The sequence below is a fragment of the Engystomops pustulosus genome, chromosome 9 (assembly GCF_040894005.1).
Source record: "Engystomops pustulosus chromosome 9, aEngPut4.maternal, whole genome shotgun sequence".
In the NCBI taxonomy this organism is placed as follows: domain Eukaryota; kingdom Metazoa; phylum Chordata; class Amphibia; order Anura; family Leptodactylidae; genus Engystomops; species Engystomops pustulosus.
The window spans coordinates 30,812,235-30,956,413 of NC_092419.1; the positions used below are offsets into that span (position 1 = coordinate 30,812,235).

Consider the following 144,179-nt stretch of genomic DNA (forward strand, 5'->3'; position numbering starts at 1 on the left):
CTCCTGGCCAGGAAATATTGGCAGTCATGGGACTAGCTGTGGTCAATCAGTAGCCCCACTGACTATGTAACCCCTGCTCCCATCCCTAACCAGCTAACATCTCTGATGACATGATGGTGGATGCCACATTGCTGCAATGCTTGACAGTGCCCTTCTGTTTTCTATCACCAGGTTGACAAGGAGAAAATACCCAACATGGGTCACCATTGAAGCTAGTGATGGGTTGAGGGGGCATAGGGGTACCTGGTAATCAATGGAAATGTAATAGGGGGGATTCCGTTTTTTTTAAAACTTATCCGTCCTAATAGGAAGAGAGGAAAATATTATAAGAATTTTTCTAGTCTTCTAGACCAGGGGTCTCAAACTCAATTTACCTGGGGGCCGCTGGAGGTAGATTCTGGGTAAGGCTGGGCCGCATCAAGTTTTCCACACAAAATGCGCTTACAAAATATCATTATTCAGATTCAAATGTCATGGCGTCTCCCAGCGCAAGGAAAGCCCCGAGCGGGGAGACGTGTTCTCTCTATGAACGCGTCCTGTGCACCGAGGGGTCCCAAGCTCCTACCGCACTGAGCCCAGTCAGGGACACTCCATCCCCCCCTCCCCCCCGGTACTTGCCTCCCCGTGTCCCTCCCATCGAAGAAGATGAAGTCGCCGCTCTGACCTTCACCAAGTGGGTTCAGAGCGGCGACTTCATCTTCTTCAAGTACCGGAGGGAAGGGGATTAACCGGTTACGGGCCCTTTACTGTTTTTTCATGTCCATTTTTCACTCCCCACCTTCAAAAATCTATAACTTTTTTATTTTTACACGTAAAGAGCTGTGTGACGGCTTGTTTTCTGCGTAACAAATTGCACTTCATAGTGATGGTATTAAATATTACATGCCATGTACTCGGAAGCGGGAAAAAAATTCCAAATGCAATGAAAATGCATTTGCGCCATTTTCTTGTGGGCTTGGATATTACGTCTTTCACTGAGCGCCCCAAATGACATGTCTACTTTATTCTTTGGGTCGGTACGATTAAGGGGATACCAAATTTGTATAGGTTTTATAATGTTTTCATACATTTACAAAAATTAAAACCTGTACAAAAATTATTTTTTTGATTTTGCCAACTTCTGGCGCTAATAACTTTTTTATACTTTGGTGTACGGAGCTGTGGGTGGTGTAATTTTTTGCGAAATATGACAATATTTTCAATTATATCATTTTTAGGACTGTACGACCTTTTGATCACTTTTTATAGATTTTTTTATATTTTTCAAAATGGCAAAAAAGTGCCATTTTCGACTTTGGGCGCTATTTTCCGTAACGGGGTTAAACGCATTGTAAAAAACGTTATCATATTTTGATAGATCGGGAGTATGGCAGTATATGGGGATTTCCCTCCTCATTCATTACAATGTGCTATCAGCACATTGTAATGAAGGGGTTAAAACGAAATAGCCTCGGGTCTACGGAAGACCCGAGGCTACCATGGAGACGGATCGCTGCCCCCGGGGGAGCGGCGATCCCAGGTAAGATGGCGGCGCCCATGCGCCGCTATCTTTTTGAGGCTGCCGGCAGCTTTGCCGGCAGCCATCGCTGTGAAAGCACCCGCGATCGGTGCTAGCACCGATCGCGGTTGTTACCGGTAAGCCTTTGCTGCAATATGCAGCAAAGACTTACCGGCTATGGAGAGGGCTCAGGCCGTGAGCCCTCTCCATGCAGCGCGACCCGCTTTTCCAGGTGGGGGCCGCAAAATGTTGTTCCGCGGGCCGCAGTTGGCCCGCGGGCCGCGAGTTTGAGACACCTAGATCTAGAATCTAGATCTACAAATCCTCAAAACATCGCCAATACTCCAGTGCTCTGATAACACATTACATAGATCTGTAGTTCTAGTTTCGCCCCCCGATACCTGATTGGAAGTTCTGGGGGTAGGGGGAGGGGTCACAGGACCATTTTTCATCCAATGAATGGCCAACCAACTGCAACCAACCAAATACAGCCAAACGTAGTGGTGATCACATGACCTGCCCAGGCTGGTGCAGGACATGTTATTTGGGCATGTGACCAGCGGCCATCTTCTGTCCTGTGTCTCCTCCACGCGGAGGAAATCAACGACTGATTAACCCCTTAACGCTCTGCGCCGTAGCTCTACGGCGCAGAGGTATAAGGGCTGTATGAAGAGGGCTCACGGGCTGAGTCCTCTTCATACAGAGGTGGGGGTTTTTGCATATTGCACAAAACCCCCACCGCTAATAACCGCGGTCGGTGCTTGCACCGATCGCGGCTATTAACCCTCTAAACGCCGCCCGCAAAGTCGCGGGCGGCGTTTAAAAGACGGCGGCGCGTGGGCGCCGCCATCTTTTTTTCGATCGCCACGCCCCCGAACGTCATCGGGGGGCGGCGATCGGTTGCTATGGTAGCCTCGTGTCTTCTTTTGACACGAGGCTATCTGGCAGCTGCAGATTCGTTACAATGAGCCAGTGGCTCATTGTAATGAATGTGCTGCAAAAATGCCATATATTGCAATACAGAAGTATTGCAGTATATGGTAGGAGCGATCTGACTATCTAGGGTTAATGTACCCTAGATGGTCTAAAAGATAGTGAAAAAAAAAATAAAAAAAAAAGTTTAAAAAATAAAAAAAATTAATAAAATATTAAAAGTTCAAATCACCCCCCTTTCCCTAGAACGGATATAAAACATAATAAACAGTAAAAATCACAAACATATTAGGTATCACCGCGTCCCAAAATGCCCGATCTATCAAAATATAAAAACGGTTACGGCCGGCGGTGACCTCCGAGGCGGGAAATGGCGCCCAAATGTCCGAAATGCGACTTTTACACCTTTTTACATAACATAAAAAATGAAATAAAAAATGATCAAAATGTCGCACAGACCTCAAAATGGTAGCAATGAAAACGTCGCCTCATTTCGCAAAAAATGACCCCTCCCCCAGCTCCGTGCGCCAAAGTATGAAAAAGTTATTAGCGTCAGAAGATGGCAAAAAATTTTTTTTCTTTTTTGTACACATTCGTTTAATTTTTTAAAATGTATTAAAACACAATAAAACCTATATAAATTTGGTATCACCGCGATCGCACCGAACCAAAGAATAAAGTAGGCGTATTATTTGGAGCGAAGAGTGAAAGTCGTAAAAACTGAGCCCACAAGAACGTGACGCACGTGCGGTTTTTTTTCAATTTTTCCACATTTGGAATTTTTTTTCAGCTTCGCAGTACACGGCATGTTAAAATAAATAACATTACGGGAAAGTAAAATTTGTTACGCACAAAATAAGCCCTCACACAGGTCTGTACACGGAAAAATGAAAAAGTTATGGATTTTTGAAGTTGGAGAGCGAGAAATGAGCCGGAAAACCCTCCGTCCTTAAGGGGTTAAAGGGCCAATAGCATTTTAATTCTTCATTACAGGGAATGTCACCAGCATTTTAAGCAAAATTTTAAATACCCAATTACATATTAGCTCATATTTCAATGACTTATTTGAATATCAAATAAGTTTATTCCTGGAATACCTCTTTTACAAAACGCATGCGTTAACATAGCGTTAAGAAATGTAAATAGTAATGTAATTAGGCAAATCACCTCTCCTCAGCTGTTGTAATGCGTTTTAAAACGCAACCAAAGCGCAACGTGTGAACGCGCCCTCAGGGCTGGAGCAGGAGCTACAATGATAATCCAGATCTGTCCACACCTTCCCACTCCTCCAGTAGTCCCAGGCAGCGCTTCACGTTAAAATAGCTCTGTGCACAGCAAGTCCTGGGCTGTCTGGGACTGCAGGAAGATACCTGGAGTCATCTCTGGTGATGGCCTGAGTGCCCACAGAAAGGGCTTCGAGTGCCACCTCTGGCACCCGTGCCATAGGTTCGCCACCACTGCAGTAGAGGAACCTTAATAGGCAGATCCGTGGTGGTTTTTAAAAACGTATCTGTTTTTGACCTGTTTTAATTAACCCCTTCACGCTCCGCGGCGGATATATCCGCCACGGAGCGCAGTGACTTAGCGCTCAGTGGCGGATATATCCGCCACGGCGCTTATGCCGGCTCGGCTCTGGATCAGAGCCGAACCGGCATCGGGAAACACGGGGTGCCGGCTGTAACTAATAGCCGGCACCCCAGTGTAACACCCGCGATCGGAGTTGTCTCCGATCGCGGGTGCTTAACCCTTTAGATGCCGCGGTCAGCGCGACCGCGGCATCTAACAAGTATCTGGGGTGTCTTTCCCCCACGATCGGCCCCCCCGAACCGTTTTCGGGGGGCGCCGATCGTTGCTATAGTAACTCTGGGGTCCGATCTGGACCCCAGAGTTACTAGCAAGAATTGCCAGTAAGATGGCGTCTGTGACGTCATCTTACTGGCAAAGTGCCAGCCTATGCAAGTGCATAGGCTGACACTGATAATACTCTGCAATACATGAGTATTGCAGAATATTATCATGAACAAGCAATCAGATGATTGCTTGTTCATATCCCATGGTATAAAAGTAAAAAAGTAAAAAAAAAAAAGTTATTCAATAAAAAAATAAAGTCATAAATCACTAAAAATGCCCCAAACCCCCAAAACATATAAAGAGACATATAACTCAAAAAAAAAGTCTAAATCATAACACAAACCCCACATATATAGTATCACCGCGTCCGTAACAACCCGCAGAATAAAAGTAAATCATTATTGAACCCCCACGATAAACGCCGTAAAAAAAAACTGTTATACTGTTAACTCCAAAAATTATGATTTTTACCTATTCAATCCCACAAAAAATGCTATAAAATGCGACCAAAAAACCATATGTACTCAGACATGATACTGGTGCAAAGTACAACATGTCCCGCAAAAAACAAGCCATCAACCAGCTCCGTAGCCAAAAACGTAACAAAGTTATGCCACTTGGAAGATGGCAATACAAAAATTATAGATTTTTCCCCACATTAGGGTTTTGTTTGACAAATTTAGTAAAACGTAAGAAAATATATTCATGTCTGGTATCCCCGTAATCGTATCGACCCATAGAATAAAGATAACATGATTATTAGTCTATACGGTGAACACCAAAAAAAAAAAAGTCAAAAATCCAGTACAGAATTGATGCTTTTCTACTCCTGCCCTCAAAAAAAGTTCCTAAATTTTCAACAATAGGTGATACCAACCCCAAAATGGTAACAATGGAAAAAGCATCTCATCCCGCAAAAAAAATGCCGTCACATGGCCCCAATAACGAAAAAGCGAAAATTTTATAGCCTTCAAAAGGGGCCAATGAGGAAACTAAAATCCTGGCAGCTGCAGCGCCCTCCTTCCCTTCTGCGCCTTGCTGTGCCCCCATAAAACAAGTCACAGCCACATGTGGGGGGTCTTTGTACTCAGGAGAAATTGCAGAACAAATTGTATGGTGGGTTTTCTCTTTTTATATTTTGGAAATGTGTAAATTTTAGTGCTAAATGAACGTATAAGGGAACAGTATGACCATTCTAAATTTCACCTCCATTTTGATTCAATTACTATGAAGATCTCAAGGGGTTAACAATCTTCGTAAAAGCTGTTTCTGATAGCTTGAGGGGTGCAGATTTGAAAATGGGTAGATTATATAGGGGGTTTTGATGCTAAATATGTAAAATTTCATTCAAAACTGTATTTATCCCCAAAATAGTCAATTCTGAAAATCCGGAAAAGCGATATTCGATTTGTAAGCCGCGTGACATCAAAATAAATTATCCAGACATTTCAGAAATTATGAAAATGTAAAGTAGACAAATGGGAAATGTTATTCAGCAACTTATTTAGGTGGTAAATCTATCTGCCTGAAAACGCAATGATTTAGAATTTCGAAAATGGCAAATTTTTCAAAAAATTTATCATATTTTCTTTTTTTTGTAAATAAACGCAAAACTTATCTGCCAGAATTTACCACTAAAATGAAGTACAACATGTGGGTAAAAAACAATCTCAGAATCGTTTTGATAAGTAACAGTGTTCAAAAGTTATAACCATATAAAGCGAAGCAAGTCAGAATCCAAAAAATCGGGCTGAGCCTTAAGCTGTAAAATGGCTGCGTCCTTAAGGGGTTAAGATAATTGGTAAACCCGGTCAAAAACGGGTGTATTTTGAAAAACTGCATGCATTTTTTAAATGAACTGCTTAAAAAACGGCCCAAAAACGAGTTCAAAACGCTACGTATGCTGTCGGCCTTGGGGTGCGTTCACACGTTCAGTTTTTCAGATGCAGTTTTTGAAGCCAAAAGCAGGTGTGGATCATAATCATCGAGCGATGCTACTCCTCGTTTTTGTTTTCACTCCACCCTTGGTCAAAAACTGCATCTGAAAAACTGACCGTGTGAACGCACCTTCAAGATCAGGTGGGTCCATATAATGGAGGGATGCAGGACATGTAGTCATTGGAGGTCTTCAATATAGTTTTATAGATTCCTTACTCTGGGTCTGGATTTTACGCTAGCAAAAGGGAACCCCCCCAAAACTGTCATGTGTCTCTGTTTTATGGCATTTTTGTGAGGTCTTATGTGTCTTATGTAGTGCTTGGGGGGGTAGTCACCTCCTTTCTCCAGGTGCCTGAGGCAGTGCTTGATATATCCAGAGTTGTGACTAGTGGAGCCCCCCTTTAAGAGCGGCTGATAGCAGGGTGCTGGGCCGCACAATGGGAGGCTGTGTGTGGATTTCCCATGCAGTGAAACTATTTGCACAGAGGAGGAGGGGAGGGGGTGTAATGTCTCTGCCAGTGAGGGGGCAGGTCGTGTCTGGGCCGCCTGTGCCCGGCCCCCTCTGCGCCTGCGCACTCCCCGCATTCCAGCATGGCGCTGCAGCCCGGCACCGGAGGAGCTGCGCACTGAGATTGCAGCGAGAAAGCGGCACCGGGCGAGTCTTTCACCCCCTGCTCCCCTCACCTGGGCACCCCCAGCCACTGCACACAGGTAAGACGAGAGATACTGGCACGCCCGGCTCCATGGCATGCCCCGGACAGCGCGGAGCAGCCGCATCTGGGGTGTGGGCGGCTTCTCCCCCATCCTGCAGCGGGCAGCATGCAGGGCACCGGCGGAGGCATCTCCGGGCATTGCCCCCTCTGTGCCTGTGCCCCCTCCCTGTGTCCTGGAAATGCCACGTCGGCTCCAGTGGCTGCAGATGGAGATGGTTCTTGCGCCCTCCCTACTCACTTTTTTCCTCCCCCTCCTCCTCCTCCTCTCTCCTTTTTTTACTCCTTCCTCGGATCTGACTTCTTCTCCTCCTCATTTTTTTTTAACATTTTCTCTCCATTGAGTCTTTCAGGCAACCAAGGGTTAAACACCCCCCCCCCCCCCCTTTTCCCAATTCTCAGTCCCAGTCATAACAAAGGGCTATTGACTTTTTGGTTGACGTCACCCTATGGACAGTTACTTGTTGCGGGCGGGTGTTAATGTCAGTAGAAAAAAAGGGGGAGTTTTTTTTTTTTTTTTTTTAGGGGGGCAGAGTGGTGGGATTGGTACTGGGGAGGGGGGGTACTGTTTGGGCTGGGTCTGTAAAGCTCAGCACTGGATTGTTACAATGTGTCACTTTTCTTTCTGCTTTGTTGGTAAATAGTTTGGAAAGTGACACAAAGTTTTGTTTTTTCTCTTGGATCGTTTTGGTTTTCCTACTGCCAGAGGACTATAACTCCTAGTGTTCGCTGCCGCTGTCATATGATCCAGATGTGGCCCCTGGTGGTGCTATGACGTATATGGAGTCTTGAGAAATTTCTTACATAGGAGCCATATGGAACAAAAAATTTACTTATTCTGTCTATTACTTAGTGTAAACTTGGCAACCACAATCACAAAAAGCATCAAATTCATCACAGCGGAGTCTGTAATTTGAACATCTTGGCGTGTATTGCTTAAAGGGATTGTCCAGGATTATAAATTTGGATTGTCATAGAGATGGGGATGCTGGGCTCCAGTCCAGAGGCCGCAGCGGTTGCAGCACATGAGCGCCGCAGCCTATTGGTGGTCAGCTGACTGGGGTCAGTCCATGTCTCACCATATGGCCCACTGGATTTGGTCCGCAAAGTTTTTTTGTTTTGTTTTTTTTTTTTATTTTAGAAAAACCTTTACCTTTTCCTTAAAGTAAGTTTAACCAAAACTTATATCTCTTTATTTTTTAGTGCCCTGTAAGTTTCCTCAAACTTCCATCTTAACCACAAGGGCTCATAGTGACATCACTTTGATACGTCCTATGCAGACAGAGACTTCAGCGCTGCCTAAGGGCAGATTCACACCAGCGGAGGGTCAAAGTGTCCTGTTTCATGGACCAACCACAGTGTCCGGAATAGGACTCCTTGTGTCATCGTTGCACATGATCCGAGGTGCCCCGTCCTAGCACTGCAGTGTGATTCTGCTCTTAGGCTGCAGCAGGGGCAAGCGTTGATGTGACCTTTTTTTGCTTTTGACTTGTATCAAAGCAATGTGACTATTGGTCCAAGCAGTTCTGATAGAAGGTTGCTGAAAACTTACAGGACTCTAAAATTGTTTTGAGGTTTCAACTTATTTGAAGAAAAAAATGACATTTCTTTCCACTCAATCTTTTGACATGTGGCCAGAGCCATAGCTGCTATGGGCTGATGTTGAACATAATGGGGTGACATAATGGAGGTTCACATCCCAGTTATGATAATTGATACTAATTGTATGTAAATGATGATTGTATCTCTCATTGTCTGGGATGCTCTAGGCCTTCATGGTCTTTCCATTCATTAGGTGTGAACCGAAACTGCTCTGCTCAGTTTTGGCAGAGCAGCTTTTTTTTCTTTTCTGATTTTTAGTAGTAAATATTTGGCTGTGAATGTAGTAGGATGTGTCACATTTAGGCACAGAGATACCTTTTGTATGCTCCTCTGATCAGCCCACTTCCTAACAGAGCGTCCTTTGTGGTGATGTCCACCAGACAGATGGAGCAATGTTCTGCAGCCCTGGACACACAGCACAGCGGTCAGGTAGCATTGCTCTAGATGTTGGCAGAGCGATCTGTGGCATTGCTTTTTAAGCAATTTCTCGGTCCTCTAAGATGAAGAATACAAGGGGGCATATTTATTAATGCTGGCACGTCGCCTAGTGGTACACTAGTCTGAAACTTTTAGCGCGCCACGTGTGTTTGGCGGCATGCTACACAGAGTGCCATTTATAAGCCCCGATCCGAATCCATTCCAGGAAATGAGTAACTTTGTCTCAAGAGCTTACACTCTACCAGTCCTGCAGCAATAAACTAACCTGATGCGAGCTGACTTGCTGTCAATCAGTAGTAGCAGTCATGTCCTCGCATGCCTCTCCTTTTACAGTAGATCCTCCATATAGCATGAAGCTTTGTGCCTTATTGCACATTATTATTGCTGTCATTTCCTTATTGACACTTATCTGGAAATGAGTGTCCTTCTGAGAATGCTCGTAATGACAACAAGAGGAAATGCCTGACTCAACAGTTTATCCAAATATAGTCGTTATCGGCCGTGTGAGTCTGGGTGACGCTGGTATTGCAGCTTATAGGAAAGCAAAAAGAGAGATCATGTACCGCAGCTTTATGAAGAGGGTGACATCAATTGGTGGTTTTGGTATCTCATGGGGTTTCCATGATGATTCCACATCTTAGAGTGACCCTTTACACGTTGGTGGAGGAATTTCCAGCTTTGCATAAACTATAACTCCCATCATGCCATGTCAAGAAGGACTTCAAATTACCCTCCTGCCTGATCTGACATTGCACGCTGGAGGGGGCGTAGTTGCTGAGGATTCCATAAAGCGCTAGTTGGCTGTCCTGCACAAATATGGGGCCCATTACACAAGTCTGATTCTTCCAACCCGCATCACACTTGCAGCATGTGTTGGCTGGAACGTCCTGGGGCGAACGCTGAGCAACCAGAACTGAACTCGCCAGGTTCAATTACCAGTTCGAGTATTGATAAAGGAGTTTAAGTCATCCCTGTCGCAGGTATGGAGGTAAAAAGCTGATAACTGAAGGGGTGACTGCTGGGATCCCTGCAAATCATAGGAATAGGACCCTTGGCGATCCGGAAATTATGTATACTCCCATTCAGTGTCAATGAGACTGCTGGAGATAATAGAGCACAATGCTTGGCAATTTCCAACACTCCCATTGTTTTAATTGGCGTAGCACGCTCAACCTGCCGCTCCAACCGGTTTTCCGGTTTGCTGGAAGTCCGGTCAATCAGTTTATTTTCTATCCCCTGGATAACTTAAATCATTTGGTTTAAGTATATTTCTGGTATAAAGTTTAAAGCTGTATAAAAAAAAGTGTTCCCTCTATTAACCGGCATGGAAGTAGACTTTCCCTTTAAGACTTGCTTTGTCCTCCCGTTGGATGACTTTACTCCCCAGCTGTTCCCACCTATGAGATGCTCTCATTTTTGGCAAGTATGGACTGTTTCAGCTGAACAGCTGTGTAATTGGCATCATCTCCTTCTCTTCCATATGATTCCGCCTCAAGTTCTCCATTCTCTAAGTTGTCCCAGGGCGTCAGGGTTGAATTCCATAACAATGAATCCCGATCCATCTTGAAAAATTGTATGGAGCGATTTTGCGCTGGCGGCTACGTCGCTCACCTGTGATCTGCAAACATTCCTTCTCCACCTTGTCTTTCCACGTTATTTCATGGAACAAGCCGTCACAAGTGCAAGACTAAGGTGTACCTGCTTATGTACTGTTGTAACAAGCTCACCTACCCCTCACCCACCCTCCTCAAGTCCCTTTGGCCTAGGCTGTATTCAGGCAATACCTTGGCAATGACATTGAATAATGAACGTCTAGAAGTGTTTCCTGGCAGCCCTTCTTCTTGCCTATAAATAGCCTTTTCAAAAAATGAGTAAGCTAATACTTTGCGGGGTTGGCTTTATTTTTGCTCATATAGATGCTCTCTCTTTCCCATAGAAGAACAGAGGTTTCCTTGTTCTCCTGAAGATATCAGATCTCCTTTACCTGTCGTTGCGATGTTCTGTGATTAGCTCGCCGCTCTGCAATGCAAAGTGCTTCTTCAAATGACTCTGGAACAATGATTCTTAAGTTTGGTCAGGTAGAGAACTATGTTGCCATTAAAATGTAACCCTAGAGACATCTATGTTTTGCTCAGGATGGAACTTCCACCTCTTATAGCATTACAATCGAGATTATTTCTTCTCTGAGGCCATGAATATCTACTGCAGCTTACATCAAGTAGTTATATGGTGCCATTAGCACATTTGTATTAGTTTTACCTAACTAGTAGGGGTATACAGATACAGATTGACACATTATGACTCAACTTTCTGTAGACCGCTTCATGTTCTCGAGGTTTCCCCTAACCTACTCCCACCTCTGTGCTGATGTGGATTTTATCAAAAACACATTAGTTGGCTATAGATTTTAGGTCTTCAGATTGGAACTATATACTTTTGCTTGGGAAAGTGACTCACTATATATGACTTTGACCTGGAACCAGTTTATGTTGGTCAAGATGTGGGGGAAGACTAAGCAGTAGATGTTTGGGTAGATGAAGGTGGACATTACTTGGATTAGGAGATGAAAAATATGATGGAATTTTATGGAAGTTGTGTGGAATATAGTTGGTTAGAAAAATTATTGTGGTTATGGACACAATTTCAAAAATTCAGGGATGGAACACGACTACGATCGGTTTTATTAGCTGTGAAGAATGTGGCGAAATGCTTTCTTCTTTGGCCAAAGTTGCCCTGTAGTCCTAACTAAAATGGGTAAGTGGTATCACAGCTGGGTCGTTGTTTTTTTTCTTATTTATTAGCTGTTTGTCAAGTTCTTGTAACATATCACAATAATGGGGCCTCGCTTGGCTGCCTGAAACATCTGATGTCTTCCAACAAATTTCTGTCTCGGATATTCACAAATAGTTTGCACATCTTTTTAATAACCAGGCACATCTGTGTTTTAGAATACGTCCACATGTACAAGTTTTGTGCCACAGATTATGTGAATATCCTCATTGCATGTGATATGGCTGTCAGCCATGGCAGTGCGAAGAGTCGCATCCTAGATGAAATTCTGCAGTTTAAATTGAGTTGTTGCAAGTTTAAAATCTTTGGCACAGGTCAAGAGGTTAGAATTGTGGAACTATAAAGGTTTGGTCACAGGGTTTTAAAAAGCAACAAATTATCCCTAACTAAGTGCCAAAGACCCCAAACAAACCAATCAGAGTATATTTAAACAGAAGAGTCTGTCTTATTCCATAAAAATTGTCAATTTTTATTTCCAAAATACATGTAGTCACAATTTACACACTAGAAATCTCAAAATAATACATAATGGGGAGGAAGGGGCCCAGGGTGGAAATAGGGTTATAGAGTACAAAAAATCCCTCTTACTGCAATGTCTAAGAATACATGTATCAATAATTATACCCGGACCAATGTCCATAAATAGTTAGTGGTACAAAACGCCTACAGAGCTGAAATAATGTAACACAGATCAGTCTGGAGGTACCTTCCGGCACATATTGGTATAGAATTAATCATATTGCAGACTTACCTGTAGGCATATTGGTGTACAAGGACTGAGCAAGGTGGTTCAAAGAAAAAAACCCTGATGCGCGTTTCGCACTCTCGCGTCTTTCGCATCTCCTGGCGAAGCAGTGATGCAGATTTTGATATGGGTTTCCTCCAGGAAGTAGATAATGTTTTTCCTTTTTACAAGCATTTGAAATTGACCAATCACCGTGTAACCATGTAGGCCACATTCACACGTGGCATTTGAATTGCATTTTGAAAACTGGGCAATGCATATGGGATTGACTCAAGACCCTCCACAGGGGGCACTAGAGTTGTTTACACCAACGCAGCGCTAGCACCCGGGCCTGATCTTGTATATGTTTCCAGTGAAATGCAATAGGATTGAATGGTAATCAGCACCCGGTGTCTTGCATTTAAAAGTCATTTACAGTTCATACTGTTCTGCCGCACGTTCTTCATGAATCTAGTGCCCTCTGCACAGCTCCGACAGAGTGCAACACATTTCTGTCGGACTTTGCATGATAAATCTGGCGCATGGTACGACTGAGCACCAGAACACCCCTTTCAGTGCAGAAGACTAGGGCAGCCGCGCCACAAAACGGTTGCGTGTGACACAAATGTGGTGCAGACACTTCTTAAATACCTGTGCAAGCAGTTTGCACCTAAAAGAACGTCTGACAGCCCTAAATGTGCCCCACTGGGTGCTGGTTACCAATCGCATGTGTGTCACAGGAAATACATATAGTTTTGCTTTGGTAAACACGACTCTAGTGCCACATGTGACCGCACTATGAATGGCACAGGCTGCACTACATTCTTTACCTTTTTAATGGATGGATTGCCACAACCATTGTTTTGCATCTGTTAAAAAGTCGAACGGGTTGTAGTCTGAACTATTTTTCACGGGTCACCCATGGACTGGCCATTGAGGATTACCAGCTCCTGAGCCCCCTCCCTATTCCGTCTGGATTCCGTTTTTGAAACTCAAACCAGATAGAATGTGTGAACGCAGTCTTATGGTTGGGAATTGTCAAATACACATATAACTTGGTGTGAAGTTACCAGTATCGGGAGCTTCATCATATACATTTTCAAACTTTACCCTATATGACTGAGCCGTTCTTCACCCGTTTTTCGTCCGTTGTTAAACAGACTTAAAACGCATGCATTTCTAGGCCGTTTAAAACGGACCGTGTGACCGCACCCTTAGGCTGCATGCACATGACCATGTGGGGGCCTGTGAACTGGCTGCACAATTTATGGACATACCACGGGCCACATAGAAGTCTATGGGACATGATCACAGTTTGTTAAGCACTTGGTGTCTCGTTGTACCGAGGCAGAGACATGCGGCCACGCAGCAAAGTATAGGGCCGTATTTTGATGCCTACAGCGGCGCTGCCATATAAAAATGTGATGGCTGCTAGTCCTGCAAATGTCACAGCAAGTTGCTGATCAAATTGGAACAGTATTCGTGTTTGCTTCCATACCTATGGATGATTGATAAAGCAAAAGAATTTCAAAGATTTGAATAATCCTAGAAATTCAATGCTTTGTTTGTGCCGCTTTGAGTAGCAATGATGCTGCCCAAGTGCCGCCTTATGGTGCTTCTGTGTCGTGCCGTAATGCAGCATGCAAAGCAGATTCTGTGTAAGATCGGAGACTTATAATGCTGTGTTCCCACGTGGCATTTGAACACGTTTTTGTCCCGTTTTTAAGCAGTCCGTTAAAAAAAAAAGCATGCATTTTTGACAGGTTTTACCAATTATCTTAATTAGAACTGGTCAAAAATGGATGCGTTTTTTTTTTACGCATGCGATTTTTGACAGACCAATTAAAAACGGGCCAAAATCTAGTTCAAAACGCCACGGGTGACCGCAGCCTAAATGTATAGAGAAGCGGGATGGATGTAATGCAGAGTGAGGCTTTTTTTTTTAACTATTTTATTTTTTACCCCTATTGTAGGTTTATGTTTTGTAGTGTGAGATGATTGGTGGGCAATCCCCCATAGTTATACCATCACAAGTGTCTATACGTGTGTCCCTGTCCCCTGGGGAATGAGGAGGAAGATGGTTTATACAACAGCTAAGGAGGTTTCTGAACTGGGGAAAGCCCCGCTGTGAGGCTCTGTGCACTATGGCTGGAGGGGATGGATAGGCCCCTCCCCAGCAAATACAAAAAATGTTAACCCTTCGGTTCCTGTGTCAACTATGAAAATTTGTAACTGCAGAAAATTCTATTTTTTTTTTTTTTTTTTTTACTAGATCTATAAGGACTAAGGGTTTGTTAGTTCTTGTGGGGGACTGTTCACACCTGGCAGATTTGTGGTACAAAGTTCTGAGGCCTAAGGCCTTGTCATACATGACTTCTCACTTTGTCACACCATAAACTCCTTTCTCATTTATTTTAGGATGAATGTTTTCTTCAGGTTGAGATATCATAGGATGTGTTCAGCTTTCTATTAATTGCACTAGAAACCAGAAATTGTAGGCCCGGTTGCTATGGGCAACAAGCCAGCCGTCTGAAGGTATGGAGCCCATTGTTTTGACTGAGGCCTAAATTTTGCCTGGCGTCTCATAGGGACATCCGGCTTATTGGTTATTGTGTTCTCTTACATATCATTACCGTTACTATGGGGGAATTGCTCAGTTATGTGCCTCTTATCAGTAGAAGGTTTTTATAGAATTTGACTAATTTGCTTAATACTGCAGTATTCTGTTTCATTCCTTTAACTTGCTAAGGCTTTTGTGTAAATGTTTTACTATACTGCTTATTATAGGGGTTTTCCCATTTAAGCAAATAAATATGATTGTTTGTATGATGAAAAGATTTGTTTCCAATATACTGTACTTTCTGTATCAATCCCTCACGGTTTTACAGATCTCTGCTTTCTGTTGTTCTACAGAAAGCCTCTGTTTACTTCCTGTGGATATAAAACTTGTTCATGTGATTTCACACAGGTGCACGAGCCCTTATCCCTGGTCATTTGATGTCACACAGGTGCACAGTTTGTTATATCCCTAGTCATGTGATGTCGCGCAAGTGCACCGTTTGTTATATTCCCTAGTCATTTGATGTCACACAGGTTCACGAGCCCAGAGGTCACACTAACATTTTTCCAGAAGGGTAAAAATACTCCTCTCACCATTTTTGAGGAGTATTTTTACCCGAGGAGGAGTATGAAAATTTCGGTAATACACAGCACACTACACTCACACTGCGCCCACTCCACTCCACTCACACTGCGCACACAGCACGCTCCACTCTACTCACACTGCGCCCGCTCCACTCCACTCACACTGCGCCCGCTCCACTCCACTCACCCGGCCTTGCTCTTAAGTCCCGTCGGGATCACATAAACGGAGGCAGCTGCGGGCAGGTAGGGATGGAGCAGGACAGGGAGCAGCAGCCCCGCTGTCCACATGTCTCCCCTGGGGCCGGTGCTCTCACTCCGGGTCTCTCCGGCTGTGATCGCGCTACAGACATTTGCCTCTTTTGCAGTGCGCGCCGAACCGCTCAGCCTGCGCGCTACATGGAATAATTGCCAAGCGTAACTTTACGCCTGGCAATTATTTTGGGGGGTAATGGCGCCTCATCACGCGTCTATGACGCGTCGTGAGGCGTTAATGCGACCTCTGCACGAGCCATTATGTCCCTGTCATTTGATGTCACACAGGTGCACCGTTTGTTATATAACTGTGAGTAATCGGAGCCTAGTGATATAACTAGCCGCGCACCTGTGTGACATCACATCACCAGGGACCGGTCTCTATCCACAGGAAGTAAACAATGAAGCATCATATAGGGTGACAGCAAGCAGAGATCTAGAAAACTGTGAGCACTTGATACAGTAAGCATATTGAAAACTTGTATAACTTTTCATTACACAAGCAATAATTTTTAGTATCTCACCGGAGTCAGCTCTCTCCCGGAGTTAACCATTGTCAGGATTACATGAGAGCGCAGGCCGCCGTGCCGGGCCATTCATCTGCTATCCGGTTTCCACAGAACACACCGTCCTGTGAGTAAGGCAGCTGTTCCCATGGTCCCGAAATATTCATGACGGGAAATAATCTTTTTTGACTACGTCATTACCTTGACATTATAAGGTTACTGGTGAACGGCCCGGATTACTGCTGCTTTGTTTTTTCTGGCTTTTGTGTCAGACGTTGCGACCTTTTACGTCAATGGCCATTATTAAAGGCATACAGGTGTTTTATTTTTTACCTTTTCTATTGTGGCTGAGTGTTTACCATTTTTATAATGAGAATAGCTTTGTTTACCGAGAATATCAGGTATCTGTCGCTCTCTATACGCCAATAAATTTTTAGAAACTATGTGTCACATCTTTTATAATAGTTACACGGGGGATTATCCGCTGGGCACCTGGGATTGATCTCTAGAGTCCTCGCTCTACAACATATCAAGTCCTAGAAGGCATAAAAGAAACATAGATGTAAATATTCAGTGTGACGCAACGTGAGTTTCAGTGTATCTCGTATGCTTAGCTTCATCTTGAAGAGTTATCATCAAGTTATCATTGTAATGACCCCTTAAAGGGGTTTATAAGAGGGTATCTACACATATTGAGGTTTTCTTTTTTTAATATAGTGTTTTAAAAGCTCCATCCATAATATACTTGAAAAATAATCAGCACGGTTTGTTGTTTATACTCGGTACGAGTTTATAATCCTTGAGAATAAGTAATGTAGCTGCAGCACCACACTGCAAATCCACCGCTAAAATGTTATGTTTTTGCTTTGGTAAATTTTGGACACTTGTGGAAAGCTGGAATGAAGTTCGCCTTCATTTAAAGAACATCTACCATCAGAATCCATCATGATAAATCTGGGACACTTACTCATAGATCCAGGCACCTTGACTGTGGTAATCTTCTTCTTCTCATCCATGGCCTCCTTCCTTCTAAAATCAACTTTTTGAAATTATAATAAGCCAGCAGGGCTCTGGGGGGAGCGTTATCAGAGCCCCACTGTGCTTTTAGCTTCGCAGGTTGTTACACGGTCTCCACCTCCATCCTGCTTCCTTGGGACTTTCCTTTTCTTTTGCCTGCTGTAATCTCACACATTAGGAAGTGCTCCTGCCCAGTGTTGTGAGGAGTACAGAGGGGCTTCTGAGTCATTAGCATATTTTTTTACTGTTGATTTTGGAACGAAAGAGGCAATGGATAATAAATATAAGAAGATTACCACAGTCACAGTGCCTGAATCTGAGTAATGTCCCAGGTTTATCAGGATGGATTCTGATAGATTTCTTTTAAGACTGACGCAGCGCACCCCAGTTTAGTACTTCCTGGATACGTGGATGACACTTACTGCTAGAATGTTATTTGTAACTTATGGAGAGCCAGGAGCAGGTTTCAAATGTGTTTTATTGGTATTTTTTTTTTACTTTTTCATTTGTATAATAAATGACAGAGAACATTTTTTTCTATCATTGGAATTGGAGCTGGCATTGCATAAGCGGGAACCTTTCCAATATTTTCTTGAACCTGATTTACTAAGCTGTTCCAGCACCTTGGTAATTCCAGTGTTTGTCCTGTCTGATGTAGAATTCATCTATATCAGTGATGGCGAACCTATGGCACTGGTGCCAGAGGTGGCACTCAGAGCCCTTTCCGTGGGCACTCAGGCCATCACCAGAGATGACTCCAGGTATCTTCCTGCAGTCCCAGACAGCCCAGGACTTGCTGTGCACAGAGCTATATTAAAGTGACAGCTCTACCTGGGACTATTCTCTGCTTTATTGATGTCCTCAGGGATCTGGTATCAATGAAAACTGTGAGAAGGGAGTATAAATCACAAATTAAATTTCTGCGTTGGCACTTAATAAGCGGGTCTTTGTTGTAGTTTGGGCACTCAATCTCTAAAAGGTTCGCCATCACTGATCTATATCATAACACAGGTGTGATTAGAAATGTGTTTGGAAATGTTTTGCATTATAAACATACTACACACGACACACATCTGCTTTAAAACTTCCGTAAAAAATGCACGTCATTGATGACGGCTTACATTTAATTTTTTTTTCTGCACCATAATTTGCATCTGCACCCTGAAATTCAGTCCGTGTGTTTCAGGGTTCCCTGAATTGAGCTGGCTCATGTGAAACAGGCCAAAGGTTGGAATTTCTCCCAAAAAAAAATTCTACAGAAAAATGTTGCAGATTCTTTGCACAGAAATTCCACTCAAAAAAATTGTGGCTTTTTTTGTTTTAGTCCTGTGGGAATGTACGGGTTAGGGTTTTGGCTTCTGGCCTGTCGAAATTTTTTGTCCTATGAGAGGTGAACATAGAGGTCACTAATCCCTATACCTGGAAGTCTCTGTTCGTATAAGCAATGCTGTTACCTGAGGACATGACATAGGAATTATCGGACATGTTGCTGCCAGCACCGGAGCTACAAGGGAGCATTTTGCCGCTGCAGGCAGGTTGCATTCTCACCTACAGGACAGGGTCGAGTCACATTGAACTCTACACGTTTTGGATAATTTTTTTCTTCGAGAACGATTATAGATCTGCTACTACCACAGACCGTAGACAATCCGTTATAGTCTGTGAGGGGATGTGGAAACTGCAAAAACCCCAGTAACCGTAACTGTGTTATCTTCCAATTGAAGCAATATTTTCTGCTGTTAGTTATCGTCTGAGACTGTTAATGCCGTTTGCGGTAAAAGTGTTATCTCTGTAGAAAGTAAGAGCAGTCATATTTAGGATTCCTGAACTTACTGACCTCAAGAAAGCCTGGAGGGGAAAAGAAAGAAGCAGGTTACAGTCTTCTAAGAATGTGCGAAGACTCCATCAGACAATGGGATCTCCTACTCAGATCCTACAATCTTCTCATTATGGGGGCACCATAATGCTATACGTATACTGTCAGGTGGGGTTAGTGATGGCTGCATGGGATGGAGAGGAGTGATTAATGTTGAATTCAAGCCCATTCACTCTTCTACGTTACTGTAGTATCCAGTAGTGTGTGCACTAACTCTATTTATGTTCTGTGTTGTAACCTCATGTGATCCCAATACCTCCATTTTACCTGTCTTTTTCCTATACAGGCAGTCCCCGGGTTACCTACAAGACAGGTTCTGTAGGTTTGTTCTTAAGTTGAATTTGTATGTATATTTTATAATTGGAACCCCAGCCAAATTTTTTTTGGCCTCTGTGACAATTGGATTTTTAAAATGTTGGATTGTCATAAGAACCAGGATTAACAATAAAGATTAATTGCAGACACATTTGATAACTATTACAGCTGTTTATTGTAGCCTAGGGCTAAAGTACAGTAAAATACCAACATCCAGAGGTCCGTTTGTAACTAGGGGTCGGATGTTCTTAAGGAGGGGACGCCCACCGCTATGACATTACAGAACCACTGTCTAATGTCTGAGGATGACCTCTTGCATGTTAAATGTATCTAGTAGAGACACTACTGTTTCAAATATAGGTCTGGATTGGGGAGACATACTGGCGTACCTGTGTTTGGGCTCACAGAGAACAACCCCTGTATCCACGTGACCCAACCACATGGACAAGGTGATGTCATCGTGTGTAGGACCTTCTTCAGTTTACATTTACCACATTGCCATGGAATGTAAAAGCCATTGTTTTGGCAGCAGCAGAGATGGTCTGTCTGGACTTGAGAAAGGTGAATTCCCTCAGGGTTGGAGGAGTATCTGCTTTTCTTCTAATGTCAGGTGGGCGGTGGTATAATGTAGACCTCATGATCTTTAGACGTTCCTGTCTCAAGTAGCAATTCCATCAGATCACAGAATACACAGTTGTTGCCCTTCCTGGTATTTATTCAAGTTGTCGCCGTCCTCCTCCAATTTTGCAGAATATGCTACTGCCCCCCGAAAAACGTTTAGATTTTTTATATGATGAAACATTATGCTTGTCTTGCAGTTATTAAAAAGGAACTTCAATGGGGTTCTCAACTTTAGATTTCTCAAGCAGACGTAACCATACACGTAAATGAGCAAATGTTTGCTTTTGTTCTTAAATTTGTTTCTTAGACAGTGAAGGGGTTAAACTCGCTGCATCAGCGTAGGCTTTTTCGGTACGGATATAGTGTTTGTGTCATCAATCATGTCCTGGTACGGAACTGGCACCGAGCGCCTTAGGATAATTGTATTTAGGACGTTCTGCTTCATCTTCTGTTATGTGCCAGTACCACCTCCTCCTCCTGTGTGTTTTTGTGCATCGTAGTCATTTATTTTCGCTCACTTACTGAATCCTCGGTGCTTCGCTCTTGGAGACTACACAATGGCCAAACTTGCACCGTGTTCTGTGGTCACGTCTCCGGGATTTATCAGTTGGAAGATCTTGATCAGTCTTGAGAAGGTCTTTCTTATTGAGTTACCACCCTGTCTGAATACGAAGGCTCATACTGTATGCTTTACAGGCTAATCCAGTAACATGTAGGTTAGGCCTCCCATGTATAGGCCATTGATGTGTCATCATGTATATGAGGAGAAACTCTCCTAGAGGCCCCTTCTGTAGTACAACTTCTACTAGAACAAGTGAAGAGTTCCCTTATAGGAATGATCTTCCATTTAGGGCCAGTGACTAACGCAGAGTGATTTATGGGCACAACAGTAACTGATTTGCATTGCGCTATTAGTATCCGCTGATTGTTGATAACTTTTGCTTTCAAAATAAATTATTTCCCCAAATCTAATGTGTTTGATACTTCCCGGGCAATTGGTGCTATTAGATTTGTCACCCAGTGTTCTAATTACGTAATGTATTGTCATGTGGGTGGTCCCAGACTGTTTGCCTCAGTCCAGGACCCCCCTCCTGATGGTAGAGCTGCATTAACAAAGAGTCTACTTTGGAATGGCCAGAATTTGAAAAAATATTCCATGTGGGCTGCAGTCGATGGAAAATTGTAGTTGATGGAAGTGGTGAAAAGTCTGTTTTAGACCTTGTTAATGCTGTGTTTTTTGCCCTGGATTTTGTTTCGGATAGCCAGAAATCGTTTTTTGACCCCTTCCTGATTGTGACCTCAGCAAAGGGCACTGAGGCCAGAGAACTAAAGGCATTCATATGAATCGGGACAGCACGTTTGTAACTGAATGACCTAAAGCATGTGATCAGTCACGAGCTTGTGACATAACTCCTATTTCCTTGCACTCCTCTACTACTGCCCCTCCCAACAATCCTCCTCTCTTCTCCAGCCTTGCTGTGCGGTTTCCCATGGTTACCAGAAAGCATGACAAAAGGAGAGTAACCTGGGGGAGGGGGGGGAGGACAAGGTAAAACCTCTGCTAGCTGCTAAGGTGGCTAATTAGAGTAAATTAGAGAATTGCTTACCGTATTTTTGCTTAGTGTTTGGGCAAAAGTTTTTATACTTTGTACTTTGAGTAGGCCATGGACATTGTGATCCCCAAAATCTTAACGTTATGATGTCAACTTGAAGAAAGCCTCAGGTTACATAATGTCACCATCAGCATTTTCAGCGGTGTCTGTTACTGGTGCCTACGTGTAGACCCGTCTGTGTTTTGACTCTCGCATCTGGCGGTTTCTTCTGAACAGCCCAAATTACCGTTAAAGAGTTTTCAAAATAAGTAATTAGCGTTTTCATCATTTCTGCGCGTTATCTTATCTAATGCTGGCAGCTCCATAACACTTAAGATAATGAGCGTGTACCTGTCAATGACTTGCAGCGTTATCATGGTGCTGATTAGGTGAAGATCTTTACAGACTAATTGACCTCCATAAAAGGCAAGTCTATCAGATGGCGTGATCTCTTACAAGGCTTGCCTTTTTTTTTCCCCTCTCATTTAGGTTACTAGCCTTTATTGGATTGCAAATAAAAAAAAAAGATATTAAAAAAAAAAAAGGCTTGTAATGATTTGGCTTAGTTTGTGCCCAGTTTTTTTTTTTTAACATTTAAATATATATATATTTGCTTGTGGACCTCAAGAATCAGAGTTCTTCAACCCCCTACTCATCCTGCCCGGTGGCTCAGTCACTTTTGAATGTAGTGGTGGAGTCTCATACGTCGCCCTCTCTATGGGGAGTTCGGAAAACGGTGGAGCAAGCACAATTACATTACAGCCTCTGTCAGCAATTCTGGCAGATTTGAAGGCAACAATAATCTAAGACACAGCCTTATTCTTGCTGTGGAAACGTAAGAAAGCAGTTGTCTTCTACAGTTTAAGAGAATGGGAGTCTGTTGTATAGTTGTACTACTAGTGGATGGAGCCACTGGTCAACAGTTCCCCACTTACTGCACTAATTGAAGTAGCCGGGTAGTGCATTGCGCCATCTCTGTGTTGTAAAAATGAATGGAGCAGCAGGGCACATGTAGCACAAAATTAATATAGCAACTAGATGTACATGTCACTTCCTTTCTTATGATCTTTGGACCGGATGGGGACAAGGCCCTTTATCACTAGGATGGGGACAAGGCCCTTTATCACTAGGATGGGGACAAGGCCCTTTATCACTAGGATGGGGACAGGCCCCTTTATCACTAGGATGGGGACAAGCCCCTTTATCACTAGGATGGGGACAAGGCCCCTTTATCACTAGGATGGGGACAAGGCCCCTTTATCACTAGGATGGGGACAAGGCCCCTTTATCACTAGGATGGGGACAAGGCCCCTTTATCACTAGGATGGGGACAAGGCCCCTTTATCACTAGGATGGGGACAAGGCCCCTTTATCACTAGGATGGGGACAAGGCCCCTTTATCACTAGGATGGGGACAAGGCCCCTTTATCACTAGGATGGGGACAAGGCCCCTTTATCACTAGGATGGGGACAAGGCCCCTTTATCACTAGGATGGGGACAAGCCCCTTTTATCACTAGGATGGGGGACAAGCCCCTTTATCACTAGGATGGGGGACAAGCCCCTTTATCACTAGGATGGGGGACAAGCCCCTTTATCACTAGGATGGGGGACAAGCCCCTTTATCACTAGGATGGGGGACAAGCCCCTTTATCACTAGGATGGGGGACAAGCCCCTTTATCACTAGGATGGGGACAAGCCCCTTTTATCACTAGGATGGGGACAAGCCCCATTGTGCGATGCAGTCAGTAAAGATCAGCTTTGCTACAGTGGGTCCAGAAAATGTACCCAACCTCTACTTTTGGACTGTATGACTTTATTCACACAAGGAGCCAATACTCCACAGTGTGCATGGCCACTCCACCGCCATCCAAGCACCCCCCCACTCTTTAACACACACCCATGCCTACTTGCCAAAAATATGGCATAAACAAGTAAATAATCACAGGCAGTGTGCCAGTAATTGGGATTATTTCGGTAAAAGTCTTGATGAATCCTCCACCCCTGTGATCTGTAAAAAAAAAAAAATGTTCAAACTAGGACATGCTCAACTTAATGAAATTTGTATTCAATAAATGCATGTAAAATTTTTGCTCCCACCACCACCATAATTTTGATGTACAGTATCAGACTGGTCCTCATTCTGGATGACTACTTTGTCCTCTGTCTTGCTCTTAAAATAAGAGTGACTGGAAGGTGGTTCTTCTGGTTTGATTGATGTACTAAAAGTAGACTGAAATCGTAGGTCAACCACTAAGATTACAGAAAGATTGGGATTGTGACTGAAAGCATTCATGCATATCAACCTTTGATATATCTTTTGGTCGGGTGATGCGGCCAACTAGTAAATGGTGCCCTTGACCATCTTCGTATGTGGTCTAAGAGGCGTCTGAAATGGTCTCTGTATCTCAAACCTTCCAATACATAAACCACAGTGGCAATTTTATAGATGGCCACACTTGAGCAAAGCTTCTTGTCCGGGTGGTGGAGCGTTATCACTATGCATTATTGGATGACACGTCTCTACGACCACTGCGTCCTTCCACGTGAGACGCGCTGGCCAAATGTTTGCTTTGTAACAGAGCGTTTGCATTCTGTCAGGGTTCACATCGGCATCAAAACAAACAGTCGCTGTGGATTCCCAGGCACACTGGGCTTTTCAGATTCTGCTGAAAGGGTCAAAGTGACCTTTTGTTTTGTTTTTTTTTCTATGCAAACACAAGGCCGGAAACAAGGTCCTGGAGTTATTGTGCCGGGTCGTTCTTTGTTAATCCTTTGTTGTAAACTTGGAAGAAGACTGGCTGGTTTCACCATCTCGCTACTCTGTACGACTTCTTCCATCCTTAATGTTTTTATAACTCTTTCCAGATCCTCGACTAATTTTGTGGTTTCCTGTGTATTGATCACTTTCTCTTCTGGCTTCTATCCAGATTCTTGTGGAATTTCACCAGATATTTTTTTTTCTTTTCAGATGATGTTAAATGATGATCATCCTCAGATGACTAGTTTGTGTAGGTTAATAATATATTAAACATTATCTGGTCTAGGTAAACCAAATGTAGGCATTCATGGTTATCTGAGGTTTAGCAACAGGGTGGAAATGTAAAAAATATTCTATTGACAATGAAAATGTTTGGGTAGGAAACTGGAGGAAACCTATTCAAGGAGAACATACAATCTCCATGTAGATGTTACACTTACTTGGCCCTCAGATTCTGGTGCATAGACAAAATTAAGAAGCAGTGGAAGGGTTCTACATAAAGCGCCTATCTAGTCCGAGACTAATATTTGTTAAAGTCCACATACCTGGTTTGTGCTCTCTCTCATTATGCCTCATTTGCGTTCCATCAGTGGGTTCCTTTCAGGATGGTTGCAACCGTCTCCATTGGAGAGCATAATCCTAAACCTGGCCATATACAATAGATCTGCATCAGTCGTACACAACTTAACCGATGTGTATGGGGCCTCCCAGCTGTATCTTTGGTGGCAGAAGTATGTCTAAAACTTTCAACTAGACTACACTGATGTTTTTAGTGAAGTCTAAGACTGTTTAACCATCTTGAAAGGAATCCAGTGGGTTACCTGAATAAGTTAAGAGGGTTATAATAATAATAATAATAATTCTTTATTTAGCGTCTACAGATTACGCAGCACAAAGAATGTCAAATTGTTCCCTGTCCCCACGGGGCTCACAATCTAAACAACCTAACAGTATGTTTTTGGAGTGTGGGAGGAAACCGGAGGAAACCCACGCCAACACAGAGAGAACATTACAAACTCTTTGCAGATGTTGACCTGGGTGGGATCCGAACCAAGGCAGAAGTGCTACCCCCTCACCCCCCGTGCCGCCCGGGTTACCAAGTGTCTCACACACAGCTGATTTTTGCTTTGGACTGCTGGTTTGCCTTTATAGCTTTCTGTTTTCTCACGATCCCTAATTCAACACAGATTTGAATTTTATTAATTTTTTTTTCCATGATTTATAATTTTTCGTTTTGTAAAGTAGAAGTGCATAAACCACTGCTGCAATTGTGCAACTTGTGGGAGGATTTGTTTTGTTTTCACATTTTTGTTGCGGTTAGATAATTGTGAAAGAATTTCAGAAGAAGCAGCTCTTTTAGAAATTACGTAACGGAGGGGGTGCATTCCTGTGTTTTTGGTACTTTTTGTTAGATTTATTGGGAATCTCTATGCTGTTCATTTCCCAGTAGGGTTTTCCATAGTATTTTGTCGTTGTTTAACTTGTTGTCAACCATGTTCCAATGCCTGGTATCACTTTCACCACTTAAATCTCCCCCAAAGAGTGGGAGTTGATTGATCATAAGTCTCTTGGAGCAGAACTGTTTTAGTTGCCTATGGCAACCAATCAGAGCTCATCTTTCATTTTCCCACAGCTGTTTATAAAATTAAAGCTGAGCTCTGATTGGTTTCCATGGGCAACTAGAACAGTTTTACCTCTGAAACTTGATGATAAATCTCCCCTTTTGTATCTTTCGAAAGGAACCTGTCACAGGGTTCTGGCGTAGTTGTAATTTTACCTTCATTCTAGACCAATCAGTGGCATTATCTTTGGCTTTCTACTGTCCGATGGCTGGAGTAGGAAGCCTGGCTCCACACATCTTACTGTAAAGATTTGTAAATGATGACTACTTCACAATGATGGGGGTAAAGAGATTTCAACTACATCAGTATCTGTGGAGCAATTCCCTTTTAAAGGATGCAAGGAGATGGGGTTGGTAATAGATGGCGAAAGATCCTCTTTGAGAACAATCTTGTTATTTAAAGTAGTGTCTTGTGAGGTGGAAGTTGTCCTAAAAGTTACAAACTTGATCATGATTGATCAGTTTTCCCTGACAATATCATCGGATTATTTGAAGATTCTACCTTTCCTCTTCATCAGTTTGATTTGCGGAGCTATGACGTGTCAAAACTTGAAAACGCGGTTTCTTGCAGTTTGTATTGACCTGCTCATCCTAAAGTTGATGAGCAAATTGTGGAAATCATGATCCCAACCTATGCTTTTTCCCCTTAAATGGTCTTCCTTCGCTTTGTCTGTGGTGCCAAGATGTCTGACAGTAGATGAACGCTGACGCACAATTGGCACACGAGTGATATCAAGACTATCACTAAAAACTTTTTACCCAGATGTTTGAATCTCCTGTCAGCAAAGTCTCATCACACTTTGGTAATGAGTACAAGTGAAACTTATTCTTCAACCGGACCTGGTTCTTTTTTTTTTCCTTTAAACAAATTTTTTGTTCTTTTTCAATAAGGTTATCTACAGAACTTTTCTAAGGTAAACATCTCCATCATAAGGAAACGCAGAACCTTTGACAGCTCCATGATGCAATGTCTATGGTTCCTTGTTTCCGTTAGTCCTGCAGTTAGGTTCTTCCTCGTGGTTTCTGTTGTTGATGTAGTTGGCTTATGACCCTATACCCCCTTGTTCTTTGACACTTGTCTAGTAAACTGAATGCCCTTGAGTATCTTTTGTTTAAGTTTCTTGAAAACTCCTTATTAGATGTTGCCCCAAAACCTACCAAGAGGAATCTACTATGAGACGTAGATATGATGGTAGATTCCTCCTGCTGCCTCTGCCCTAATTGGTAATTTAATAAACCTAGAGCCTAACTTTATTTTAGCAATATGTAAATAAACTGCAGAGGCTACTGGGGCGTGTACTAGCTTGGCCCACCACTGGGAGCTAAGGTTAGTACACGCCCCAGTAGCCTCTGCAGTTCATTTACATATTATTAAAATAAAGTTTTTAGTAACTTAGATTCCAGGATTATTACATTACAGATTAGGGCAGAGGCAGCAGGAGGAATCTACCATCATGTCTACTTCTCACAGTAGATTCCTCATGTTAGGTTTCCTTTAAAGGAAACCTACCACTTGGGATAGAGCTTATAAGCTGGACATGCCGTGCACCAGCTCAGGGTGAGCTGGTGCCGGCGCTTATCGCCGTTATGTTTTTAAACAGTTTTAAAGTGTTTTAACAGTTTATTAAGATTTATATCCTTACTGGCTTTCCCGCACCGAGGTCTGCGCTCGGCGCACCATGCGCGCGACTGTGCATCTGAATAGGAAGCGGCGCCCAGGATTCCTTTAAGACACAACCAAAAAATCTTATTTGTCTGTTGCTTTCTAAGTGTGATAGAATGGTCCACGAAGTTGGGTTACAATGTGTCCAGTCCTGTTGTTCTTATAAAAGTTTTTGGCCAAAGGTGTTTTTATAGTTGTATTTGAACGAGAAGAATGAAGAGTAATAAAGGAAACCAAATCATATGCCCAGATTCGGTGCAATCGACGGTAATGTTTCATGGTTGACAACTTGTCTTGACCCAAATTACGTTGCCACTGCTGCCATATAATAATTCATAATCTCTCATAGTTCTGTGATGTCACATGGGTCAATATCTTCATTCATAAACTCTGCTTGTTGGGTGGCTGGTTGAAATGGCACAGTTTTCCCTTGAGTAAGAGAAGGTGAGAGATACAATGTGAGCTTGTGAGTCCTTCAGAGGCCCAGACATGGTGAGTTACAGACTCTCGCTGTGTGTGGGTGGGGGAGGACAGACTCAGTCCTGGCAGATCTTTTTATATAGTTAGTGACAAGGAAATTCTGAATGATTTCATATATAACTTTATATCCCAAGCTGAGTAATATTATGCTATCCTTGGATCTCCTAGCACCAGGACACCTGACATATTTGCTGCGAAATGCATTGAATAAAAAAAATTCTGTTATATCTATAGACATAATAACAACCTCCTAAAAGAGAAGGCTTCTTTCAGCAGGAGAGAATTGCGTTTTTGTAGCGATTGGTATTTCGAAGAAAAATAGATTGCCTGGTGCAACGCGTTTCGGGACACTCTTCAGACTATGACATTTTCTATGTGATGGCTCCCTCCGGTCTCTCCTCTTGTTTGTGATTTGCCTTATTATCTTGGTCCTGGTTAGAACTTCTTTATGGTTTTGGCCAACAACAACTACCGAATTGTATGTACCTCCATCCCAATCTTCATCATACACATGAGTCTAGACTAATTGAGTATGTAATGACATTGTTAGCGTGGTTGTGTTTGGAGAGGGGGGCAGAATGTGGGCTTTGTGTTTTCCCTCAGTGCCTCTTATGCTGTGGATACGAGTTTTGGCTGACAGGATTTGTGATGTGGATTACAGATGGTGGATTTTCAGTAGCTACCTCACAGCTAGACCTGTGCGCGACTATTTCAGAAGTTTATTCTGTTTGTGTTGTACGTGTTTTCTCCTTTTGGAAAGATCAACACGTAAGGTGTAATTTACACGCCACGCCTGTTTGATTTTCCTTGGTGGTTTCTTTTAGCAGTTTGTGCTCTCGACAATAAAGATATTTTTCTGCCGGCAGCGTACGGTAATTGATTTCAACGCCATTTTGACTGAAGAACGGTGTTTAATTTACGTGTAGTCATTTTAGTACTTTTTTGAGTTTTTAGATTAAAAATATACAGGGGCTGCCTCATCTCTGACAGAAACTGCACGGCGTCACTCTTGTCCTTTGACTGTGTCCAGTTCTAGTTCAGACCCTTTTGAGTAAGTTGGATTAACACTGTAATACCAGATACAGGCAGTCCCCGGGTTACATACAAGATAGGGTCTGGAGGTTTGTTCTTAAGTTGAATTTGTATGTAAGTCGAAACTGTATATTTTATAATGGAAGTTCTAGACAATTTTTTTTCTTTTGCCCCAGTGACAATTGGAGTTTCAAAATTTTTGGTGTAATTGGACCAAGAATTATCAATAAAGCTTCATTACAGACATCTTACAGCTGATCATTGCAGTCTGGGACTATAGTAAAGCACCAGAGACTTCACCAGAGGTCACAGTGGGCAGAGGGTTCCGTCTGTAACTATGGGTTGTCTGTAAGTCGGGTGTCCTTAAGTAGGGGACCGCCTGTACAGACTATAAATAAGAGAGGCACTCTTTCTATGAGAAAATGAAAGTAGATTGAGCTCCTTTTTATTTATGCCTCCGAAAGATGATTTTGGTAGTTTGTAGTGATGCCCCCCACCACATATTGGGGGATTGAATGACCATGTAGAATTTTAACAGGCCAATTTCTCCATGTCTGATAGTGGTTTACCCTCCCATTAAATACTGAATACTTCTGGGTTTGTGAGCTGGTGCTCCATCTCCTCGACTCGCACCGATGCTCCCGTGCCTCAGCCCTGCGCCTTCCATCCACCTCACATTGATTGACAGATATCAGTATAAAAGTGGCGCCAATCTCTATGAGAGGGATGAATACACCAGACTCATAACTATGCCAGCATATATGTAAATGAAAGGGACCATAGCAGTCACTTGACTTTTCCAATTCTCTTCTAACGCTGCATAATACACGTCAGAGAGGGGAAGGGGCGCAGCACATAGAGACCCTTGTATCAGGTCCCATTGTTTAGGTTGGATAGAATTTTTTTTTTTTGTCTAGCCTTATAGGCCTCCCACAGAGATTCGGGTAAAACGAGTATCACACGGTAACATTTTCTTAATCCATTTTCCGGTAAACCAGTGCTCATTTCCCGGAGAGAACTGCAAGTGTGGAATGTGGAATTTCACCAGACACACTCCAAAAAAAAAAATTAATAAAAATAATCTTGTGTTGCTCAGGTGCTATTGATTCCAACTTATAGAAATATTACTGTGTTTTTATTTCAAATTTATTTTGTACAATTTTTATTCATTTTTGTATACAGAGAAAACTTGTGCTTAATGTGGCCTCAGCCTAAATGGGAGAGTCTCTGAAGATGTTGTGTTCTCTTTTCATGAACTTTAACCATTGTAAATTGAGTTTGGGAAGGGTTAAATGATACCCCCCCCCTTCCTCCTTGTTTGCCTACTTGTTTGTTGGTTTGGATTTCTAGGGTCACTACTATTCATTCCAAAAAAGAAGTCGGGATTTGTTGCATTCTTGACCTTAAATAGTACTGTAGGATTTCCTGTATGAGTGTGTGTGGGCTCCCCCCCCCCCCCCACGCGCAGAGCGGAGGGGCCCGTATTGTGTTCCTCTTAAGGACACTTTCTGTACATCCCAGTTTTTTGCTGACTAATCTCTGTATTCATAGGATATCCAGTTCCTTGAGCACAGTTATTTGGAGAATGAGATGAGAGATTCCTGGCCCCGGGGGTGGTGAGGAGGCTGGGGGGCTTCATTATCTATTCTCTCATGAGCATATCTAATAATTGTGCGAACGTCTGTGGTTTTATTTGCATTAAAGGGGATGTTTCTCAGCATACCCTTTAATATCGGACCACCAATTTGAGTGATTGGCTTTTTTGGGGGGCTGCAGCCGATAAGTCCCATGAGTTGTGTAGACATTTTTTTTTTGAGGGTTTTGTTTCCATCCGCGGCACGTATCCTGATAATTCGGAGCAGGTTATCCAGGCCTGACATAATCTTTCCCTTGCATCTGATTTTCCATTCAGTTAACGGGGAATCATTCCCAGACATGAGACAACATTGTTATAAATATACAGAGCCTGTAAACCAGAGTGACGGCCCCGGTCTCTCTAAAGATGTCATCGGCTTAGAATTTGAGTTAATTTAGCCGCCAGTGTTAGACAATCACCTAAGCTGCAATTTACATTTGGTCTTAAAGAAAATCTACCATCAAAGCAGGAGCACTTACTCATAGATCCAGGCAGTGTGACTGTAGTAATCTCCTTCTATTTGTTATCCATGGCCTCCTTCCTTCTAAAAGCAACTTTTATAATGATGCAAATGAGTCTGAAGTGTTGTGGGGTGTGTTACCAGAGACCCTCCATGCCGCCGCTTTTCTTTTCACTACCACTGTTTGCTAAAATGTCCTCTTCTGCTGTGAGTTTACATCAGGCAGGGGGGCGGTGGAGTTCTGAAAGAGCAGGTAGGAAAGTGAGACAGTTTAACAGCATGTGAAGCTACAGCACAGAGAGGCTCTGGTAACATCCCCAGGCTCCATAGCATAATACTTTAAAGTTGATTTTTGAAGGAAGGAAGACTGTGCCTGGATCTGTGAGTAAGTGTCTCTGGTCTATCATGATGATGGATTTTTATGTAGTTTATATTAGTATGTTTTGTGTAGCGTATTATTGGAATCCCCCCCCCCCCCCTCTTTCTTCCAAAAACTGCTCCTACCATGGCTAGTGTTTGGAATTGTAACCAAGCTCCGATTCTTTCTATACAGCTGAATTGCAATACCGTCACAAACCATAGTCAGGGGAGGCGCTGTTTATTGAAAAAGCAGCCATGTTTTTGGAGAACTCCTTCACAGTACAATAAATACTGGTTTGACCAATATAACTGTAGAAGCTAGGCCCTTGTGATGGCGGACCATCCAGAGATGGGGGTTAAACATTAATCTCAACAAAGCATTGGCCGGTGTCTTGGACGGAGCTTGTGATCAAATATTTTCAATGTTGATGGCAGATGCCGATATGTTGGCCCACCATCGAAGTATAAATCATTTACAGTTTGGAATTTTTGTGTTTTTGTTGTTATGTGGTTTGCTTGGATCCTGGAATTTTTGGATTTGGATCTCCCGATTGTGTCTGGGAGCGGAAGTACACAGGCCACAAGAGACGACATCTGCAACTAATATTTATTTATTTTTTTCCTTAGTAAAAAATTTTGTGTGAATTCTATCATGACTGGATGTTTATTGGGGTGTAGGACTTGTTGGTGTAAGTACACCTCCCTCTTTCAAGGCTGGGAAAATCTTTGTATTTTTTGTGAAAGGGAAAAATTCTCTCAAAAAATTTATAGATGGTTGATTGTGTTAACTAGAGATGAGTGGGCCTGATGGACCGGTTCCGCGCCCTGTTTGGGCCACCTTTCCCGGAAATACTTCCGGATTGGCAACCAAACACTTGATCCGGCAAATTGACACACCTAGCAACTAGCCATGGCTGTGACTGGCTTAGGGGGTGTCCCCCTGACCAATCACAACTGTGACAAGTTGCTAGGGGCATGAAGTGCAGCAGGAAGAGCTACCCCTGAACGCAGAAGGGTTTAAACCTTAACGTTTGCCAAAAACAGTCATGTGTTTTGCCTTGTTGCCGTTACCAAAGTGGTTAGGTCTTAACCTATCTGCTTTGGAGAGTAGCTCCGTCCTGCTGTGCTTGAATCGTGGTTCTTAGTGTGGGTCTGTCGGAACAAACTTGCCCATGGGTCAACTGATCTCACAATGCGGCAGGAGGAATATATAACCAGACTCTGCCCAATCCAGCAAACCTTACGCCCAGGGCGATCACTGGTTTGGTTAAATCGAACATAGAATTTTCTTGATGGAGGAATCTCTTTTAAGATATTTCTTTACGGGACGACTCCAGTGTTGTCTGTGAGCTCATACCCTTAAGATGAGCCGATATGTCAAGTCTTTGAAGAGTATATTATGGCCCACCATGACCAATGCTTGGCCGTGTAAAACCTCAATGATATGGTCTCACTTACTGTGACTGGAGATAGAAGATAAAATCGGCAAACTTCATTTATTCGGCCTGTTTGCGGCACAGGGGTAATTGCTCCACCCATCTGCAAATTAAGAATGGACGGTTAAATATCCGATTTATGGAGCGTTTAATTAGTGAGAAATGTTCATTATTCACAGCTCCATTTAATTGTTTTTTTTAAGGCGATGCTGCGAGCAGACATAGAGGCAGCGCTGAAGGATTTGTGTCGGGTTCATTAAAGGGCATTTCTCACACACAAAATTAAAACTTTTCAGCAACTTTTTGTCCTAGTTGGTGTTCCTGAGTTTCCGATTTGAAAGAATAATTGGCATTGTTTACAGGGAACCCATATGGCCTAAGCAGGAAAAAGGTTAAAATAGAAGATAAACTACAAATCACTTTCAAGATGGTCTTAAAAATGCTTTTAGAAAACATTTTGGTTGACAGGGAAATTTATGATTTCCTATACACTGATATCTGGACAGCATTTTTATATTTGTAATGCAGATTCCATATGGGGACAAGTCATAGGCAGGATCACTGGCCCCTCTTTATAGAGCGCTACATAAATGTACGAATTCTGTGACACAAAAAGAGAAGTTTGATGCAATGGGACATAGGGGTGACGGATGATGTGCCCTTATGGCACATAGACCATATGCTCTCTGCACCAGTGGGTATGGTTATGAACAACCTTACTGGAAATCCAATCTCCAATTGGACGCATTTGTCGCTTGCCCCATCTGTCCTTATTGTTTTGGGTTTTAAAAAAAAGAAGGAAAAAAAGTGATGGACCAATTATTTTTGCACTAAAAGACCACTTTTTTAAAGAAGCATGATAAGCCAGGGACACTTTCTCATAGATCAGTGGTGGCGAACCTATGGCATGGGTGCCATAGGTGGCACTCGGAGCCCTCTCTGTTGGCACCCAGGTCATCACCCCAGAATGGAGTTCACCAGACAGAGCTCAAATAATGCTGGCCCAACAATTCTTCCTGTACACAGGGACCCTGGGGAGAAGCTGCAATAGCCCAAATTTGCCCTCCTTTCAACTGCGTTTGTGTCCTCGGCAATAAATTACTGTCTAAATTGCTGTGCTGGCACTTTGCCATAAATAAGTGGCTTTTGGTTGAAGTTTGGGCACTCGTGATCTAAAAGGTTTGCCATCACTGTCATAGATTCAAGCACTGTGACTGTGGTAATCCTCCTATACTTGTTATCTGTGGCCCCCCTGCCTTCTAAAACTTTAAAATGAAGAATAAATGAGCTAGAATGGTGTTGGGGAGCGTTGCCAGAGCCCCTCCTTGCTGTAGCTTCACATGCTGTAACACTGTCTCGCACTTCCCACCTCTCAGTCACGGTGCCTCGATCTATGAGTAAGTGCATCAGGTTTATCGTGCTTGGTTTTGAAGGTAGATTTAATTTAAAGGGGTTGTATTAACTTTTGATGGTTATCCCCTACCCACAGGATAGGGGGAAATAATCAAAACTGTGGGGATCGGAGTGCGCGCCTGATCACAAGAACGGTCCCACACAGGACCGCAGAGTCTTTTTCTCTCATTGATGGAGTGGCTGGTCAGGCATATGTCCTATTACTCCAATAAATCTTGTAGGAGCATCGGAAACTGCCTATGACTTAATCGTTTGTCTCCATGTTGGTGGCGGAGGACCCCTTTAAACCTCTCTGAGGTGTGTATATGTATTGGTTCTGCTTTTTCCGCAGATGTTTAGGCCTCGAAGTTCCCATGACTGAAACTCTCTGGTTTACATAAAGCACCGGGGTAGATGCTTGTGACGAGTCTCGGTTTTCACAATGGTTTGTTTTAGATAAAACTATTTGAATACATGAACCTTTTTTTTCCTGTCCGAACAAAGAAAGGGACTTTCCCAGTTCCTGGTTGCTCTGTGACGATGGCATAGGTATAGAATGTCCACCCGAATCATTCATTGCTATGTGCTAATTTTATACAGGATTTTCTGTGGTAAATTTCCAGCGAAATCTACTGCGTCAAATCTGTTGCATATTCTGTAGATTTTTGGTGGTGTTTGCAGATGAATACATGAAATTGATGCTTCTCTGCTGGCCTGTCATGTTCCTTTGTCGCCCACTCGGCTCCAGTTATCGTCACATAACCGCTGCAGCCAATCACTGGATAATAATAATGCTTTATTTATATAGAGCACACAGATTACGCAGTGCTGCACATAGCTTGTCAAATCAGTCCCTGTCCCCAAGGGGCTCACAACCTAACAGTATGTTTGTTTTTGGAGTGTGGGAGGAAACCCAGATAAACACAGAGAGAACATACAAACTCTTTGCAGCTGTTAACCTGGGTGGGATTCGAACCCAGGACACCAGCGCTGCAAGGCTGAAGTGCTACTCACTCAGCCACCGTGCCGGTTGACAACCCTAAGGTCACCCTTATGGTCTGTGATAGGTTGTCCTCTCTACACGCTAGTACTGGCACATCGTAAGCTGAGACACCAGGGCACCAAGGAATCGGTGTAATGATGCCTAAAATTTTAGCACTTGAGGCTACTTTGATACTGATAACCCATCCTTGGGCTGTGACAGTGTTGAGGTACTGCTGATCCTATGTAGGTACATGAAGCTTAGCTGCAGTACCCTGGACCTGCCACTTTACTGTTAATGGAGCAGTCTGGTTTCTGATCCTAATGCAAGTGACCTATCTTGAGGATGTGATATCGGTATTAAAAACAATCAGTGATCTTGAAAAATCCCTTTAAGTGAGCACGTTCACAGCACTCGCAGTGTTGCATCAGCTTGGCCTGGGTATCTTCTCACAGCTTGAGGAAGTGATGTGGGCATGTGAGGCAATGCTGGCATGGGCTGTGTCATGATCCGGCTTTATCGGCCCTGCACAATATAAAGGAAGTTGGCGCACACAATTTTATCACAGATCAGTCATTGTGAAATTACACTGCCTGTCGCTACAACATCCATTGTTTGTCTGGCACCCTGCTCCTCTCTATCCGAGGAATTTTCCATTATAAGTTGTGTGTGTTCCTGAGCCCTTTTTTGTCCTATGTGTTTCACTTTTGACTATTATTGAGTTATTGAAGGGATATTCTCGAGTTTAATATTATCTCTCCACAGTAGACATCCTAAAACCACCTGTAGGACTCTCTGAAGAATTGGTGTTCACTGATCCCCTTTGCATAGCTGTGCCAAATGCAGCGTTTGCTGCGCATGCGCGGTTACTCTCTGTTCAAATCCATGGGAGCGAAGAAAACAAGTGTGTAGACTCGGCACTCCCATCGGCCTGAGTGTAGAGTGGCCACTCAAAAGCGCAGCACGCTCTGTTCGGCCTGGCCACAGAGGTGAGTCCACGAACCCTCAGTCTCATGGTAGGCGCCGATCCCCAAGTTCTCCATAGCTCTTCGTAAGCGCAGACTTTGGATAAAATCTTTGTATAAAAGTAAGAATTAGTCCTACAGGGAAGGAAGTGCATTTCGATCTATTGACAGGAGGTATACGCGGGTCAATAAACGCCAGATTTTGTGAAGCGATGTGGTCCTGTGAATCAGACTTTGCTGAATGGGTGTAATAAATCTCGCTGCGGAGCACAGTAGTCTTTTGTCTTATCCCTGTGGAAAAAAAAGATACCAGATAAACGTAATATGGCATGACAAATTTCCTGTATCCTGTTATCTCATTCTTTATTTTTTCACGGGGAGGCGTGATGCCTATAACTCATGAATTTTTTAACTTCTCTTTTAAGGCAGCTTTCATGCTGTGTCTAATATATCCATTTAACTTTGGCACCACCAGGGAAAGCCCCTGGAGCATATTTTAAAAGGGACCTGTCAGCACTTTTGACCATGTAGAACTGCAGAGTGTTAAGTGCTGGCCTTGGAGAATGTTTAGTCTTATTTTTATGTTGTTAGTAGCTGCAGGACTGTGGAAAATGGATTCATAAGAGTTGTAGCTTCTCCAAGTTCAGTGGTGGGTGTTTCCTCCCACTGCTGTGCTCCTAGTTCGATGATCACAGCCCCTTCCTTCTGCTTTAGTATTCATCCAGTAGATTGTTGCAGATTTTATTCAGGGCAGAAAGACCAAAGAGCACAGCAGTGTGAGGGAAAAAAAAACACAACAGGCTACAACCATGGATTTTATGTCGGCGCCTAAGCTGCTTTACATTGTCTTGGTCCTACATTTGGCATATGGCCCAGAAAAGCTTCCAGCGTGTACTAAACTTAACCCTGGGTCTCTGTTTTCCTACAGTATATCAAGGCCTACACAAGGCCTGAAGGCTTTAGCATACACTTTCTTTGTGGTAAATTTTCTTTTATGTGAATAGTTTGCATGTTTTAATTTGGGGCTAAAATGGGGAAAGAATAAATTAAAAAAAAGTTCTTGCTAACAAATTTGTATTTTTTTTTTATGTGTAGGTGGTGGATGTGAACATCTGTCGATGAATGATCATTTCAGCCATGATGGCCGATCAGCCTCCTCCCTTGGAAGCTACGCCCTTAATGAATGAAGTTTCACTTGTACCTCACATGGTGAACGGTGACAGCACCCAACAGGTAAATATGATTTGTATTGTACTTTTTAGTAAATTGGTGGACAGGAAGTACCTAAAGTTGTTGACTGAAGGCAATGGTGGTGTTGTATATTATATAGCAGTGGTGGCGAACCTATGGCACGGGTGCCAGAGGTGGCACTCGGAGCCATTTCTGTGGGCACTCACCAAGCAGGAACAAATCCACCAAATCTTCCTGCAGCCCCTTGCAATGTAAGCGCTATTTTAAAGCAACACTTCATTTGCTATTTGGAACTGTGGGAAAAGGTGTGGACAGGGCTGCATTATCTTTGGAGGTCCTCCTGCTGGACCCTTCAATCTTCCTCTACAGAGAGACCCTAGAGAGAAGTTACAATGAGAGTCTGAATTTGCCCTCCTTCTTTCAACTGTATTTGTGGCCTCGATTTGGAAGAACAGGTAGCAATAAGTTACTGCTTAAAATGCCATGTTGGCACTTCACGGTAAATAAGTGGATTTTGGTTGTAGTTTGGGCACTTGGTCTCTAAAAGGTTTGCCATCACTGTTATATAGTAAGTACGTATTATTATGGATGACAAATATTTTCTACTCCAGACATTTTTTTTCATATTCTTATGGTATTGTATATAATGGGTGTGGAGAAAAGGTTATATGGTCAAAGTTGGAGGACTCAAAAATACCAGCCCTTGAAAGGGAACCTGACCATAAATTGGCATCTAGCGTTTAGCATCCCAAACCATTTTAGCTGTTTTTAGTGTTTTTAACTGTGTTCATTTAAATAAAAATCATCTTGTTATTTTTGGAGCATTTTGCACATCTCCTTCTTTTCTATTATATGATTTGGTATACATTTTGGATGAGTGCTTTAGCACTACAGATTTTGTTCAGGGCCCAGTTTTTTATGTCGTACAACACACAGCAATACACATGTTCCAAGCATGTGCGATGAAGCAAGATGTACTGCACAGTGCATGTCTGCCAAGGGATCGAGGCGGACTCCAGTCAGTGGAACCCCTCGACCTGGAATTTCACGACCACCAACACAGATAAAAAAAAGTTTGCGGCCATAAACTCCTGAAGCATTCAAAGACATGTACCACCAGGATCAAGGATTGTAAACCAAGCACACTTGCATACTGGTGTGTGCCCCTTCTGACATGATCCACTCTTCTTTTAGCTTCTTATGCCCTTATTTAAAAATTATGCAAAGGAGGGCTCCAGTCTCCATAGATGTTAATTGAGCCAGGAGCCCCTAAGGCTAATTAGCATGATTTTTAAAGCTTTTTTTTTCCCCCCATAAAAACAAGGGCATAAGAAGCTAAGAGTGGATCCTGCATGTAAGTGTGCTTGTTTTAGTCTTTCATCCTGGTGTATGGGCAGAGATGTGGCCTTTCAAAAGTAAAAAAGTGAAACAGTCAGAATGATGAGGTGGGGGGGACAATGACACGACAGTGTTACTGGTTAAATAAAAAACCTCTGTAAATGAGTAATATTTACCGACAATCCCCTAGAAACGTATTGTTCTAGCTGAGGTCGGACCAGGGCCTTATGAAGTGGTATCACTTCCTTCCACTTGACTAATCGGTGGCGTTCTATTTTTCTTCTCGTCCTTGAAGCACGACCGTCCGTAACTTTCACAAGTGCAGGGTGGTTTCAGTTTAGAATTATTCTTAGAAATCTGAAGTATGAGTGTATACTGGAGCGAGAAACCTAGTCCAGATGTCACTGAGAACAGGCCTCCTACCTCATCTACACACCCAGTGTCATGGCCGCCCAGTTACCTCAGTGATGGACATGTAACCATAGATGTAGGAGGAGACATGTCAACTCACTCACCTTTCTCAGAGAGTCATCATATTCTCAGCCCTGTATAAATACCTCCCTGTGGTTTGGGGACTTGACAGAGCACCGCTTAGCATAGGCTCTGATATAAAAGGTGTTTTCTGAAAATATGAGGAATACCCCCTGCACAAGCTTAAGCTTGGCCTTATGTGTTGATGGTCTATGGATATGCTACTGCAAATCACTGGCCTAAGTGGGCCAAGGTGATGCGAAACATTGGACCCCGCTGAGGCCACTGACTGACTCTGGCAGGTTCACATGCTTGTCACAAAGTTTTGCTGCTTTCACACGTGACGATTAGGTTGTATTTTGAAACCCAATACAACATTTGAGAAGAGATTAGATTAATTACATTGCTGTTTACATTTGCGTTTACAAAACGCATAAGTTAACACATGTGTTATCGTGTTAACACAGCGCAAATTGACAGCAATGTAATTAGGCAATACTCCTCTCCTCATCTGTTGTAGTGTGTTTCAAAATGCAATGTGAACGCAGCCTTTGACCTGCTGCAAGTTTGCCCAGAAAAATGGATCTGGAGTCTTAATATACATGGAGATTAGATATTAAAGGGATTTACTGGGACAGAGTAAAAAAAAATATATATATGTATACTTATCTTGCTTACTGTTCCTGATGTGTGACATGGTTCTGACAGCCCCTGCTGGTCCTGAAGTAGAGAGGGAAGTCACAGCTATGCCATGGAGTGGCCATTTTACTTGCAGGGTACAGTATCCCTTTAAGACGCCATTACTTTTCTCACAGCTGCAGGGTAAGAGCTGTAATACGGAATGATGGCTGAAGTCTAGCATTTTCTCACTGCTTGTATTGGCTCCTTCCTTATTATTTTCCATGACTTCACGCCACTAATTACATGTGGGTAGCGGCAGCCAGGAACAATGCCATAAATCTCACAGTAACATTGTGGGAATTTATAGCTCGCCTCCGACTCTTTCATTCTTGTCCGTCAAAATCTATATTAAAAAAAAATTAAAAATTTAGAAATCGGGGAGCGATTGTACGGGCAGGACTGAAATGAATTTCCACGCAAATAAACTCGCATTGGCAGCTCCAATGGACAAATTGCTCCTCCGCAACTGTGAAACAGATGTTTTCTTGTTTTTGAGGCCTCCGGTTGCGCAACAGTACAGCTGAAATAAGCTTCTAATTGTTTAGCGATTCTCTGAAATTCCCGCCAGTGACAGACGGGCCGCACTCCGAAAGCAGCAGCTGCTAGAAACTAGAAAATACGGTTTGTTTGGAAAGGATGAGTTGTCTTTTTTTTTTTTTTTTCCCCCCCATCATGAAGACTTGTTGCCAGGACCCTTGTGTTAGTACCGATTCCTCCTGCACTCCCTATCTCCGAACTTGGACCATAGGACCTGGGGCCTCTTTGTCCCCTTGGTCCAGCAAGACCCACAGTAATGATGTGCAGGTGCAGATAGCCGTGCATCCTCCCATCTGGTGGACACAGTTATTTACATTGAAAGTTCAAGCTGTGTACTCCCTGTATTAACAGGCTGAAGCTTCTACACAGCTGGGTGGGGTGGGGCGAAAAGAGTCTTAAAGGAACACTTTGGTGTTAAAAATTAGAAAGGTTTAGATAAAAAATGGGCGTAGATTTGTCGTAGAATGCCGTAAATTTGCTATCATGAAACTTGGCAGAAATCTTCCATCTATTCTGCCGTATTAACAATATTTTTTTTAATGAGCTTTTACTTAAAGAGAACCTGTCATCAGGAAGGTCAGGGTAGGATTTTGGGTGGGGGGGGGGGCGTTTCAAATGGTAAAAGTAAAATTTTCCTTATCCTTGTTCCATTAGTAGGGAGGCAGTAAGCACGGAGGGTGCCAAAATTATCATACATAGTCGCTGCTGCTACAAGAATATGGCAGACGGTAGCAGGAGGGCAGCCGATCACAAGGGCTTATGGGGGCGTTTTATTGCCTGAGCACGGAGGGGCTCTGGTTACTCCTCCTGGAGCCCTTGTACCTCCATGTAATTTTATAGATGGTAAAGGTCATAATACAAATATGCTGCTGGGAGATACTCAGCAGTGTGAAGGGTTATAGTTCCTATAATATTGTCAGTCTGCAAGTGGTCCAGAGGTGGCTTTACAGAAGGGAAGTATGGCTTCCAGATCCACTAACGTGATCAGGTATAACACAGAGATATACACTTCCTATGGAATTTTTTATATCAGTATACTTTGAATGATCCACCATGCCGTCTGATGTAGAAAGCATATAACATTAGGCATGTTTACCTCATTGGTGGTGAACACGCCTCCCTTCTGAAAAGTCAATAGAAATAGCTTTTTGCCCTGCTTGTCAGGACAGGAGCAGAATCTCCATAGTTAGCCTGTTAGTGAAGCCAACAAGATTTCATCTGTGAAGGAAGTTGAATGTGATTCTATTGTCTACTGCCAGAGGGGGGAGGAGACTGATTCTATCCATCGCTCGCCCCAGAGAAACAGATTAGCACCAGCAACAAGGGTGGAACAGGGAATAAAAAGATAAAACGTATAAATATTGTAAACTATTTTCAGGACTTTTGCTATGTAAATTATATATGATAACCTCTGTATATACGTAGGGACACTGTTTCTTCCTTGGAGTGATCTGCTGTAGCAGAACTGAGAGGCCTCCTGGCACGGTCACTGCTGGTTACATTGAGGTACAGGGCTGTGTGCTGTCTGGCGAGCTCCTGGTTTACATTCTTTTAATAAAACTATCAGACCATGATACCGGTGCTGGAGCTTATCCGTCACTTGGTACTAGGTCACTTCTTTGATCTTTTTAATTACTCCAAGTGATTCAGATGTTTTCTTGGCACTACACAAAAGTGTTACAGAAGGATCAGTCATTAATATATCATTCTGTACCCGGTTTCTTAACTTAGCTGAAATGTTACTTCAACACTTTATCGCTATGGGTCAGAGCAGGATGAACTTGGGTGGTGGGTACACGCAGAGGTCGCATTAACTTTTTCAAGGCAGAGTAAAAATACTCCTCTTGGCATTTTGGAGGAGTATTTTTAGCCGACAAGGAGTACACACCCTAGAAACACATAGGTTATTGTCCCAAGGCCCGTCCTCGTACGCTAGTGCTGCGTTTGTAAATGCAGTGCTATCAGTATGTGTGACCGCACCCTTACACATCACATGTGTTTCAGCTGAAACATGTATGTGATCGCACAAAGCTTGACTTGAGTGTCTAAACACAAGTCAACTGGAATGCGTAAAAGCAGCCTAAATTGTATTACCTTTACCCTGTAACCATATAACTGATAGTGATGCAATAGTAAACATGGGCAGGCGGGCTATCCGTGTCGTTAATGGCTGTCACTTTTTCTACTTTTTTTTTTTTTTTTTTGCCGAATTCCTTGTGGAGTAGGGGAGCATGTGCGGCACATTTACTAAGAACAGTGCAGTCTGTACTATGTGCAGATGCCTGTGTAATGTGCAGAAGGCACAGGTTACATGATTTCTGGCGCACGTTCTTCATGAATCTGGTGCCACCAGCACTTCCTCAACACAGTGCACCACTTTTTTTTCTGGTGCACCGGATGAGAAATCTGGCGCCCCGTTCAGTAAAGAAATTTGTGTCGTGTGAAGACTAGTGCAGCGCGGCACAAAACAGCAGCGTGCAATACTAATGTGGCGCAGACACTTGTTAAATACCTGCACAAGCAATTTGCACCTAATAGAATGTGCGAAGTTAGACAGAAAACTGGTGCATTGCCCTTCGTAAATGTGCCCCAGTGTATTAACACAAACGCACAGACCTGCTTACACATATATGAAGTGTTGTGTACAAAATACATACATAAGATATTTTGACATGTGTTCTCCCTGTTGTACATGTCATACATGTCAGTCACATGTAAGGGAGGATGGCAGAGATAAATAACATGATAGATGAATGACAGGACACAGGGCTCCGCAGCTTACCAGATGCAGTTATTGACCATCTATTACAATGCATTGTCCTCTGTGCCCTGCAGTCCTATCACCAGAGCTGGCAGTGCCCCTGGGGACGAAAAGGGCAGCTGAGGGAGCTTGGGGCAGCTGAGGGAGCGTCTGCACAACTTGTTGTTGCTCCTCTGCCATGATGATCGCTGATGCTGGGCTCAGTGTGTGAGGGAGAGGTGGAAGCAGGACCACGGACGCAGCTCTGCACACTTGGCCTTTTCCCCAACCTCCAGTAAATCACCTCCCATGGCTGTAGGGACATGACGGCGGCAGCTTGTCCGGGGGAGGGGAGGAACGAGGGCAGCTAGGGCCATAGAGCAGCGTGGAGCAGGGTTTGCTTGGGCTGGAGGACAGTACAGGGCCAGGTGATAGGAGCAGGATGGGAGCTGGCAAATAGCTTGTTTTTTTTTTTACCTGGTTCTGCAGTACTGTGGAGCAGAGGAGCTTGTGTGAATGAAGTCTGGCAGCCGCACAAACTGATGAAACACGTGCAGACTCCAGTGCACTAGTAATATACACACAAGCACTCGGGCCTGTACACAGTGTCGCCCCCTGTGGCAGTGCCCAGTGACAGGGATGTCGGACTCGGGTTGTCAGCAATGTCCGGACCAGACACCGCACAATGATCTTTGGACCCTGTGAGGATTCCCCCCGTCACCCTCCCCCTCACATCCCCGAGATTTACACTTACTGGAAGGAAGTTATGGTGATCCCGCCCAGCACCCGCCGGCTCTCCCATGCAGAGCCTGACTAATCCATCCGCGCCACTATGCTGTAGGGAGATACACAGACTCGACCGATCTACCGGCGATACTTTACAGCCAATAACAAAGCCCCTTACATGCCGCTTAATTCTGGCAGCGTAAAGGAGCTTTGCTATTGGTCTTGTGCTGAGCAGTGCCCGCGCGCTGCGATCACAGTGATACTCTCCTCTACGATTGCAGCGCGCTACACTGCTTATCCAGCACCTTACAGGGGGATAATTGCCAAGCGTACTTTTACGCTTGGCAATTATTCTGGGGAGTAATGGCGCCTCATCATGCGTCTATGACGCTTGGTGAGGCGTTAATGCGACCTCTGGGTACACGTACACTCAGAAACCTTGGCGTCGTCACCAAAATTGTTTAATGTAGTTACATTGGTTGAAAAGAAAGACTATTTGTCCATAAAGTTCAACCAAGGAAGGGATGTAATGGAAAACCACTTACTTTGGAGGCTCTCTGGTTCTTGTTTACATGTGTAAGCACTGATGAATAGGAGGAGCTGCAGCAGCAGAGTATGACTCATCCAGCCTCCGCTCGTCCTGTGTCTGTGGGAGACGCCATTAGGGTGGCCTAGAGTAGTGAGAGGGAGGAAATGTATATGGAGAGCACCGATTGTTATGGAACGATGGAAGCCATGAACAAATCGGTTGGATTGGCAGTGCATAACTGGTGGTTGGTGTGGAAGGGTCTCAGCTGGTGGTTGATGTGGAAGGGTCCTGTATAACGGCCTTGGTTCTGTCTGTACCCCACCTGTAGGATTTAATGCAGCCATTGTGAACTTTTGGGACACCAATACCATTGAAAGAGGGAAAATTTGGATTATCATTGTAGATCCACACCTCCTCGCTCCTTCAGCCGCCCCAGGAAGTGTAGCGTTGAAATGGCGCTGAAACCAGTACATTTTGGGCCAACCAGGACTGCAGGAGGAGTCCACAAGTCACTCAACCTGTCTGACAAATTCTACTGGGTGCTCACAGAGACGGCAAATCCACCTGACACCACTGTCATAGATTCTCCACCGTAGCAAATGCAGCGGTGTTGTGTCAGCCATATGTTACTGCCTATATACTCTCCAAGTATTTAACATGTAGTTTAATCTTTTATATTATTGACACTGGTAAAAACTCGAACTCTTCCAAACAGCCTCTGTATTTGCAGGTGATTGTGGTCCAAGTGAACCCCGGGGAGACCTTCACCATTCGCACAGAAGATGGACACTTTCAGTGTATCCCAGGTAAGTGGAGTAACCTCTTGAAGACGCATCCTGTCTCCTCCGTCCTGTCCTGGGGTTTCCCTCTTGTGGACGGAGATGAATGAGAAGTCATGTGAACAGCGACCACAAGCTCGATGTATTGTAGCTTCCTGGAACTGCAGGTTAAGTGATCACCGGTTACTGAGACTTATAGCGCTGTCTATTAACCACTGATGGGTTTGTATATAAAACCATCTTTAGATTTCTTTAAAACCTGTTTTAACCATTTTCTAGTCTGAGGGAAGGGATTTTCCGTTTGTAAATTGAGAGATGCGGCAGAATTTATTTGCCTCCGTTGCCTCACTTGTTGGGGCAGTCGGCATCAAAGATCTACCTCATGGTGTTACTGATATGTACAGTTCTTCTAAAAACTCCATAATAATGTACATAGTGAGAACAGCGCCGTTTCTGGTCATGACGTGACTTCATTTTCCAGAAGTTCTCTCTCTGAAATTTGAAGTTGTGTTTGTTTGAGCTGCTGGATGGAGGCCTAGCTGCTGGGACTCCTTCATCTAGCAGAACAGACTTCATCTGTCATCTAGAAGAGAGGGAGAATAAGAGGAGCCACATACGTGAAATAGGAGGCACCTTACTCTTACACCTGTACATTTGAGTTAGGCAAAGTTTGTTAGTAGCTTCTTAAAAGAATACTCCAGTCAAAGCTAATTCATTGACTAATACATGGTGCGGGGCCCAAATGGTGGAGTGTGACTCATTTTCATTGGGTTCCTAGAACCAGGAGTCATGCTCCCGCTTCAGTCCCAGGTATATATTCAATGAATCAGCTGTGACTGGAGTGTTCCTTTAAGGGCATGTCATCACCTTGTTGTAATGTTATTGTTTTTTCTATAGGTCCGGCTCATGTTCCGATGATGTCACCAAATGGGTCCATGCCTCCTATATTTGTGCCGCCTGGTTATGTGTCTCAGGTATAATAATAACTTTTTTTTATTATTTAACTATAACTATATAACTTTCAACATGGGAAATGTTTACTGCGTTAAATCGTCCGTAATATCAAAGAAGTTCCTGAAAAAAGGGTAGACCTCCCGTAGCAAATCTCCACAGCACAGCCCAATGCTTCCACATCTGCCAGCCTCTCATTTTATGTCATAGTAACCTAACATGTCTGGAGACCTACCTAAGAACTTCCTGCCAAAATAATCCAGTGGTTGGTCATTGCTAGATCCACTATAGGGACTGCAGAATCTCCTGCTTTTGCACAGGCACAGTATGCATTTTGCTACTATTCAGCCCCTGTGCAGAGGTGGATGCAGTTTAGAAGGCAATTCACTTGACCGTTACCTTTTGGGCCCCTTTTATGCTTATGGGGCCATATTTTATAACTTGGGGGCCACCTGACCAGAGGATTGGTGAATGTGATGTGTGTGTAGGAGCTTTTAGTGATTTTATAATAAACTCTCAAATAAAAGTACATAATCCTTACTCTACAAAACTATGTGGGGGGTAGTTGGGTGAAGGCCAATAACATGTCATCTCCTCGCGAAGCACCGGTATACAGTTCTGTGACACATATTCACCGGCCGCCTTATTTGCCTTTATCTCCTCTGACTGGAACACTAAACAGGGTTTTGGCATCAAAATCCATTCCTTGTTCGTCATTCTGTGACTTGTGTAGGAAATGGTGCAATGAGATTCGGGAATCTTCCCAATGTGTGAGACGTTGGAGAACAGGACGGCTCTAAAGGGGAATGTACATCCTATGATCTGAAGGTTCTAGAAGTCATCACTGCTGATATTTTATGTCTGTGTGTGTGTGTTTTTTTTCCTCCTCCCAGAATCTCTCGCATAGTTTGGGTCTTGTGGTCGATACTTATTTCCTTTTAGTTCTTTTAGTGGTCAGAAACCTGCCTGGAAAATGAGTAAAAAGCTGCAAGCATCTATACTGTTCATTTGTTCCATTACGTGAACCAGAGGATATGAACTAGGCCTACGGGCCAGGAGCACACGTTGCAATACAGGGCAGAGTTTCCAATGAGGTGTCAGAGTTGAAGCATATTCCAGAATTGATGACCTATCCTAAGCATAGATTGTCATCATCAGATCGGTGGAGACCCTGGCACCCCGATATTCAGCAGTTTGTAGGGGCTGCAGTGTACGGGTGGTCCCTGCGACGTTCTCGCCCTAGAACCAAGCTAAAACTACGGCTCCTTCAGTGAGTGCGGCGGATGTCAGACCCACGCCATTTGTTACTGATAACCTATCCTTAGTTTTAGGCAGTCAGTAGGGAAATCCTAGAATATACCTTTCAGTATAGAGTTAGAAATGAATTAAAGGGAATGTTTCAAGTTCAATTATTAAACCCCTATTTACAGTATAGGGGATAGAACTCAGTGGGGTCTGATTGCCCGGACCAATTACAAGAACAGGGATCTCATTCTCGCTAACTAAATGAAGTGGCAGGTCAAGCACACGTTATGTTGCTCCATTCAATGCTATGGGAGAGTCTGGGATTGACAAGTGATGTTCTTGGCAATTTCGGGCACTCCCATTGTATTTAATGGAGTGGCTCAGTTAATGAGAACAAGACCCCAGTTCTTGTGATCGATGGGGTTCCCAGCAGATGTACCCCACCTATCTATCTTGTGGATAGACCTTGGTACAAGCCCTTTTAAACAAATCGTTCTAAAGAGTTGGATCCCTCCCCACCCCGCTCCTTGACACATATACAATCAGTATCACATGGTTTTGTATGAGGTCTGGATGCAACGAGCTTTCATTTTGAGTACTTGTATGTGGGGGGATGTGACCACTTACACAGCTAATTCTTTGTTTTACAGGTTGTGGAAGAAAATGGAGTCCGCAAAGTGTTGGTCTTGCCCCATTCGACAGAGTTCCATCCATCAATGCACCCACCGCCTCCTCACGTCACCCATTTTATGCACCATCACCCTGCTCTGCTTCCTCACCCCCCTCACCACGTTTACCCACCAGTGCCTGGCACAGGAGAGCTGCCTCCTCAGTTTATACACCAGCATCCACCACCCCCACCACATATTTTCCAGGAACAAGGTACAGATTATTTCTCTCTATTATACACCTTACATCAACCCACATATTAGATGAATATCTGAAACAACCTGCCAATGTTCACAGGCCAAGCTGTTCATCTGATGTATATAGGAGATCAGACCTGTTTTGGTTTTAACATGCCTGATCCTTGTCTGATAAGTTTGATAATCTCCCAAAGGGGATGTGTGCAACAACTTACTAGCGTTTTCTTATTAAGAACCCAGAAAATGCAAATCAAAACCAAATGAGCATGTGGCGAACTAAGCTAAGATTGAGTGGGTCTAAATCTGGCAATAATGTGTTTTTTATTCTAAGAGTAGAATAAACAAGCTAGGACGTAACCTCTAACCTAACCTCTAGGACACCCTGCACTAGTACAGTGTCTTTGAATCACATATGTAATTGGTGCAGTAGTGTGATGCATTAAAGGACACAGGATTGGATCCTGCTATGTGCATACTGACATACTGCTATGTGCCCCCTTTGGAGGGATCTGCTCTTCTTTTAAGCTTCATATGCCATTGTTTTGTAAAAAAAAAAAAAAAAAACTGGCATAAGATGCTAAAAGAAGAGCCGATCCTGCCACCAGGGGTTAAAAGCCAGTATATAAGTGTGCTTGGTTTACTATCATTCATCTTGGTAGATACCCCTTTAAAATATTTATTTTCTTTTTTTACAAATTACATATTACAACATACAATAATAACATATAAAAACTTGGACAAAAGTTTTATTATTGTATATTGAACTGACAAAATTCTAATTCTGCAGAGCTGAAATTTTCTAGTATTCTCTGCTTATTCACTGTTTGCTCTGGAGAAGGAAGAATTATGCTCCAATTTATTTATATTTTTTTCCCCGTCTTTGGGATGTGTGTTTTTTTATTTTCGGTTGTTTTTTTCCATTGTGGTTTTAATTGTTCAACTTCTTTCCCACTTCAGAACTGCGGTCACACGGAAGGATGAACTTCCCACAGAGAGATGAGCGAAGCATGAAAGTGCAAGAGCAACTTCGGAAGAAATTAAAAGACCGTCAAATTAGTGCCCACAACAATAACAAACTGCACAGCCCACCTTCCTCCCCGCACAAAGCACACATCGCTGCCAACTCACACATGCAAAACGGATACACCAAGGGTCCGCACCTCACAGGGGGGCCGATCAAACTGAAGCAAGCAACGCGAATACGGGGCAGCCCACCTGCGGAGAATGAATGTGGAGGTAGGTTGTGCTCTCCATGCGTCTTCTCACTGTAAGATGCACCAGTAGAACAAAAATGAACACCGACTTACCTGCTCCATCTCCTGGTCCCCTCCTTTGCACCAGTACTTCCAGCTTCGGGCCCTTACTCCCGGAAGTTGTGGTCGTCAGTGATTGGCCATCTCAGACATGGGATATCACTTCCACTTTCATGAGAACTTCACTTCTTGTGTTGTCACCTGGTCTGAGGAAGCCATTAAAACCCCTTTAAAGGAAATTTACCACCAGGAGCAATAATTGTAAACCAAGCACACTGACATACTGATGTGTGCCCCCTCTGGCAGGATCCAATCTTTTTTTTTTTTTTAGCATATTATTCCCTGGTAGTGTTTAATTATGCAAACGAGCCTGAGGGCTCTGGGCTCCATTGGTGTTATTAGTGCCTGGCCTTTATTTTCTTAAAAACAAGGGCATAGGACATAGGAAGCTAAAAGAAGAGCAGATCCTGCCAGAGGGGACACATAGCAGTATGTCACTGTGCTTGGTTTACAATCCTTCATCCTGGTGGTAGATATTTAAATGCTCGTTTTATAATAATGGCCTATTCTATAAGGCACCATTAATTGGCTCTTGCATGGACCTGACGCACCCTCACGGATCACGAGAACAGGATCCTCAGCATTCCAGAGAACAGGTGGTCCTGTTCTCCCTAATGGGTGGCACAGCGCTTGGCCATCTTCCATAAACAGTGATTGATTGAGCGGGCAGGAGATGCCAAATGCGTTTCTTAGCAAATTTTAACACAACCATGCACCTCAGTGGAGATTCAGGATGTCACTTCACCCATCACTGAGAAAGGGACCCCATTCTCGTGATCGGTGACGGTGCTAGCATTGGACCCCTCATCAATTTAATTGTTATCCCCAATTTTGTGGATAGGTAAAACCTTAACTAGTTGCTCCTTTAAGTAACCCCTTTAAGTAAAACGTCTTGCAGCCATGTTTGTCCTCTTACCTAGTTTTGTGATCTGTGAACAGGTTTATGCTGTAACCTTCCCATACAATTCTGTGGAAGTGCACAATACTTGGCAACGCTAATCCAGGATATGTAACAGGACACTGGCCCAGCCATCGCTGTGACCCAGGAGGAAGTGTAGAATTGGATTTTCAGGACGATTGGTTCCCTGTATTGTGCAATACTTGGTGCTTGCTTCATTTCTTCCTTCAGATGGACGGGAAGTGCATTGAGTATGCAAATACTATTTCTCAGCCGGTTAGAGAGTTGCGTCCGCGCACTCTGCCAGTCCCCTTGCTCTTTAATCAATACCAGTCGGCGGTTTCTTAAAAGCTTTAGATAAAAATAAACCAGGAGAACAGTTTTTGGCCGGTGGGCCCGCTGTGCGTGCAGGGGGTTTCTAACACATTTACATCCTTTTGTCCTTGTCAGATGGAGAGCCGGAACCGAAAAAGCTACAAGACTTAAGCCCCAGCATGGCCAAGCCGCTGGTAAGTATAGTCTAATCTGGAGCAATGGACTTCAGGGAGCTCAGGCCATCTAAGGATTTCTACGAAAATGGGAATATACATTGTTCCTCTGCTATAATTCGATGCATATGTCTTATAGTCCTGGCTACATTAAGGGTTAACCCCTTTTACATGTATCCAAGTCTTGTAATAAAAGAAGAGAATTGAGCCATCCTTATAGGGGCATTGGGATATTTTCATTGATCATGTAGCTCTAGCGTAGGTGAGGAATATCTGTTGGACAAGAGTCTGCAGCCCCTTACTGTATCGCCTGATCATACTGAGATGCACAACTGCATGTTAGGCAGCCATGATGGTAAGGTAACCGCCTAGCTCCCTTTGCGCATGTCCTAAATAAGATGTGTGCATGATACCTTTTGGGTTTGGATGGCATTAGAAATCTTACCGCCCAACGTGAAGCTGCACCCGTCCATGTTCAATGTAAAAACATACACCCACACGACCCCTTTAATAGGTAACTAAACCTTTTGAAGGTAATATTTTTAGTTCACAAATGGAGTGGGTGACAATAGCAGACTTTGCAATATACTTTGTTACAGAAAACAGCGTCACTATCCCAATTTTGCTCATTTCTTTTCCTGTAGTGAGCAGTGTATCCAAAAGACTTCTCGAGTCTATACAAAGCAGATGGATAAGGAGAGGAGGATACTGAACTTCTTACATATCCAGAGAATATTTTATTTGATAATTCAGCTCTCTAAGGAGATTAGACTAGCCTAGTGACTGTAAGGAGTTACATTGGTGGGAACTTTATCAGCTTCTCCTGATCTGTCAACAGTTAGTGTGAATAGATGAGACCGGAAGCTGGAAAAAAGACCTAAGCACATTTGTCTTTAATGAAGTATATTACAAAGTTTACCATTATCATCTTCACTATTCCAATATGCAATTTTGTTAACCTTTAAGGATTTTTTTTTCCTGGTTCTGATCTATTTATTTACAATTCTAGTTGGAGCCAAAATTAACATTGTGTCCTGCAGATTGTTCATATAGATGAACCCACACAAATACTAAGCCGTCCATGGTCTTCTGTGTAGGCTACAGCCGTATTTGCTCTGAAATCTGACCCCGTCAGAGGGCTCCATTATTTGGGGAGGGTATTCAAGGACACGTAGTTCATTCAAATAACATTACATCACTTCATTAACAATGCATACTTGTGTGACACTTCCTGAATAACCGCACTCTCCCTCTCATCAGGGATTCTAATTCCCATGTAGATGGCCATTCCTGAGCTTGTTATAACTTATCTTCAATTCTGTCAGCATCTTAAGAAAAAGGTTCCAAGAAATACAATAAAAGTTTAATGCAAATAAAAATTTTACGTTTTTTTTTTTTTTTTTTTTTTTTGTTCTGCATTATGAAGACAATTTTTTGATGTATTGGATTATTTTCTTTGTCTTTCCTGTATGCATTGTGTAGGGCTACTCTAAGGCACGGTTGTGTATAATGATCCCTATGGATGGTGGTGTTTTCTATGAGTTAGATGATTTATGTGTAATCACTTTATACAGGTTTCCAGTTTGGAAGCGAGGTCAGCTGTGTTGTCTTGGAACGTGCAGATCACCTCGCAGAATCGTGAGAGTCCCACAAGCCATTTACCGGGGACGTTCATGTATGAGGTGACCGTATCCAACAATGGCAAAAACGGGAAGTTCAAGCCTGCTTACTCGTGAGTAATAGTATGGGTTATGGATAGTAACATATATGAAGTGGCACGATATTACTGTTTGGTGTAGGGGCCTGACTCCTGAGACTCACCACTGCAATTTTTTTGGTTTTCCAGAGGAGACGCCACAACATGCACACTCACAGACTTGCGGCCAGCAACAGACTACCATGTACGGTATGTGCATCATAGTTTGGACTGATTAACAAACATAGCATGTTTTGTGACCATACCCTTCTCCGGGGAGGTCTTCCGCACACACCCACACCCCCCCCTGCCGGGAGGTCTTCCGCCCGTTGGGGGTAGGGATCTCCTCCTGTTGACCCTTGGCAGTGGGGGGGGGGTTACTTAATGGGTTCATCCCCCCCCCCCCCCCCCCCCCCAAGGAAAGGACAGGGAACCCTACCCACGCCGTTGCCCCAGTGGGGTTCTCCACCCATTCGGGCAAGATTTTCCACCCATTGCCCAAAAAAGGAAGGGTTTTTTTCCCCACCCATTTGCCCGGAATGGACGATTATTCAAACTTTCTACTTTTGTCTTCCAGAGTTACTGCCAGCTCTCCTCCTTTAGAGGGAATCATCTCTGAATTAGTGAGTTTTACTACAGAAAGCTGTGAGCCGGATTCACCAGCACCTCCAAAACTCACCAATAGAAGTCGGAACTGTTTGAACCTTCAGTGGAGGGTCAGTGGCCTCTTCATGTTTGTCTCATTATTGTGTAAGCTAGAACTCTAGAATTTTTAACTCTATTCTTTTATTCTTCTTTTCAGACCTCTAATGACAATGGATCGAAGATAAATGGCTACCTATTGGAATGGGATGAGGTATTGGAGATGTTTTTAGGCTTACATATTTTCTACAATTTTTACAATAATTACTCGACTGTCCCTTATTTTGGCTCAAATAGGTGGACATATAAGATTATCCTCCTAAAAATAAGATTAAGCCACCGAATGCCATCAGAACTAATATAGCTAAACATATTATACGTTTATGCTGTGATAGGTTACGTTTTATACATTTATAGAAGTTCAGCCATTGGGGTCTGTGTATTAATGGGTATCTACCATCCCCACAAACCACCCCAGAAGTACAAAATTGTGTATGGCACTTTAGAAGCTTTCTAGTGTACCGAGAAGCATATTATCATAAAGATATGAACTGAATCATCTCAAGTCATTAGGAAACTGGAAAGGTAGTTCTGGAAAGCTAATAAAGTGCCCTGTACAATGCGGTTTTTACTAATGGGGTGTTTTGGAGGCCTGGATGTCTCTAGAGTTTTACTTGCAAAAAACACTTTCATGAAGAATTGCCAAACACTTGGACAACTACTGTCTCTATAAAGAGAAGACTTTGGTCCCCTGGTCACCCAGAATTGCCGCGGTACCTGTTGCTCTACTGATCTAATCACTAGGGATAGGACAGGGAACTACAGATCCTTACACATGGGATAAAAAAAAATGGGTCTGACATCTGGGATTTGAAGTTGCTCTAATTTTTTGTTGTTCTTGATCTTCAGGGAAAACATGGACCATTTAAAGAATGCTACTTTGGCCACCTTAAGCAATACAAGTTAACAAAGCTGTCTCCATCCACAAAGTATGCCTTTAGAATAGCAGCCAAAAATGACATCGGAATGAGGTAAGACTGAATTTAGGGCTCCTCGTGTGTCCTGCTGGGACATCTGATCATTTATTTTGCTCTCTTGGTTTTGTTCAAGTATTGGTTTGCTTAAAAGGGTTGTCTAGGGTTTAAATATTGATCACCTCCTCCCATCAGTTGCCTTCAGTAAGCACAGGTCATTAATATTGCACCCGTATGTCACCTGACATGTGTGCACCTCTGTCTCGTTTAAATAAATGAAGCCAAGCTGCAATACTAAGCACCGCCTGTGTACAGAGCATGGCGCTGTGCTTAATAAGGAAGACAGTCTTTAGTTTTGTCACCACTCCATTATTATTCCACCTGAAAAGTATAAAACAAACTTGTCAAATGGGGATTATTACGTCCCTGTGAATAGGTTGTGTCAGACACCATTAGAGTGTATAGGGACGCACCTCTGTGACTGATCACTTTTACATGGTCAATAGTTGCATTGACTGAAGAACGGCTGTATTGAGTTGGATCCAGAGATGATAGGTCTTCCTTAAAGGGGTCTTCCGAGTCATTCATCGGTTATTAGTGTGTGTAATGTGTGAGACTCCGGTTGGAGTCCCTACTCACTGCAGGCTTTCTTCTCATTTATTTCAATGAGAAATTGCGTCTACATTGGGGTCGATTGCGGGATACAATATGGCGATGATTAGCGAGGGTGCTAGGTGTCTCTCCCTCAATTATTCACTTTTTAAGAATCTAGAAAACATCTATGGGGTGCCAGTGGGCAAAAAGAATGCATACTATACTGTGGGGCAGCATGGTGGCTTAGTGGTTAGCATTACAGCCTTGCAGCGCTGGGGACGTGGGTTCATATCCCAGGGTCAACATCTGCAAAGAGTTTGTATGTTCTCTCAGCTTTTGCGTGGGTTTCCTCCGGTTTCCCCCAACACTTCAAAACCATACATATAGCTTTATTATATTATATATTTTTTTTAAATCATCCGTCATTTTGCGGATGTGAAAAAAATACAGATGTTAAAAAAACAAATGCAGAAACAATAAGGACTAAACATGGATATGACACGGGGCACGGTACTCACTTCATCCATTAATTGGCCTCCTCAAAGAAAACAGAAGTGACGTTTAGTGGTTGGAGGAGGCCACTTATTGGCTGAAGGGGGTCCTGTGACCCTCAGGAACTAATGGCTGGTCACAGACCCCAAAATAGTAGGAACCAAGAGCCAGAACAGGGTAAGTATGCATTTTTTTCAATTCTTTTATTTTTTTTCCCCACCATTGGGGATTTTCAGGTTTTTGGAAAACCCCATTAATGCACTCTCCTATGGATAAATTAGTAATAGTTTTTGGACAGAAACCCCTCTAACAGTGTTTTCATGCATAGTGGAGCAGTGAGAACTCTATGTAACCACTATATTATTTTTCTTCCAGTGGTTTCAGTGAAACGGTCGTATACTACACAGCAGGGAGTGTCCCGCCTGCCCCCTCCCCACCACGGCTCAGGCAGGCCGGGATAAGCTGGCTCTGCCTAGAATGGAGCCCACCGAATGATATGCCCTCAGATGAAACACTAACATATATCCTGGAAATGGAAGAGGAAGGCTCGGTGAGTGTTCACCCGTTCATTGCCCTTTGTGTGTCAGATTATCGGGTGCCAGACTGAAGACGTTTCCTCACCGCCTTTATTTATTTATTTTTTTTTTTTAGGGTTATGGTTTCAAACCTAAACAGAACAGTGAAGACCTCACATGCACTTTAAGAAACCTGAGAAGGAATACTTCATACAAGTTTAGGGTATGTAGCATTGTGTGACACTCTACATTAAGACCTCCTTGTATGAGCAATCATTTATTATATTATTATATCTCGCTTTGTTTCGAAAGGTCTTTGCAGCAAACAGCGAAGGCAGAAGTAGTCCGAGCGAAATCGTAGAATACGCAACTTCCCCCGATAGACCGGGACCCCCGTGTAAGCCAAGTGCTAAGGGCAAAATTCATGCGCACAGTGTAAAGGTCATGTGGGGTGAGTCCAGGGTTTTTCTTTGTTTCATACCTTTTTTTTGTTTTGTTATGTCCACTTTATATTTTTCTAACAATTTAATATTTTTTTACAGATGCCCCAAAAGACAACGGAGGCTCCGAAGTTATTAAATACTTCCTCGAAATGGCAGAAAACGTAAATGGTGAGCAAATCTGTATAGTTTGTATACAATTTATAAAGTATGGATCCTTTTTTGTAACTATTGCTTGAAGCATGCATTTAGCAGTTTCAATCAATTGTATGGTGGTCAGAAATATGGTACAGTGTGAACGGTGCCCAGGATCCCTTATAAAGCCATGGCCGACTCCGGTAGACAATTAGGAAAATTGATAGATGATCCAGCACTCATGAAATTAAAAAAAAAAAAAGCTCCTTTTATTTCATTGTACAGGCAGTCCCCGGTTTCCGTACAAGATAGGTTCTTTGGGTTTGTACTTAAGTTGAATTTGTATGCAAGACGGAACTGTATATGTTATAATTGTAGTTCCAGACAAAAAAATTTGATCATCACTGCCTGTTCATGCTTGAAATGTATGGAACAAGACACATTGGGCTGCGCACTTTGGTCCATTTCCGCAGGTGGGGATTAGTATGTATAGGTGCTGCAGTGTGATGGTTGTTAGACCACGAGTAAGGACAGAAATGTTAATTGTCCAAAATGCGTAGGTCATTTTAGTCTTTTAACGGATACAAAGCCTGTATGCTGTGCTGTCATTTTTGCTTTGTTTTCTAATGCAATCAAATAAAGGACTACGTTTTTTTTTTATTCTATGAGTGCTGGATCATCAATCTCCTCTCATTTACTGTCTATATGAGAGCCATAGATGATAGAGCACTAGAGCAATACCCCCATTCTCCAGATCGCTTGGGGGGTCTCGCTATCATGATCGTGGGGTCACAGCAGTTGGACCCTTTCCAATCTTACCGCTTACTGTCCCTTGTTCTGTGGATAGGGAGTAACGTAAAATGCTGGTAAAACCCCTTTAATTGGCGTCTAAAATGCACAAACATATCCACTTGTAATACATGGGCATTTGATTGTAGAGTTTTTTTCTGATTTTAAAAAGTTTTTCCTACCTCTTGCAGGAAGTAAATGGGAGACCATGTACAGTGGTCCCAGTAAAGAACATGTGTGCGATCGTCTGAAGCCTGGTACTTCCTATAGGTTCAGGGTACATTGTGCCAATATCGTGGGCTCCAGTCAGGTAAGTGGAGTTTTACTTAAAGGGGTATTCCGGGAATATGAACATCTGACACAAAAACCCATGATGATATAAATAAATGAATGCAACAATACTCAATGTCATTAGTCACAAAACGGAGCTAAAATAATATGATTTTATGATTTACAAAATTTATGGCCTCTCTAAAGTAGGTGGAGTTATCACTAAGATGGCCGCCACTTAAAACTACAAGTTCCATGATCCTTTAGTTCTCAGTAACTCCTCCTCCCTGTTATGCTCTGCTCCCAGTGATGATGTAACAGGTTTTCTTGCTCTGTTACCATAGTAATGATGTGTAACTGACATCCCCACAACACTGGCCATACTGGATGCACTGTAACCAACCGACTACAGCCAAACGTAGTGGTGATCACATGACCCTGCCCAGGCAGGTGCAGGACATGTGATGTGGACATGTGACCAGCGGCCATCTTCTTTTCTGCGACGGACCGCGCGGAGGAAATTAACGGACTGATTAAAGGGCCAGTAGCATTTTAATTCTCCATTACAGTCTATGTCACCAGCATTTTCTGCTAAGGGGAGCAAAATTTTAAATAACAACTAATTACACATTAGCTTATATTTTGAGTGCCCACTTGTATATGAATTATGCTGATTCCTGGAATTCCCCTTTAAGTATACTACAAGTATCAAGGCAAGAGTGGTGCCGTTTCTTTGGGGGCAAATAATGTATAAATACGGTGTTAACATTATGTATGTCAAAGGGGTGTTACCCAAAGTCAGACGTTACTGCTGATTGGTCTGCATCATCCTATATGTACACACCCCCAACTGTCATGAATTCATAAAATTCTAGTATTAATAACAGACGAGCAACATAATGTAAAGTTCTAAGTACTGTTGTGTTGGTGTGGTGATAATCTGAATATTCTACAAGTTATTCCTGCACTTTATATTACTTTCTTACTACTTTTCAGGTTTCAGATGTATTAATAGTCCAGACCGGGATTGTTCCTCCAGGACCTTGCCACCCGCCACGCTTAGCAGGGACAGCCAAATCGAAGGAGTTGAATCTGCAGTGGGGTATGTTTCATGTTTTATGTTTTCATTTACGGGGCAGCACGGTGGCTCAGTGGTTAGTATTACAGCCTTTGCGCCCTGGGGACCTCGGTTCATGTCCCATGGTCAACATCTGCAAAGAGTTGTATATTCGGTCTGTGTTTGCGTGGGTTTCCGCCAGGTCCCTCGGTTTCCTCCCACACTCCAAAACATACTGGTAGGTTGATTAGATTGTGAGCTCCATGGGGGCAGGGACTGATTTGGGAAGCTCTGTGCAGTGCTGCATAATCTGCGTGCACTATATAAATAAAGAATTATTATTAATAATAATATATGCTCTTAAAGCTGATTAACTTGACCCTGATTGCCCACTGTCTTTTGATGGTGGACGGTCCAGGTTCAGAGTCGGTCAATGCGGGAGCAGGGCCGGGTCTCCGGCTGTCTGGACTTATTACTGCTACTCTTTTCTTAATAAATATTTGTAAATACACAGTTTAGTTTTTTAATGTCCATGCTCAACTTTTCTATGTCTTTTGTGGGGGTAATAATATATGTGAATAATTGTATTACGGTATGGTGGTTGCTTTCTATTTATTACTAATTCTGCCATCTTTCTGTAGAAGCCCCAAGCGTTGATGGCGGCTCAGCAGTGACGTCATATACTGTAGAGATGGCAAAATCCGAACAAGATGATCGAGGTCCAGTCTATCAGGGTCCTGACCTGGAATGCACAGTGAGCAACCTGCTGCCCGGCCAGACCTACAGCTTCTGGATAAAAGCCTCCAATAAAGCAGGGGTATGTGTTCTGTTATTCCAGTGTAGCATTCATGTGTTGTTTTTTTTATATATATATTTTTTTGTCTTTTTATATCATTTTGTATTCACACGTGGATTAACTCATGTTCCTAAAATGTGGGATGACCTGTAATAACAAAATATTGGTCCTGCACCATATCTCTGTATTTTGCCTTAACAGGCCCAAAAACTGTATAATTAGATGTTTTATTATTTTATGTTGTTCTTTAGTGTGGACTCTATTCCGAAGCAGCAGAGTTCTGCACAGCGCCTGGTCCTCCGGAAAGATGTAAAGTCCCATTGCTCATATGCAAGAGTGCGAATTGTGTGCTAGCAAGCTGGGAGGTAAGATATCATGTAACTTTTATGTTGTACCAAATGTGATTGCTATCCCTCATTTAAAGGATAACAATCATTTTGTTTTCTGGGGGATCTGACGGTGAGAATGGTGGTCCCGTCCTCATTTGTCTTGCTGCTCCATTCAATACTATGGAAGCCTTGGTAATTGCAGCGCACAAGCATCTCTCATTCGATGTCTGTGAGTGCTGGAGATACCTCAGCGCTGTGCTCACCAATTTCTTGCACTTCCATAGTATTGAACAGTGTCAGGACTAGCTGAACCATCGATAATTATGAACTCTATTCCTGTTCTTGTGATCGGTGAGGGTCCCAGCTCCTATAAAATTGTTATCCCCTATACATAGGATGCAATCAATTTTGATGCAAACCCTGTAAGTGCAAATATGGACATTTTACAAAATCTGTCCATTTTGTAAAAAATTGTTTCAACATGTATTCTGTAGACAACACTCAGACTTCTCTAGAGTTGTCTCCTCATCGCGACTCCCTTATAAGAACTAAAACCGGAAACTACTTTGTCCCCTTACACGTGATGTTTGCAATGCCCCACCGGAATCCAAGTGTAGCCTACGTTCGGCTGAAGAGTAAAAGGGACAGGCACTGCTCACCCCTCCCCTCTCCATGGGGATGCATGGTGCCTGACTGTATGTACTGGGAATGATAGAGCTTTCTCTATCTTTTCCCTTTGCACGGTACAGTATGGTGACACGTGTGCCCACCGTACCGTGGCCTGGTGCCATAGGCATCCATGGGGACGGATATGCGGCGCAAACTGTGCAGCCGGATATCCGTTCATGTGAATGAGGCGTTATGCCGAGTAGTTGTGGTTTGCTTTCAGCATCCTTGTATTACAAGGGCAGCTATCTCTATATAAAGGGGCTATATACTTGATGATGGCAGTACTCTATCCACCCTATACTTTATTCTGGACAATGCTCTTATGCTCTGTGTCTTTGCTTTTCAATAGTCTGACTATGCTGTGGGTAAAGCTATAGCTCAGCACTTTTGAGGGCAGCTCTTACAATCTGTTTGTGGAAGTGGTTTGCAGGAGACACTTGGTCTTGATTTATTCACTGTCTCATGGGAACAGATAGAAGTTTACAGTAATTGTTGGAGGAAGCAGCGGGCAGCAGATCCTCCTGGTGGGTTGATGCCTCAGAGGCTTATGAGATAAAGCCATCTGCTAATGTTGCTTTGAGGGGGTCTGCGGGTTCCACTTTTGCCCTATAGCCCACAGGCTACACATAGTTTTGGTTAAATTGATCCCATGCACTGTTTATCGCTGACTATTTTCGTTTGGTGGCTTTGATCACCATTCTGATCTATGTTATAGTTGTTTTCCTGTTTGGCTTCTGATACGCAGTGAATAATGTCATCTGTTTTCAGGTTCCGGGATGTAATGGAGCAGAGATTACAGAATATCGGTTAGAATGGGGCAGGGTGGAAGGCTGTATGCAGGTCATCTATACAGGCGCATCTTCAAGCTATGAAATCAAAGGTCTTACACCAGCAACTACATATTTCTGTAGAATTCAGGTAGGTACTTTATGGATTTTACTAGAAAATTAAAAATGTTTTTTATATAGCCAGTCAGATCTTACAGTGTACTGATACAATACAATTATATTTTAGGTACCCCCTATCCAAGCATTTATATAACCATTCTTCTGGCATTTATCTCATGTTTCTTTGATATAGCGTACTCACTCCCTGATATGCGGCACATCACATGCCCCATAGTTTCATTGTTGTGCTGTCTCTGGGCAGCAGGTAGGGAACATTATAAATCACACAAAGCCCTATTAGCATCAAAACAAAGGTCATGTATAAGATGATAAAAAGCAATTACGATATTGACTGTAAACACGCACCCCAGATTTAGTCATCCAAATAATGTTCTCTGGAACACACAAACACACCACACACAGCTCTGCTACATCAATTTGTTCACACACAGGTCTGCTTCACACACAGTAGTACTGCTTTATACATGCCCACACGCACACACTACTGTTATACACACACACGCACACACTACTGTTATACACACACACGCACACACTACTGTTATACACACACACGCACACACTACTGTTATACACACACACACGCACACACTACTGTTATACACACACACACGCACACACTACTGTTATACACACACGCACACACTACTGTTCTACCCCAGTCCCAGCTGCAACTTGTTCTCATCCTTGTGCAGTGTGAGAGGTTTTAAAGAAGACCTGTCAGGTCTATATGGAACTCCAAACCAACTACAGGTCCTTATGGACATGTGGTTTAGGGTTCTAAATCGATCTGTCTTGAGTCTTTTATGTCCCAAAAAATAATAAACTTTTATACTCCTTCTGATTTGAGTCCGATAAGGCACATATCGGACTTGCATCAGAAGAACCTGCGCCACCTACACCTCTAGCGATGCGACGAGTAAAGCCTAAATAATGCAGCCGCCAAAGGGAGCGAGGGACGAGGTGAGTATAAGGTTGTTTTTATTTCTTTTTTGATATGATTGCTCGATTGGGAATATTAAATCACTAGTTCGTAAGGACCTACGGGTGGTTTCGGTGTCCCAAATCGCCACAACAGTTTCCCTTAAAGGACCTTGCAGTTATGTTTCTCATATCACTCTAGGTCCTGCAGAAACGCTCATGTGGTTCCGCAGAGAACATGAGAGCGGTGCTTCAACTGATTGCTAGGACAGTGGTCAGGAGGGTCTGGATGTGTTGGATTCTCCTGACCTACAGACTATGAGAGGCAGGCACTTTAGAGCTAGAAGTGACATGTAGTCCGAAAAATCAGCTATTTCTTGTCTGTCGTTTAGTCAGTATTCACACACACACAGCGGTACTGAAGTGCAGTAGTTACACACTTGTAAAATGTGATTACATTTTGTCTCCTTTACAGGCTGTTAACAATGCTGGTTCTGGGATGTTTGGAGACACCGCAGTCATCACAACGCCAGCATCCGCTCCTGCGGCGGTATCTGTCCTGCAGGTCGTTGATGATGAAGAGCACCTGGAAACTCCTCTTCCCTCACCGTCAGAGTGCCTTGCTCTCCAGTGGAAGGAGCCATGCTGCAATGGGGCAGAGATCACTGGGTACACCATTGAGTATGGGGAAAAGCAGCAGATTACAGTAGACTCTGCCACTAGCTGTGTTCTCACTAATCTGGTCCCTGACCGCACTTACAGGTACTGGCACATCTCTATATGTATTGATGTAGCAGTGTCCACTTTGTTATAACCCATCACCCATTTGTTTTGCCTTGTATGATTGAATGGAGTTTGCTGTTTCTTTCCAGGATACGAATCCAGGCCATAAACAGCTTTGGAGCGGGTCCCTTTAGTCCATCTATTAAAGCCAAAACGAAGCCGCCTCCTCCCAACCCTCCACATCTGGAGTGTGTGGTCTTCAGTCACCAGAGCCTTAAGTTGAAATGGGGGGACGGGACAAGTAAAGCTTTAGCTACAGAAACGTCACAGTACAATCTGCAAATGGAAGATAAGCTCAGCAGGTGAGTGCTACATGTGACTAGGGTGTTCTCCGCACCCCTATCTCCCGCGCCTCCATTAGTTTTATTCCTGGTAGCGGTTACTGTTTAACAGGTTCCCATTACAAGGTGCAGTCATATTCTCTTTTAATGGACGATGGAATAGGTAATTAATCTTACAAAGATCTAGTGGTGTTTGCTCATTACTTTCAGCTTGCTGGATTTGTTCCTTCCCACTTAGGCTGTCAGACTTTCATGCCAGATTTCTTCCAGCTTATAGCTGCTGCCGTACATTTTAAAACATCAAATTCATTGAATAGACACTTGCCATATTTCTACTGTTAACTCTTTACCGGCATCTACTTAATAATAAGGTGGTCACACATGCTCAGACACACAAGCAGGTCTCTGTATAGTGATCCTTTCTTCCAGGTAGAGCAGCCAGTAGAAATCTCTTTTTGACCTGCTTGTCAGGAAAGTAACAGTGCTTCTACCAATGGCATTGGAGCATAACAAATAAGATTACTTGTGCTGGGGAATATATTGTTGTTTTCCTTTGGGGGTGAACACTGTCTATTGATGAAGATGTAGGGAGGAAAAAGCTATGAAAACTGTTCTTTTTATGCTACCGTCTATAAATATTGATATGAAGAGGGTACCCCTTTAACTGACTCGGACATTGCATGAAGCAATGGGCAGTAGGGTAATAGATTATTCAGCAACAAATCCAATAATCTGTAGCACTTGTTAGTAGTGGAAAACTTATGGTTATGTTTTCTTTTTGGGCAGGTTTTTTACCATCTACAATGGACCATGTCATACATACAAGGTTCAGCGATTGAGTGAATCGACCACGTACAACTTCAGAATCCAGGCGTACAATGATGCCGGGGAAGGCCCATATTCTGAAGTCTACAGTTTTGCTACTACCAAATCTTTGCCAGCTGCATTAAAAGGTAGGTGGTAGGGATTGCAGGGTCTGCTGGAGGGGGGCGCCAGTCCTGTGTTCATCCATAGTTAAGGTACTAGACATGTCCCTGAATGCTCTATTGATTTGTTGCCGATTTTTATTATAGACTTCTATAGTTGTTATGGTTACTTGCTAAATTATTCTTCCTTTTCATTTTAGCACCCAAAGTACAACAGATTGATAGCAATTTGTGTGAAGTATCTTGGGAGACGCTGCCACCGATGAGGGGAGATTCAATTGTTTACATCCTTCAACTAACCAATGGGAGAGAGTTTGATCAGGTTAGAACACACAATATTCCTTTAGTTTGCCATTCTATAATTTTCTGCTGGATAGTGATTTTAAAAGGGTTCTTAGGATACCACAAATGGTTAAAATAAGAGTTCATCGCGGACGTTGTGATGGATCCCTGCTGAGGTGTAGATGTCTTGCAGACGTTTCCATGACCGATTCCTGGTAATGGGGTTTTGTCAATGCTGCTGAAACTGACTTATTTGCACATTTGAAGTTGCAGAGATTTTTGCAAAAAAAAAGGGGCCAAGAAAGGAGTTACCAGATGTTTCTTCCTTCCTGTGCCATGAATTTGTCTACCTAGGGATGAGCAGCATCTGGAAGCTATAGAAAGCTGTCCATGCTCCTTAGCAATTTAGATTTGGTTTGGCAGAGGGTGCATGTGTTTTCAAAGGCTAGATGAAAGTATGCTGCCACCAGACAGAACAAAAGGGTCGAGGATGTGGAGAACCAGGAAACCACCATACACGTCCGAGGGCCGGTTGCACCAATATCGTCTGTTTCAGCAAATATTTTTATAGTGTATCTGGTCTACTTTATTCCCCTTCTGTAGATTGCAGCAAATTTCCACATTGGGGGAGAATTTTGGCTGGTGGTAGTCAAACATTAGTTTAAATAAAAAAGAAATTTAGATTTATCGTCTCTCTTGCCAGGCACATTATTTGCAAGATGATGGGTTAGGAATGGCACAGAAAGCCAAGTGCCAGCCCATAACAATCCGACACCTATCATGAATATACCCTCCTCCCAGCTGGTTTTGACCTCACAGATCACATGACTGCAGAGGGTTGGCATCTACAATGTTTCCTTCCTTTTGCAGTGATGTAACTGGTTATCTGACAATGGGGCGGAGTCATTATGTCATTGATGCTGCTTCCTGCATCACATAGCCACTAACTATACTGAAGAAACTAGGAATATACTGGGAAACTAAATATAAATTTCCTGGAGAACCCCATTAACTCATATCTGTAACTAAGGCTCCATACACACATGTGGAAATGGTGGCTGCTATAGAGATTGTGCATGTCTGAGCCGGGCGGTCGCACACAGACAGCGAGCGTGTCCTGTTGCTGCCCGGTTTGCGACGCGTCCACTCGGCGCCCGATAGAGAAGCTAGGTGTCATGTTTGCGGCTTAAGGCACACAGATGTGTGTAAGGTGCCTTATTCTGTAGATCTAATGGTTTTCTGATCATTGCTCTTCTTCTCTTGACCAGGTATATAAAGGAACAGACACCTCATTCAGTTTCGCAAATTTTCAAACAAACTGTGAATACCGGTTCCGAGTTTGCGCTGGGCGGCAATACCAAGACTCCAATGGATTACAAGAGTTGTTTGGCCCTTACAGCCCCTGCACCCTATTTTCATCTCAAAGATCCGAGTTGGATTTGCCGTGTGTTAATGCTGCATTGGAGGCCACGAAAAGCAAAAGGAAGTCCCTCAGCGACGAACAGTTTGCCATCTTGCTCCTCATGATGTTTGCCGTGGTGGCCTTTCTCTTTGCCGTCGTCATCCAGTACTTTGTCATCAAGTAGCTTTTTTTTTTAAGTGCCCTGTTATTGAGATTATCCGTACAATTTTTCTTTTTTTTTTTTTTTCAATATTTATGTTTAATTATTCTAATTAAATTTATAGATGGAAATGATTGTATTATATATAAGTGCATTTCCATTCTTGCTGCTCATTCATCACGAGGCTGGATTAGTAGAATCCTCCTGTATGTGGAACATAAGACATCATGAAACTCTTAGAAAGGGAACTTCAATCCTGTGTTTCTAGGGCCATGGTGTTCAATGCCTTAATACACTCTTAACGGTCAAGACGGTGCTGTTCGTTTATGTAATGGACCCTTTGCTTTGAAAGCGTGTCCTTTTTTAAATGTTCAGCTTTGCATGTGGTTGCTCATGATGGGATGAGGTTTGTAACACAAGTGTCTGTTTTCCACTGTTGTGTGGCCTTCACGGAGAAGCATATCTGAAACATAAGTGGTACCTTTGCGAGATATGATATGGTGGCATCTACAAAGTAGGGATCGGTGATATGTGTTGGGGTGCTCGCATTTTGCACCACTCATCTGCATGGTTGCTTCAGTACTTCTGCCTAGCCCCCACCCCCCATCTCCCGTAATTGAAGTCAACTTTCGGCAAGGAATGTAGATGAGTGAAGTAGAACAAGTCAGGGTTTTCTGTAATAAATTTTAGCCTGAAAATGTGTTGATCTGAATTGTGTATCTTGGAATCCTGTTTGATAGTTGTATCAAAGTACAAGATCCTCTGAGAAGGGCTAAATACCGGAATTGAGACTCTGATTGGATCTCAAAAATATGTATGATTCACTGGTTTCAGTGAAGCAGTAGCTTCATATCTGGGTGTCCTCAAACAGTGTGTCCCATAATAACTTATGACTTGTCCACAGGGTAGGTTAAAAGTGTCTGATCTCCCACCATTCTCGAAAAGGGGGATCCTATGTCGGGCATGAGTGTCGCATTCTAAATTATTTTTTCAAGCAGACCTAAAGAATGTAGGGAGATTTAATCCCTTCTCATGAGGACATTCAAAAAATGTCCTGATTCTATATATAGTGGCCATTTATAATATAAATTGTTAGCATTTACTTACTGAAAAATAAGTAACTGGGTTCTTACAATGACCAAATCCTAATGGACGAAGCATATTGCGGTCCTCCGACTCTCCTTGGCTTCTGTCAGTGGAACGTGCTGTATGGCGAGGCTGTATCTTATGAGGCTTTCAGGAAGATTTTGAGATCAATGATTATTTCAATGGAGTTATAGTAGGAAAGCTGTGGAAAGTGAGTTCTAGCCATGTTAATCCGATTTTTAGGACAACTGGCTCCATAGAGGAATTGTATGGTAGCTAAATATGCTGTAAATCCTGGCAGCCGGGGCCGTAGCGTTGACGCGGTTGGTTACTTTGAGTGACGGCTCTATTGTTGTAGCTACTCGTAATTTGGTTCTTGGTGTATTAGTAATCGAATAAAAATTATTATCTACAGTAGCGTTTTCAATCAATACGAGATTAATTTTGGAAAAATTTCCAAAATTTTAAAATTGAGTCACAAGTCGGGAATCGCTTGCGTATTTGTTAGATATTAGTATGAACTGGTCCTATATATATCATGTGTAAACAAAGGTAGGGGCTGTTCATTTATAGCTTTTATTACAGCAATTCATGTTCAACGTTGCGTTTGTTGAAAGCTGCGGATACCATATAGATAAAGAAAGCCGATTCCGTGTAAAATAGAGGTATAATTTATGGAGAATTGAGTAAATTACAGATTCTAGTAGTATACGGTCATCGAGCTTTCAGAACTCCACACCCCTAAACTACAGGGCACAACTGTACTCCACAAAATATTCCAAAAAGTTCACCTCTCTAGAAAATATAAGGAAAGTGTACTATGCCCCCTATTAATCTCTAATGATCAGCTCATAGAGAGATGAGGTATTTTGATTGGGAGTCTCTAATCGGTGATTGAACCTCTGCCGGTTCAGCATTATTAAAGAGGAGCAGTACCTGACTAGATGTCATCGCATATATATCCACAGCCTTCAAAATTTGCAAAAAAGAGACCCAACGTGGGAGGCGAGTCAGTTTTTAACAATGCTGGTAGGCACTAGAGCAACTACGACTATCGGTTAAAGTGGAGCTAAACCCTAAGAAATCTGTAAGAAATATTAAAGTTCTCTTTAAAATAAATAGAAAGAAAGATAATTAGTTTCACAAAATATATAATCAGTTTTATATCAGAATTTTAATGAATAGGTGATTTTATTGAAATAGATCTCTATTTTCTTAGGTAGGAGAGGGTGCAGCAGCTATCACTTAAGGCCTGCACTACAAGAGAGATTAACATCCTATAAAAGTAAAGGCGTAAAAATATATATATGATACAATTTACCTAACAAAAAAAACTGTCTAGCTCTGTAGTGGCTGTTCAAGGATTTTTTTTTCCATTTTTATTTTTTTTTTTGGACAAAAATCACTGTGAAAAGCACTTTTTGGGATAACACTGTAACCAAAATGTCTCATAATGGCTCCATGTTCTCCATGAGATATTACATTTTGTATTATACATTGGTTTCTGTGTCTGTCTGAGCACATGCAAGTGTTTGGGGGTTTTTTTGTTTTTTTTTTGGATGTGCGCGGACCATTGATTTCACGGCGATCGCAAGGCCCCATGTGTTTCTATAGATTGGTACACATTGATGTGTATTTCATCGCCCCGTGTATGAGCCGACTGCCTGGGCCGCAGGTCCCATCCATGTTTGGGTGAGTCCTTTTCTACTGTCATCAGCGCATGAGGGTGCCTATGAGCAAACATTCATGTGTAGCATGTTTAACAGGCGTTGGCCGCTTTATTTCATGTTTTCTGTAAAGTCTATCACCAGCCTCCCTTTCTGGACCTCAAGCGTATATATTAAAGAATACAAATATAAGGTCTTGGAATGTAGATTGGTCATGGACAGGTAGAGATCACATGACCCTCATTAACCAGCCATTTTATTGACAGAGATGGCAGCTGATGAGGTAAAAGACCTTTCTTAACATATCAAGAAAGCGACGCAGAGCATGTAATAGATGTATAATGGTAAATTACCTGATACCCTGCTCCTACACTCGTACACACAAAATACTAAAAAACCCTGAGGTAAAATGGCCAACCCCTGAGGTAAAAGTGTGTACACTTGTACACACAACACAAAAAAACCTGAGGTAAAATGGCCAACCCCTGAGGTAAGTCAGACTCCAAATGCATTCAATACTTGAAATACTGAATGTGTTCTTCTAGAAGCAGACGAAAAAGTCTGTGTGGTTTTAATTGAGAAATTCATATTAACAATTTGGTTGATTCTGAGAGACTCCTTTGCCTCTTGAGGCCTAGTAAGTTTTGCTTTAATATGCAGCCTGAATGTTTTTTTTTTTTTTTAATGTACATACTGTAGGTTTTTTTTTTTTTTAAACTATAGATCTCCATAATGGCCTTACAGAGGTAGCTTTTTTTTTTTCTGTGAGGTAAATAAACCGGGTACATCATCAGATTTTACTCATTTCCATTTAGACTGCCTTGTTTATTAGCTGTGATCTGGAAAAAAACAAACAAAAATGATGCCGCCTTTTATAGATGTTAGAAATAAATATATAGGTAGATCCGACGCCAAAAATGATAAATGTAAGACATTGCTACTTCCACAAGGCACATCATTCCTTGTAGACATAGGTGCCTTGTGAACAGAATAGTGTGAATTTTTTTATGTAACCAGTTTCCCCCGTTTCTAGTTGCGGAATTGAATTCCCAACTACTCAACACTGTCAGGGAAATAGCAGAGTTTATTATTTGCACATGGACCATATAGCAAGTAAAGTATAAAATATAGACTATAACAATGGAGAGTATAGAAATGTTTAATAAAAGGTGTTTTTACACTTCCAGACAGTAGATATAGTAGGTAATGGCGATACTGTTTTTCGGTGGTTGTTTTTGTGTTTTTTTTTTTTTTTTAATCTTCAGAAAAATACTCAGTTTTGTTTGGGCCCAGTGCAGGAATCGCACCAGAAACGGGTCCACGTATCGGTCTGACAACTAATGGGATGTATAGGAGGACATCTTTGTTATGCAGCCATCTTTCTTCTCTCCCGCTAGGCCTTACGACAGATGACTCCACGACTGTTAGTTCATGCACCCTCACCCTTGGTTTTAGTGTTGGCTCTTCATATATTGTACTGTCTGGTATTATAGAAGTACCTTTTTTTTTTACTTTATTTTGTTCACTGTAAGACTCACTTTTTAGGTCGAAAGAAACTGTCTGCATCTCTCGTAGCCAAATTTGGCTAAATCTTAATCGGTGTGTCTTTTTGTCCGAAAGTAAAGTAGACCTTTTAAAAATAAGACCTATAGTATGCTTTATAAAATATACTATATTAGACTATATATATATATATCCCAAATTATTCTATGTATAGAGATTTGTAGTTTTTATTAGATTTGTTACTCAAGTCTGTCCCTTGTCGTCTCTATTCGCCACCTTCCGGTATAGTTTTGCACACCCGTGAATATCTGTTTCCACGAAAATATATGAAGAACCCTATATCTTTAAACAATAAAATATATAAAATGCAAAGAGTGCCTGTCTCTTAAAGGGGATGTCTAGTCTACTTTGTTCCCTCTAAAAATGGTGCCTCAATTGTTTTATCGGTTGTTCGTGGCATTGATATCCAGTCAAGTAGATGTGTCCGAGTTGCGGTACCAGACGCAACGAATGCACAAAGGTGGCGCTGTTTTGTTGTAACAAAACCTTTGATGGGCTCTGTCCATTGATTAGGAGACTGTGATGCTGTTGGTGTGGGATGAATTGGTATTGCAGACGTTGATCTGGGATTGAAATGTAGAGGATACATTTTTGTGTTTGATGGTAATACCATGGTCTTTTCCATATTTGGTTGTCTCGGTAATGCATTGCATGGCTTCCGCTGCTCTCACCCAAGCCGATTACTTATATATTCAACATTTTACGTGTTCTACCATTGTGTTGTGTTTCAGTATGTCAGTCCTATACCTAGTGATGCTTTTACCACTGCAGTATACATAGGCCTTACAAAGCCCCGCCCCCCATCCTTTCTACGTATCTGAACTTCGTACCCGTTTTCATGCGTTGGCCCGCTTTAGCATTTCATTTATGTGTTACAAAAACAAATGTAGTTTCTGTGCTTCTCAAGAATATATTGCAGCACTTTCTGAAAAAGCACAGATTTGTCTTTTATGGAGGAGAAAGAAAAAAAAAAAGTGCATTTATTATAAATGTTACACTATTTGGCTCAAACTGAGCAAATGTTTTTATACTGTCTATAACCTTTAAAAAAAACAAAAATATTAAAAAAAAGAAAGAAACATGCACGTTTTCCTTTTTTTTTATTTTTATGAGATGCCCATATTATGTATTATCTACTAACCAAAATATTTTTACATGTTTTTTTTTTGTAAGAAATTGTCATGCTGAAAAAATATATATAAATTTACATTCCATCACTTTATATTTCAGATTTTTTTTTTTTTCAATTTCACAGTATATTTTTTTTTTTTTAATTTACAATGGATTATTTTTTTTTTTTTTTGCACAGTTTTTTCTGCTGTGTGGGTATAATTTTTATGCATTTTTAAAAATTCTGTTTTTCATATGACAAATAAAATCATAGTAGGAGTAGAATCTCCTCGATGTTGCTTTTATCTCAAATGGAGAAAAAAAAAATGAATAAGAATTGTGTTCTACGGTTTTTAATAAAAAACTTGTAGTGTTTAATATTGTAGCGTTTAAGATTTTATGTGTTTATATTTGTTTTTTGTTTTTTTTTTTCTTATGGATCAATCCCGTTGAGTTATTGGTGATTTGCAGTTGTGCAAAACAAATACACTAGAAAAATATAAAATTTCTGTATTCATGTATAAGATCGATACTGCATATTAGGCATTTTATGTGTGACTCTGATTCGTGTCAATCGTCTATGGATATTTCCACATATACTTTCATTTATAAATATTTTATAGAGACGTGTATTGCCACTTTCTTTACAGTAGATACATGGTGCAATCTAAAAAAAAAATGTACATTTTTTTTTCCACATGTAGTCTGTGTATTTTATTTATTTTTAATTTTTTTTTTTAAGTCATGAGAAGTGTAAAGTATGAATGTTCTGTTTACCTGTACAAAAAAAATAATAATAATAAAATGTCTGAATATTTTATCCAATCATGTTACCCCCCCTTACTACTTCCACTAGAACAACCCTCCTCGCCAGGATCGGGTTTCGATAAATTTTGCATGTGTCTGTGTGTATGTCTATGCATACGTTTTTCTACACACAAGTCTTTTGGCTACAGGCATGTTTACATGTTACATGTACTTTTTTTATGTACTTTTTTTTTTTTTCTTCACACATTTGGTTAAAAAAAAAATTCTCCATTGCCAAAGGATTTTTAATTTTGGAAAAAACAAAACAAAAATAAAAAGAGAACGCAAAAAAGAAGTTTTTTTTCACATTAATTTTTAATTTCTAAAAATTTTTTTTTCAACTTCTACATACAAGTTTTTTTACTCTCCCCACTACACTCCATACCGAGTTCTTCAGACATAAGTGAAACTTTTCAATGAACTAATTCATTTAGCAAACTATTTATTTTCTCCGGACCTTGTCGGCCATATTTATCAAGGTAATTATGGGATAGGTCGGTTCTATACTGTACAAGATAACAGCCCAAAATTCTATGGAGTTGCGAAAGTTTTCCATTTTCTCCTTCATAAATTTGGTCCCCTATTATTATTATTTTACCATTTTACAAATGATTATACATTCCAGTCTTAAGTACTAGTGGTGTTCTTGTAAGAAATCTGTTGCTTTGTATTTCATTGTTATTGGAGGCATCTTCTACAATATGAGATGGCCTTGCCTATGTATTACTAAATTGTTACTTTGAAATAGATAATATATTTAATGTCTAATAAAAAGTATAAAAATTGAGTTTGCCTATTCTATTTTAATGACATTTGTATTACAGTACGATACAAACAGTTTGTCACATCATAACCATAGACCTTACATATAAGAACAACATATGGTGTGTTGAAAGGTGCTCTCGGTGTATGTCTTATTCACACAATAGGCCCTTTGGTGTCCTTGCTCTACATTTTGTAGATCGGGCACACCGGTGAGTTTGTGGTCCCAACTTGCCGATTAAAGAGATTTATGGAGGGAAAAAAAATGCTGCCACATCTGCCAGGACCTTGTGAATTTAGCCTTAAATTGAGAATTGGAATATAGCCTAATACTGAGAATACTGTGGGGGTCAATTCTTTAGGATCTTCAGGAGGTCATATTAGGAGACTAAGGCCCCTTCCACACTGGCGTTTTTCACGCGCGAGTTCTGCGCGTGCATTTGACGCGCAGAACTTGCATTGCACTCTGTCCCATTGTATTCAATGGGTCTTTCTTCATTAGCGTTGGTTTTTCCCGCCCCATTCAAGTCTATGGAGATGCATCAAGAACGCATTGCACTCGCAATCATTGCAAGTGCAATGCGAGTGCAATGCGTTTTAAACGTAAGGGTTGCTAGGTGACCAGAATAACAGTATTTCCCCTGCTCGCGAACGATCATTTAATTAAAAAAACACAATGAAGAACAGTGAAGAATAGAATAAAAACAGTGAACACAGGATCATTTAAGAGAAAAACACAGTGCAGAACAGATTACAGATGTTCGGCACATCTGCTTACTTGTCGGGAGATACGCGCGGAACGGTGCGCCCAAAATAGCATGTGAAGAACAATATATATGTGTGAAGAACACATTGCAGATTACACATCTGTAATCTATTCTGCACTGTGTTCTGCACTGTGTTTTTCTCTTAAATGATCCTGTGTTCACTGTGTTCACTGTTTTTATTCTATTCTTCACTGTTCTTCACATCTGCTAACTTGTCGGGAGATAATATACACGGGGAACAGTGAAGAATAGATCGCAGATGTTTGCAACTTATCAGAAGACATTATTTTTCAATTAAATAACACATCTTAATCCCAAACCATGGTCCCTTTGAAAAATGCTCGAGTCTCCCATTGACTCGCGCGTGAAAAACGCACCGAAAACGCAAAAAACACGCTAACAACACGCGCGTGAAAAACGCAAAAACGCTAAATACTCCAAGGAAAAATGGAACAAAAACGCAGCCAAAAAGTCAGTTTTTCACGCATTGCACTCTGATGTGAAATGCAACGCTAGTGTGGAAGGGGCCTAAGTCAGTTTGACAGTTGTTTCAATCTCCTCAAAAAAAGTAGCCAAGCTAAAACTTGTACCCTGCCTCGATGAGGATTTTAATTAAAGAACATCTACGACCAGGATGAATGATTGTATGTAAATGAACCTGAGGGGCTCTCAGGCTCATTTGCATACAACCCTTCATCCTGGTGGTAGATGCCCTTTAATCTGGGGATTGTACCTAAAAGGTAGGTTCACACAGAGAATTGTGACATCCAAAAAACACCAATATCCGTTCCAGTTACCTTATTCAAGGTCCACTGTGTGAACTTTGTTTAAAGGGAGCCTGTCAGATAAACTAACTAAACATATTTTTGAAAACTTCTATTATACTACAGTACAACTATCCCTATATTGTTCCTCCCCATACCGGTAAAGTTCTACAGTTTGTTTGTAAAGTTGGCTCATCTATACATATTCATTTTCTTCCAACGCAGCTGTTCCTCCAGCGTCCTGATTGACCAGGGGCCTGCTTTCTTTTAAGCCAAGTGAACTCAGTTCTGTGTGTGACTGTCTCTCTGAAGAGAAATACGCTCCCTCAGGAATTCTCCTCAGTGAGTCACACGGCCTACAGCTCTCATTCCTAAGAGAAGGGGGGAATGAGCTGGAGGTGCACCTTAACAGGAAGAGCATGAATATGCCAGTTCAAAAGATAGACAATGAAATAAGGGTTATTTGCACAGATGTTGATTCAACTTTACAAATGGACTGTGGAATTTTACAGGAATGGGGAGGAACAATATAGGGATAGTTGTACAGCTGTATACTAGCGGTTTTCAAAGATATGTTTGTGTGGGTTCCTTTATCTGACAGGTTCACCTTAAGAGAAGTGATTTCCTTTTGGATCTGTTTTATTTTATTTTAATACTAGACCACCCTTTTCTAGTGGTTTTCCAATGAATGGGCAGGATTGGTTGTGAAATCAGGCACAACATAGGCACGCATAGACAGATGTGGTGCGGTTTCAGAAAAAGCAGTACAGTGGTTTTTTTTGGTTTTTTTTTAATATTCTGGAAAAAGTATTTTAATCTTACGGCTGGATTCAAACTGGTGCATGTGTGTTGCGTATCGATTGTGTTGTTTCCGTTTTGTGTCTTCTTCCAAAAAATTAAAACGTAAGGCATCCGTGAAAATTAATGAACCACATGACAAACAACGTCTGTGTGAAAGAGTCCTAAGATGAGAATTAACTGATTTTTAAAGTGTATGAGAGTTACAGATAACTTAAATATCTGATGCTGGACACCTATGAGAGAGTATCCCATATTCATACTGCAGAGTGTCGGACATTTCTCTGGAATTAAGACTGGACCATTTTGTGGATTTGTGGCTCCCCAACAGCTATGCAAGTACCTCCTATTCTTTGGATAGGGGATAACAATAATACTTGGTACAACCCTTTAAAGGGAACCTGTCACGAAGAATGTGATTTTCAGCTGGTGACAGGTTCCAATAGCCTGTGCTGTGCCCCTGTCAGCATTCAGAATCCTGAGTCAGGAATCTACTTGCTTACTGAACAATAGATTCCACAATTGTAACTCATCCCTAATCACCTTTTACTAGTTTCTGAAACATAACCTATCAATTTGTATACATATATATACACTAATTAGCCGCAGGGCTACTGGGGCATGGAGAAGCCTCTGTAAACTCTGGGCCTAAGGCTACTCCATGCCTGCGTAGCCTCTGCAGAGGCGTCCCCTGCACGTCCATGCTGCCTGCGAATGCAGCTACGTAGCCCACACAGGCGCAGTGGCTCCCGCCGTGTCACAGGGCCTACCGGCCTTACTGAGCCACAGAGAGGCGCCAGTAGCCACCACACGCTCAGGGGCGTTGGGTAGTCATAGCCTCGGGAGCCTCTGCAGCTAATAAGCATGTAGATAAAATAAAGTTTAAGAACGGGTAGGTTAGGTTTTAGAAACTAGTAAAAAGTGATTTGCCTAATATACCATCAGGTAAGTAGATTCCTGACTGTAGGTATCCGTTAAGGCAGAAACTGTGACTATTGTGGCGGCGGTCCGATTATTACAGATGTTAGGTATTTGACGCTCTGAACGTGTCCATGTGAATAGCGCCTAAAGCTGATAGCACACAAGTATTACACTGACTGCAGGTCTGATCAGCTGAACTAATACCATTATACAGGAGGTCCATAGGGTGATCAGACACAAGTCCAGGCTGTGATTTCCGTATAGATGAATTTGTGCTACATGAAAGAAGTGATCTCTGTTCCTTCCAGAGAAGACTGTTCGCTCCTCGGGATGTTCCTGGACTGCAGGTCTTCTCCTGGACTGAGGATTTTGCTCATGGCGAGCCTGTACTTTTGTGACATGATGTTGTACAGCATGGGGTTCATGGAGGCACTTAGGTAAAACAGAACCATAGAGATGAGGTTGAAGTACTGTGACAGATGATAAAACTGCTCTTCTTTTGGTCCAGCTTGGGCAAACAAGATCCGGCCAATGTGGTAGGGCAGCCAACACAACACAAAGGACAACACGACAAGCGCTGGAAAACACAAGACCATTATATACATGTAGAATATAAAAATGTTACATTGTGCTTTATTATATTTTAGCTGATAATTTTAGAGGTAATTTTATGTCTTCAGGTCTGTTTCCATTCAGGTGTGATAATTGTGATAATATGCTAATTTACCAAAGAGGCTACTGAGGCATGGAGTAACCGGAGCTGAGGCTACACATAGTGGCTATTCCACGCCACAGTAGCCTCCTTGATCCTCCTACCCAGATATCTTCGTCCGCGTAACCGGCGTTTGCGCATGTGTATAACGCAGGCCGCCGGCTGCGTGGTCTCGGGTCCGAAGCCAGAGCTACTGCGCAGAACGCCGGCTTCGCGGATGAAGGCACGTAGCTCCTCGTAGCTGTGTGCTGAAGATATTTGGCACCACCTTTAACATGTCCTCTATAAAATGGATGGAGCCAGAACTGCCTTTTGGAACTTTCGGGCCCATAACTGGCAAATTTTGTGCCAATACAAAAGGCACTTGGCAGTAAATATATTGCAGCCTCCCCACTCATCTACGTTTTTTAAATGATTTGACCTTAAGTGCATAAAAACAGTAATATAGAGAAACTATAACATAGCCAAACTTATGGAAATATTTGGGACAATAAAAGCTCACTCTTAGATAAAGAATCTTACTACATATATACAGAACCAGAACCAAGCGGACTACAAAGATACTGCATGGGAGCCAATTTTAGTACATAGAAATAACAATGGAACCAAAGATTACTACATAAATAGAGCACCAAAACCAAGATTACTACATAGCTATGTTACCAGAACCAGGGTTACTACAAAGATACGGCACGGGAACCAAGATTACTAGATATATACAGCACCATATATATGTCAGCCATTAAAGGGTTAATCCTTCAGAATCCTGTGGGTCATAGATGCAGTGATGTCATAATTCCCACTTCCCTCTGAATCTGACATATCGGAAGACAGATAATGCAGATAGTGGGTGGTGAGACGTCGAGGCGTGAAGATTCGTGGATTTATGGAACCCTGGACCTATGGACCTCTAGACGTGTGGACACCTGGACGTATGGACCGCTGGACCTCGGGATCCCTGGACACCTGGCTCCCTGGGTGACATATTTATTGGTAGTAGCCTTCTAAGCCCAGAGGAAGGGCGATCCTTCAGCCATGGGTTCCCTAGAGGTTTCCTCCACAGGGGGTTTTTCCTCTCCTGAGTGCTGAAGGGTGACTCTTTGTGAGTCGAGGGTCTGCCATGGGATTGGGATTATAAATAAATATTTGGTAATTTAGTTCCCAATTATTTGTTTTGTCTATTTATTGGGTCTTCTTTGGTTGAATTCATTTTTCTTGGGGGTTTCATGGGCAGGTCAAACAAAGGTCTGTACATATCACATCTCACAGGGTCATAAGGGAAAGTAGTCCAGTAATTGCCCCTATGGATGAATCTGCCCCAGTGGTTGCCCCTTATGTACTGTGCAGTAATCATGTGTACACACATCCCCAGGGTAACAAGGCCTAGCATATGCTATGACTGTCCTGATTACCCATAGCAACCAATCACAGCACAGCTTTCAAAGTTCTTTCTTAAAATGAAAGCTGCTCTATGATTGGTTATATGTTTATTGATATACAGTTATATATCACAACCATTTCCACAACAAGAAAAGAATATGAAAACAAAATATCCGTAGCCCGAGCTTAAGAAAACCGGGGTGTCATCTGCACCTAACGGCTGACACCTCAGTGCACCACCCACGGTCAGAGTGAGCTCTGATCACAGGTGTTAACCTATTAAATGTTGCGGTCAGCGCGACTTCAGTACTCAAATGCCTCCTGGGAGATTCGGGAGGTACCGATCATTGCTATGACAAATCTCAGGTCCAATCATGACCCCAGGGCTGTCCATAGTTGTGATCTTACAGTCTCTGTGTCAGCCTATGCCTCTGACAGTAATAATAACCAGCAATACATCAGTACTGCAGAATATTATAATAAACTGGATGATTGCTTGTTCATGTGCCACAGTGGGACTAATAAAAAAGTGTACTGATATGAGTTCTCTGTATGATCAACTGTATTGATTTGTGGGTGCAGAAGTCCACATATGACCCCCCTATACTGATATGTGGGTACAGATTACCCTATATGACCTCCCCTGTACTAATATGTGAGTGCACAGGACCCTGAATTACTCCCCCAATACTGATATGTGGGTGCAGAAGTCCACATATGACCCCCCTATACTGATATGTAGATGCACCAAATCCTGTATGTCCCCCTGTACTGCTATGCGGGTGAAGAGGACCCTCCTCCATACACACCTGAGCAGTCTGAACCTACAACCATAGAGTAAACCCCTTCAGGCCTGCTGTTTACTATTGCCATGGCAACTGACCTGCTCCCTCACATACACACGCACATTACTGACACATGATCTACATACACACACACACACAGTACTGACACATATTCTACTATTCTACACACAATCCCACACACACACCTCACTGGCACATGCTCTATGTACACACACACACACATTACTGACACATATTCTACATACACACACATTACTGACACATTCTCTACATACACACACATTACTGACACATATTCTACATACACACACACACATTATTGACACATGCTCTACATACACACACACATACACACATCACTGACACATTCTCTACATACATACACACATTACTGGCACATGTTCTACATACATACACACACATTACTGGCACATGTTCTACATACATACACACACATTACTGGCACATGTTCTACATACATACACACACATTACTGGCACATGTTCTACATACATACACACACATTATTGGCACATGTTATACATACATACACACACATTACTGGCACATGCTCTACATACACACACATTACTGGCAAATGATCTACATACATACACACACATTAATGGCACATGTTCTACATACATACACACATTACTGGCAAATGAGCTACATACATACACACACATTACTGCCACATGTTCTACATACATACATACATACATTACTGGCACATGTTCTACATACATACACACACATTACTGGCATATGTTCTACATACATACACACATTACTGGCAAATGATCTACATACATACACACATTGCTGGCACATGTTCTACATACATACACACATTACTGGCACATGCTCTACATATACACACACACATTACTGGCAAATGATCTACATACATAGACACACATCACTGGCACATGCTCTACATGCACACACATTACTGGCAAATGATCTACATATATACACACACATTACTGGCACATGCTCTACATATACACACACACATTACTGGCAAATGATCTACATACATACACACACATTACTGGCACATGCTCTACATACACACACATTACTAACATGTTCTACATACATACACACATTACTGGCAAATGATCTACATACATACACACACATTACTGGCACATGCTCTACATACACACACATTACTAACACATGCTCTACATATATATACACACATCACTGGCAAATGATCTACATACATACACACACATTACTGACACATTCTCTACATACACACACATTACTGGCAAATTCTCTACATACACACACTATATATACACACATATTAATGAAACATGATTTACATATAAACATACATACATACACACACTTGCTGTACATACACACACACGGTGGCGATCCAACAGAGAATGAGGGTCCCATTCTCTATTTAGGTGGAGCGGCAGTTTGAGTATGCATCCTGCTGCTCTATTCTATAGAATGAGAATGCTGAAAATTGCAAAGCACAGCGCTCAGGTATCTCCAGCACTTTTATAGCCAGTGAACGGAAGTGCTGGAGAGACTAGTGCTGTACTCATCAATTTCCAACACTCTCATACAAGACGCATGCTTGACCTGCTGCTCCATAAATTAGTGCGAATGGGACCCTTAATCCCCAAATATCTGGGAGTCCAAGCCTTTAAAACCCTTACTGATCAACTTGTTACCCCCTACATAATAAGCGATAGCTGATGGGTAAGATTATAACGGCTGGATGTTCAATTCTGATTTCTACCATAGGGACCTCATGTGGATTGGATCACCGTTCATATCCAAGATCCCAATTTACGCTGTGTTCAGTGGATATACTGTGGGCCACATTTTTCACTTTTGGGCGCCTAAGTGTAGTAGTTGCGCCTAAATTCGGGAGCACTGTTTTGCCAGAATTATCACAAGCTACAACCATCTGTGATAAGTATATTTTCTGCCTCTTATTAATCACTTTACTTTAACACAGTTTAGGCGCAATTTTGGCGCAGTTTAGGCGCAATGTTAGATTCGGGCACTTACATGTCATCCTGCTACAAGCTCCTCTCTGCTTCTCCCACAGCCCAGAATGAAGATAACACTCACAGCAGCACCCAGGTGTGTGACACCCAGCACCCAGTGACCTCCTCAGCAGGGGCTACTCCTGGAGGGGATCCCCCAGTGCTGGTCTCCTGCTGCACCCCTGTAATTCTGCACAGTATCCCCCTCAGACACACTGGTGATACTGCGCAGAATTACATGGGGGACACTTGTTTGCAGTATCTGCAAAATTCTGCAAGCTTCTGCAAACTTGTGCAAACTTCTCTTGCTCTTGCTGTGAGCTCAGGTTTTGCAGAATATTTTGTAAATAGAAGGTGATGAACTGTAAATAGAGTCTGCAGCTCCTGTCTGTAATGTATCTAATTGTATCTATTATATGTTCCAGTGTCTGGCTGAGCTCTGCTGCTAGAAATGAGCTGTTCTGCAAAGGGCTCAGTGCTTTCTTCTCAGATAACGCCACCTTCGGGCTGGAGTGTTTTTGCGCCCGTTTTTGCGCCTAAATGCAAAAGTCGCACGTGATGAATATCATTAGGCGCAGCAAAACATCTGGAATTGAACGATAGATGAGGGAAAGGTGGTTATTTTAGCTGCACGGCTAATTTGACGTTTAATCGCAAAAATGGCGCAAAAACGGTGCGCCTAAACGAAAAGGCGCAAAAACAACAGAAAAAACAAGTGATAAATGTGGCCCATTCTGCAAAACCTGAGCTCACAGCAAGAGCAAGAGAAGTTTGCACAAGTTTGCAGAAGCTTGCAGATACTACATACAAGTGTCCCCCATGTAATTCTGCACAGTGTCTGAGGAGAATACTGTGCAGAATTACAGGGGTGCAGCAGGAGACCAGCACTGGGGGATCCCCTCCAGGAGAAGCCACTGCTGAGGAGGTCAGTGGGTGCAGGGTGTCACACACCTGGGTGCTGCTGAGGAGGCCACTGGGTGCAGGGTGTCACACACCTGGGTGCTGCTGTGAGTGTTATCTTCATTCTGGGCTGTGGGAGAAGCAGAGAGGAGCTTGTAGCAGGATCACATGTAAGTGCCCGAATCTAACATTGCGCCTAAACTGCGCCTAAACTGTGTTAAAGTAAAGTGATTAATAAGAGGCAGGAAATATACTTATCACAGATGGTTGTAGCTTGTGATAATTCTGCCAAAACAGTGCGCCCGAGTTTAGGCGCAACTACTACACTTAGGCGCACAAAAGTGATAAATGTGGCCCCATACGCTATACGCTGTATATGGGTAGATAGTGCTGAATCCACACACAGCCTTTCACGAAAAATCTCAAGTTGTACTGCCACGAAGAGTTAAACGATACTGGGCATGAAAATCTGATTCCACAAATTACTCCCCATCCTTCATCCAATTACTCACCTCTCACTGACATTTGTGTCTCAGCCTGAAGCCATGAGCCATGACGGGATGTGATACAGGTTTCCCCCCCCCCCTATTATTAATAGACTGGGATGTTTTATGAAAAAGATTTCCGCTAAAGAAAAATGAACAGTACCTTCTATGAATGGCTACACAGCTGGCGTAACACACTGTGCCGGGAAGGTCTTTGATCGTCTCGTTACAATGTGTTCTGCACAGGACAATCTCCAAACCTAACGCAATGACCTGGTTGTAGAACAAGACTGGGAAAGCTTTTATCTTTATTTCTTCTTGTAACTGAGAAACTTCCATTACAAATATGTCTGTGTAACGGAGCCGGCTGCTTTCTGGGCCCAGTCATAGAGAGTAACCTGCTCAAATACCACCCTCCTATAAATATCATCCTGGGGGATTGTGTGGTAAGATTTTATTACCGGTACCTTTTTTTTAAAAATCTATCTCATCTATCTATCTATTTATCTATCTATCTATCTATCTATCTATCTATCTATCTCATATCTATCTATCTATCTATCTATCTATCTATTTATCTATCTATCTATCTATCTATCTATCTATCTAATATATATCTATCTATCTATCCATCTCCTATCTATCTATCTATCTATCTATCTATCTATCTATCCATCTCCTATCTATCTATCTATCTATCTATCTATCCATCTCCTATCTATCTATCTATCTATCTATCTATCTATCTATCTATCTATCTATCTATCTATCTCCTATATCTCTCTCATATCTATCTATCTATCTATCTATCTATCTCATATCTATCTATCTATCTCATATCTATCTATCTATCTATCTATCTATCTATCTATCTATCTCCTATCTATCCATCTATTTATCTCATATCTATCTATCTATCTCATATTTATCTATCTATCTATCTGTCTATCTATCTCATATCTATCTATCTATCTATCTATCTATCTATCTATCTCATATCTATCTATCTATCTATCTATCTATCTCCTATCTATCCATCTATCTATCTCATATCTATCTATCTATCTCATATTTATCTATCTATCTATCTATCTGTCTATCTATCTCATATCTATCTATCTATCTATCTATCTATCTATCTATCTATCTATCTATCTATCTATCTATCTACCTATCTAATATCTATCTACCTATCTCCTATCTATCCATCTATCTATCTCATATCTATCTATCTATCTATCTATCTATCTCCTATCTATCTCATATCTATCTATCTATCTATCTATCTATCTATCTATCTATCTATCTACCTATCTATCTCCTATCTATCCATCTATCTATCTATCTATCTATCTATCTATCTCATATCTATCTATCTATCTATCTATCTATCTATCTATCTATCTATCTATCTATCTCATATCTATCTATCTATCTATCTATCTCATATCTATCTATCTATCTATCTATCTATCTATCTACCTATGTATCTCCTATCTATCCATCTATCTATCTCATATCTATCTATCTACGTGCATACTGCGGTATGGCGGGCATACATCGTGTGAATGTAGCCTAAGGGTGATTGCCGTGTGCAGTGTGCACCAGATTATTGAAGACCATTCGCCCTAATATGACGGTGTTATATAAATAAAAAATATCATTATATTAATCTGGCGCACTTGTTTACCTCACTAATGATAACTCAATAAAATAAGTGACTTTGAACAAGTGAGGTAATGACCGACCACAACTGGTCCTATGACCATCAACACCACTGGCCTTACTAAGTACTCCAGGCACAGACTACCCCTACATTGTTGGAATAGGAATCCAGAGGAAGGTAAGAACCCTTTGGGGGGGGTTTTCTTGCTATCAGCCCGGCGCAGTGGGATTTTCCAGGATTCTGTTCACAAAAATAGAAAGCTTTGTTAAAGGAGCAGTGGTCAACATAGAGAACTGCTATACAGGCAGTCCCCTACTTAAGGACACCCGACTTACAGACAACCCATAGTTACAGACAGACCCCTCTGACCTCTGGTGAGGGTCTCTGGATTCTTTACTATAGTCCCAGACTGCAATGATCAGCTGTAAAGTGTCTGTAATGAAGCTTTATTGATAATCCTTGTTCCCATTACAGCAAAAAATGTTTAAACCCCAATTGTCACTTGGGCCAAAATTCTTTTTGTCTGGTTCTACAATTATAAAATATACAGTTTCGACTTACATACAAATTCAACTTAAGAACAAACCTCCAGACCCTATCTTGTACGTAACCCGGGGACTGCCTGTATAGGGTTTATAGAGTTGTCAGTATTCGACTGTGTTCAGACTACTCTCACTATGGTCATGTAGTGAGGCCCCACATGGAATGCAGGACCCCCAATCTAGTAAGATTTCAATCCCAGTGCTTTATTATGTAAGAATGTATATATGGAGGTGACTCACCCAACATCTTTACTGTCTGTTTGTGTTGTTTCTCTCTATTGGCGGCAGTGGGGCCATGTATCCCATGCTTGTTCTTCCAAAGCTTCCTACAAATGAGTCCATAGAGAAGCAACAAAAATACAACAGGAATGAAAAAATACATGGTGGAGACCCATGTCATGATATAGAGAAGGCCATTTTTGGCAGCACTGTCCATGTATTTGCATTCGTTAGTCTCTTCTGGTTGAGTCTCTGAGCGATGTTCTACACCAATGAGAAACAAAATCGGTCCGGCGGTGATGGAGGCGATGATCCACAAGAACACGATGATGATCCTCACTCTCTTCTTAGTGATCATGATTTTGGCCTTAAGGGGGAAACAAATGGCGAGATACCTCTCCACACTTACAGTCGTGATGTGAAGAATCGTACAGTAGGTGCAGGTCTCGCTCAGGTAGAACAAAAACTTGCAGACAAAGTTCCCAAAAATGTAAGGTTTGTATTTCCAAATTCTGTACAAATCCGATGGCAGACCTAGAAAAATCAAGATGTCCGACACTGCCATACTGGAAAGGTACATGTTAACGGTGGACCTCATGTCCGTGTACCTCTTGAAGATCAAGATTGTTATCAGATTCCCTGTTACGCCCAACAGAAAGAGCATAATGCAAATGATGGTGACCGGAACTAATATGTAAATTTCAAAAAGTGCATCTGTCTTATCCAGAGAGATGGTTTCATTACTCCCAGGTCCGGACTTGGTCTGGTTGGCCTTCATCTTGTCACTTCCCTCTTGGTAGAGTCTGGAGAGAGTCTTTGGGATTGATATCCAATAATATGTTCTCAGACACAGTTTCCATCGAAAAGAGGCCAAATATAATAAATATATTTTTATCTATAAGTAGATATTTTTGGCAGGTCCCTGTTTTCCGAAGCAAAAGTTGGAGGTTTGTCTGGAGCTTCTGTTTCAACTCTTTTTTTCCGATGTGCGTCTTGATGTGCGTCCTGACACAGAAAGCCCTGCAGGACTTGGAGAGGACCTGACCTTATTTGATAGTAATGTACTTTAATGCACGATTAGTGGATTAAACACATGCCCTTCTGTGCTTAACAGTCCATTACCCTTTGCAAAATCTCATTTGTCACCATTTTTGAACAAGTCTTTATTACACTTTACATGAAGCATGAAAGATAAATATGTATATTTAGTCATCTGAGAGAGCCTCATGACACAACGCTTTACTAATACATTGCCCAAGAGGTCACTAATTCAATTGTGATGCTACTTTATTTCTACATATAAAATACGTTCTACAAATGTTTCATGTTAAAGGAAATATGTTGAAATGTGAAGAATGTTATCTGTAACTCCTTACACCCAGTTTTCTATATTAGAGGATAATGGTATAATGGTATATATATATATATACATATACAGTATATATATATATCTATACACACACACACACACACACACACACACACCGTATATACTCGAGTATAAGCCGACCCAAGTATAAGCCGAGGCCCCTAATTTTACCACAAAAACCTGGGAAAACCTATTGACTCGAGTATAAGTATATAATATAGTATATAGCAAGCACCTGCCCCCCAGTATATAGCCTGCCAGCTCATATCCCCCAGTATACAGCCAGCTCCCTGCCCCATTATAAAGCCAGCAGCGGGGGGAAGCCAGGAAGGTGAGTTTTGATATATTTTTCATTACTCGAGTATAAGCCGAGTTTGGGTTTTCAGCACATTTTTTTGTGCTGAAAAACTAGGCTTATACTCAAGTATATATGGTATATATAATGATAGCGGTACATCAGATATTCCTATCCTCCCCTTTCTCTTGTCTGGTGTCCGCTGTGCTCCCACTATCTTCCCCTTGTCCTGTAACTGGGCAGTTTCACCTGGCGGGGGTGCTATAGCAATTGGGGTCATTAGAAGGCAGTCCTGGGGTAGCCCGATATATATTCCACCATATGTCCTCATGTCAGCCCCCTCCATGAGTAAGGGTACATTCACACAGCGGTATGCCCGCCGTGCGGGCATACCGCCGTGTGCTGGAGAGGAGGAGGAGGCGGCCCCTCCTCCCTCCATAGAGAATAGTGGCGCACGGCCGCACACACGCCAAAAGATAGAGCATGCTCTATCTTTTTGCGGTGTGTGGGCCGAATCGGTGCCACACATGTGTGGCACCATATCGGCGCCGCGCCGCTATTGCCGTCTATGGGGACGTACATGCGGCCGCAAATTTGCGGCCGCATGTACGTCCCCGCAGACGGCCATGTGAATGTGCCCTAAGGCTACATTCACATTTGCTGCTGTGAATGTGACCTTATTCTAAGTACATGTTCCCTGCACAGGGGAAGAGTGACGTGTTACCTTACTGTACTTGTTCCCCTTCTGTGTCTGACACCAATCGGTGCTAATAACAGCTCTTCTACCACTGCTCTGCCCCTGTGTCAGTCCTCACTGTTGTTCCAGTATTCTATTCATGAGTTATCAAGCTTGGACCAAATAGTCACTGTCTTCTTCTCATCTCTTAGAGCCAGGGATTGTGGGTGAGAATTTAAGAAGTACTTGAAGATATAAGACTACAGCGCAAGATGTGACTGGAGTATCAGAGATGTTATAACAGCAGATTGATATTCCAGTCAAATCCACAGTTTAAGTAATCTGAGATGATATAACATAACTAATGGGATATCATGATCTAATGGCAGATATAATACTGAAACTCTGGATGTGATTGGAGTATCAGAGATGATTTAATGCCTCTACAACAACGTGAGCCCTCTTCATACATTCTTACCAGCATTATGACATGCATCAGGGGTTAGCAAAGGTCAGGATCGACAGGAGGCGCCACACTGGACCAAAGACACAGATAATAATAATCTCTATTTATATAGCGCCATTATATTCCGCAGCGCTTTACAAATCACAGGGGACTTATAAATAGAGATGAGCGAGCACTAAAATGCTCGGGTACTCGTTATTCGAGACAAACTTTTCCCGATGCTCGAGTGCTCGTCTCGAATAACGAGCCACATTGAAGTCAATGGGAGACTCGAGCATTTTTCAAGGGGACCAAGGCTCTGCACAGGGAAGCTTGGCCAAACACCTGGGAACCTCAGAAAAGGATGGAAACACCACAGAAATGGACAGGAAACAGCAGGGGCAGCATGCATGGATGCCTCTGAGGCTGCTTAATCGCACCATTATGCCAAAATTATGGGCAACAGCATGGCCATGACAGAGTGACCGAATGAGGCTAGATAGCATCTAAAACATGCAATAATTGACCCTGACACTATAGGGGACGGCATGCAGAGGCAGTGGCAGCAGCGGCAGGCTAGAGAGTGTCATGGCGACATACCCTAAATGGACTCAGGCTTCAAACCAATGGGTGGCAGAGAGGAACCAAAGGAAGTGAGCAAGAAGCGCTGAAATGATTTCCTATGTGAACAAAAGGTTGACGGTATATTTAGTCGATAACACAGCATGGTGGCGACATAGTTCCATAACGTATCTGGTGAAACACCCGAAAAATGAGCCTGACACAGCTCGTTTGATAAGTAGGACATGTGGAGGCAGCCATGGAGACGACTTCCATGATTAAGAGCGACAGTATGGGGCATCCATATTGCGCTGCTATGATTGCAACTTCAGGTCTCCAGCATGGCGGTGACAGATGAGCCGAGTTCCACTATGTATCTGGTGAAACACCTGAAAATTCTGCCTGACACAGCTTGTTTGATAAGGGGACGATGTATGGAGGCAGTGAACTAGTAGTAGATTAAAGGTGCTGCAGTTAAAACTATGTTAGTTGGATCTTGAGATGGAGCTGGCGCTCCGCTGCCAGGCAAGCTTTCGCCAATCCAAGCCCCTGTCTCTAGGCTACTCCCCAAACAGCACTTCTAAGAACCTTTTGTATAAGATCAAGTGTAGTAGTGTTCTTATAAGTTTGGGATATGGCGGGTGAGGGGAATGTAAACAGATGCGCAAGAAGCGCTGAAATAATATCGGTAAATGATAAAAGTTTGCCAGTATATTTTGTGGATTACACAGCAGGGTGGCAACAAAGTTAACAAGTGTGATGTGGAAGCCATGAAAACAACCCAAAATTCTGCCTGACACAGCTCGTTTGATAAGGGGACGATGTATGGAGGCATTGAAGTAGTAGTACATTAAAGGTGCTGCAGTTAAAACTATGTTAGTTGGATCTTGAGATGGAGCTGGCGCTCCGCTGCCAGGCGAGCTTTCGCTAATCCAAGCCCCTGTCTCTAGGCTACTCCCCAAACTGCACTTCTAAGAACCTTTTGCATAAGATCAAGTGTAGTAGCGTTCTTATAAGTTTGGGATATGGCGGGCGAGGGGAATGTAAACAGATGCGCAAGAAGCGCTGAAATAATATCGGTAAATGATAAAAGTTTGCCAGTATATTTTGTGGATTACACAGCAGGGTGGCAACAAAGTTAACAAGTGTGATGTGGAAGCCATGAAAACAACCCAAAATTCTGCCTGACACAGCTCGTTTGATAAGGGGACGATGTATGGAGGCAGTGAACTAGTAGTAGATTAAAGGTGCTGCAGTTAAAACTATGTTAGTTGGATCTTGAGATGGAGCTGGCGCTCCGCTGCCAGGCGAGCTTTCACCAATCCAAGCCCCTGTCTCTAGGCTACTCCCCAAACAGCACTTCTAAGAACCTTTTGTATAAGATCAAGTGTAGTAGCGTTCTTATAAGTTTGGGATATGGCGGGCGAGGGGAATGTAAACAGATGCGCAAGAAGCGCTGAAATAATATCGGTAAATGATAAAAGTTTGCCAGTATATTTTGTGGATTACACGGCAGGGTGGCGACAAAGTTAACAAGTTTGATGTGGAAGCCATGAAAACAACCCAAAATTCTGCCTGACACAGTTTGTTTGATAAGGAGACCATGTATGGACTATATGGACGACTTTTGGAGGCAGCTATGGCGATGACGTGTGGAGGTAACAATGGAGACAACGTGTGGAGCCAGCTAAAAAGACGACATGTGGAGGCTGCTATGGAGACAATTTAATTTGGATAGTGCCTGTATGTGGCAGTCCAAAAAAGTTTTCAAACCAGAGGAGCAGGTAGGTGGTCCTCCAGAAAAATTAAATAGATTGAGTGCCTGTATGTGGCACTCCCAAAAATTGCTTAAAACAGAGGACCGGGTAGGTGGCCCTCCAGAAAAAATTAAATACATAGAGTACTATAGCTAGAGCCAGTTGGCCCTGGCAAAAAATAGCCAGTTTCCTCTGCTTTAGTGTACAAAGAGGAGGAGAAGGAGGACAATGAGGAGGAGGAGTGCATACATTATTCAGGTTGAGCTTCTTTCACCTGGTGGAGAATGAAAATCCGGAGAAATCCAGGCTTTATTCATCTTGATAAGCGTCAGCCTGTTAGCACTGTCAGTCGACAGGCGTGTACGCTTATCGGTGATGATGCCACCAGCTGCACTGAAAACCCGCTCGGACAACACGCTAGCGGCAGGGCAGGCAAGAACCTCCAAGGCTTACAGCGCCAGTTCGTGCCACATGTCCAGCTCCCAGTAGTTGTAGGGAGCTGTGTGATCATTTAGGACGATGGTATGGTCAGCTACATGCTCCCTCACCATCTTTCTGTAAAGATCAGCCCTACTCTGCCGAGACTGGGGACAGGTGACAGTGTCTTGCTGGGGTGACATAAAACTGGCAAAGGCCTTGTAAAGCGTACCCCTGCCAGTGCTGGAAAAGCTGCCTGCTCGCCTACTCTCCCTCGCTACTTGTCCCGCAGAAGTACGCCCTCTGCCGCTAGCGCTGTCAGAAGGGAAATACTGTTTCAGCTTGTGCACCAGGGCCTGCTGGTATTCATGCATTCTCACACTCCTTTCCTCTCCAGGGATGAGAGTGGAAAGATTTTGCTTGTACCGTGGGTCCAGGAGAGTGAATACCCAGTAATCGGTGCTGGAATAAATTCTTTGAACGCGAGGGTCACGGGATAGGCAACCTAGCATGAAATCTGCCATATGCGCCAGAGTCCCAACGCGCAAGATTTCACTCCCCTCACTGATCTGACTGCCCATTTCCTCCTCCTCCAACTCCTCTTCTGCCCATACACGCTGAACAGTGAAGGACTGAACAATGGTCCCCTCTTCTGTCTCGCCAACATTCTCCTCCTCTTCTTCCTCATCCTCCTCCACCTCCTCCGATATGCGCTGAGAAACAGACCTAAGGGTGCTTTGGCTATCAACAAGGGAATCTTCTTCCCCCGTCTCTTGTGACGAGCGCAAAGCTTCCGACTTCATGCTGATCAGAGAGTTTTTCAACAGGCCAAGCAGCGGGATGGTGAGGCTGATGATGGCGGCATCGCCACTGACCATCTGTGTTGACTCCTCAAAGTTACTCAGCACCTGACAGATATCAGACATCCACGTCCACTCCTCATTGTAGACTTGAGGAAGCTGACCGACCTGACTACCAGTTCTGGTGGAAGTTGACATCTGGCAGTCTACAATCGCTCTGCGTTGCTGGTAAACTCTGGATAACATGGTTAATGTTGAATTCCACCTCGTGGGCACGTCGCACAACAGTCGGTGAGCGGGCAGTTGGAGGCGGCGCTGCGCTGCCCTGAGAGTGGCAGCATCTGTGCTGGACTTCCTGAAATGCGCACAGATGCGGCGCACCTTCGTGAGCAAATCAGACAGATTGGGGTATGTCTTGAGGAAACGCTGAACTATGAGATTTAACACATGGGCCAGGCATGGCACATGTGTCAGTCTGCCGAGTTGCAGAGCCGCCACCAGGTTACGGCCGTTGTCACACACAACCATGCCTGGCTTCAGGTTCAGCGGTGCCAGCCACAGATCGGTCTGCGCCGTGATGCCCTGTAATAGCTCTTAGGCGGTGTGCCTTTTATCGCCTAGGCTCAGCAGTTTGAGCACCGCCTGCTGTTGCTTAGCGACGGCACTGCTGCTGTGCCTAGAGCTACCGACTGATGGCGCCATGCCCACGGATGGTAATTCGGAGGAGAAGGAGGTGGAGGAGGGGTGGGAGGAGGAGGAGGCATAGTAGGCCTTTGAGACCTGGACCGAGACCAGGCCCCGCAATCCTCGGCGTCGGCAGTATATGACCAGCCCCAGGGTCAGACACGGTCCCAGCCTCCACCAAGTTAACCCAATGTGCCGTCAGCGATATATAGTGGCCCTGCCCGGCAGCACTCGTCCACGTGTCCGTGGTCAGGTGGACCTTGTCAGAAACGGCGTTGGTCAGGGCACGGATGATGTTCTCTGACACGTGCTTGTGCAGGGCTGGGACGGCACATCGGGAAAAGTAGTGGCGGCTGGGGACCGAATACAGAGGGGCGGCCGCCGCCATGAGGTTTCGAAAGGCCTCGGTCTCTACCAGCCTATAGGGCAGCATCTCCAGGCTAAGCAAATTGGAGATGTGGACGTTAAGGGCTTGGGCGTGTGGGTGGGTTGCGCTATACTTCCTTTTGCACTCCAGCGTCTGGGGTATGGAGAGCTGAACGCTGGTGGATGCTGTGGAGGATCGTGGAGGCGAAGATGGGGTTTTCGCACGGGAGGTGTTTGGGCCGGGGTCCTGGGCAGGGAACTGACTAGCAGATGACACAGGGGAAGGAGCAGTGGTGTGCCCGGCCGGAGGTGAATGGGCTTGGTGCCATTGAGTGGGGTGTTTAGCATTCATATTCCTGCGCATACTGGTGGTAGTTAAGCTAGTAGTTGTGGAACCCCTGCTGATCCTGGTTTGGCACAGGTTGCACACCACAGTCCGTCGGTCATCCGGTGTTTCTTTAAAGAACCTCCAGACTTCTGAAAATCTAGCCCTCGCCACGGGAGCTTGACTACGGGCAACATTTGGCGCTGATGCACCAGCTCTGGCCCTGCCTCTCCGTCTGGCCCCACCACTGCCTCTTCCAACCTGTTCTGCTATAGGACTCGCCTCCGTCTCAGAAGCACTGTGTTCACCCGGCCTATCAACCCAGCTTGGGTCTGTCACCTCATCATCCTCCGATCCCTCAGTCTGCTCCCCCCTCGGACTTCCTGCCCTGACAACAACTTCACCACTGTCTGACAACCGTGTCTCCTCATCCTCCGACACCTCTTTACACACTTCTTCCACTACGGCAATAATGTCATCATCACCCACAGACTGCGACCGATGGAAAACCTGGGCATCAGAAAATAGCTCAGCAGCAACCGGACAAGTGGTTTGTGACTGTGGGTAGGGTCCAGAAAACAGTTCCTCAGAGTATGCCGGTTCAAATGCCAAATTTTGCTGGGAGGGGGCAGACTGGGGGGAAGGAGGCTGAGGTGGAGGAGCTGGAGGAGTGCTGATTTCGGTGACATGGGTGGACTGCGTGGAAGACTGACTGGTGGACAAATGGCTAGAAGCATTGTCCGCAATCCACGACATCACCTCTTCGCACTGCTCTGGCCTCAACAGTGCTCTACCACAAGTCCCAGTAACTTGAGACATGATGAACCTAGGGAGTGTAGCTCTGCGGCGTTCCCCTGCTCCCTCATCAGCAGGTGGTGTCTCACCCTGCCCAGGACCACGGCCTCTGACCCCTGCAGTAGTTGGACGCCCACGTCCACGCCCTCGTCCTCTACCCCTAGCCCTCGGGTTAAACATTTTCCAAATTAAAGTGTAAACTTTAAAAAAAAATTTTTTGTGTTTATTTTTTTATTTATTTATTTATTTTTTAAACAAAACGATGCTATCCTATTGCTATGGCTAGTTTCTAACCTACACTGACAGCACACAACTGGATTTTGTGCTGTGCCTGATGACTTTGAGTTATAAAAAGAAATAAAGGTAAAAAAATAAATCAGCAGACTCTGCCTAATTCTAATCAAACCCCTAATAAATTGTCCCACTTTGGTGTTTGAGGTGGATATGTGCGTCACTAAGTCGCAAGTCTCCCTGCAAATTCCTCACAATATGGTACTAGCTGCACTACTAATGTCAGCAAGCCCAGCCACAAGCAAACAAAAAAAAGAAAGAATATATAACGCTGTTGTAGGCCTAAGTAAGCTGTTGGGGTTCTCCTATGGCTATTTTGTAGCCTACAATGAAAGCACACTGCTTTGCAAGATGACTTTGAGCTATAAAAAGAAATAAAGGTAAAAAAAAATAAATCAGCAGACTCTGCCTAATTCTAATCAAACCCCTAATAAATTTTCCCACTTTGGTGTTTGAGGTGGATATGTGTGTCACTAAGAGCTAAACACAACGGTAGCAAGTCCCCCTGCAAATTACTCACAATATGGTACTAGCTGCACTACTAATGGCAGCAAGCCCAGCCACAGGTAAACCAAAAAAAAAGGAAAATAAAACGTTATTGTAGCCCTAAGACGGGCTGTTGGGTTCTTGTAGAATCACTCCTGCCTAACACTATTCTAATAGAACACCCTAACGCTTTCCCTGACCAGCAGCAGCAGCTCTCTCCCTAGCGGCATCCAGACACAGAATGATCCGAGCAGCGCGGGCAGGGGCTAGTCTATTCCAGGGTCACCTGATCTGGCCAGCCAACCACTGCTATCGACGTGTAAGGGTACCACGTCATGCTGGGTGGAGTGCAGAGTCTCCTGGCTTGTGATTGGCTCTGTTTCTGGCCGCCAAAAAGCAAAACGGCGGGAGATGCCATTTTCTCGAGCGGGCGAAGTATTCGTCCGAGCAACGAGCAATTTCGAGTACGCTAATGCTCGAACGAGCATCAAGCTCGGACGAGCATGTTCGCTCATCTCTACTTATAAATAAAATATTACATTACAGAGTACAAACAGTCTTATTGAACAATAGGAGTGAGGGCCCTGATCACAGGAGGTAAATTTTCATAGATTCATGTGACTAAGCTAATTCTTGACCATGAAATACAGGCGGTCCGCTACTTAAGATCACCTGACTTACAAACGACCCCTAGTTAAAGATGGACCTCTCTACCCACTGTGACCTCTGGTGAAGCTCTCTGGATGTTACTATAGTCCCAGGCTGTAATGATCAGCTGTAAGGTGTCTGTAATGAAGCTTTATTGATAATCCTTAACCCCATTACAGCAAAAAATGTTTAAACTCCAAATGTCACTGGGACAAACATTTTTTTTTGTCTGGAACTAAAATTATGAAATATACAGTTTCGACTTACATACAAATTCAACTTAAGGACAATCCTATGGAACCTATCTTGTACGTAACCCGGGACTGCCTGTACTGCTATTGTGTATGTATGTTTTTATTTACAAATGCTATCATGCTACCTCTGGCATTCTAATTTTCTGTCTTTGATAGAGCAGGAGGTAGGTGAGCGCTGTGTTTGGCAATTTCCATTGCTTTTATAGTACGGAATGGAGCCATAGGACCCCTGTTCTCTGGATTCCTGGGCGTCTCGCTCTCGTGATCTGTTGGGGTCCCACTAGTTTGACCCTCACTGATCAGATTGTTATCCCCTGTCCTGTGAAAACTCGCAAACTTGGTACAACCTTTTATCTTTTCTGAACTGCTTATAGGACCAGTGTTTTTCTGTATTGCAAATTCACTGCCATTTACCTTGTAATTATATTTTATCAATACTTTGTGGGGGCTGGGGGTTATAATCTTGGGATGAGGCTTACTTGTGTGAGCCCCTTTGGCTCCACATCCACATTTTGGCATAAAAGAAGGCCCTTTTGCAACTTTTTTCATCCATTTTATGTCAGAAACTGGTACATGATATATGATCAAAATCTCTTTTAAAGGGGTTGTGTGCGGAGATAGAAAAACATGGCTGCTTTATTCTAAACACAGCATCACCCCTGACCATGGCGATACTGCAATTCAGCTACATAGAGATGAATGGAACTGAGTTGAAATACTGGCACAAACCATTGTCAGGAGTGGAGTTGTTTTTTTAGGGGAAAACAAAGCAGCCATGTTTTTCAACCTCAGGACAATCCCTTTAATGTATATACGTATATTGGTCCCAATGTGTGTAGATTTTTTTAAATGTTTTACTTTTTTTTGTTTTCTTACCATATCCTGAGAGACATTTTATCCGTTTAACGCTTTGGGGAATTTAGGAGTCTTTAAAAATAATCTTTCATTGTTTTTTTTAGAGACATATAATGAACAATTTAATATGTGATTCCTGTGAATATTTTGTATTGTGATATTTCCCTAGTTCAGTGTGTTACAGCTATGTGTAAGCCTTCAGCAGTCTATGAGGTGTGTGGAGTTATACAGGGAGTGTGTGACTATATAAAGTATGTCAGGAAGGCAGCGCCGCCATTCTATTTACTGGCTGCAGTTCTCATGCTGACCAATAGGTGGCGCTCAGCACAGGAAACCCCGCGCTTCCTCTACCAACATGGCGCCTTCCCTCTGACGGAAGTGACGTCCGCCGTCTCCCCTGTTGTGTTTCCTCCTGCTTCGTACCGGAAGTCAGTCAGTCCCAATGTTAGACACTATGGAGCAGGCGAAGATGGCGTCTCCGAAGAGTGCGCCGAAGGATGCGCAGGTACCGGGGCCTGGGCGGCGATATTGTACTGTGGTCATCGCTCCTGGAGGACTGTAACATAATAGCATAGGGAAATATCCTGGCCGGAAATATTTAGTTAAAGGGGTGCTCCATAGAAAGCTTCTTGTGTGCTAGGTGTACCCCGATCCCTTAAAACACAGACTTTGCCCCCCAACCCATCACCCTGCAGCACATAATGGAGTGTCTCTGCCCCTCTGTGCAGCAGTACCTGTCACTGCCACATTTGTATGGGTGGCGCTGTACACATGTAAACAATTAGGAGGAGGGGGGAGCATACAGACCTTGATCCCCATGTTTTGCAGGGGGTCACACTACCACCATATTCCTGACAATTTTTAAAGGGGTTGTCCTCCTTTGTGTTTTGGAACTTGCCGTCCTGCCACGTGCTGGAGGCTTCCATCCCTGTTCATTGTTATTGGTGACATAATAAATCCAGGTAATCAATCAGCCCCCAATTCCATCACAACATAATCGGAGATGACTAATGAACTGGGTCTGACAACCGACCTTCATTCGGACAATGGAAAATGTGCAAAGTAGGTCATGTGACCCGTAGGACCAGCTATGGAAATGGGTCATATATTTTCCTGGATAATCCCATTTAAAGTGTTGAGGATGGTGCTGAGCGCTATAGAACATGACACCCATCCCGTTATTAACCCCTTAACGACCGGGTCCTTTTTTCGTTTTTGCGTTTCCTCTTATCACTTCCCAACTTTCAAAAATCTTTAATTTTATTTTTCCATGTACAGAGCTCTGTGAGGGCTTGTTTTCTGCGTAACAAATTGCACTTCACAGTGATGGTATTTAAGATTCCATGCCGTGTACTGGGAAGTTGGAAAAACTCAAAATGCAGTAAAATTGGTGGAAAAACACATTTGCGCCATTTTCTTGTGGACTTGGATTTTACGGCTTTCACTGTGCGTCCCAAATAACATGTCTGCTTTATTCTTTGGGTCTGTGCGATCACTGGGATAACAAATGTGTATAGGTTTTATAATGTTTTCACACATTTACAAAAATGAAGACATTCTATACAAAAAAAATGCTTAATTTTGCCATCTTCTGGTGCTAATAACTTTTCCGTACTTTAGTGGGTCGTGTCATTTTTTGCGAAATGGGATGACGTTTTCATTGCTACCATTTTGAGGACTGCTCAGCCTAAAAATATTGTTTTGGACATTTGGGCGCTATTTTCCGCTACGGGGGTAGACGCTGGGAATAACCGTTATTATATTTTGATAGATCGGCCATTTTGACACAGCAATATCTAGCATGTTCATGATTTTTACTGTTTTTCTAGGGAAACGGGGGTGGGGGGTGGGGGGGTGTTATTTGAGCTTTTAGGTTTATATATATATATATATATATATATATATATATAATTTTTTTTTTCTTTCTGTATTTTTTTTAACTCCTTTCTTTTAGACCTCTAAAGGTTCTTTAACTCTTGAGTGCCTGATTGCTTCTACCATATACTGCAGTTTTGGCTGCAGTACTCTACTATAGACTCCCGCCTGTCCTAGTAACCCCCCCCCCCCCCCATGACAATGGAATCCAAGATGACGGTTCATAGCTTTGCAGGACGCATTTACATGGTTAACACCTGTACTGAAGAGATTCAACCAGGTCGATACACTGCTCTCTACAGTTAGGAATTGGTTCCCTCTGGATTAGATATACTGGTTTGGCTTTGATCCAGCATCATGTCATAAGGCTTCCTACTAGTTATGCTTGATGATAAGGAAGCTGCCTTTCTAGGGAGCTGAGAGGCAATGTTTTCCTAGTCCCATCCTGGAAAACTTATTTGCATTCTTTGATAAACAGCGCCACACCTGACCCTGGTCTGTGCAGGTATTGCAGCTCATCTGTATAGAAATGAATATACAATATACTAGTGTACAGCGCTAGATAATCAGTTGTCATGTTTTCTTCTGGTTCCAGGTTATGGCCCAGATTCTGAAGGATATGGGGATCTCCGAGTATGAGCCCAGAGTTATTAACCAGATGCTGGAATTCACATACAGTAAGTAACTCCATGCCTGTGACCGGTCACCTCCAGGTTAGACTAGGACAATACGGTGACATGATGAAGCTTCACAGATTGATTTTCACTATTGACATCCAACTCCTTGTAGGCTAATAAAATGTTCTAACGGGAAGGTATAAAGGAGTTATAGCATTAGTATAGTGCAGAGAGCTAAGCTATTTCTATTTAGCCTGACATTACAGAAATGGCGTAGGTTACTCTACTGTCCTATATGTAGTTTCCATAAAGTATTGTGTAAGGGGCAGGGTAAAAAATAAAGAAAACCCCACTGTCTTGTGGCTCCTTGGGGGTTTGACCTGTGGTTTCCTGAGATATGGCAGAAGTGTCAACACATTTATTGGAGGCAGATTTTAGGGCAATTGTCAGCAGGTCCTAGTTTGTACTGAGATTTGCTTTCATTTTAAAGGGATTGACTAGAGGTTGAAAAACATTGCTCCTTTGTTGCAAAAATAGCTCCTCTCCTGGCCATGGGTGGTGCCTGGTATTGCAACTAAGCTCCATTCAATTTCAATACAGTTTAGCTGCAATACAAGCACAGAGCATGGTGAGGGATGATGCTGTTTTTGATTATAAGAAGACATATACAGGGTACAGAGAAAATAAGACATTACTGAATAATAACCTGGTTAGGAACAATAAGAATATGTTCCCTGGCGGCAAGAGCTTACAATCTATGTTTAAGGTAGACCTGCTGAGCTATTCCTTGTACCGGGACTGAGCAGGGGACCTATCTTTTTCCTGAGAGTATTTAAGTTCCCTAGTATAATACCGTATTTGTCGGACTATAAGGCGCACCATCAATAAATGCCAGCTAAAATGTCTAGGTTCATATATAAGGCGCACCTGATTATAACGATGAATGAACAGCAGGTGGCAGACCTGTGCACAGTTCAAGGCAGCTGTTGTGTGTTCGTTCGGTTCATATATAAGGCGCACTGGACTATAAGGCGCACCTTTGATTTCTGAGAAAGGCAAAGGATTTTTTTGTGCGCTTTATAGTCCCCAAAATACGGTAGTTTAAATATTATTTGGACATATTATTATCTTTTTCCATCTGATATAGTTCCTAAAGTCTGCAGAGGGTACGAGTGGGCACATTCCTGCCCAGGACATGCAGCACTCGGGTTCTAGTTGATTCTTATACGCACCAATATATTATTTTGTCTTTTATTAACAACATCTTCATTGTCCCTATATAGGATACGTGACAACAATTCTAGAAGATGCCAAGATCTATTCAAGCCATGCCAAGAAGAATAATATTGATGCCGATGATGTCAGACTAGCGATTCAGTGTAAAACAGACCAGTCCTTCACCGCTCCACCTCCAAGAGACGTGAGTAGTGGATGTTACACCTAGTACATGACCAGTTATATATCTTGGGATTAACTCCTTCCTGGTGCATGGAGAGGGCTGGCGGGCCGAGCCCTCTCCATAGCCGGTAAGTCTCTGCGCCACCATCTTGCCGCGGTTCGTCGACACCCGAGGCTGTCTCAGTTTAACCCATTCATCACAATGTGCTAATTGCACATTTTAATGAACGAGGAGGAAAATCCCCATATACTGCCATACTGTAGTATATGATAGGATCTATCAGACAACCCAGGGTTAAAGTACCCTAGGGAGTCTGAAAAATAGTAAAAGTAAAAATAAAAAAAGTAAAAAAAAAAAAAAATTATAATAAAAAACCCTTAAAATTCATATCGGCCAGTAAAAATCATAAACACATCAGGTATCGCCGTGCTCGAAAATGCCCGATCTATCAAAATATTATAATGTTTTTTCACTTCATTTAACGCAGTAACGGAAAATAGCGCCCAAAGTCGAAAATGAAAATTTTTTGCCATTTTGAAAAATATAAAAAAATCTATAAAAAGTGATCAAAAGGTCGCACAGTCCTAAAAATGATAGCCATGAAAACGCCATCAAAAGTCGCACCACCCACAGCTCCATACACCAAAGTATGAAAAAGTTATTGGCGCCAGAAGACGGCAAAATAGACAAAAAAATTTTGTACAGGAGGTTTTCATTTTTGTAAATGTATGAAAAAATTATAAAACCTGTACAAATTTGTATAGACATAAGAATAAAGTAGACATGTCATTTGAGGCGTACAGTGAAAGCTGTAAAATCCAAGCCCACAAGAAAACAGCACAAATGGGTTTTTCCCGCTGCCCAGTACACAGCAGGGAATATTAAATACCATCACTATGAAGTGCAAGTTGTTACGCAAAAAATAAGCCGCCACAGAGCTCTTTATGTGGGAAAAATAAAAAAGTTATAGATTTTTGAAGGTGGTGAAAAATAAAAGTGAAAAAAATTTAAAAGGGCCAGGTCGTTAACTGCAGCCTGCCAAGTAGATCCATAAGTTTATGGTCTGTGTCAATAAAGCTTTACTTTTCTGCAAATGGGGTTTTGCTTAGTAAACAAATATCAGTTACTGTGCTCTGTGCCCGATCCCGCTGTTGTTAATGGCCGTTAGTGTTCTAATATTTGTAGTAACAACTTTAGGACAACTTTATGCCTTCACGACTGCTCAAATTCAAAAGACATACATTTTTAGTTTTTTATCTGACATGTGGTATGCTTTGGGTTTCCGTGGGGCGTGGGAGTTGCAGAGGGAACCCCTGTTCCCTTTTTCTCCCTCCTTAGCTGCTGCAATTGTATTTGATTGTGGCGGTTAAGGGGTTAAACTGCCTGGCAAGGAAAGATCTCCCTGCTGGGCAAACATGGCAGGGACCAGGCTGTATGTAATAGCTCTGGCACACTGATCAGCAGGGCTGTAAACATCGTCCTAAGGCAGGAAGTGCCCGTTCTATATCGTCCTAAACCTGTCAAAGACCTCTGCTTGATGTTAGTGAATGGAAATATTCTTATCCACTTCCATAGACTGTGGACGATGAGTAAAAGAAATATTAGTAACATTTAGTATCCAGGATACATTTTGATGCAAAAGGTCTCTTGAAGTTTTCAGTCTCTGGGGGTTTTTTTCATGGCATCTTTAGGCATAACATTGGCCTTCAGGTCAGGTTCAGATCAAGACAAAAAATAAAAACCTGTGTCCTTATATTTTTCTTTCTGTATGTGTGAATTTTTTTGTAATTGTAATTTACACTTCTGATGTTTTTCTTTTTTTTTTTTTTCTCAGTTTTTATTAGATATTTCAAGACAGAAGAACCAGACTCCTCTGCCGTTAATCAAACCCTACGCTGGGCCCAGGCTGCCACCAGATAGGTACTGCCTGACCGCTCCAAACTACAGGCTAAAGACCATACAGAAAAAGGTAATGAATGGGCATGTGCTGGGCTCAGAACACGTAACATGTAGGTGACCTGTGTTACGTATTTGGGGATTTTAGGCAGCTGAATATACAATTAAGGTATGGTCACACCTAAAGGGTACGTTGAAAGACCTATGGCCCAAAAATTCAGTTTATTACAGAAGCAGCAAAGTGGATAAGATCTTTGTAAGGCAAGGTCCACGTGGCGTTTTTGTCCCTCCGTTGTTAAGTTACATTGAGCAGATCCCAGAAGTCCCCTTACAACGATGGGCTTGTAATGCTCATACAGTGGGAGATGTCGTCCTGTCTCTCCCGTTCATCCTGAAAATGAGAGGAGGAGTGAACGATGGCAGCAGCCGGTGATTCCAGGTGTATCCCCAGTGATGTAGATGTCCTTATATGGACAGTGCTAAGAAAGTGAGCACACAGCAGGGGTGCAAAGTAGCACTCTGCACACCCAATAGACATAACTCACTTTTATTAGTTCATAGTCACACAACAATAACAATTAAATACGTATATGCAATTTAAAAGGTTCTGACCATGGTCCATGATAAGACTCATCCGCCATACAGGGGTTCCCCTTCACATAGTTTTGTCTAGTAATATCTCAGGGATCCAATACATAAAGGATAAATACATCAGAGATGTACAACAAGATGCAGGTATATGTCACAAAAAGGGCTACCAGTCCCTGAGTATCATAAAAAAAATTATATAGGAAGACAGTCACTAGATATACTAACAAATATACCAATACACAAGGTCCAAGAGATGAGGGGAGACCCCACAAACACCCTACCCCACACGTATCACCTGTGTGTCTGCTTTTTAATTGCATATGCTTTTTAGTGTCTTTGTTATGTGGCTATGAATTAGTGAGTATTGGGTGTTCAGAATGATATTGTGTCCTTGTTCTCGTTGTTTATGTAACTTATACGGACAGTATAAGGGGCCCCCCTGAGCCTGGACTCAGCGGAGGCTGGGGAAGGGATGAAACACTTTGCATCCGTCCCCCATTGCCTCCACTAAGCATATAGATCTCTCAGTAGGAGGGAGCAGGATGAAAAGATGTAGCTTTCTGCGTTTTTTCATCCTGTGTTTTCAAAGTATACAGTTGTACTCAAAAGTTTACATACCCCAGCAGAATCTTGGCTTTCTTGGTCTTTTTTCAGACCATAGGAATAACACACACAAAAAATATGCAGTCATGGTTAGTGGTTGGGTGAAGCCATTTGTTGTGTACCATAGTAGTATAAAAAGTTTTACTGTTGACCTTTTTTTAAAGAATAAAAATAATAAGAAAGCCAAAATGCTACAGGGGGGTGTGTAAACTCTTAAGCACAACTGTACAATGTACAGTGGGTATGGGAAGTATTCAGACCCCTTTAAATTTTTCACTGTTTCATTGCAGCCAATTGGTAAGATCAAAAAATGTCTTCTTTGGCTCATTAAAGCACACTCTGACCCATCTTGGCAGAAAACCCCCCAGAAATGTAGATACTTCTGCTATTTTATTTAACAATAAAAACTGAAATATCACATACATACAACTTATATTTAACTCGCATGCCATCCATTTCCTTCTTAATCTCCTTGAGATGGTTCTACTCCTTCATTGGAGTCCAAATGTGTTTAATTAAACCAATTGGACTTGTTTAGGAAAGGCACTCACCTGTCTATATAAGACCTCACAGTGCACGTCAGAGCACATGAGAATCATGAGGTGTAAGGAACTGCCCAAGGAGCTAAGACACAGAATTGTGGCAAGGCACAGATCTAGCTAAAGTTGCAAAAGAATTTATGCAGCACTCTAGGTTCCTAAGAGCACAGTGGCCTCTTTAATCCTTAAAGGGAACCTGTCACCAGGAGACCCATTATTAGCACTCCCCCAGTCCCCACAGAGCATAGTACATACACTGCCAAAGTGTTTTTGTTTAAAAAAATTGGCTTTACAGAAAAAAAGATATGTTATGTTGTACCTTTCATTAGCATCTGCTGTGTGACTAGGCACTCGTCCACTGGGAGAGTCTGGAAAGGAGCAGTCACCCCCCCCCCCCTTGGGAAACATGTGACCTTTTCAAATACATAAATAACTCCCCACACTCGGGATTGGCTGTAGAGGAGCAGGGGGCGTCGCTAAGCCAAGTGATGGGTGTTTTCATATATTTGAAAAGGTCACATGGAGAAGCTGTTCCCCAAGGGTGGGGGGGAGCTGCTCCTTTCCAGCCCCTCCCATTTAGCAACTGCCTAGTCACACAGCAGATGCTAATGAAAGGTACAATATAACATATCTTTTTTTCTGTAAAGCCAATTTTTTATAGAATAACACTTTGACAGCGTATGTACTATGCTCTATGGGGACTGGGGGAGTGCTAAAAATGGGTCTCCTGGTGATAGGTTCCCTTTAAGTAGAAGTTGTTTGGTACACAGATGCCTCCAGTTTGTGCCAATCACTGCACTGGCTACCTGTCTCCTTCCGTATTCACTTTAAAATAATAACCCTCATCCACAAAGCTCTGAATAATGCAGCACCTCCCTATCTCTCTTCTCTCATCTCAGTCTATCGCCCTTCCCGCGCTCTTCGATCTGCCAGTGACAATAGATTAATCTCTACCTTAATTCGAACCTCCCATGCACGTCTCCAGGACTTCTCCCGAGTTGCACCAATTCTCTGGAATGCCCTTCCCCAGACTCTGAGACTAATACCCACCCTCCAAAGCTTCAAACGTGCTCTTAAAACCCATCTCTTTAGGCAGATCTATCACACTCGCTAACTGCATGAAATGTCAACTCTCCCTTTACTAATCCATCCTATGTCCTATCTCCCATCTGTTATCTGGCAAACAACTGATATATACCAAGCTCCAGGCTTCTCTGCAGTCTTTTTCACCTAGGACCCTGTAAATAAGATGGCGACTGATGGCTGGTTCAAGCGGCAACATCGTTGTTTAGTAAATTATTTATTAAATTATTTTATATTGTTCCCTTATAAAGAATGGCTGGACCATTTTACAACCTCTTGTGTCACCCCCTCATCCTCATAGTCTGTAAGCTCTTGTGAGCAGGGCCCTCACTCCTATTGTTCCATATGACTGTTTGTTCTTTGTAATGTAATATAGTTGTATGTGTCCCCTATGATTTGTAAAGCGCTACGGAATTTGATGGCGCTATATAAATAAAGATTATTATTATTATTATTATTATTATTTGGGGCGACCACAACTCTTTCTCGACCAGCAAGCCAAACTAAGCAATCATGGGAAAAGAACCTTGGTGAGAGACGTAAAGAAGAGCCCAAGATCACTGTGGCTGAGCTTCAGAGTCGTAGTAGGGAGATTGGAGAAAGTTCCAAAACTGCAGCCTCCACCAGTCAGGGCTTTATGGCAGTGTCTGCTGACAGAAGCCTCTTCTCAGTGCAAGACATATGAAAGCTGCATACAGTTTGATAAACACCGCATGAAGGACTCTCAGACTATGAGAAATAAGATTCTCCGGTCAGATGAAAGGAATACTGAACTTTTTGGTGTTAGTTCTAAGCGGTTTGTGTGGAGAAAACCAGGCGCTGCTCATCACCTGCCAAATACAATCCCAGCAGTGACACATGGAGGTGCAGTATCAGGCTATGGGGGGCAGGGACAGGACCACTGGGTGTAATTGAAGGAAAGATGAATGTGGCCAAGTACAGAGAGATCCTGGATGAAAACAACTTCCAGAGCTCTGGACCTCAGACTGTGCTGAACCTTCCAACAAGACAATGACCCTAAGCACACAGATAAAATACCAAAGCAGGGGCTTCAGAACATCTATGTGACCATTCCTGACCGGAACAGCCAGAACCCTGTCCTAAACCTGATTGGATGGTGAACGGTGGTGGAAGCCATTTTCAGGTCTCTCCAGAGATGGTCAACCTGAGGGAACTGGAGAGGATCCGCAAGGAAGAGGCAGAGGATCCCAAAACCAGGGGTGAGAAACTTGTTGCATCTTCCCAAGAAAACTCCTGGCTGTACTGGATCCAAAGCTGCTTCTACTCAACACTGAGCAAAGGGGCTGAATACTTATCACCATGTGATATTTCAGTTTTTCTTAACTTAATTACCAAAATTATCTACATTTCAATTTTTCTCCGTCAAGATGGGGGCAGAGTGCACATTAATGAACAAAAAACCAAATTGCTTGATCTAATAAACTTTGTAAAAATGTAAAGAGATCTGAATATTTTATATTTAATGATTCTTGCTGCTCTCATGATCCTCATGATGTAACTATTATATGCACCTCCACGTAAATGTATGTCGCAGTAGCCAAAATGTTACCACACAATGAGAACCTGGGGAGCACATACTAAAATGTCCTAAAAGTTCTAATATCCTACCGAATACATTGCCAAGTATTGGCCTCCAAGGCCATCACATATTAACCCTATATTAGGTCTGACATGATGTATTTATTGTTTGTATATTTTGTTTCCTGTGTTCTCTTCTCATTGCACTTCTCTGTAACAGATTCCATCATCGGCGAGCAGAATAACCGTCCCCCGATTAAGTGTGGGGGCTGTATCCAGCAGACCCAGTACCCCTACAATAGGTAGGTTTGCCCCAAATTACTTTTAATACAGTGGTTTCTATATCAAGGGGGCAAGAGCACTCCCATAGAATTTAATGATTTTTACTTTTAAGTTTTTTTACATTAACAGTTCATCATTTTCCAATACTGATATATCGGGTCACGATGCCTATTTCATTGAAGGGTGTAAGTTGCTACTTTGATTTATCTTATTGTTTCCCCCTCAGGGACTCCTACAGCGCAGACAGTGTCTGTTTCTAAAGTTGGTGGCACTCCAGTGGCTCTTACAGGCCAAAGATTTACTGTACAAATTCCAACATCACAGACAACTGTTAAAACAGGTTAGTAAATATTCTCTTTATCCACTAACATATTCAGAATCTACCTTATGTGTGTATCTGATCACATGAAATCACAGCATTTCTCCATGGAGGGATGGGGAGAACTGTGGAGACACGCTGTGATTTTTATGTGATCATGGGGCATCACCCTGGTCACGTTACATGATGTGCTGAATGGTGAAAAGACTCATGAAACATGGGGAGGGGCCGCTGGACTCCGGCCGAGGAGGCCATGTCCCCTCTGACTTGCTGCTGTATGCAAGGTAAGAGAACAAAGTAGATTGTTTTACAATTAACGCCAGGTGATGTACAAATAATAATTTAAACTTACCCCTGGTCCAGTGCATAGCCTCCTATCACTGCCCGCCTCTGTTTGTATCCAGAGGCTCCTATGGTGATGTCACATCGACAGCTTGCACCTAAAACAAGCAACAGAGGGTCTGGTAGGAGCTGTTGACCCTATGCCATAGCTGAGCCTGGGGATGAATGGAGGCGCTGTGCTGGGACATGTTGTTACTCCAACATCCGTTACAACATCCATACAATATGGGATGATGGGAGGTGCTCTGCGGGACAGTTAAAGTGGAAACACAAAGTTATTTAGCACCACTGAGAAAAAAATGTAAGTTTGAAAATCTACCCAAATTATTGCCAAAAATGCACTGAATCATCAAGCATGGAGTCCCTCCTACAGTAGCATCTCTCTGTTCAACCACCACCCTTCTTGTCATATAGTCGCATTGCACTTCTGAAAGGAGCGCAAGGATATGGGGGTTGAGGGGGGTCTTGATGACTCGAATGGCTTCAAGACCACCCATGACTAAGGTGCATCTTTTGCAATGAACCAGGTAGGTTTTCTAACTTTGTTTTGAGGCTTTTGGGGGTCAATGTGTTTGCTATTAGGAGGTTATAAGCTACAGGAACCTGTCAGGAGTTTGCTGCTTTCAATGTTGTCTACTGTGACCACTATGTAGCCATGAGGCTGTTTACTCTCAAACGTTACTTTACTTTTTTTTTTTTCCTATCCTCCAGCTACTCCTACCACCCCGACAGTCCAGAACGTCCTGATCAACCCATCGCTGATCGGGTCTAAAAACATCCTAATCACAACAAACATGGTGTCCTCACAGAACACAGCCAGCGAGACCAACCCGTTAAAGCGGAAACACGAAGATGACGAGGACTACGATGCGATGTGAGCACCGCCCTCTACGGACAGGAAAACTTTTTTTTTTGTTATAAAAATATAAATCATGGACTTTTCTCACCCCCCCCCATTTTTTTATAAAGAGGAAAAAATATTATTAAACCTTTTTTTCCCGTAATCTTTACTTTTTTTTTATCTTGAAGTAAAATAAAATATAAGGATGGAGTGGTGTGAAATTTACAGGTCCAAAATATTGAAACTACAATTGCATAAGGTGATAATCACACACTGCTCCAAATTTTCTTCAATTTTGTGCCCCTATAAGAGTCTGGTGTCTGATAATTTAAAAATAGGCTTATGTGCTATTCTTCAGAGGTCCTGAGACATCAAAATGCCCCGTTTTTGCATTACATTACTGTGCAACACAGCCCCATTGTAATAGCGTTATAAGATCAAAGTTCACCACAGTGACCTCATGGGGCATGACTGTAACAGAATAATTTCTTTTATCTTAATTGGATACAAGACATAATATCCTAAAAGTACACGGCCGTGATCCTTTGTGACTCCACCATGTCCTGTCCTCCAATACACTGGCTTATTTTGACATTACGTGCCCCTTGGTGATATGACATTGACCCACTGTGACATAACAATGCCCCTTTCTATTATCACCATACTTCATGGTCAGATCTCTTTGTCAGTGACAAACTCTGACATCTGATTTCCTTACTGTGACATCATATCGCACCACAGGAAGGTTTGAATTGTACAATGTAGGGTCAGTTCACGACAATGGGGGGGGGGGGGGTCTATGGAGAGACCTTCATGGACCCAGCCTACTCCATTTTGCATGTATTTTTCAGCAAACACTTGTTGCTAACTGACTGCACAAATTGTGACAGATAACCTCTTAGGTGCCATAATCAAATTGGTGTAATGACCTCTGATGTCATTGAAGGGGGAGGGGTGGGGCACAGACCTGTTGCTATGACATCTGGAAGCATGTAATAGGCTTCCATAGCTGTCATTCAACAATCCCTATTACAGTCTGCTGGAGGAAGAGCGTAATAGAGAGGTATTATATTCACTAAGTGCAGCATACAGACCTAGCTAGACTTGGGGGGCCTGAAGTAATTGCTGAGCAACAATTTCCGCACAGAATAAAAACTGCATAATCTATGTTACTTTTTCCAAATCACTTTAATGCTAATCTAATGTGGATTTTCCACACCAAAATCTGCACAGAATTTGCAATGTGTGCCCATAGAGTTTCAGGAGGCGCTACCTCAGGTTCCTTTTTCTTCATGAAAACCCCTACCCCCTCCAGTTCAGCGGCAAATATCTTGGCTCCTGCCTTCACCTAGAGAAGTGATGGTAAATCTTTTAGAGTGCCCAAACTGCTACTAAATCCCTCTTATGTATCACACAGTGAGAACAAGACAATTTAGGCAGTAACTTTACTACTTTCTCTTTTGTCATAACTTTCATCTGTATCAGTGTCTTGAGGACACCAATGCAGTAGGATGAAAGAGACATTCTGATTATTATTGTAGTTTCCCTTAAAGAGGACCTGTCACCCAGAAAAAGACCCCTACCAAATGTACCCCCCATAATCCCCTGAGCTAGAAGTCGGCTGTATTCATAAGGGGGGCGGTCGACACTCCCTCATCACGCCCCTGTCAGCGGGGACCTGTAGGAGAAGACGGCCATGTGAATAAGCAAGTCTGCGGTCGCATTAAAAAAAAAAACGTACAGATATAGAAAGGGGCTGGGGAGAGGATTAGGGGGGGCACATTTGGTGGGGGGATTTTTCGGGGTGACAGGTCCTCTTTAAGGGTCCCACGAACAAGAAGAATTGTGGGGCCCAGAGTAGGAGTGAACATCCAGCGCTGTCCTCAGGGGCGTAACTAGGAGAGGCAGTGCCCCATAGCAGACTTCTGAAAGGGCCCCCCCCCCCAACTGCATAAAAATATACATATTTTATATACTCACATTTATACACATATTGCTATACCTATATACATGAACATACAGTTTATGGACTCGCACACGTGCATATACACACAGATACAGCATATATACATCACATATATGTTATATAGATATTATGCTGTACAATGTGCAGCATAATATGTATATAACAGTTCACATCTTCCAGTTTTAATCGGATCTTCCATTTTTAATCAGATGATGAGGCCCCCTGCGGGAGGGGCGAGATGAAGGAGAGTTGTGGGCGGTAGCTGGGACACAGAGGGAGGGGCCCAGGGGAACGAACTCGCAGAAACCATGGCTGAGCACTGCAGGGACCAGCATCGCCGGGCCCCTGAACCTCGCGGGCCCCGTACTAGCCGCTACGGCAGTAGTTACGCCACTGCTGATCATGGCACATCCAGGGTGGCCTCGTACTACAGGAGGAGGACTTTTGTTGAGTTGGGGTGCTGGCTGGTTCCCCTTGAGAATAATGCTCTGGTGAAGGACGTGTGACTCTCATGTGCCACTGCTTACACCTAAATAGTTACATGGCAAACTGGAAATTTTGAAAAACTTTGCCAGATGATTTCAACATTACATTGTTCATCTCCTGGTTATGTTGCATTCTCACCTTGACCACTAGGGGGCAGTATCCAACCACATAAATGACCAGAGCCACGTCACATTCCTGAGAAATATTCGGGTTTCCATGTCGGGATGACTTGTCCCGTGTTCCTGATGATACTGGACAGAGACATTTATTAGGTAAAACCTGTGAGACCGATAGAAGGTTCTGGTCTCGCGTCTCGATGTGTGCTCCGGGTTGATATTAACCTGATGTTTTCGGTTCTGTTTACTTTCTTAATTACTCGTTACTATGTTTCAATTTGGATCCTTTAGAAATATAAAACGTAGAATCCTTATCAAACCGGTCCAGGCTCTCCGTTCTCATGAATATTTATTGGACGCGGGATGGAAAGTTTAGACGCAGGTGGAGTAAGTTGTAGGTAAGACCCAAAGCTCCCGAAAATCTAATATTTATTGGGTCTATGAGTCATTTCCTCCCACATCTATCCGCAGCATATCAGTGTATAATAGGGGACTTTAGGTTTTTAGCATTATATTTTTTCCTGGATGATAAAACTACGAGCACATGGACCGTACCAAACTGCATTGTCACAAAGGGGGGCGTAAAACTCCGATCACAGTGACTGCTGATGATTAGTTTAACCCTTTAAAGACTTGGACCTTTTTTGTTTTTTCATTTCCATTTTTCACTCCGCACAATCAAAAATCTATAACTTTTTTTTTTTTACACGTAAAGAGCTGTGTGATGGCTTGTTTTCTGCGTAGCAAATTGCACCTCACAATGATGGTATTTATTCTTCCATGTCATGTACTGGGAAGCGGGAAAAAAAATTCCAAATGCAGTGAAAATGGTGGGAAAACGAATTTGCGCCGTTTTCTTGTGGGCTTGGATTTTACAGCTTTCACTATGCGCCCCAAATTACATGTCTACTTTATTCTTTGGGTCGGTACGATTACAGGGATACCAAATTTGTACAGGTTTTATAATGTTTTCATACATTTACAAAAATTAAAACCTCCTGTAAAAATGGTTTTTTTTAGATTTTGCCATCTTCTGGTGCTAATAACTTTTTCATACTTTGGTGCACGGATCTGTGGGTGGTGTCATTTTTTGAGACTTGATTAAGTTTTCATTGCTATAATTTTTAGGACCGTGCGACCTTCTGATCACTTTTTTTATTGAATTTTTTATATTTTTCAAAATGGCAAAAAATTGCCATTTTCAAATTATGGCGCTATTTTCTGTTACAGGGTTAAACGCAGTGAAAAACCGCTTTGATATTTTGATACATCGGGCATTTTCGGATGCAGCGATACCTAATGTGTTTATGATTTTTACTGTTTATTTATATTCATATCAGTTTTAGGGAAAGGGGGGTGATTTGAAGTTATAGATTTTTTTAATTATAATATTTTTTTCTTTATTTTTTAGTATTTTTACTTTTACTATTTTTCAGACTCCCTAGGGTACTATAACCCTCGGTTGTCTGATCGATCCTATCATATACTTCCATACTACAGTATTGCAGTATATGGGGATTCTCCTCCTCATTCATTACAATGTGCATATCGCACATTGTAATCAATGGGTTAAAACGAGACAGCCTGGGGTCTTCGGAAGACCAAAGGTTGTCATGGCAACTGATCGGCGCTCCCCGATGACGTCATGGGGAGCGACGGTCTCCAACAAGATGGTGGCAACTTTGCCGGCGGTGTGCCCTCTCCATGCAACCTACCAGTATGTTTTGGAGTATGGGAGGAAACCAGAGGACCTGGAGGAAACCCACGCAAACATGGAGAGAACATACAAACTCTTTGCAGATGAGTTAAATAATTTAATAGATAAAAATGCAGATGCTTGAACCAGTCATCAGCCGCCATAATATATACAAAGTCCAAAGTCAATGGGACGGCAGAGAAGCCGGGAGCTCGGTATCTTGTGAATACAAAACACAGGATGGGTTAGTAAAGAGAGATGTAAAATTTCATGCAGTTAGGGGGTGTAAAAGGCATGTCTAAAGAGATGGGTTTTAAAAGCACATTTCAAAGTTTGGATATTGTGTGGATGTTGGTTATTAGTCTGATAGCCCGGGGTAGGGCATTCCAGGGAATTGGTGCAGCTCGGGAGAAGTCCTGGAGTGAGAGGATCAAATTAACATTACTCTAAGATTGCTGGCTAATCGAAGACCACAAGTTGGGGGCGATAGACTGAGATTAAAGAGGAGAGATAGAAAGGTGCAGCATAATGATTAGACAGAAATCTCAGCTCCACGCTGTCACACACAGATCCAAGATGGCGGCCACCAGACCCTAAAGTCAGAAGTTACAGGGTTGTGTCTAGGGGCAACTGAAATTGTGTGATAGAGGACTGATAGAGACAGGTTGGACTTATATCCAGTATATACAGTGAAATGCTGTATTTTTGTTAATAAAAACTAATTATTAGAGAATTATTAGTGAACTAGAGAATGTGTTATTTTGTTATCCTGTGTACATATAAGAAACTAGTCTTTGGGGAATACCCCTTTAAATTTTTAAGGGCGTCAGAACCCATAAAATATATCACAGCACCCGATATGTTCTGCCCAGTCCATCCTCTTATTCTAAAAAAAACTATATAGAAATCACAAACTAATGGCAGGTTGGCATGTGTGTAGACATAAGTGAGAGAAACGGGATAGAATCTTCTTAGCTGCCGCCCCGTCATCCTGCACCAGCGTGATGGATCTGACATTTAATCCATGTGTTTAAAACACTGAAATTATCATTTGTCAGAAACCATCCGGAAGGAACAGAAAAAATACAAACAAGCATTACCAGCATCACAAACACTGCTGTACACAGAGGGATGGAAGCAATAATAGATTATGTAGATAGAAAATTATATAGATAATGCATGTGACATGGACAGATAGATAAATCAATATTAGATACAAAGTTGTGGGATAGATATGCAACACCCCTGCCAATGCATAGGCAAGGTGGTAGTTGCGAATAGCGCCCTCTCCTTGTCAGGAGACTGATAACCTCTCTAGGACGTCTCTAAGTACCGGAGAACTTAGTAATTGCAGCTGTAGCCACTGCCTGGTAAGGCAAGAATTAACAATGCCAAATGTTATTGTCCAATGAAGTTTCTTGTGATACTGTGAGGCAAGCTGGAAGCTGTTTGGAGAGTGATACCACCTGACCAAGGGAGTATATAAACCCCTGGTGGGCGGGAGCACATGGTCTCGGAATCAAGTCAGTAGATCCATTGTGCAGCTCCGGCAAACTCGCTGTCCAGACCCACTATCAGGAAGAAGAGGTGCCTCAGGCCGCTGCCTGATACCTTAGGGCAAGTCAGGAGACTTAAGCCCCTGAACTGAGGTCCACATCTTGACTCAGCTCCATCTCCACCAGCCCAGCCTAAAGCTACTACCAGGCTGCATCTACTTCTACTGCGTGTACTGCTATCAATAAAGAACTGTAAGTTGATTTGCACAACGTTGCCTCCGTCTGATCCCTGGTTACGGCTGATACCATCAGCCAGGGACTCATCCTACAGATACCTCAGTGGTTGCACCATGGAGCGGTGGGCTCATTGCTAGCACATATGATACTAAATGTACAGGGGTCACTCTAAAACATACTCCAGGAGGGGGGGGGGGGTAATATAGGGTCCTTTGTAAAGTAAAATTTGGGGAGACACTTTATTTTATATGGAGGGTGCACTGTATGTAATATTAATATCAGAGAAGCCACACATATTATTATGCATTCTGATACATATAATTTATTCTGAGGATCTGTATAAAATATGGGGAGATTTCATATTAATTTAGTGGAGGACTGTATTTATTTTAACCCCTTAAGGTTGCAGCTTTTTTTTGGTTAATTTTTCATTCCCTACCTTCAAAAGACCATGGGGCACATTTACTTAACCGTCCGACGATCATGCACTGTGCCGCAATTCACTAAGATCATAGATTGCCAAAGATCATAGATTGCCAAAATCCGATCACGTGCGACACAATCCCCAGTTAAATACCTGTCACAGCGGCGCAAATCCCGAAAAATGCCGGAAAATCCGATGAAAGTGCGGACCCTTAGTAAATAAGCCCTATATATTTTTAATTTTTCAGTGTACAGAGCTGTGTGAGGGCTTATTTTCTGTGTATCAAATTGTACTTCATAGTGATGGTATTTATTATTCATATGCCTTGTACTGGGAAGCAGGAAAAAAATTCCAGATGCAGTGAAATCAGTGAAAAAACATATTTGCACCATTTTCGTGTGCGCCCAGTTTTTACAGCTTTTTTACTGTATTTAGAACTATTTATTACTAATTAAAAACAAACTAATTATTCTTTGGTTTGGTACAATCACAAGATACTAAATGTATGCAAGTTTTATTTTTTTTTATACATTTAAAACAATTAAAAACTTGTGTAAAAAGTTTTTTTTTTCATACTTTGGTGTACGGAGCTGTCTAAGGTGTCATTTTTTTGGGAGTTGAGGTCACGTTTTTATTCCTCCCATTTTGAGGAAAGTACAACCTTTTTATAAATTTTTATTACACTTTTTATATGTTGCAAAATGGGAAAAAAGTGGTGTTTGAGACATTTGGGGCATTAATTTTCGTTACAGAGTTCAGCACCAGGAATAACTGTTATTATATTTTGATTGATCTGACATTTTGGGACCACTGAGGGTCTCAGTGGTGAGACTCCCACCGATCACGAAAACAAGGGGTCCAGTGGGGTCCCACGTACCTCCGGAAGAATGCTCGTTGCTCTGTCAGATTAATGGAGCATACAGCCGCACATGACCGCTCTGCTCCATTAATCTCTATGGAGCTGACGGAAATTGCTGAGCACAGCGCTCACTGATCTCCACGGGATAGGGCCTAACTTTTATTTGTGGGAAAACCTCTTTAAATTGAGAGGGGAAAAATGTATCACTTTACCCCCCTCCCTTCCCTCATCCCCCTTATGCAGGTTATAGCTGGATTCTATAGTGAAATATCCATGGGCACAATGTGGCCATTTGTGGTGTGAGGGGTATATATTATTAGGAGCCCATTGTTGTTATCCAGGGAACAATATTTTGAAAGTAACTGTGGTATTTTAAGGAGCTCATTGTGGTGATGTGCCACAAGGATCAGAAGACAAATGAGCTGCAAATTTTGGAGCAAAACATCAAGGACAGGTGGACTTGTCATATAGGAGCACAATCGTTCTCTGTAAGTTACCAAGCGCCACTTCTTCTTGTGCTTGATCAGTCCTGTAGTCACTGACTCTCAGTATGTGCAATAACACTCAGTGGCCCACATTTATCCAAAACTGTTTCCCTGTGTAGTGTGCAGGGGGCGCCAGATTCCTCAATTGTGTTGCACGTTCTTCATGAATCTGGCGCCCCTGCATTGCTCCCTGCATTTTTAACCCTTTCAGGACCTGGCCCTTTTTTGTTTTTTCATTTTCATTTTTTACTCCCCATGATCAAAAATCCTATTTGGGCTGTCTTCTTGTGGGCTTGGATCTTACGGATTTCACTGTGCGCCCCAAATGACATGTCTACTTTATTCTTTGGGTCTGTGCGATTACGGGGATACCAAATTTATATAGGTTTTATAATGTTTTCATACATTTAAAAAAAAAATGTACAAAAATTTTTTTGGGATTTTGCCATCTTCTGGCGCTAATAACTTTTTTATGCTTTGGTTTACAGAGCTGTGGGTGGTGTCGTTTTTTGTGGATTTTGATGACGTTTACAATGTTATCAATTTTAGGACTGTTCAACCTTGTGATCACTTTTTATAGAATTTTTTAATTTTTTTAAATGACAAAAAAAGTGCCATTTTCGACTTTGGGCGCGATTTTCCGTTACGGGATTAAATGCAGTGAAAAACCGTTATCATATTTTGATAGATTGGGCATTTTCGGACGCGGCGATATCTAATGTGTTTATGATTTTTACTGTTTATTTATACAGGCAGTCCCCGGGTTACATACAAGATAGGGACTGTAGGTTTGTTCTTAAGTTGAATTTGTATGTAAGTCGAAACTGTATATGTTATCATTGTAGTTCCCGACAATTTTTTTTTTTTGCCCCAGTGACAATTGGAGTTTCAAATTTTTTTGCTGTAATAGGACCAAGAATTATCAATAAAGCTTCATTGCAGACAATTTTAAGCTGATTATTGCAATCTGGGACTATTTTAAAGCATACAGAGAGCTTCACCAGAGGTCACAGTGGGCAGAGGGGTCCGTCTGTAACTATGGGTTGTCTGTAAGTCGGGTGTCCTTAAGTAGGGGACCGCCTGTATTTATATCAGTTCTAGGGAAAGGGGGGTGATTTGAGTTTTTAGGGTTTATTTATTATAATTTTTTTTATTTTTTATTTTTAGTATTTTTCAGATTCCCTAGGGTACTTTAACCCTGGGGTGTCTGCACGATCCTATCATATACTGCCATACTACAGTATGGCAGTATATGTGTATTTTACTACTCATACATTACAATGTGCTGATAGCACATTGTAATGCATGGGTTAACCCGAAGAAGCCTCGGGTCTTCATGAGACCCGAGGTTACCATGGCGACGGATCGCCGCTCCCTGATGACGTCACGGGGAGCGGCGATCCTCGAAAAGATGGCGACGCCCATGCACCGCAATCCTCTTGAAGCCGCCGGCAGCTTTGCCGGTGGCGATCAGCGGGAAAACACCCGCGATCCGTGCTGGCACCGATCGCGGGTGTTACCGGTAAGCCTTTGCTGCAATATGCAGCAAAAACTTACCGGCTATGGAGAGGGCTCAGCGCATGAGCCCTCTCCATGCACCCGCGGCCGACCCATGACGTGCTATTACGTCACGGGTCGTGAACGGGTTAACATGGGGTGTGTGACTTCTGTTGGACACGGCATGATTATTGTGGTGTAGCTCCGACTGAGCACCAGAACGCCCTTTTCTGTGCAACATTTTGCGGTGTGTCAGGTACAGTGCAGCCGCGGTACAAATGTGTCTCGGACACTTTATAAATACCTGTGCAAGCAGCCCCTGCATCAAAAAGAGTGTGCAAAGTCAGACACAAAAGTGGTGCAGGGGCTGTGTGTATGAGCTCCTGTCAGTGGTTATGGTCATTACATGCTTGTCCATAGGGGGCAGTATTACAGTAGTTATATTCTTGTACATAAGACAAATAATACTGTAATCAAGGACAGGAGTAATGATGTTCAGCAGCTGATTACTATTATGTTCTTAAGGGATTGACATTTTGTGCCTTTGTGCCAGAATTGCTCTGTTGACCAAATGACCTAGAAACTGTCCTGGTTATGGCATAGATAGATAAATACATATATACTGTAGATAGTTATGATATAATAGGTGGATATATACATAAATAAATGAAAGTTATGGGATAGATGGATACATGAGATGGATAGATAGATATGAAATATAAAGATATGGGATAGATAGATATCTTTGTAGAAAAAAGGCAGCACTCCAGGATAAAAGTGAAAATGTAGAGTCCTCTTTATTGCATATCACAAAACAGCAGCAAAGTTTCGGCTCGGTGTGAGCCTTTCTGAAGCTTGAGTAAGGCTCACACCGAGCCGAAACGTTGCTGCTGTTTTGTGATATGCAATAAAGAGGACTCTACATTTTCACTTTTATCCTGGAGTGCTGCCTTTTTTCTACAAAAATACCTTTGAGGACCTGTCGCCCGGCCCTAGTAGGCGTGCACCCAACTATCTTTTGTATGTGCTGCTTTGGACTTTCTTTAAGTAGATAGATAAGTAGATACTGTAGGAAAATGTGGCATAGATAGATAATAGATAGGTAGAAGATGGATAGACATATGATAGATAGATAGATAGATAGATAGATAGATAGATAGATAGATAGATAGATAGATAGATGATACATAGAAGATAGATATGAGATAGATAGGGGATAACCCAACGCATTTTGATGTATTTGGCCCAGATTTTCAAACGAAAAATTTGGGCCAAATACCATTGTATGGACTCATGCAAAATCTTCTGTCTCGCTGATTTTCCCTTTCTCCATTGCTCCTGTGTGGGTCACGTCCAAGATGACCTCCAGACAGCAGCATAAAGATGGGGGCATAAGGAGCAGGACCCACTTGGGTCTAGGTCGCATGAGCGAACCTGTTAAAATTCAGCTGAGTTTCCGCTGAGATTGACCATACCCAAAATGTAATACTGAACCCAGACCAAAACATTCACCAGTAACACCTGCAAATCTTATTGATTTCCAGCCTTAACTCTTTAAATGCTGATAGCAAAATTGCCAGCTTTATTTAAATGACTGCAGCCATATGTGCCCCATCACTAAGATGCCAGTTGTGCACCACCACTTGGGGGAGGGTTGTCAACCACCAAAACGGCGGTGTCCGGTGCTAGGCAAGAATTAATGACAGGAGGAGGTTGCGCCAGACCTGGACCCAAAATTCTAATGAACCCGACCTGTACAATTCGGGTTTGCTCTATACTACTGGAGTCCAAGGAAATGAAAAACTGATGGCTATCACTATCACTCCAATGGAGATTGAATGGAATGGCGGTGCACCAGTGTGGCACACTTTCTTTTGATCGGTTGGATGCCATTTTTGGAATCTTCCGGGATCAGATACATAGAAAGTGAATGAGCAGATATTTTGGGATTGTGGGAGAACCTACTGTATCTAAGGAAACTTGTCCTAGTGTAGATGTGATATGATCTGTTTGCAGCACAATATCTTTTAGCGCCCATCATCTAACCTCTTGACCTATACACAGACCCCAGTCTTGTTAGTCTGGCCTGATATTTCTGTATTTTCCGATCTGCCCATAAAATAATCACATAAAAAACGATGACACTGAATGATGGGCCGCCAATGTATTTAGCATTCACCATGTTCATCAGTTCTATAATTACAAGTCCCCAGCTTGTTATAGATTCACATTACAATCTTCTCACTGTGGTCATCTACATTCTGAGACTGTCTGCCGGTTCTGCAAGAGCGCAATGTAACAAGGAGGCAAAATAACAAATGCCTTTTTCTGAGAAACTAAAAGAAAATGTAATTACATGTTACAGTGGGACTATAAGCCAGCCTTCTAATTGTCTCTGACAGGCTGCGGCCAGCGTCGTCTGCACAGGGAGCTCCGGCTTGGTGGCAGATGACTGAGATTAAATCGGGCCATCTGGGCATCAGGGCAGTGCCAGTCAGGAGCTATGGCCAATAGAAAAATCCTGTAATAACCCAAGTATATAAAAAATAGCTGCAGAAATAGCTGTTATGCATGCGTAACATTTTGGGATGGGACAAGGAAAACATTGCCTTTTACCTACCTTGTAAGACAGCCCCCTTACCATCAAGTCTGACTTTCAGGAAGCCTAATGACATGATGCAGGATTAAAGCCAAACCAGTATATCTATTCCAGAAGGAACAGATTCACAACTGTAGACAGTGCTGGTTTGGCTTTAATCATGCGTCATGTCTATAGGCTTCCTGAAATTCATGCTTGATGTTAAGGGAGCTGCCTTACAAGGAAGCAGGAGAGGCATTGTTTTCCTTATCCCATCCTGGAAAACATATTTGCAACATGGAAGAAGCATTATATGTGTGGGGGCATTATAAGTTGTAACCAAATGAGGTCACTATACTTTGTGGGAACAATATACTTTTGTGGGGGTTAGTGCACTTAATACATTTTAAAAAGGTGTAACTGTTCCCTTTGGTGGGAATTTCTAGTTGCATTAATTTATGAAGCAGCTGCATTAAGATGTTCAATTTGTTCAGGGGTACAAGGGACGCCTGCTGTTGTTATTATCTGGGGTTGCTGCGGCTGTTGATCATCGATATTGGATTTGAGGGGATTTGACGCCTTGCTGCACCCCACTGATAAGTAGTTTCCAAAAACGATGGCAGCTCTCCTGCAAGCACCCTTCAACCACCCATCGGTCACATTGGTTGCATCTCAGTCCCACTGAATTGAGCAGCTTTGGAGACCGCAGCATTTGGATAAGCACTCTCTCAACTGGGTGTCCGACCACCAACCTATGATTTCACGTTCACCGGTCAGATTGGTTGCATCACAGTTCCACTGAATTCAGACCACGCTCGGAGACTGCAGTATTTGGAGAAGCACTCTCTCTCTTTGGGAGTGCTGGGTGTCGGACCACCAACCTGTGAAACTGTTCATCGGTCACATTGGTTGTGTCACAGTCCCACTGAATTCAGGCCACGCTCGGAGATTGCAGCATCTGGAGAAGCACACTCTCTCTTTAGGAGTGCTGGGTGTCGGCCACCTACCTTTGAAGTCATATACATTGGTCACATTGGTTGCATCTCAGTCCCACTGAATTGAGCAGCCTTGGAGACCGCAGCATTTGTAGAAGCACTCTTGTTGGACAGGTCAGAACACCAACCTGTGAAGTCACGTTCATTGGTCCCATTGTTAGCATCTCAGTCCCACTGAATTGAGCCACGCTTGGAGACTTCATCATTTGGATAAGCACTTTCTCAACTGGGTGTCTGACCACCAACCTATGATGTCACTTTCACCGGTCAGATTGGTTGCATCACAGTCCCACTGAATACAGGCCACGCTCGGATACTGCAGCATTTGGAGAAGCACTCTCTCTCTTTAGGAGTGCTGGGTGTCGGACCACCTACCTTTGAAGTCATGTTCATTGGTCACATTGGTAGCATCTTAGTCACCAATCATGTGATACTGATCACCGCTCCTTGGGATTAATCTTCAGTTTCTATGTCCCAGAAAATCCCTTTAATAATTACCACATTGTTTAATATACTGTATTATTTGGTAGGTTTCCAAAGTCTCCTTTAGACAGTGTTAATATAATACATCTAAAGTGCCGGGGTCCAGAACAAAGGGATTTCTGCAGCTCATCATGAAAAATGACCCATCTGAAATGTAGTAGTGGTTTTTATAGTTAGCATATGAACAATGGCTGGAAGAAGGCAGAACTTAATAGAATCTGGTGGTGAAGCATGACATAATAAATTCCCCCATTGCTTCTATGCAATCACAGCTTAATTCACACACACACTAACCCGGGCCGCTGCACTTCATTATTGTACAGGCGATGGAGATGGATAGAGTTAAAACTCATTTTTCAGTTTTCTCTGTTACTCAACACAAACCCAAACGGTCCTTAAATAGTTTTTCTTTTACAGAAATCAATGAAGCGGAGAATTATTCCTCTCTTTCATCTGAGTATCTGGAATATAAAGTTGCAATCAATAGAGAAAACGAAAAAATATCTGATATCTCATCTTCACCAAAGTCATGGGCAAAAAAATGACCTGTCAGCCATCAAGTCTTCTCAAAGTGCAGATTATTTACTTCAAGGAGAAGCACAAAGCTCAGTTACAGAAATGGAGAGAACATTAAGTGCTGTGGTGATGGTAAATAATGCAGTAATTTACTATAAGTGGTGACGAGATATAAACATAATACTGATGTATCCCGGACTTCTCCTGAGCTGCACCAATTCTCTACAATACTCTACCTCAAACTGATATCCAACCTCCAAAGCTTCAAACGTTCTCTTGAAACCGTCTCTTTAGAAAAGCCTATTACACTCGCTAACTGCATGAACTGCAACTCTCTCATTACTAACCCATCCTAGGTCCTCCTCCTGTCTGTTATCCATCAAACACCACATACCAAGCCCTAGGCTTCTCTGAAGTCCCATTGAGCCTGGACTCTGTATATAAGATGGCAGCTGATGATTGGTTCAAGTAGCAGCATTTTTAGTTATTAAATAGTTTTTATTCTGTTCCCTTATAAAGAATGACTGGACCATTATACAAGCCTTTATACCTCTTGTGTCACCCCCTCATCCCCATAGACTGTAAGCTCTTGTGTCACCCCCTCATCCTCATAGACTGTAAGCTCTTGTGTCACCCCCTCATCCTCATAGACTGTAAGCTCTTGTGTCACCCCTCATCCTCATAGACTGTAAGCTCTTGTGTCACCCCCTCATCCTCATAGGCTGTAAGCTCTTGTGTCCCCCTCATCCTCATAGACTGTAAGCTTTTGTGTCCCTCCTCATCCTCATAGACTGTAAGCTCTTGTGTCACCTCCTCATCCTCATAGACTGTAAGCTCTTGCGTCACCCCCTCATCCTTATAGACTGTAAGCTCTTGTGTCACCCCCTCATCCTCATAGACTGTAATCTCTTGTGTCACCCCCTAATCCTCATAGACTGTAATCTCTTGTGTCACCCCCGCATCCTCATAGACTGTAAGCTCCTGTGTCACCCCCTCATCCTCATAGACTGTAAGCTCTTGTGTCACACCCTCATCCTCATAGACTGTAAGCTCTTGTGTCACCCCCTATTTCTCATAGACTGTAAGCTCTTGTGTCACACCCTCATCCCCATAGACTGTAAGCTCTTGTGTCACCCCCTCATCCTCATAGACTGTAAGCTCTTGTGTGTCACCCCTCATTCTCATAGACTGTAAGCTCTTGTGTCACACCCTCATCCTCATAGACTGTAAGCTCTTGTGTCCCCCTCATCCCCATAGACTGTAAGCTCTTGTGTCACACCCTCAGACTCATAGACTGTAAGCTCTTGTGTCCCCCTCATCCCCATAGACTGTAAGCTCTTGTGTCACCCCCTCATCCTCATAGACTGTAAGCTCTTGTGTCACCCCTTCATCCTCATAGACTGTAAGCTCTTGTGTCCCCCTCATGCTCATAGACTGTAAGCTCTTGTGTCACCCCCTCATCCTCATAGACTGTAAGCTCTTGTGTCAGCCCCTCATCCTCATTGACTGTAAGCTCTTGTGTCACCCCCTAATCCTCATAGACTGTAAGCTTTTGTATCACCCCCTCATCCTCATAGACTGTAAGCTCTTGTGTCACCCCCTCATCCTCATAGACTGTAAGCTTTGTATTGTCAAACATGAAATGCATCATCTAATTGAGCAGGAGTAGTTGAGCAGATTGTACCTATCTGCAAGCAGCATGTTATAGAGCAGGAGGAATTTAGCAGGTTAATAAATATTTAAAGAACAACTGTAAAGTATAAATACTTTGCTTAGCTCTGCACTAAGCTAAAATAAGCAATTCTCTCTTAATAATTTACTCTTATTAGCAATTGGGCATTGGTTACCCTGTCTCCTGGCTGCTCTTCCTGCCTTTGTTTTGCTTGGCTGACATGGAATCCATAGCTGCAACCTGGAGATTAATGAAGGGTGGGTGGATCGTGTTGGGAGGGGCACTAGGAGGTGATCTGTAGGTGCTGGGTTCAGCAAAATATCAGTCCTTACTATTGCTGGCAGCATGTGGAAAACTCCAGGACCTTGAGTGATGTCACAAGCATGTGAATGATCACATGCTTCAGGTTATCCAATTAGAAGGAGGAAGTCTCTTTATACTGGCCCCAGGAATGGTATGTAGCAGAGCTGGAGGTGTTTGAATGCATCAGAACTGTATATGTGTGAAGGTTTAAATGCACAAATAATGACAGATATCAGGCTCCCTGATGACCCTGCACACACAGCACAGTATATACTGTATACAGTAAAACCTCTTTACACAGCAAAAAGTGCCCTTCAGATAGGGGGCGGCTTCTGTTGCGTATAATGGCAAAAAAATAATTAAAAATCGGTGATTGACTTAAAAAAACAGTCTTTGAGGTATCTCTCTTAGAGATGCAGGGGCATATTTATCATACACTGGCGCTCGTGCGGGGACAGTAAGGCCCCATGCCGACCCTCTCCCGGCCGGTTGCGCCCTCCGCTCAGCAGGCCGCGCCCCCCCCCCCCTCACGCCCTACTGGTGTGAAGGTGGCAGATCGGGGCAAATAATCGCAAGTGCTAGCAATAAGCAATAAGTGCTTTGCAGATAGGGCTGATAGATATATGAGGTTATATCTCAGGATAGGAAGAAGCCAGAAGCATGATACAGTTATCATTGGAATTGTTGTTAAAGACTCTCTCCAACTGTGCTAAAACTAATTTCTGAAAGTACATTTTACAATAACATTTACAGTTACCTTTTAGATGATATGATATGGATTCCACTTTGCTTGACAAAGACCGAGTGTCAAAACATTGCATGTATTTCTGATGGATAAAGAGAACACTTGATTAACTGGATTGCAACGGAGTCCTGCTGCTTTTTCATCCATGACGCGGATTCACATAAACCTCCTCTCATTCTGGGTCTCAGAATCTTGGTTGTAGTTTTCCATAGGTTTCCCGGCTTTTTTTCCCCAAACTAATGTATATAAATGTGCTTTAGAATAACTAAAAAAGGAAATATACAAATGTGTCTTCTTATGATGGAGTCTTTTCTTACTTCCCAAACCTTTAGAACAAGTAGGTGTTTTTGTGTATTATATTTTATTTTCTATGTAGGAATTAAATTAAAGAAAATAAAAAAATCTTTTTTTATAAGCAAATATCATAAACATATTGGTCAACAAAGAATTATATATTATTATAAATATATTATATAATATATTACATCAAATTAAATATACCATCACAATCAATGGATAAACCAGGGGCACTTACCGATAGATCCAGGCACAGTGACTGTGATAATCTTCTTATATTTGTTTTCCCTGGCCTCTTTTCTCAAAATGAATTTATGCTAATGAGTCTGAAGGACTACTGGGGTGGTTCCAAGAGCCCCTCTTTTCTGCAGATTCACAGGCTGTTACACTATGGAGGAGCACTTCCCCCCTCCACAGTGTGTGTTGAAACTTCCCGTGCGGCAGTGAGATTACATCACCCAAAGGGAGGGGGAAGTGCTGAGGGAGCAGAAATGTAGCAAATCTGCAGCATTGATTTTTGTTTCCCCTAGCAAGCAATCATTGCTCCCCTCCTATCTCAAAATCATAACTAGAATACTTCAAAACACTAGATCATATGTAAAAGTCAGCTCACCGTATCCACATGTGGTTTTGAACTCCATTATGGGTGCACGAAGAGGAGGTAACAAGACCTACATTGGCAACAGTGTAATAAATACAAAAAAGAAACAGTGGGGCACATTTACTTACCCGGTCCTTACCACACTAAAGTAGTGCGCCCGATGTCCACCAGATGTCGCTGCTGCGCTGAAGTCCGCCGGAGTTCACCATCCTATCCTGGGTGCAGGTAAACGCGTGTCAAGCGGCACATTAAAAAAAAAAAAATACCCCAGTTTTTCCGCATCCGTCGGGTTTTCCAATGCCCGCGCCCCCCGATTTCCGTTGCATGCATGCCAGCGCCGATGCACTACAATCCGATCGCGTGCGCCAAAAACTCGGGGCAATTCAGTGCAAATAATAATTTTCGGGAAACCCGATGAAAAAGAGCGATTCGGGTCCTTAGTAAATGACCCCCAGTGTTCTCTAGCACTTCCATAGTTGAAAATTAAAAACTTCAGTCTTATTGAAGTTTTATAGTCATGATCTAAGAGCCACATCTAACCGCTTGAAACATGAAGCATTTTTAACATGCTCCATAAAAGCTAAGCTTCTAATCATCGCCTACGGAAGTGCTGGAAAACAATGTTTCTTTTTTGTAGCCATAACTGGAATACCCCTTTAACAAATGTAAGCATTATTAAATTGTATGCGACAAGCTCCCCCTAGTGGTGGCTTCAAATGTCCATTATCACAACAGTGTTGGGCTCTGCAGCAGTTGTGTCTCTTTACATTTTTTTCTCATCACTTTCCTTTTATCCTAAAATAGTCTAACTTGCCGTGTCATAGGGTGATACATTCTGCAGTGTATCAGTAATGGTGTCGTCTGCCAAGATGCTTTTTGCTCAGTTGAGTTAGTAAAGAACAAGAGGAGCTCGGGATGCAGCGTTCATTCAGAGGCTGCAGGACTGCAGTATCTCTAACAGATATTATCAGGTCCTATAATTTGGCACAGATAGTCTGGGCAACATGATTTCATTACAAGGTGATCTCATTTTAGTCAGCATGATATATCTGTCTCGATATATGTGGCCGGGAGCGGGCTGCCTAAAACAATAAAGATGTACTTACCTTCCGGTGCCCTCCGGTATCCAGCGCTGCTGTCGCTCCGGTCCGGGCACCATGTAAACAAACATAGCCGCCGGAGCAGCGCTGCATTCAGCTTCCGGCCGGACCTGACAACCATCCGGCCCCCATACACAATGCTGTGTATAGGGACGGATAGGCGTAACCCGGCCACGGCCGGCCGGAAGCTGAATGCAGCGCTGCTCCGGCAGCCATGTTTGTTTACATGGCGCCCGGACCCGAGCGACAGCAGCGCTGGATACCGGAGGGCACCGGAAGGTAAGTACAGCTTTATTGTTTTAGGCAGCCTGCTCCCGGCCACATATATATATTTTTTTAAACTCGGACAACCCCTTTAATGGCTAAACAACCAAACATATAAACAAATAGCATAAGCCAGATCATAAGACTAAACATTGTAACATCATTTATTAAATTAAAAATGTGCTATCTGCTTGTGCGTGGATAAATCAGCTTCCCCTACTCACATTGACAGCTGAAGAAGAAGAAGCTGATAAAGTTTCAAATAACTTAACTCCTTACAGACTATAGACTTATCTCCTCACAAAGTCAAATTTGCGTTTAAAATACTGTATTCTCTAGCCATGCAAGTGGTAAACCTCCTCGCCCTATCTTTCTGTTGTGTATGGATTTAAGATGGCATTCAGATACACTAGTAACTGCAGAAGAAAGGAACATACATATTTGGCGTTTTGGAGGCACCAAGAAAAGATTTGTTTTACTAATATATACATATATGGGCACAGCACAGTACTACTACTCTTATCCTGTATATATGGGCACAGCACAGTACTACTACTCTTATACTGTATATATGGGCACAGCACAGTACTACTACTCTTATCCTGTATATATGGGCATAGCACAGTACTACTACTCTTATACTGTATATATGGGCACAGCACAGTACTACTACTCTTATACTGTATATATGGGCACAGCTCAGTACTACTACTACTATCCTGTATATATGTGCACTGCACAGTACTACTTTTCTTATCCTGTATATATGGGCACAGCACAGTACTACTACTCCCATACTGTATATATGGGCACAGCACAGCACTACTACTCTTATCCTGTATATATGGGCACAGAACAGTACTACTACTCTTATCCTGTATATATGGGCACAGCACAGCACTACTACTCTTATCCTGTATATATGGGCACAGCACAGCACAGTACTACTACTCCTATCCTGTATAAATGGGCACAGCACAGTACTACTACTCCTATCCTGTATAAATGGGCACAGCACAGTACTACTACTCACATACTGTATATATGGGCACAGCACAGCACTACTACTCTTATCCTGTATATATGGGCACAGAACAGTACTACTACTCTTATCCTGTATATATGGGCACAGCACAGCACTTCTACTCTTATCCTCTATATATGGGCACAGCACAGCACTACTACTCTTATCCTGTATATATGGGCACAGCACAGCACTACTACTCTTATCCTGTATATATGGGCACAGCACAGTACTACTACTCCTATCCTGTATATATGGGCACAGCACAGCACTACTACTCTTATCCTGTATATATGGCCACAGCACTACTACTCTTATCCTGTATATATGGGCATAGCACAGTACTACTACTCTTATCCTGTATATATTGGCACAGCACAGTACTACTTTTCTTATCCTGTATATATGGGCACAGCACAGTACTACTACTCCTATCTTGTATATATGGGCACAGTACTACTTTTCTTATCCTGTATATATGGGCACAGCACAATACTATTACTCCCATACTGTATATATGGGCACAGCACAGCACTACTACTCTTATCCTGTATATATGGGCACAGAACAGTACTACTACTCTTATCCTGTATATATGGGCACAGCACAGTACTACTACTCCTATCTTGTATATATGGGCACAGTACTACTTTTCTTATCCTGTATATATGGGCACAGCACAATACTATTACTCCCATACTGTATATATGGGCACAGCACAGCACTACTACTCTTATCCTGTATATATGGGCACAGAACAGTACTACTACTCTTATCCTGTATATATGGGCACAGCACAGCACTACTACTCTTATCCTGTATGTATGGGCACAGCACAGCACTACTACTCTTATCCTGTATATATGGGCACAGCACAGCACTACCACTCTTATCCTGTATATATGGGCACAGCACTACTACTCTTATCCTGTATATATGGGCATAGCACAGTACTACTACTTTTTTCGTGTATATATGGGCACAGTACTACTACTCATATCCTGTATATATGGGCACAGTATTACTACCCTTAGCCTGTATAAATGGGAATAGCTCAGTACTACTACTCCTCTACTGTATATGTGCACGGCACAGTACTACTACACCCGTCCTGTATACACAGGCACTTTCCAGTGTCAGGTCTCACCGTAGACTGGTGAGGCCCATAATCTTCATACAGCTGAGGGCCCCTAGTCGCTTTAATACTTCCCCGACTTCATGTAACAGCTAGGAAATGAAGAATTGTATTAGATGCTACTTTAAATCTCTGCTTGCCTCTTTTCGCCTTTTTATTGTGTAAGGTAACACATTATTTTGTTTTCTGGGGTAATTATCTTTTGACAGATACCAGGTCCTGACCTCCTGTAATATTGTCCCTGAGGAGGTGATCAGTCACCATTTAGAAAGTACTAAATAACGAGTCTTTTATAGCAATGGGATAGAATATTTACACTGATTCTATACTGACCAACATTAAATTCTTGTTTTCCCAAATAAATACGATCCAGGTTCTACAAGGAATTTTTAGTTTGCATTTCATTATACATAACACATTTTGGACTATAAATAGTTGCATGTTCCGGCATCGTTTCGCTTCCTTACATAATTGTACTTGCGGGATATGATTATTTAGTAGAGAATCTAGGTTTTCTCCACCCCAGAGCATTTCTAGCATCCATAGCTGTATATAATATTGGGATGTATCAAAAATTAACCCCCGGACTATGAAACCTAATGTGACCGCTCTCTACTGGAACCATTGGAACTTTTTGACATGACTGTATAAGTCCAGCACCAGGAGAACAGATAACCAGGTAAATAACCTTGTGCAGGGAAAACTCGTCTTATGATTTTAGATGTTTAACTAGTTAATTAAAGGTGATCAGACTAATTATTAAAGGAGCCAACCAGAATTAAAATATTTACCTTCATAGTTACTGCAGAGATTTGTCAGAGGTGTCTGAAAGTAACGCATTGGGGCACATTTACTTACCTGGTCCTGTCGCAATCCCCCAGGTGCGTTCGCTGACGGTGATGAAGTCCGGCGCGATTCTTCAAGATTGTGCGTCCATTTTCCCACATGTGTTGCCTCCCCGCTGAGGTCCGCCGGAATTCACCATCTTCTTCCCGGTGTATGTGAGTGCATTGTCTTGCGACACAATTTGAATTGTAAATCCTGCGCTTAATCTGAATCAGTCGTGTTGTCTGTTGGCCACGTGCCCGATTTGCGTCGCATGCAATCCGAACGCGCTGTGCGGACCCTTAGTAAATGTGCCGCATTGGGGCATATTTATAAGGTTTTCCGCGCCATGTCAGTCGCATGGAGGCCCTGAAATAATTGCAAATGCTAGCTTATTTCTTGGACTTGCGATTATTTGCCCCAATCCACCACCTTCATGCCAGTGGGGCGTGAAGGGGGGGGCACGGTCAGCCAGTAGTGGGCCGGTATGGGACGTTACTGTCCTCACGCCTGCACACTCGCTGCTGCAGGCTACTTTTCACGGCTGCCTGGCGTAGAATAAACGCTTGAAGGGAGGGGGGGGGCACGGCCAGCCAGGAGTGGGCCGGCGCGGGATGTTACTGTCCCCATGCCTGCACACTCGCTGCTGCCGGTTACTTTTTACGGCTGCCTGGCGTAGAATAAACGCTTTGCAGCACCCTGCTGAAGCCTCTTGATGTATCGCATTGCGAAAATGCAGCAGCGGGCCGATGATACTCAAGAGCGCCGGTGTATGATAATTATCCCCCATTATGTGGATTGTGTCAGGTGTCAGAGCTCCACTTCAGTGCAGTTTATCTCGGATACAATGCAGTACCACACACAACCTGTGGACAGGGGAAGGCGCCATTTTGGAAGAAACTCATGTTTTCCAAATCTTATACAGCCCCTTAAATATGGCTAACAAGCCGATAAAACAACAGCCAAGAAAATTGTTGGTCAAAATTTGATAGGTTCTTCCAAATTTCATTTTGTCACCCAGACTTCAGGCTGAACTTTGAACTAAACAAGAACCATTTTTAAGGCAATGGGGACCCAGACTTTAACACCAAAAATGGCTGTAAAATAGGGGTAGAAAGAAGAAGTGCTCTGAAAAATGGGGATAATAATAGGGTACAATGGGCTAGGGAAAGTATTTTACACAAAAAAAAAACAAAACAAAGAAAATCATTAAAATTAATTAAAAAAACAATGATGTGACAGCGGTTAAAGGCCATCTGAGTGTTCAGACCCAGTTATTCTAATAGCTGTAAGAAGCAATGGGAAAACCACAAACCCTTCCTCTCACTGCGGTTAGTGGCACATTAGGTATTAGGTATTAGTGTGTGCTATTCACTGACAGAAGCACCTATACAATCTTGGTGTTAGTGCACGCTATTCACTGACAGCAGCATTTTTACAATTTAGCTATCATTGAGCACAGTATTGGTCTTCCCAAGTATTGCTGTATAATCATCTATAAGCAGTTAAATGTCCCTGCACTATAGCAGCTTATAAGTAGCCCAATACAGTTCTTCAGAGTGCCCTAAAAAGGGCAATTATTTCAGATTCCCACCTGCAGGCTACTCTCTATATCTAAGTGCCCTGAAAACGGCAATTACTAGTTTTTGAGAAATCTCTGCCTATATGACTGACCATATGATGAGCAACAAGGTCTCCCTAACTGTCTCCTGTGTATACTGGTGTCTGGACATGTGACCCTGCTCTTATACTGCAGAGTCTCATGTCCAGCCTGGCTAATCATAAAAGTGTTCTGGAAAGTACCTGGTACAGAATACTTTCTAATACCTGCTTTAGACTAGGTACGAAGTGAGTGATTGCAATACAGTAGCATCAGCTCTGACTCGTCTGATTTCAGGAAGCATAAACATTTTGAGAAATTGAAACACAACATATGAATAAAGTTGCAGGATTGTTCATGTAACAGTGAAAAAACCCTTTACACTTAAAATGTACCTCACCTTTCAACAAACATTGCAGAAATTACTAGCCCAGTGTGTACGCAAGAGAAATCACCCTGTTTCTGGACGTTATGCAGTCTTCATTTTCTGTTTCTGTTTTCCTCTATGCACTCATTTTCAGTTTTCCCCATACCAGGTGTCACAGGTGCCGTTGGAATGATGGACGGCCAAATCAGTCAGCTGCTGGGGTGCTTTCCATACACTGCATTTAAACTCAACTTCTTTCGGTGTCTACAGTCTCTTGGTGATGTGTATACTCTCCCGTGCTTTTGCTCTGATTCTGACCTTTGCTTGTAACTTTTGACTATCACACTGCCTTACAATTTTGTACCTCGCCATCATCTTAGTTTTGACTCAGTTTGCCTGAGCTCACTTTTTGTCTGTTTCATCTTGTTTTTCTGTCTAACTGTCTAACATACCCAAGGTAGGGGCCGCCACTCAGTTTTTTACCTGCATTTGAGCACAGGGCTGGCAAGAAGGCAGGGACAGAGCCTGTAGGGAGGACAGGGCTCGCATTTCTTCCCTGTCTTGACAGCTAGCTGCTCTGACTCTTTCCTTCCTTTTTTGTCCTAGAGCTTTCATATAATCTGACACTGCATAGTTCTCAGGGTTAAATTCATTTTTATGGGATATATGTATGGGATATTTTTTCTTATTTTTACTTGTGCTACTGATCTATTCCTTTTTTTTAATTTAGTGAAAATATAAGCTATATTTATTAGTGTCCCTGCCTGTGTTGTTCTAAATCAGTTCAGATGCTGTGTTTTATATATGGAATATATGTGTATTCCTAACTAATATTTGTGATGTATAGGCAATGTCTTTATTCTTCTACTTTAAAGCACAAATCCACCTTGGCTTTTGTGATACAACCACTGGGCGCATATGTTTGTATTGTCCGGATGATTACTTGGCATTGACTCCTCTTTCTTTTCATCAAGTTGTAACTGCGGTTTCTCAATTCCTTGGCTTTTGTATTGTTCACAGATCTGCGGTGTGTATCCAGACAGTGTATACTGCGCTTTATGAATTTCATTGGACTTTCATTATCACATCCATCATAGTAATAAAAAATGCAAAAATATTTAGTTGCAAATCTTTTTGAGGTGCTCTGCTTCATGCACATAAAACACTATGGAACTCATTTACTAAGTGTCATGGATCGCACTTTTGCCGGACTGTTCGCCATTTTCGGGATTTGCACAGCTTTGACAGGTATTTAACAGGTGTCTGTGCTGGGATTTTGTCGCATGCTATCGTTTTTTGGCGCAGCTTTGCTGGCTTCCATGCGACACCAATTGGGGGCGGGCCATGAGATGATCCGAGTGATTCGTACTGAGCGCAGGATTTAACTTTCAAATTGTGTCGCAAGACAATGCACTTACATGCACCAGGAAGAAGAAGGTGAAATCTGTTGGACCTGAGCGGGGAAGCGACACATGCAGGATATCGGGTGCACGACCTTAGTCGCGGCACAGTTAGGGAACTTATCATCTCCTCCACCTTCTTATGAAATATTTAATAGTGTTCTGTTGTTCCCTAAAGAGATCACAACTATGCCACTACAGTAGCCAGTCTGCCCCCAAGTAGTCACAGAACTGCCCCTAAGTAGTCAAATGACTGCCCCAATATCCAATAATTCTCCAGTGGCCAGTAGTCACAGAGCTGCCCCAGTATACATGCCCCAGTAGCCAGTGCTCTCCCAGGTAGTCACAGAGCTGCCTTCATGTCCCAGTCAGCGCTGTCCCTAGAAGCCAGTGGTGCCCCCAACTAGTCACAGTGTGCCCCATGCCTCAGTAGCCAGTGCTGACTTGAAGCATTTACAGTCTGCCACCATGTCCCAGTAGCCAGTGTTGTCCCCAAGTAGTCACAGTTTGTCCCTGTGCCCAGGTAGCCAGTGCTGCCTGGAAAGAGTCACAGTCTGCCCCATGCCTCAGTAACCAGTGCTGACCTGAAGTGCTCACAATCTGCCCCCGTGCCTCAGTAGACAGTGCTGACACCAAGTAGTCACAGTCTGCCCCATGTCCCAGTAGCCAGTGCTAACCCCAAGTAGTGAAAGTCTGCCCCCATGCCTCGGTAGCCACTGCTGCCACCAGTACCCAATAAATAAAAAAAAAATAACCTTGCTCCCAGCGTCTTCTTCATAGCTGCGACGCAGGCGATGAAGGATGACGTCAGCCTGTGTTGGGTCAGTTCTGGCCATTTGACCCGCTGCAGGTTGATGTCATCACACATTGTCTGCACCGCAGCTGAAAACACACAGACCACAGTCTTGTGGTCTATGTGATTGATAGTGAGCAGCGTAGCACAGGAGCGCACCCTGGTCACATGAGCTGAAGTGCTGAATGGTGAAAAGAGGCATTGGACATTGGGAGGAGCCACTGGACTCTGGTTAAGGAGTTCATGCCCCTCCGACTCGCAGATTTGTGCCAGGTAGGAGAATAAAGTTGATTTTGTAGGGATGTGAGGGAAATAATTTTTAGGTAAAGGAAGGGTGGCATTTAGTTAATAGGACTCTTTGGGAACCTGTCAATAGATATATTGGTCCTCAAGGTGGAACATAAGCTAGCCAGATCTTCTACCAAGAAGTCATGTCCACACAATACGAATAGAATACAAGACCATTGCATAACTGTATGTAATTGTTTCCAGGATCTCCAACCTCCCGTCCATCTATCACTTACTGCAGACTGTAGAATATATACTTATCTCTTGTGTAATCATAAGACTCAAAGGTCAGGAGTAATATCAGTAAACAGCGCAGGCTATATAATTACATATAATCCACTTTATCTGGGTATCCGACAATCGGTGGAGGCTAACAGATTAGAAATGAGAGTGTTCTGCGCTGGGAAATGAAACCCATTAATTATAAAGTTATTTCCTACAGAAAAGCATAAATTAAATGTATTTCTTTCCTAATGCCATTTGACTCCATGAAAAGCAATGATCAAATGGAGATGCATCAGTCCCCGGCTATTTGTTGTGGAGATGCCATCCGCCTATTCTTAACATGAAGAAACAAGAGCCGTTTTAATTAAAAAGGAATTAAATGTGTTTAGAGGACTAATTATTTGGAAGTGTGAAGTCGTGCACTTTATGGAGCTGATGGAACATGTTCCGAGGAGAAGTGCTTACTGGGTAACACTCTCAGAAGTAATTTTAGAAAGATTCGAGTCACAAAAGTTTAATGTCATCTCTTTGTAACACAACATTCCCTGATAACATATGGGCTGAGCACCAGCGCTATGATTGGTTTCTTTGCAATTTTTTAGCAGTTGTAAAACTTTGGGGAAGTTCTAAAAGGGAAATATACGCAAGATGTGCTACTTCCCAAACATGACCCTACCAGAATCTGGAAAGTATCATATTATTTACCACCATTTACTGTAAAACCCATCCACAACGCAGACCAGATAGTGTATAAGACTGTAATATATATACATACCTACCTACTTAAGAACACCCAACTTACAGACGGTCCCCTGGTCACAGAGACCAAAAAAAATTTGGTAGGGGTTACAATTATTAAAATATATAGTCAAGACTGCATCTTAAATAATCCAATGAGAAAACAAGGCACATACTTTTGTATTCTTATTGTTCTTTTTTTTTTTTTAGTACATTTTTCACATGATAAACCCTTCACCATAAAATAGCAAATCAGTGAGAATTTTATAAAAGTAACAGATCAAAAATGATGACGTTTCGGTCATCCCTACCATTTTCAAGTTAGATCTGACTGTGAGTTGTGTGGTAAGAGGTCTTGGTGAGGCTGTGTATCTTAAAGGGAACCTGTCACCCGGAGACCTGTCACCCTGTGTGACTAGGCAGTTGCCAAATGGGAGGGGCTGGAAAGGAGCAGTCCCCCTCCCACTCTTGGGGAACAGCTACTTCATGTGACCTTTTCAAATATATGAAAACACCCATCACTTGGCTTAGCGACGCCCCCTGCTCCTCTACAGCCAATCCCGAGTGTTGGGAGTTATTCATATATTTGAAAAGGTCACATGTTTCCTAAGGGGGGGGGGGGGAGACTGCTCCTTTCCAGCCCCTCCTATTGGGCAACTGCCTAGTCACACAGCAGATGCTAATGAAAGGTACAATATAACATATCTTTTTTTCTGTCAAACCAATTTTTTATACAAAAACACTTTGGCAGTGTATGTACTATGCTCTGTGGGAACTGGGGAGTGCTAAAAATGGGTCTCCTGGTGACAGGTTCCCTTTAAATAATAACATACATATCTCAAGGAAGGACAAATTTCAAGGTATTTTAGCCAAAAACGGAGTGAAGGCTTCAGAGTCCTCCCATTTTAACATAAAACATACCTTTGCCGCTATGAAATATAGTTTAAAATTGGGCATCATAAGACCACCTTCTCTATCACTTTTATATAGATATTTAATTTTTATCCGCACATGTTTTCCTCCCCATATGAACTCATTACATAATCTCTCAATCAACCTTAAAATATTCTCCTCCACCCACACCGGAGTGGCCGCTATTACATATAGTAACTGTGGCAGAACCACCATTTTTAATAAACTAATTCTATCCGCTCTGGTAAGGGGTAGTTCTTTGAGATATGTGCAACAGGCCAATTGGCTAATGGAGCAGCTAAGAACTTCCCCATGTGTAGATGGGTCAGCAAGAGCTGGAAATATATTAAGAAACTAGCAGCAGTAAGGGGCTCGTTCGAATTCATTCTGCTATGGTATAATAGAAATAGAGGTTTGGAAAATGATAGATGTTAATATTTGGGTAGCAAGGGGTGTCGCTAAAGTTTGTCAAATATTTGAAAATGGAACACTACTACCATATAAAGATATAGAAACGTTATTTGGAGTGGGTAATAATTTTTTCTTTCACTACTTACAATTGAGAGACGCATACATGAAGACAGTAGATAAAACCTGTTTTCCGGTTCACGAAAACACGGTGGTTGATCAAATTTTCTTTAATTGGAAAGGGAAAATAATCTCACGTATATATAAGTTTTTGCGTAAAGAGAGCACAAAGGAGTTAGTATTTAAGGATAGTTCACAGTGGGAAAAAGATGGGGGCCCATTTACTAAGGGTCCGCGGACCGCATTTCCGCAAAGTTTCCTGACTATTTCCGATTTGCAGCGCATTTAACAGGGGTTTTTGGCACACGCGATCGGATTTTGACGCCAACTTTCATGCAACACAAACTGGGGGGCGTGGGCGTCGGACAACCCGACTGATTTGGACTGAGCACGGGATTTAAAATTTAAATTGTATCACAAGATCAGCACTCACATGCACCGGGAAGAAGAAGATGAACTCCTGCGGACCTGAGCGGGGAAGTGACACATGCAGGAAATTGGATATTTTGATATTTTGGGGATAAAAATCTAAGAATATATTCTTTTGTACTGCAACTGCTTGGAAAAATATGTTATTCAAAATAATACTGTAAAAAGAATATCACCACCTTGGTGATGGCAAGATTTGATAATGTAAACCTATATAACTGAGCAGTATGGTATTGTGATTATACAATACATACATTTTTTTAAAATGTATGTTGATTACTTTCCATAAAAGTTTATAAAAGTTAAAAATAAAATAATAAAATAACATACAGATTTTATTTATTGTATTGCCATTTTACACTATAAAATAGTCGAATAAGTCAAAGTCTCTTTAAGATAAGCCATCTGTAAGCTGTCTATGATCTTTTATCAAATAGCTACAATTTTGTTCAAATTGGAAGATTAATGCCATAAACTTGGCCGAGAATAGTGTTATGAAGAGAAAATGTCACATATTACATGCAGTGTTTTCTGCAGGCAGTATGTTATAGAGCAGGAGTAGCTGAGCAGATTGTACATAGTGTCCTATCTGCAGGCAGCATGTTATAGAGCAGGCGGAGATGAGTTGATTTTAAGCAGTTTCCTAGCAGCAGGCAGCATGTTATAGAGCAGGAGGAGCTGAGCAGATTGCACATAGTGTCCTATCTGCAGGCAGCATGTTATAGAGCAGGCAGAGATGAGTTGAGTTTAAGCAGTTTCCTAGCAGCAGGCAGCATGTTATAGAGCAGGAGGAGCTGAGCAGATTGCACATAGTGTCCTAGCTGCAGACAGTATGTAATAGAGCAGGAGGAGCTGAGCAGATTATACATAGTGTTCTATCTGCAGGCAGCATGTTATAGAGCAGGAGGAGCTGAGCAGATTATACATAGGGGCACATTTACTTACCCGGTCCAGTCGCGATCCAGCGGCGCGTTCTCTGCTCTGCATTCGGGTCCAGCCGGGATTTATGAATGTAGTTCTTCCGCCGTCCACCAGGTGGTGCTGCTGCGCTGAAAGTCATCTCATCGCGCCGGAATTCACCACCTCGGACCAAGTGAAGGTAAGCGCTCCCCAAGCGACACTTTTTCGGTTTTTAAATGCGGCGGTTTTTCCGAATACGTCGGGTTTTCGTTCGGCCACGCCCCCCGATTTCCGTCACGCGCATGCCGGCGCCGATGCGCCACAATCCGATCGCGTGCGCCACAATCCCGGGGCAATTCAGGTACAATCGGCGCAAATCGGAAATATTCGCGTAACACGTCGGGAAAACGCGAATCGGGCCTTTAGTAAATGACCCCCATAGTGTGCTATCTGCAGCCATCTTGTTATAGAGAGCAGGAGGAGCTAAGCAGATTGCACATAGTGTTCTAGCTGCAGACAGTATGTAATAGAGCAGGAGGAGCTGAGCAGATTGTACATAGTGTTCTATCTGCAGGCAGCATGTTATAGAGCTGGAGGAGCTGAGCAGATTATACATAGTGTGCTATCTGCAGCCATCTTGTTATAGAGAGCAGGAGGAGCTGAGCTGAATGTGCATCATGTGCTATCTACAGGCAGCATGTCATGAAGCAGGAGTAGCGGAGCAGATTATACATAGTGTTCTATCTGCAGGCAGTATGTTATAGACCAGGAGGAGCTGAGTATATTGTGCTTAGTGTCCTTTCCGCAGGCAGCTGAGCAGATTGTAGTGTGCTATCTGCAGGAAGCATATTAAAGAGCAGGCAGTCCTTAGTATATCATATTAAGTGTCCAATATGTAGGCAGCATGTTATAGAGCAGGAGGAGCTGAGCAGAATGATAAATAATTTTGTAAGAGTGAAATCCTTTGTACAGTGAAATCCTTACTTCTTCTGTGCTTAGGATTCAATGTGTCTGCATTTTTACTGAGAGAAAGACTTGTTTGATCACAGTCAGTTAATAGGGCCATCCTAATAGGATATAGAAAGATCAAACGTTTTACTGACTACAATATAATGTTAGACTTTTTCAGACAAGTAAATCCAAGTCTGTTTCTTGTAGACTACACACAGACAGAACTTTTATAGTCATTGGGGCGAGAGCATTTTCACAATATGAACCTTCACATAAGTACACCATTTATTTTATGCAGAAGCAAAATGTAGAAGCTTCTCTATAATAGTGAATGCACATATATTGCACTGGTTCCCCATATAGTGCCCTGCAGTACCACTGTCATCCAGTATGTGGCAGCGGTCGTCCTCACTGGCTGCAGATCATTTGTTAGTGCACTTAGTTTCTGGAAAAAAGGTGAAATTCTGCTTATAAACAAGTAATATCAGTTAATATAGAGTTAATATCACAAAGGCAGCGATCAGATACTAAGCAGAGACGCTCCTCCTGATAAATCTCTTATGTATTCTCAGCCATTACTCAGCATCACCTAAAATGGATGTAATGCCCGGCTATGGTATATAAGATTTACAATGTGGTCGTGTCCTGGTGAAATCTACTGATACAAAGTATTTATTATAAGCAAAGGAAATCAGCGTCCGCTTCCCCTTCCTATACCGAGAATTTCCCCTGTAAGGACTTCAGAGGTGACGGCTGCCAGTTCTCTTCCAGACGTTGTTTTTCAAGGTCATCAAATGGCGCTTTTTTAGATGGAAAGTAAATACTTTCTCAGTCACGATGGTAAGAAACTGGATGTGCTATGATAAGAACTGAAAATAGACGAGTTCGGAAGAAATACTGCAGATCTTCTGGTTCTCGGCAAACTTTAAGAACATCCACTTAAGGTCAGGGACGCACGTGCTGCAATAACTGCAATATGTGTGTGTCGCCGAAATCACTTGTGGACGCAGAAGCTGGCTTTCTGTTGCAGATTTGAGCCGTGATTTTCCTGTGGCGGAGTTCTGGGTGCGTTGAATTTTGCACTTAGAATTGAGATGTTGCAGGTTCTAAATTCCATTCACTATGTTTCTCCTGGACCTCAAAGAACATCTACCACCAGGATGAAGGATTGTAAACCAAGCACACTGACATACTGGTGTGTGCCCTCTCTGGCAGAATCTGCTCTTCTTTTAGCTGCTTATGCCACAGTTTTTACAAAATAAAGGCTTTAATAATTATGCAAATTAGGGGCCCCTGCATCAATAAACAGCTATTGAGCTCAGAGCCCAATTTTTAAAGCCTTTTTTTGTGAAAAGAAAGACATACGGACCTAAAAGAAGAGTGGATCGTGCCAGAGGGGACACATCTGCATGTAAGTGTGCTTGGTGTCAGTTTTCTTTTAAAGGGGTAGTCCCACAAAGACAAGATTCTTAAATATAAACAAAATAACCCATTCTCTAATTCACTGTTATTAACAGCATTTCACAGATATAGTTCCAACCTGTCTCTATCAGTCCTGGTGATTATAATTTTGGTTGTCCATAAGACCGTAAATCTTCCGACCATGGTCAGGCATGGCAGATTCTTCTTATGAATAGCTTCTCTTCTCTGCACGCTGCAGTGCTCTCTGCCTCCTGCCTCTCTGCACTACAAGACCAGCTCAGACAAAGACACTTCCTGTCAGCAAGCAGCAGTGTACGGAGACTTACTCTACAAGCTACAGATAAGATTAGGTCTTTATAGCAGGGGGAAGAGTTATAGAAGAGCTGATTGTGTGTTTTATTGATTAGGCAAGGCAGCAGAGCAGAGAATGTTATTATGTTATATGCATCTCATGCTTCTCATCATCTCATCTCTGATCTGCCTCATCTCTCTTTTTTTATTTGTCAGATGCTACTAGAATGTTCAGAACCTGTACCCTGATAATCTAAGCACATTGTCAGCACACAGTATCTCAGTCCCTGCCCACACTCTGGAATCTTACACTGACCATCACTGAGTGATAGGAGCTAAAACATCAATAAAACTGAGTAGAGGGTAAAAATGATCTTTATTTGAGAATTTTGTATCATGGGAAAACCCCTTTAAGTAGTTCCCTACTAAAATCAAGACCATTGGATATAAGTCCTCAAATTAGTGAGAGTCTGACTGCTGGACCCCCATGGTTATTGATCTTATCCATTGTACCCCCATTTGAATAATGTGGTGTTAGCAAATACAAACTGCTGCTTCACTTACAATGGCCTCCTGAAGGTTGGTTAGCCCTGTAGTCAATGTAAATGCTCTACCTGTTGCTCCATTCAGGAAATAAGAGGGGAAATAGGTTTGGGAGGGGCAAGGCTGAGCCTATAGAGGAGGAAAGAGGCAAGACGGAATCTAGTTCGGCCATGGGTGGCGACATCCTGGGTGCCTCTTGGCAGTGATAATTGTCACAGAAGTGTATTTTTTACCTGTAATTGCGGTTGCACAACGACCCCAGTTCTAGTGGAAATGTAAAGAGCCATAAAAGAACATATGGAAAGAACAGACTAATTGGGGCATATTTATCAGGGCCTACGCGCCACGTCAGCCACTCCACGTCTTATTGCTAGCACTTGCAATTATTTGCCCTAATCCGCCACCTTCATGCCAGTGGGGCGTGAAGGATTGTGAAGGGGGGTGCGGCCGGCTGGACGGAGGACCGTTACTGTCATTACTTTCCCCCCAACGCCACACTGTAGTAACTCATGTGTGAGTTTTACAGCCTCTTGATGTTTCGCACTGTGAAAATGCAAAAGCGGGGCTATCATATGATAAATATCCCCTATTGCAGTGATGGCGAGCCTTCTAAAGACGGAGTGCCCAAACTACAACCAAAATCCACTTATTTACCGTGAAGTGCCAACATGGCATTTTAAGCAGTAACTTATTGCTACCTGTTCTTCCTCATCCTTCAATCGTATCGACCCCCTGAGGCCGCTGAGACAGTTGAAAGAAGTTGGGCAAATTCAGACTCGTTGTAGCTTCTCACCAGGGTCTCTCTGTAGAGGAAGAACTGTGGCAGGATGACCTCCAAAGACATTGCAGTTCTATCAGAACCTTCTCACTTTTCCCGCAGTTCCAAACAGCCAATGAAATGTCGCTTTAACATAGAAAAACTATAAATTAAGCATCTCTTTAGTTGCGATAGTGCCCACAGAAATGGCTCTAAATGCCACCTCTGGCACCCGTGCCATAGGTTCGCCACCTCTGCCCTATTGTGTCCGGTCCTGAAGACTAGGGATAAGAGGATCCATTCAAGTTCAGATTTGTGCTGGCACCAATTGCCTGCTTTACCCTTTAGCCGCCATTTTCCTGAGGATTGTCATGACATCAACGGGGAGCGATGATCCTAGAATAAATGGTGGGGCGCGCTTAGAAATTGCCCAGTTTGGTTCTGATTTAGTTTTGGTCACAATATATATTTTAGGCAATCACTATCTGTAGGCTGAATCCCCCGTGTAAGGGGTTGTATTTTGTCATCCACATCTTTACTACATGTGTTACCTAATGTACAGATCAGTGTGTTTTTTTCCCCTTTAAGTATTGCCAAAGTCAAAGGCTTTATTTTATCCTTTTTCAGCCCATTTATGAAGGTGTCTATAATTTAACAAGATGTATTATTAAGCCTGCACTGTTATAATAAATGCATGTGAAATAAAATGAATCAGCCGTGCTGAATTACACCTGAGTATGACTGCTCATGGCTCCGGGAAATGGAAATTATTTACCTTTAAGTAGACAAAGTCACTGGAATGCTGAAAGATTGACAACTTGTATCCATTCCTTTCCTTTTTATTCCTTGGAATATCAAGGCTTGTTTTCATTCTTTTTCGTATATTTAAATAAAAGGAATAAAAAATATCTATTTTACATGTAAATGATATAGTGATTCACATTTGCATAAGCAAAGATTCTTATAATAAGTCTATGTTCATAGAGGTTCGAAAGATGGACTCCAAAAATTGGCAATGTAACCTCCATGTCACCAAACTATTGATTTCCTAAAAAAAAGTTTAGCCTGCCAAGAACTTTCTTAGGTTTTTGTGATACTAACTAATACAGGACAGTAATAGCAAATTTGCAATGTACAGGCAGTCCCTGGGTTACGCACAAGACAGGTTCTGTAGGTTTGTTCTTAAGTGGAATTTGTATGTAAGTTGGAACTGTATATTTTATAATTGTAACCACAGTCAACATTTTTTTGGTCTCCATGACAATTGTATAAAAATTATACTAAACCCTAACAAATTATACATTTTCTAAACTCCATTAAGGAGTTAAGTTTATTAAAAATATTGACTTTGATGGCAAACAATGTGCCCCAAACATCAAATAATTAGCTTCATATCTCAAAAATGTATTAGATGAACAAGTATACCTGAAAGACGTGTCTTTTTTCAGCTAGAAATTTTAAGACACCCCTTAAGCCAATGGGGCTCATTTACTAAGGCCCGAATCGCTATTTTTCGTTGGGTTTCCCAAAATACCGATTTGCGTTGTTTTCCCCTGAATTGGCCCGGGTTTTTGGCGCACGCGATCGGATTGTGGTGCATCGGCGCCGGCATGCATGCAACGGAAATCGGGGGGCGTGGCCGTCAGAAAACCCGACGGATTTGAAAAAACTGCTGTATTTTAAAAAAAAAAATGTGTTGCTTGACACGCGCTTACCTGCACCCAGGATAGGTTGGTGAACTCCGGCGGACCTCAGCGCAGCAGCGACACCTTGTGGACATCGGGCGCACGACCATAGTGAATCGCCGGAAGACCCGAATCCTCGACGGAGAATGCGCCGCTGGATCGTGACAGGACCGGGTAAGTAAATGTGCCCCAATATGTTTTTTGAAAGCATA

At 42.6% G+C, this 144,179-nt stretch overlaps 3 protein-coding genes across 4 annotated transcripts; 2 read left to right on the top strand and 1 right to left on the bottom strand.

Moving 5' to 3' along the window:
- Window positions 1-6,690: 6,690 nt before the first annotated feature.
- On the top strand, window positions 6,691-67,277 carry LOC140076692 (fibronectin type-III domain-containing protein 3A-like). Of its 2 annotated transcripts, none has more exons than XM_072123342.1 (26): window positions 6,691-6,931; window positions 37,691-37,828; window positions 45,524-45,614; window positions 46,485-46,561; window positions 48,434-48,665; window positions 49,607-49,885; window positions 51,311-51,369; window positions 52,923-53,080; window positions 53,195-53,254; window positions 53,622-53,760; window positions 53,847-53,900; window positions 54,596-54,717; window positions 56,122-56,296; window positions 56,398-56,484; window positions 56,574-56,712; window positions 56,804-56,872; window positions 57,817-57,935; window positions 58,892-58,997; window positions 59,594-59,769; window positions 60,000-60,113; window positions 61,515-61,664; window positions 63,051-63,337; window positions 63,448-63,660; window positions 64,426-64,592; window positions 64,766-64,887; window positions 66,116-67,277. In XM_072123342.1, the coding sequence occupies exons 2-26, from the start codon at window positions 37,718-37,720 to the stop codon at window positions 66,431-66,433; spliced, it is 3,624 nt and encodes a 1,207-aa protein (XP_071979443.1). In that variant the 5' UTR covers window positions 6,691-6,931; window positions 37,691-37,717; the 3' UTR covers window positions 66,434-67,277. The 2 variants fall into 2 exon arrangements, with proteins under 2 accessions (XP_071979443.1, XP_071979445.1); XM_072123344.1 differs by having other exon boundaries at window positions 45,539-45,614.
- Window positions 67,278-76,043: 8,766 nt separating this feature from the next.
- Window positions 76,044-86,166, bottom strand: LOC140076443 (growth hormone secretagogue receptor type 1-like). The gene is made up of 2 exons (XM_072122972.1): window positions 85,410-86,166; window positions 76,044-77,231 (listed from the first exon to the last, which is right to left on the bottom strand). Exons 1-2 carry the CDS (start codon window positions 86,164-86,166, stop codon window positions 76,930-76,932), a joined length of 1,059 nt encoding a protein of 352 aa, XP_071979073.1. The 3' UTR covers window positions 76,044-76,929.
- A 10,602-nt stretch (window positions 86,167-96,768) lies between these two features.
- Window positions 96,769-108,501, top strand: LOC140077128 (transcription initiation factor TFIID subunit 9-like). The gene is made up of 7 exons (XM_072124033.1): window positions 96,769-96,917; window positions 98,883-98,964; window positions 100,188-100,324; window positions 102,138-102,272; window positions 106,775-106,856; window positions 107,063-107,176; window positions 108,209-108,501. Exons 1-7 carry the CDS (start codon window positions 96,855-96,857, stop codon window positions 108,373-108,375), a joined length of 780 nt encoding a protein of 259 aa, XP_071980134.1. The 5' UTR covers window positions 96,769-96,854; the 3' UTR covers window positions 108,376-108,501.
- The last annotated feature ends 35,678 nt before the right edge of the window (window positions 108,502-144,179 follow it).

What these genes read in the sequence shown, in the direction of transcription:
- LOC140076692 (XM_072123342.1), top strand. Translation starts at nt 37,718, where the DNA reads ATGATCATTTCAGCCATGATGGCCGATCAGCCTCCTCCCTTGGAAGCT. An exon ending in ATACTTCATACAAGTTTAGG is followed by an intron (nt 56,485 to 56,573) that starts GTATGTAGCATT and finishes TTGTTTCGAAAG; the next exon opens with GTCTTTGCAGCAAACAGCGA. An exon ending in GTCCCTGACCGCACTTACAG is followed by an intron (nt 63,338 to 63,447) that starts GTACTGGCACAT and finishes GTTTCTTTCCAG; the next exon opens with GATACGAATCCAGGCCATAA.
- LOC140076443 (XM_072122972.1), bottom strand. Translation starts at nt 86,166, where the DNA reads ATGAAGGCCAACCAGACCAAGTCCGGACCTGGGAGTAATGAAACCATC. An exon ending in ACAGACAGTAAAGATGTTGG is followed by an intron (nt 77,232 to 85,409) that starts GTGAGTCACCTC and finishes TGTGTTTTCCAG; the next exon opens with CGCTTGTCGTGTTGTCCTTT.
- LOC140077128 (XM_072124033.1), top strand. Translation starts at nt 96,855, where the DNA reads ATGTTAGACACTATGGAGCAGGCGAAGATGGCGTCTCCGAAGAGTGCG. An exon ending in GTGCGCCGAAGGATGCGCAG is followed by an intron (nt 96,918 to 98,882) that starts GTACCGGGGCCT and finishes TTCTGGTTCCAG; the next exon opens with GTTATGGCCCAGATTCTGAA. An exon ending in ACCCAGTACCCCTACAATAG is followed by an intron (nt 106,857 to 107,062) that starts GTAGGTTTGCCC and finishes TTTCCCCCTCAG; the next exon opens with GGACTCCTACAGCGCAGACA.